The sequence below is a fragment of the Amphiura filiformis genome, chromosome 4, assembly GCF_039555335.1.
Source record: "Amphiura filiformis chromosome 4, Afil_fr2py, whole genome shotgun sequence".
Lineage (NCBI taxonomy): Eukaryota > Metazoa > Echinodermata > Ophiuroidea > Amphilepidida > Amphiuridae > Amphiura > Amphiura filiformis.
This window is the reverse complement of record NC_092631.1, coordinates 48,655,843-48,783,808: the sequence shown is the minus strand read 5'-3', so window position 1 is coordinate 48,783,808 and position 127,966 is coordinate 48,655,843. Positions and strand designations below refer to the sequence as shown.

General features: G+C 37.8%; 2 protein-coding genes across 2 annotated transcripts; both read right to left on the bottom strand.

The window, feature by feature from the left end:
* Positions 1 to 10,414: 10,414 nt before the first annotated feature.
* On the bottom strand, positions 10,415 to 117,613 carry LOC140150238 (nose resistant to fluoxetine protein 6-like). Its single transcript, XM_072172243.1, has 18 exons — positions 117,402 to 117,613; positions 113,219 to 113,521; positions 111,078 to 111,220; positions 109,734 to 109,818; positions 106,853 to 106,947; positions 106,551 to 106,657; positions 105,244 to 105,473; positions 96,133 to 96,306; positions 92,507 to 92,600; positions 91,200 to 91,292; positions 88,059 to 88,224; positions 82,453 to 82,532; positions 81,349 to 81,465; positions 80,746 to 80,902; positions 79,544 to 79,733; positions 78,875 to 79,017; positions 76,709 to 77,196; positions 10,415 to 14,242 (listed from the first exon to the last, which is right to left on the bottom strand). Exons 2-17 carry the CDS (start codon positions 113,463 to 113,465, stop codon positions 77,029 to 77,031), a joined length of 2,289 nt encoding a protein of 762 aa, XP_072028344.1. The 5' UTR covers positions 113,466 to 113,521; positions 117,402 to 117,613; the 3' UTR covers positions 10,415 to 14,242; positions 76,709 to 77,028.
* Positions 11,839 to 42,965, bottom strand: LOC140150998 (nose resistant to fluoxetine protein 6-like). Its single transcript, XM_072173185.1, has 17 exons — positions 42,729 to 42,965; positions 38,143 to 38,434; positions 37,522 to 37,664; positions 35,341 to 35,425; positions 33,722 to 33,818; positions 32,479 to 32,708; positions 30,345 to 30,518; positions 27,445 to 27,538; positions 26,564 to 26,656; positions 25,854 to 26,019; positions 23,552 to 23,631; positions 21,563 to 21,679; positions 20,523 to 20,679; positions 19,413 to 19,602; positions 17,374 to 17,516; positions 16,001 to 16,164; positions 11,839 to 14,990 (listed from the first exon to the last, which is right to left on the bottom strand). The coding sequence occupies exons 2-17, from the start codon at positions 38,387 to 38,389 to the stop codon at positions 14,981 to 14,983; spliced, it is 2,190 nt and encodes a 729-aa protein (XP_072029286.1). The 5' UTR covers positions 38,390 to 38,434; positions 42,729 to 42,965; the 3' UTR covers positions 11,839 to 14,980.
* Positions 117,614 to 127,966: the final 10,353 nt, after the last annotated feature.

Sequence of the window (127,966 nt, the reverse complement as noted above, 5' to 3'; positions counted from 1 at the left end):
AGTTGAAATCCATACACCCCCTATGGAAGACATGACCAGGGACAAGTGATTTGCGTGGAAAAAAATAGCCAATTGCGCAGAGATTGCGCAGAACTTCAGTGCAAATCATGTACCCCTGCCTATAGGAAAAAAATAGCCAATTGCGCAGAAAAAAAGTTCCACGCAAATCACTTGTCCCTGGACATGACTTTAATTTCCCACACAGGGAGTGTAGATTTCAAATTGAGTCACCCATTCAGGTAACCACATTTGAAATTTACACTCCCTGTGTGGAAGATTAAGGTCATGTATTCCTTATGGGGTGTAAGGGTCTTAAATAGCACATTTATGATAGGAATCACAAAAATAGGTTCCAAATTGGTGAAGTATTGACTACCATCAGTATGGAAACTAGGGATGTTTTCAAGTTGATCAACATTCCCCATAATCTTTCCATACACTAGGATCCACATTCCACAACATGCTCATATACCAGTGTGCAGCTCTTTAACCCCAATACATTTGTACATTCATTGAATGACCTTTGAAGATTTGGGTACAAAAACTCATACTCTGCAACTTGAGGTCAAATATTGCACTATGATTGTTTAATTGAGGTTATTGAACTATGCCATTGGGATGAGGCCATTGTGGTCCAAAGTGATATGAAAATCCAACACCTTGACCAAATGAGACAACTTCTGTTTCCAGAAGCAGACATTCCTAGTTTGACTATTTTAGTGCATCAATCAAGAACGGTAACAGGACCAACTGGTATTTAATCTTCATAGAATACCAGCGATGTTTCGCCGCTGTAAACAATAAAAAACAAGATTTATTTCAAATTGTAACATGTAAGATGTTAATGTAAGATTGGCTTATTAGCCAATGCTTCTGGTGCAAGAGTGGCATGTTATTTTTTTTTAAAACTCAGACGCCACCTATCAAAGTGGGGTATTACTCACTGTGCTAGTATGTATGTGAGAACAAAGCGAGTGTTGTGTAATTGAGATGCTTGAGTACATGATGAAGATTTGTGTAATGTGTGAAATGAATCATAATATTTAGTTTATGATATAGTCTAATGAGAGAGATATAGTTATCAATCCTTGGCACTTCTGATTTTATATTAAGAATTGAATCAATTTCTATCTCATTTGAGTTAAAATTGGCATCTTAATTCAATAAAAATTAGAAAAACAATTAACAACATACCGCAAAGATTCGCCTAATGGCGCTATGTGGGCTCCCTTGATATAAGTGGAATTTTAGGCACAACTTTAAAGTGCCCTCCCGTAAAATTACCACCAACAAATAAGGACACAGGAACCTGAATTCTTGGTGGGATTTCAGAGGAGGGGGCTCTCTAGTTGCACATGAAATTTACCCCAAGGCAAACGAGCCCAAGGACGCCATTAGGCGAATCATTATGGTATAAAATTAGCAAGTGCTGAGGGTTGTATTTTTCTCTCAGCGATATTTTAAACTAGCTGAAACATAGCCATGGCTGCCATTTGTAAGCAGTTATTTTTTACAAATGGCAGCTATGATGATGACTTCCTTAAATTCTTATAAACAATTCTGTTTTGTCATAAACACAGCTGCCTTTTGAGGGAACTGAGCATTTTACAAAAGGGAGCTATGTTTTTTTTATGACTTGCTGGTTTCAATTTGACATTGTATGTATGTATGTGTATTTCTTCTCTTCTGTGTTGAGAAGTCTATAAATGTAAAATATATTGATGACAAAGTTCTTATAGATATAGATAGCTTGACAAAGTATATTTTATAGCTCTATCCGCTGTAGCATTGTATAGAAATTGTTGTTTGGTCATTATTTTATTGTTTTGCTATTACATGTACTGAGTTGCTTATTATAGAATGTTTTGTATATTTATGTTTAAAATCAGCAATTTCATTTGTTGTTTTCAAGTGAGTTGTTGAAGTATGAAGTATTTCTAAAGAGAATACATTGGTATTTTACTGTGTGTATGTATTTCATATATTTATTACTGTTCTGTTCTGTAGATATTTTTTCTGTTAAATCTAATATGGAATCCATTCCAGGGCCAATTTCATGAAGTTCTGCAAGCCTTGCCATGAGACAATTCCAATAGGTACAGTCATCTTCATATTTTTTATCCCAACTTTTGACCTATGCTAAGGTATCGAAATGGTGTTTGTCAAGGGTCAGTAGCCGAAGCTGCGCAGTATCAAATTGCGCACGTAAAGTTAAACGCGCTGAGCGTACACGCACCCGTACAGGGGCAGTTTGTTGCACGCTTGCGGGGCAACCGCAAAAAGGCATTGACGTTACTACCAAACTTGAGGTGAACCAAATTATATGCCTGGCTTCACAATAATTTGTGACACATCTTTAAGATGGACAATACGTTTTCATTCTCGCTTATCATATGGTCAGGCCAGGGAATTACAATATGTTTGGTCACTTCGGATACCTTGCAAGTCGTTTCTGAAATCTGGCCCTGGTTTATAAGAATTCCATATAGATTTGTTATGTTTGATAGTTTGATTCAATATATAACTTAACCAGGGTGTGTACATATGCATGCATTGCAAGGGTTTGTGACAAATTTTGAAAGTGTGAACTAATCAATGATTATCAACCAATTGATTGATTGATGAGTAATTATAACTTCTGCTTATTTGCATTGTCCATTGGTAAGCATACTTTCTTATCAAGAATTTAATCTCCACTATATCAGAGTAAGATTGGTTCACATAATGCCCATATCATACTTAGCAATCGCAAGGGCATAGCGTTTTTTGGTGACGTAACTTCTGTCACTTATCGAAAAAGTGATTGTCAATATCTGATCGATATAAAGTCACTGGTATACCTTAGTGTCAAATCGTAACTTTGTCGCTACGTTGCTAGCCATGACTGAATACTGTTAGCGAATAATAGCATGCTGTTATTGCTTACAAGTATGATATGGGCTTAAGAGATAAATAAGTAGACCAGAGGTTTAGGCACCTTGTAAGGCGCGTGAAAGTTGATTCCGAGTTTATTGTCCCCCGCCCGCGTAACTTTTTGGAAACCAAAAATACCCGCGTCAAATTAAAAAAAATGCCAAAATAATTCATTATTTTCAAAGTATCAGTGTTTTCACCAGTTGTAGCTATTGGAAACATATATTTTTGTTTGTAAAACATATAAATTCTTAACTTGGAAGCAAAACCAGGCTCTTTTCTAACTTTTCTAGTCCCTACGTTTCGTGAAAATTTCTTCGTTGCATTTATTTCCATTTTGCTTTAAATCAACACACATTTTAGGTCAATAATGAAATCTGATGAAGTAATGAAAAATGAAATAGTCACCTCATCAACCTGGAAAAAAAAAGTGACGATAAACTCGGAATTGACTTTCATGTGCCTAATGTTAGGAAGTGGTGGTTAACACATATCTACTATGCATTGAATTCCGCAGGTCAGTTCAAAAGTAATATATTACCATTTCTGATGCAGTTGTGACATTCTTGGATACACAATATTCTCTTGATATTGGTCAAGCATTTCTGTAGACTTATTGATTCATGACAATTTAAACAATGTTTTACTGCTGATCGTATGTAGCCATGATACTTTGAGTCATCAGTTTCATTAGCTCTATCAAATATGTCATACTATTATTAAGGTAATAGTTTAGTTAAAAATAGATTTTTGGAATGTTTCTTTTTCTATTATCATATATTTCTTTATAGATTGCAGATTTATACGTAGTCTAGTAGTGATAAAATGAAAGTAATTTAAATTAAAACTACAACACTTGTTTATTTCCCGTACCGGGAGCGCTTTCGTGGAACTTCCTCGTCATCAGCCGATGTTGTTAGCTCTGATGTTTTTCTTGGAAATGGCAAGAGATTAAACCGATCAGGTGACATCACAATCGATGACGTTACATAAGTTCCTCGAAAGCACTCCCGGTAAGCGAAAGTAGTGTTGAAGTTTATTTTAAGTTCATATTTTTTGTCGTTTAACTACCTCTGTTTGGTACATTTACTATGGGTTTTCATTGTAAACTCAAACCAAATAAAGAGACTTTGTTCCCACAAAATGAGCGGGAAGTTGCTCATTTTATTTTTGAGTTACGTTCAGATTCACAATCTCTGGACCATAAGCTTTAAAGTTAAATATAACTTAACAGGGTTGCTCTTTCATTTGGTGTTCAAAAGGCAATATTTTATTAAAGAAATCTTTTGTTTCCTATTGCTTTCTGGCATATTTAATGAACCATATTCTTCCTTGGTGACTTTCTGCTCATTTTGTAAGATCAGGTCTTATATTAGATACATTTCTGGCAAGAAAGTGTTATCTAAACACATGCTAAAATAGTGGACTTGTCTGACACAGTGGTATGGTGTTGGTTTTAAACTCTCAATAGTATGTGTGGAAGAGATGATGACCTTGCAGTTGAGTGTTGCTACACTGGATAATTGAGCACATCAAAGACAAAAACAGGCTCTGTAAATGCAGGTTCCATGGATGCTCTCTGGGTTTTCATTCTAACATACATGTACCAGGGACTGCGTTTTGAGGAGAACAAGAGCAATCGCACTCCATTGCTCTGATATTGGAGAGTGATTTTTAGCTCTCCTTAGTTGACCATTACATTATATTGTAAATGCTCCAAACAGCTCTCCTTGAAAGCTCCAGAAGACCATAAGAGCTATTTAATACTCTCCTGCAAATTCCAAAAGACAGTCCCTGAATTGTACTAAGAAAATACAAGATAAGTGGTCATTTTCTTGAGGATTGTTTTTTTGTGTGCAAATTTAACATCACATGAATATGACCATTTGATGTTATTAATAATAACATTGTTGAGACATGGATTTCATAGAATATTGGCACGCAAAAAAGGTTCCCTCTGTCAAAATCACAAAAAATTGTGTATTTGAAAATACCCACATATTTCGGAACTGCAAGGTTAAGTGGAAATGTTTTGTTGCATATTTGAATTGTTTAGTTTGCGAACAGTAATTGTTGATTTTGCATTCAGTGGCCACAGAGTTGTTATATTTATTTGGACACAGGGGTATGTACATGAATTGTAGGATCCTAATATATTATTGATATTATTATCGCTATTATAATTATATTGTACAGATTGAGTTCGCTTACTACTTATGCTTATACAGTCCAACCTCATTTATCCGGAGATTATGGCACAAGTAATCGGCCTGGATTTGTTAACAATCTGATAAGTGAAGTGTGTGTAACTATGACACTGGTGTACATGACAAAAAGATATCTTCCATTGCTGCAGAGCATAAAAATAATATGAAACATGTTTAGGATCAATTTGCCGGATGATAGGGAGATCCGAATAAAAGAGGCCCGGATAAATAAGGTTGGACTTTATGGTTGTTTTTTTTTACTTACCAATTTGTTATAACATTACTGTTTTTGTGTTTTGCAGAAATGTTTTAAGTGTATGTCATGCACATGAATCAGGAGGACAAACACACGTTTTGCATACACGGCTATCTTTAAGGCTACTTCTTGTACTTTGCATAACATCAATATCTGATATATTTTAGGCCTATGCAGGTCTGAATGAACACTTATAGTATAATTGAAAGTTTTTTTGGCCAATGAAATCATTTTATTTGAGGATTGAGGACCATAATCTGTATACTTTGTGTAATGAGATTGCTACACATAACACGTCCATGTCATGTGTTAGCAGCACAAAAATATGATAAATAAAAATAATGATTTTCTGGTTTAAGAGACCTTTGTTCAGGTTACACTGTACATGCTGATGATTGGTGAATGCCCTATAAATGAAAGATTTCAATCATGCATGCTGCCATTTAAAATGCTGCCTGCTTGTTTTCTCTGTTAAATTTGCTGTTGTTTGGGCATTTTGATAACTTTTTTTTATTATCTAATTTGGTTTCTTAGGAAGTTGCAAAAACGAACACATGTCACATTCTTTAAAGTCATTGCAAAACATTTGGAAGCACTGATGACTAAATAAATCATTTCTGTACACAAAGGGTATGACTTTTATCACTGGTTAATGTTTTCATGCCTTTTTCCATATCAACACTCTAAAAAAGTAATTTTCACAATGGCTTCCTATACAGAAATTTGTGTCTGACTTTGAGCGAATTGAAACCATAGATTGAAGTAATTCCTCACGTATGCGACCACAATGCTTGACTATATCCTAACAATACTGTTATCTCATGTGAGGCAATCAAATGTCTGCCGCATTGTTGTGCTTTGATTGAATCACTATTTAATATACAATGTGATGACATAGTTCAGTAGCACATTTCTCACAGTCCATGATATTCATTCTCAAAGCCAATTGCAGGGTTCAGCGAGTAGGCGACCTTGACTTCTTGATCAGAACAAACTTTAATTAAGTTTGGTACATCCCTTTAAAGTAGTTGCATTGTCTAAGTGTTTAAGTCGCAGAACTTGCATTGTAAAAGTGAGACGAATGCATGGAACCAAATGTCCTCTCATCAAGGGTGCTTCTTGGATAAGCAGCTGCTGAAAAAGTTTTATGAACTCAGTAGAATATCAAATTCATAAGTCAAGCTCATTGAAGCCTTAGTAGGCTGCACAAGCCTGGTTAATTATATTTCAGACAGACAATTTTATTTAAATGGCAACAAAGTTCAATTTCTAACCAAGATCCTGAATTTTGTTGTGTAGTAGATAACATGGATCTGTGTGATTATTGTTTTAATAAATTCACCATAAGCAGTAGAAATATAGCTGTATCAGATCTATCCTAATCATAATCCCAAACTGTCACCTTTAACCCCACATCCTTGATGTTTAAGTCAGTATTTATGATTACAGTCATGTAAATAATGATGGGCAAATCTATTCTGTATAAAGTTAGATCAAACTAAAGATATCTCACCCATATTTTTCAGTACATTTCATAATCCTGACATATAAAGCGTATGTAACATATTAAGCAATACAAATGTTGGTATTTTTCTACAATTTCACCTATGCTTGTGTCTCTCAACACTGCCTAATTAATTATGCATTCCTGCATAGTGTGTCTCAGTATGAATAAAGCTACTAGCATTTCTGCCTTCGATATCTATATAACGTTTACTGCCCCTTCACTACAGTATTCGGCAAGCTCCTTCAGCAGTGTGCAACTGCTCTTCCCGATTATTCAGAACTATGCCATGTCTGCTGCGTAGCTTGTTCAGCGAATGAAATGTCGAAGTAATGAAAACAATTCAATTAGCCAATCAGAACACCACTTTCATGCAGTTTGTAAACAATGCCTAATCAGCAGACTGCTGAAGGACCTTGCCGAATATTATAATGAAAAAAATCTTTTATTAGCCAAAGGACCCTTTGTAAATAAACCATTCGATATCATGTTGTAAATTTCTGATGGTTCTCAACAATAATGCGCACAAATCAGTAATCTAGAATCTCAGGTTGTGTGTTGCTGATTAGCTTACCAACATTTATCCCATTGTGTATCATAATAGCCGGGCATAATAGCTTCCCTCAACCCATTGTTAGTATTTAATGGTTTGGTATACTCCACATTGCACAAGTATGTTGGTAAGAAAATTCTGGACCAAGTTTAACATGATATGCCGGTAACATATCTTTGCAACGTATGCACAGTAATGTTAGCCTACTAACTTTTTGAGGATATTGAAAAGTACTTTTCAACAAAACTTGCTCAAATCTATCACCCATATGTTACTAGTTTACTTTCTTGGATCAATAGGCAATATGTTACAAGCCAATATCTATGAAATATGGATTGCTTTTGTGACATCCACCCTATTTTTATTCACCATGTTACACCAATGAAACAATATTTTTAGGCTTAGGTTAGCCATTGCTTAGTATTTTCAGATTCTCTGGAGTATTTGTGTAATTACATTAATTGTGACAAAAGTTCCGTGCTTTTAGTTTGAGAACCTACACATTTCTCTTTCAAAAACTACAAAAACATGATTCTAAAAATCAGATCTAGTAATTCTTATCCTCTAATTGCTTTATTATCTGTTCTTATTATATCTCTATATCTTCTCACTCCAATCCTATTAATAGTAGGATAATTAGCCGAATATTCTATATTGTATGTTACTAACAAATTGGTAGTGAGACTATCAAATAGCATGGTTGCTATTGGTTGAAATTTGGTGGTGGGATCATGACAAGCCAATCACATGTTGGCTTTGTATCGATAGAGACCAAACAGTTAATTTTATTGTTCATGCAAGGCAGGCCTTGTATTTTTTGAAGTAATGTAAGTGGTACATCACTTGCAAGAGTGAATTTGCTGCTACAAGGTTGGTTGTTGCATGACCTTTGACATTATGTAAGACTGTTGCATATTATAGTTCAGAGGTCATGTATTATGTTATAGTAAATGCTTTGAAATGTACATAATAAATAGGAAGATGTTTTAATTATGCAGATATCTGTCTCTGAGTCTTTGATTTGAAATGTGGTGTTTTGTATAATGTGAAAGTGCTCATGTATACAATAAAAAAAAACATCTAAATTACTGACCCGAGGAAGGTATACAGACTATATGCATTTGCTCTTGATGAGAATAAGCCAAGGGTAACAATGGTGGGCCCTCCTATATTCATGATACCCATTGGATTAAGCCATACTTCATCCATTTTCTGATCCTAAATGAACCCAGAAGGAGAGAATATATTCCGTCATTGTGATAAACACAACATCAATTTTGCCACAGCACTTTCTGGAGTGGCACAAATTTGCAGAAATTTTTGAGATAGACCATTCCTATAATTGGCACTTTCCTGTCATCGATGGGGGGGTTGAAGATTAATGACAAAGTAGAATAAGGAAAGCGAGGGTATCATGTACTTACCTCGCTTTTGTTATTTTGTATATGTGATTTCATTAGATATTCCCCCCATCAAAGGTAGGAAAGTTTCAAGTAGAGAAATGGGTTATAGACATTTGACAACTTGACATTGTTTATCAACAAAGGCTATCGATATGCTTAAACGAACCGCTACACTGTTCCAATGGCTTTCGTGTACTAAATGAAATGTGCTGGGCGATTTAAAATGCACATGCCCTGAGCAAACTACGATGCAGGGCAAAGAACAATGGAAATTGCCATAATATAAAACCTGAAACAAAGGATACAAATACTAGCTTAACCATGACTGCATAAATTACAACAATAACATATTCTATGTCTTATTTCTTAATAAAAGATATTTTATTGATTGTCACTCAAATAAACATAATATAGGGGAGACCGGGGCGTGTCCGCCCTATTTTCTTCAATCTCGCCTAGAGAGGACAATTCTCATGTTAGAAAGCTATAGTTTTTACATTTTTAAGCTGTATGCTATAGCTAAATACTACCACATTTTTAAGGACATTGAGCTTTCAGTAACGGCAGGAGAAGGGAAAATAAAAATCACGATGACAGGGCGGACTTGCCCCGTGGGTAAGTTCGCCCTGATAAAAAGAAAAGGTTATAATATTGCAAAACAATTATAAATTTAATGCAAACGCTTAGTAAAGGGTATATTAGGCACTCACTCTCTTCCAGTCTACTAAATTTATTGGAGGGGTATAATGTAAGCTAATAAATGTAGGGGTCCAAAATGAGCAAAACCTAGTTTTAGGGCATAAACGGTGGTATGAGTAATACTGATACCACTTAACTTTGAAAAATATGCTTGCATGTAGTTTTACTCTTCTTAAAGGTATTATTATCAATATTTTGCATAATCACGGCGATGGTGCGAATCCGCCCGAATCCGCCTGGGAAAAACACAGGGCGAACTTGTCCCTTCACATACAGGGCGGACTTGCCCCAACGCTACTTTTTTTCCTTACCTCGTGTTATGCCTACTAAACACAATATGTCGATCTTTTAATTGCATAATATGTTGGGCAAAACGTTCACCTTCCAAATAAATATAAGAACGGAAACCGTCTCTGCAAGGTCTTGAGATTATTACAATATTACTAAATTCAAAAATGTAAACTTCCTTGACTCAAAAACGTTTTTGACGATAATTTCTGTGGCGAGAAGTGTCGGACTGTCTTGTTTTCTTGGGTACTTAGCTATGACGTGTGCCAGCTAATTATATCATCATTGTACTTTTCCAGCAGTCACAAGATCAGAAACATGGGGTGGGCGGACTTACCCCGAGGGCGGACTTGCCCCGGTCTCCCCTACATCCAATTATCTGTTGCATTTGTACATGTACCAGAGAATATTCCTTTCACAACAGATAGTATAATTAGGCATGCATATTACAAATGAAAACTAAAAACTTCTGTAGAGCAATTTTACTGCATTACATTTTTGACAAGTGATCCAGATGAAAAAAAAATTGCACAAAAAGCATGAGAAAATATTTTAAAAATATTCTTGACATGGAGTTGTTTTACAAGTGACATAAGTGATATTAATATTACTTAATGTAATGTGGGTAATGTAATTTCCCTTTAGGGAGGATGGAGGGGAGCATGAATTGGCTAAAATATTGAGACGAATAAAGCTGTCACATTAGAGGAATGACATTGGAGATTCCAAGGGGTGTCATTTCTGCCCCATTTGCATAATTTTTCTCGGGAGGGGGAAACGCCCAACTTATGATACCCATTTTGAACTTGACTATTGGCCTTATGATAGAACCACAAGAACTGTGGAAATATAAATGCTTTCTTGACTCGATCCGATCAATGTATTAACATTAAGTACATGGCAGTTTTTTAGTTAAATGGCTAAAACTGGAAAATATGAAGCTTGAAGCTATGAAAAACTAACCACAGATGAGAAACCAAACTGACCAATCACCAACAGGTAAAGTCCCAGCTTTAAACACTATAATGAGGGCCAATCATTCCATGAAGTGCGAGTATGCATGTACCGCATATTTTTACTGTCTTTGGCATAAAACCCACAACGGTACATCTGATCGAATGATCGGCCCTCATGAATATGTGAGAATTCACAGCATACAAAGCAGAGACTTTGCCTCTTGGTGAATGGTCTATTTATTTTCTGGTTTAAGTATGTAACCTTCATGTACTTTGCATCTGATTTAATTTGAAAAATACTACATCTGTAATAGTAAGTAACACACATACTGTCACACACAAAAAAGAAAAAAAAGATTACAAAACTCATATCACCTACAAAAAATATAATATCTACACCTACAAGAATAAAATATCCATGAGTTAAAATATCTGTCTAAGAATGTCAATGATCCCTCCTACAACCATAAATGTGTCCGCAAATAAACAAGGCATAAATGTTATCAAAAGGCAGTTTATACATAAAATTTCAAGTGAATTGAAAAACTCAGTCTAATAAATTGCACAAAGCTAGCAATAAGGCTTTTTGAAGTATGGCGGGCACAAAAGGAGAAGGCGTACTTTGATTTGGGTAATCTTTTGTATGTTTTCTCAGCTGACAAAGTATGCCCTCTTCTTTTGTAACCGCTATACTTCAAAATGGCTTATTGCTTACATCATCTTATACATCTATATATTTCTTTTGTTTCAAAATGAAAGATAACGGATTATTATAATTCAAACATCCTATATAGCTAAGGTCAATACATAAAGTGGCTTTTTGATTGATAATGTCACCATAATTTGGGGCAAACACGACTGGTTTGTAGATGAGTTGGCAACAGTGTTTATGAGCCAAGGAAAAAGTTTGGTCTATGCTAGAGAATAGCATATAAATGATCACGTCTCTTGCCCTTTATCTGATTCAGCGCAAGTTCTAAAAAGTACGAGTCCTCGACAACTGCCAACCAATAATTTAATTTGGTATGACGTCACATGTTTCCTCATAACTTATTTTTATATTATTGATAATTAGTTTTATTATCATACGTTCCAGCTACGGTGACACCTCTTAACGTCACGATAGACAAATTCCATTCACATCAGAGGAGGTTTGTGGGTGTAAATGCAATGGAGCAAATAAATCTGCAATCAATACAGCATTGATTTGCTAAGAATTGAACAGGGCACCTGTCTCATCAATTCACTCTAAAACCTCTTAGAGAGTGACAGAGGTGTCATCAAAGCTGAAAAAGATAATCGACAGGAGTAAAATAATAATTCATATTAAGAACATTTTTATCAAATTACAAATTGATAAATCACTACTATTTACAGTATTATGCAATTCTGTATTATATGTTGGTTTACAAGTATAAAATCACATTGCACCTTATTGGCAATGATTATCTAAAAGGCATTTATTTTATACAATTTTTCTGCAAGGATTATCTAAAAGACTTCCATTTTATTTAATCACATTATGTACCGCAAAGATTCGCTTAATTATATGGTGCATGTGGGCTCCTTTGCCTTAGCGCAAATTTCACATGCAAATAGAGAGCTCCATCCTATTGTATCACTTTTGTGTACTATTATTATATTATGTTTTGTATTGACTGAGGGCCTGCTTGGAAAGCAGTGCTGGTCACTGAAGTTGTTACCCTCAATAAAGAAAGAATAAACTAAACTAACTAGAATTAAGGGTCTGTGCCCTTATTTGCTGGTAGATGTTTTACGAATGGGCACTTTTAGTTTGTGTCTAAAATTCCAGTTATGTCAAGGGATCCCAAAATGTGAAATTAGGTAAATGTTTATAGTGTTTTCATTTCATGACAATCTTATAATTATATAAAAACAGATGATGCTTTTTACATATAAGAACACATCAAACACATATATAAAGTATTATTCAGATTTCCTTTGACAGCTTAACCTTCGCGTATACGTGCGCGACGTCAAGCATGTGCATTGGACCTTGTGCAAATAATACGCGCTGGACGGCTAGCAGTACGCTTAATTTGTAAAAGGAAATCTGAATAGAACTTTAATAACACTTTGTTACCATTATACAATATTATGTATAACAGTTAGGGAGTGTTCAGAAATATGATGGTGCGAAAGGCAATTTAGATCTACATGGCAATCTTATATTATATAAAAACATAATGCTTTTTACATATAAGAACACATGTACATCAAACACTAATATAATAACAATTTGATACCATATACAATATTCTGTATAATGACAGGGAGTATTCAGAAATATGTTGGTAGGGAAAGAAACTTGTACTTGCAAGAGAGGCACTTTTTTTATCCCCTTTGTAAAACCTAAAACTTCAAGAATGTAAAACTTTTCTGCCCCCCTCTTTCATTCATAGTAGTGTTTTCTATGTATATTATAACACCCTTACAAGAGTAACCAAGTGCTTTTTAGCAAATGCTTGCGTTTGAATTGTGCATATTATATAATACTTGGTCTTACCTTGTTTGGGTAGACCATCAGAGTGGGAGGGAATAATCAGAACAGGGTCAAGGTCAAAGTTGCCACTAGAGGTAAAAGATTAACATATCCGCCATCTTGTAGGTTAAGGCCTTTTATGGATGCCTTCACCATTTGACCCTTCACACACAAATACAAAACACCACATCATGCACTACCTGCCATGCACTAATACAGGATAACAGTTGCATGATGCGCTGTGCTCTGCGTGTAGTGCCCAACGTATGTACTCGAAAATCGATTTATACCCAAGATGTACAAGGAAGAATAACCTCTATACAGCCATGAATTGGCCATGGCACCATGTTAATGAAATAAGATGGGTGTACATGGGTGGACAGGCTGTCTCTTTCTCTCTTACAAAGAGCAGAAGCTTCCAATACACCCATCTCATATCATGTCTACAGTGTCATACTGGTAAGGGGGAGAATTAGAAGATTATCCCATGCAACCACTCCAAAAAACATTCATTGAGACAAATTTGTACAAAACATGCGAAAATATTTACAATGAATTTATTTGGCCATTCTCACCTAACTTGTGCCAATGTAGCAATAAAGTTTTGAAGCCCCCTCCTAATAGTTATTGCACAGCCTCCTCTAATGCAATAACATAGACCTTGCCCTAATCACATACATTTGCAATTTATTCTGTATTCAGTCACAAGATTTAGGGGGCTAGGAAAAGATGCATGTTGCTGCTCTTTTAAGAGTTCAAAAACTTTTGGGCCCCTTATATTTTCCACCTGCCCCTCCCCTCCAAAATATTTCTGAACAGTGAACACTCCCTTAAAGGTGAACATTTGAGTTGCTATCGATAGCACAAGTTTTGATCAAGTACAAGCTATACATCTTATTTTGGTTTGTATCTCACATTCACCATTACAAACATTATCTTAAATCCACCCTGTAACAATACCTATATACTTTTATAACTGAAAGATATACATATTTAACAACTATAAAAACCGTTTGTGTTTTTGCCCAGCTCTTATGCTGGTTTCATACTTTATGCCGCTTGCCGCGTGACGCTTCATCATGCAGTTGTCTGCAAGCGGAGCAGCACACCGCTGTGCGGCAGCAGCATGACTCTGAAAGCCACTCTTGCTGCTCAGCACCGCTCCAAAATTGTATTTTGTTCTCATACGTCAGAGCGGCACCGCTCCGAGTTGATTTGAATTCAACTCCCGCCGCAGCAAAGCGGTGGAGTGATCGATTATCAGCTTGCTGTTGATCACCGCTAGCATTTCTGGTGCAACTGCGCAGTGAAGTAAAATCATCTTTAGAGTGGCAAAGTGGCAGGAAAGTATGAAACCAGCATTATTTTGGTTTGTATCTCACATTTACCATTGCAAATTTCTTATAATCCAGCTTGTAACAATACAGTACCTCGCCTGTGGAATTGATCAAGCCCATACTTGCCCTCAGCATGTTACATAATAGTGGGATGACTCTCTACAATTTACTGCAGGAGTACTCTATAACCGTATATATAATCAGCACTTTAAAACCGGTCCAGTACTCTGGAATACACAAGCTCTACAATGTATTCAGCTCCATTGATAAATTCTGCAGTAAGTATATCTGTTTACTGTGGTTTGACAAACATGACACATAATCCAGTTGCAGCCATCTTAGCAGGACTTGTAAACTCTGTTTAAGATTTTCTGAAAAAAGGTACAACTGTAATCTTTAGTATTCCATATAGTACAGCACATACCACCAATTTGAGGTCATGCACTTTACTCAATTGAATACAGAATATGTGTGGTACAAATCATGCACTTGAATATGTAAAAAGAAATCAGAACGATCAAGAATTTACTGATTGCATGAAATTTGGTGTAATTTTAAAGGTTGCAACTTCAAAACCAATTACACTGTGTGAAATTACTAAACCTATGATGTTCACCTGAAGTGTGTGACACTCAGCGTGTGTCATGATTGCTGAGAACCTGCAATGAGCAGTCTTTTCAATTTGGAGAGGCTGATTGTAGGTCAATAAATGCATATCATTTGTTGAGAGTAAAATTGTACAAAATAATGTGTCTAATAAAGAATCCTGTGATTTTTGATATTTTTAGAACAAAATTTTTACTAAAGGTTTTGGAAAATGCAAGCAAATATATATGCATCAACCCACAAGAAAAATGAATGTGTCCGAAAGCAGTGCGTGTACTACATGGAGTGTGCGTCTGTGCAATTATGCAATATTTATGGTATTCTACTAACGTTTTCTCTGATTGGTTCTCGCTATCTAAGAATTTATGAACATCCATTAAAATATATTTTTTCTCAAGCATTTCAATTTCTTTTTACACAACTTTAGTGTCATAGCTACAAAAATTCTTTCTCGCTACGTGCACATCAAAATATGTGTTATGCCCCTGTCATACTTTCATGCCGCATGATGTATCAGCCAATCACATGTCTTGAATATTTGTGTCTGTTTGTCTGCAATGGGCGTGCGTCACAGTGCTCAGCAGCAAGCGGCATGATAGTATGAAACCAGCATTAAACATTATAATAATTCTTTCTCTCTATGTACATACATATCAAATTATGTGTTAAACATTTATATAACCTCTCAAACAAGTGCAGACTTCCTTTGTGTGAGGTATAAGTTGTTACACTGCATCTCTATAACATGCTGATTACTGCATACATATTGTCTTACTGAATGGTCTCCCTGGATGATGATGAAGCATCTACGGTCCTTTTACTTTGTACATCCTTTGGCATAAGAAACTTCTCTATGTTGGCACATGGATACTCTATGGCTATAGAGAACACAGCAGCCAACCCATAGGAGATACCAAGACAGCCTACAAAGTACACCGACTGTGAAGGGGTGAATAAATAGAGTGTAAGTACAATTATTATGATAGCAAAATTCAAGTTAGAGATAAGCTTGGCCATTCCAGATGAATACTATACTATGTGAATGCTTTGCATGGTGAAGTTATAGGTTAATAAATGCTTATTACTTGTTGGGAGTGTCATTTTACAAAATAATGCATGAGGACTGAGATGTTGATGTGTCTAAATTATGCACAAGCCACGTATGGGGGGGGGGAGTACGAGTACATCAGACCATTTTAGACGTATCAACATCTCAGTATAAGTGCATTATCTTGTACAATTTCATGAACAACAAGTCACATAAGCAGTTATTAACCTTTTTCATACACAAGAAAAAAATCCTGTGCTTTTTGCAATTTTTACAACAAAATTGTTACTAAAAATATTGGAAATGTGAGCAAATATAAATGCATCAGCCCATAAGAAAAATGAACGTGTCCGAAAGCACTACGCATAGTACGTGTTAGCGAACTGAAAGTAGCTTGAGTGTGTAGACCCTATCGAATATACCAGAATGGTACAACAATTGAAATGGCAGCCATGTTGGAGGACAGTTCTAAGTATCAGAGGGACAATTCACTATTTTGATTGCACAACCATTCATACCTATAACCTGTTTTATTGTCGTAACATGCAAATTTTTACGACGTGGAGGCCTCCTGGTAGACAGAATTTTATTTGAATGATTGGATAGGGTTTATGGGAAAGCAACAAGTATTTACATACCATTTTCCCCATTAATGTGGCAATGACGTCAACATGCTGAGGTAGCTATTTAGAGCGCATCTATGCGGTGTCTTTATAAGCATGTGCATGTATACACCAGCGCTTTGAGTGAATGCTAGCGATGATTTGAAGCTGCGCCCAATGAAATGTGCATTGATGTCACTGCCACATCAGGTGAAAAATGGTATAATCTATGTGTTATCAATCTATGGAAGTTGATATAAAAATACTTGTTTGGCCTGAGAACAGACACCTTGAGAACCATGATGGGAGATGCTTATTACATTGCTGTACTTTGGTGATAATAAATATACCCATACATAGCCAAAATGCCCACAACTATTGCGGTTGATGACTTTGCATCAGTAATTTTTTTAGGGTATTGTGAGAAGTCTAAATATTTTGCTCCAAATGTTCAAAATAACTGATGCCCAGTCTTTAACCTCTAAATTATTTACTTACAAGAAGGATAATTGAAAAGTCCATCGCTGTTGCAAAATTCAGGTAGAAGGTGAATAAAACGATTGGATGTACTAAATAAGCTGTATAGGTGAGGCGACTTAGGACCACCCAACCACTCCATGATAAAATATTGTTGATCCAACCTGAGAATACAAGAATATACAAACAATTCATTATGATGCCAAGTCACATAATGAATGACAGCAAACATCTCACTCAAATATAAAAATGCTACACATCTGTGTCGATAAAAATGGCAAAAAAGTGTCAGATTTTGAGCATAACGATTTAGCCAATTTGAAGTAATTTTCTGCCATATCAACATAGGGTTTTGTTTTTTTTTTGCCATCATTGATTCAAAAACTGATGTTATGCTATTTAGATGGAAATGGTTACTCCATTTATGGTCGTAAATATTTATAATTATGCCATATATGGCAGCAAATTTGCTACCATCAGTTATGCCATTTAGGGTCTATTTTGTGGGTTGATTAACAAGCATGGGTAGAACTTTTATATTTGAGTGAAAAAACAAGGGAAGCAAATTGAATTGACCATTCTCTCTGAGATAAATAAGTACAACAGCAGCTTAAGCACATATGTGTACATCCATGTCAAAACGATGCACTTGTCGGCTGCTACATGTGTCTCATTTCACATAATAACTGAGAATAAATACCAGACTCATCTCAAGTGGAGGTCACTTCAAATCATCCCTCAAGTCACATGATTTAGGAATACAGATAAGGGCTCATATTGAAATTCCCTTACACAGGAAGGTGTGCGCCATCCTGCAGCTTTCCTGTGCTAGCCTTCTTTGTTAAAATCCTGGGCAGGGTGTATCACTGATGCATATAATCCATCCGTTTTATGACCGAGCTTTCCTGAGGCGTGCGCTTAGCGAGGGGAATCCTGCCTTCTTTCTGTGTGAAAGCGTGGTAGGGTATTTCAATATGAGCCCTAACATTCCTTCACCATGTAACTTGGGGATGATTTAAAGTGACCTCCACTTGAGATGAGTCTGGTATTTATTCCTGGCCATTATGTGAAATGAGACACATGTAGCAGCCAACAAGTGCATCGTTTTGATATGGATGTACACATATGTGACGTGTCATGTCAAAAGCAGACACTTTTGGGCAGGATCGTAAATGGAGAAATAGCCAAAAATCTGTGCGGGGTGATTTTTCACAATTTGGGTTTGTTGCGAATTTGTGATGTTATTAATGTTTAAAATATTGTCTGATAGTTTCAGACTGGAATATAACTGGCATCTGGTATTTTTTGAGGCATTTTTCAAGATAATTCCTACTCTTAACATTGTCAATAATATTTTTAAAGGCTGATATCTCAATTTCCAATTTTATAATACCATAATTTACGAATTCAATATCTTCGCTTAGGAATGTCTGATTTCATTGGGGGAAACGGCGTTGTGGAGCAAAATATCTCTATATTTAAGTTATGTAAAAACCTCAAAATTGATAACCTGCCCCAAAGTGTCTGTTTTTGACATGACACGTCACATATTTAAAATCACTGGACCTCTAGTATGCTACCGAAGTCTAACAAAGTCTGCAAGGTCCAAAGAGAATAGACCCAAAGAGAACCGACTCCACTACGTTTGCATGTCGCTCATAAAGGGCAAAATAGTACACCTCTGGATTATTTTGCAATGCATCCGGTAAACTCAGAGATCATAAAGAATAAGATCCGCCACTCTGCACAAACCAACGGCCTATATCGACATTGAGGACATCAATATGCAAGTGTTGTTGCCAACCAGGTCTTGCTATGATCGTGTAATGAAAAGAAACCTATATAGGGCTATGTGAAAGAGAGGGTGCCAAATTTGAAGCAATGTATAATTTATATTAATTTATTAAGAGTGACATGTTTGTACTGCTCCATGTATTTACCTCTTACGGAACATTCACACCAGTTTAAATTCAACACATGTAAATTCACCTCAAAATTATTAAAGATGGATGGGAAATTTCTAGCTATGATGACAGTGATCATGAATGAATGAAACTTACCCCCATATCCATATTTACAGGCAAATACAATCCAAGCCAAGGCAATACTCCAAGCAAACCGGCTCACAGATGCATAGATGACGTTAGCAGTCAAGCTTGGAAGGTAGTTTCCATGAAGGGATGGGTAATTGCCATATAACACTGAGATGGCTATAGCTGCTGTTATTAACCAACCAAGAAGAGCAATAATCTGAAAAGAAAAAAGAAAGAGTGAGTAATCCTAACGCTAATAAATCTTACAAAGCAGGGCCAATGCGCATCCATCCCAGCACCAAAAAGTGCTGTCAGTGTTAGATCAAGCAATTATTAAAGGAGAAAACAGGAAAAGTGAACATGAAAAAGCTATGTTTCGCCACTTCACTGCTATGATGTGCTTGGTGTGCAGTTAACCCCATGAGAACTACCTGCCAATTGGCCAAAATGAATATTGTACGTGTGTCCAATTTTGAACCGATCAAGGAGGGTATTAATAAGATCATCTGCAAATGCAAGTTTGACCATAAATAGTTTAAAGCCTAGTCATAATTGGCAATTGAAATGAGCATTTCAAGTTATCAACCAATCAGAAATGCTATTAGATGACCAGTAGTGTCCAGGGAGTTAAGTGGTTAATATTTTTAAATCAGGGCTTCAAGCCAGCTCTTGCAAAACTATAGGTATAATATAGGAACATTTTGAATGAAAATATTGGACAGCAGGAATCAAATGTAGTGGGAATCAGAGACCAGTAAAGTATTGGTAAGGAAAATCCCAATGGTACTAAGTTTTGCATGATGTGTGCATCATTTTGGACTGGTACGATGTCTATAAATGATATACTGGGCAAAAAAATAAATGCCAATCAAATTTACCTGCTGACCTGGCACCTGCAGCAAAGTTATGGCAACAACACACCAACCACATGGATATTTTCAATTTTACATACAATTCACTAGTGCAAGTGAAATAAATTTAAAAAAAAACCATCTTGTTAATTTCCTAAATATAGGAATTATAGGACATTGTCATTTGTGTATCAATAGAGGAAAATATATAAAGAGTTAAAAAAGGATATGGAAAAATATGAAATACATGGCTGTTTGAAGGTATGTTAAATACTAAAATACTTACCGGATTCATCTTGACTTTTCTGTTCCCTATCTTATACATAATGTAACCCAAAGCAATGCCAACAAGATATGGAGAAATACGACAGTATGGTTTGCCATAAATCATTGATTGAAAATCCATTGGTGGTGGATGCGGATGGTCATGGATGTATTTTGGCCTGAAATGATGCAAGAGAAAACAAAAATATAAGCCTAAACACAAACTCATCTTGAATTTCTGATTGTGACAAATATCATTGGGGCATGCATTTTGGGATTGGCAATAACATTCCCGATCTTCAAGCCTATTACTTATCTTAATACCTATATTCTAACCATTTGGGAGCCACCTCTAGTGTTTAAACCAAAAAGATAACAAATCAGCTTACTTTAGGAACAATTCTTCCTTATCCCAGCCCCCCTGGGAGTTACTAGCCCAACCAGGGTCAAAGGTTTACGGGCTGGGGTTACTATGCAGAAAAGGGTAGGTACATATATGCCTCCGATATGGGTCACATTTTCACATCTTACGAAGTTACGATAGCAAGACAGTTCTCGAACCTAAAGTCTTGCCTGCTTTCACAACCGCATACTTTTGCATTTTTTGTCAATTCTTCTATAAATATAAATTAGTTGGGTTTTCTCTACAAGTTGCATATTATAAAGATGGGTCAACTTTCTTCCTGGTTGGTGGCACACATATAACCCTTTTTAGAGAAAGTACCACCCCCTCCCTGGATTCTGGGCGGCACCATCCTGTTACAAAACACAATTATCAAATATTTTTACTTCTGTGACACACCAATGTCCTCTCATAATATAAACAGAGAAGTACTGATATTGACAGTTTAAAAAATGCACCTAAATGCACATCCCATATGCACATCATTGGCAACCATCACTTTTGCCCACAATGAAAGTGCAGTAACGATATGCACATTGGCTTGCTGTATGTAGGGTTCAACATAAAGACTTAACTAAAAAAACATGCTAGTTTAAAAGCTCTTAGGAATCTTACAATACACATTTAGTCATTTTATTCCAAGAGTTGCTCGTACTTACTCTAAATATTCCATGTTAAAGAAAACTGGCAAATCATAATATCCCACCAAGGTTCCAGTAACAATAAAACTGGCCAGAATGGTAACGATCACTAGTATAACGCCAACAATTGGTAACCTACAAAGAGAAATAAATATTAAGCCAATGTCATCACTCTCCTTCCATAGTTGAACTATAAGTTACAATCAAATAAATTAAATGTTGGCACACTCTGGCATAATAACTGTAAATCGCTGTCCCTCTCCACCCAATTTAATGTTGATGAAGGCAATTTTGACATTGGGCACTCCAGTCCCCCAACATTGGTTGAGGGGGAATGGGGGAGGAAAGGGGAAAAGGGAATGTTTGTACTTCTCATCAATCAGAGTTATACTAATTTCATTGAACTCTCAGAGCAGCAATGAAAAGTTCCAACATATTGTCAAAGTGTGCCAACTATTTTCTTCTTTGATTGTAGTCGAGTAATTTTTCAACCAAATTGTCACCAAAGTCTACTCCCATTACCGTACTGACGCAAGTATAGTCCCACCCCGTTTTTGGGTGAACATTTTTCAAAATTGGGGGTGGGACTATACTCAATTAAAAAAAAAACACAAAAAACACCATTTTTTAAAGTTTTTATTTTTTTTCGGTTTTAGTAGTGTCCCTGGACCTAGACCTAAATGCTAGGATCATTCATGGTTGACCTAAAAAAAAATTTAAAAAAAATTCAAGATGTTTGGTATTTTTAATATGAAAATTGATAATTTGTATTCATGTCATAGTCTTTTAATGATTTCAAAATGCATTGAATTTGAATGCATTTTGAAATCATTAATAGAGTATGACATGAATACAAAGTATCGATTTTCATATTAAAAATACAAAACATCTTGACATTTTTTTTTTTTTTTTAGGTCTCAATTTTTAGGTCAACCATGGATGATCCTAGCATTTAGGTCTAGGTCCTGGGACACTCCAAAGCCGAAAAAATAAATAACTTAAAAAAAAAATTTGGGGATGGGACTTTACTCAAAGGTGGGACTATACTCGCGTCAGTACGGTACTATGTACATCTGTGATGAGTTTCAACATGACCTGTTTGAACCTCTACCAGTATAAAGATTTTATAAACATCAAAGTTGACTGCAGATGACCTATTTGGTGCGCCTCACAAAACATGCGAATTACTGTCACTAAATTTTTATATTGAGGACACAACAAATCACCATGTCACAGTCAAAAGTTGTGACAAACCGGAACTACAAATATAGTTGACTTATTGGAGCAACCCTAATGGGGACTACAGAACAGATGTCTCGGTCATTGCAAGGCAGTGGCTAGATGATTTTCCTTTGACTTAAAGCCATAATGTGTGACTTGCATATAAAGAATATATCCCTATTTAAATGTTAGCTTTCACTGATCACATTGTCCCTTTTCAATTTCGAGCCAAACAAATGAGGTAAAACAAAGAAAATTGCTATTTCATTCCGGTGCCTACAATGCGTGTATTAGCTTGCAGATTTATTATAAAACCTTAAATTTTACTGTAATTATTTAGGGCACTCCAGGCTTAGTTTTTCATGTGGTATTTTAGTACACCATTTGGCAATACAATCGTGCAAAAAGTAGAAATTCAAGAAAAATTGAAAAAACATTACAGCTTTTAACTTTTTTTCCAATTTAAAAGTGCAATATATATGGCAAATCATACCAGCAATCGCAGGGTGCGATTCAAACATTCAAAAGTTGCTAGTGATCAAACGCTGGTAGAAATTGCACAGTCGCTACCAGCATTCAGTTGCTAGCGACAAAGTTTCCTTTAAGTTAATGGTTGCGATTTGATGCTAGGGCATGCTACTTGCTAGCAACTTATCAATTAGACATCAGCAATCATTTTTCTGATAAGTGACAGAAGTTACGTCACAAAATATTGCTATGCTCCTTGCAATTGCCAAGTATTATATGGGCATTAAAAGGGTGCACATTAGGTTGACTGTTACTTACATGAAAAAAGACATCAGGAATATGGGACTGACAATAAAGAACTGCATATCGTTGGCCAAGTACCACGTCCAACCAATACACTGAAAATGATCAACAAAATGAATTAATAAAAACCTAGATTATGGCTTCAACATTTTACTGACATTTGGAAAGTTTCCCTGTATCATGTAATTTTACCTGTTTGCCTTACAAAATAACAGCAAAAATTCAATTATATTGTACATGAAAACTGAAAACATACTTTTGTCCTCATTTGAAAACCATTACCCATGCACCCCCCACACACCCACACACATACATACAAACACCCCCCTTGGTGTCTTCTGGTATTTTGGTATCACATGTTTGTGCTGGCAATCACAGACCTTGTGTATTGCTTATCAAATGAGGACCAAAATGGTAGATTTGCTGTGTATGATACACAATACAAAATATGCCCAGCAACTGTGGACGTTATTTTTAATTATTATTATTATTATTATTATTAAAGCACATTTCTATAGCGCTCTACAAATAACACAGTGCTTTTGCTCCAAAACAAAAAACATATGAAAAACAAAATAAAAACAACAACAACAAATTACAAATTAGGAAAAAGGAACGTCTTCAGAAGCCATTTAAAAGCTCTGACATAAACAGGGAGCTTGTTCCAGTGCTGGGACAAATAGAGGTTGTTTCTCTCAAAAATGCATTTGGCATGCAACCTCTGGGAACTGAGGATGATCTTTGTTTGCAGGTAGGTCCATGGTTTAAATGTGAAGTCTTGTGTGTCCTCCTTTGCAGGTAATAACTTTTTATATGTTTCTTTCTGAGCCCTTAAGGGCTGGGGTATGAGCGACCTTGAAGTTCCGGTATCTGGAGAGGGGAAGCAATGAGTTACCCCAAATCACAGCGGCAGGTAGTGACTGGGCCGCCGAGTGCTAATATATATTTATTTTGGAAGGTTCGTGTTTGTTTTAAATTTTGGGGCGTTTTTCCAAAATTTGATATTTTTGGTCATATTTCAAAAAAGCGACATGCCAAAGACAACTCTTTGGGCACATAGTTTGTTATTGTTATTGCAGTTCTTTTCCACATACCTACGTTAACATTCGATTGGGTGATTTACTAATATTATATATTTTATGACTGCAATTTGGCGTTTTCAATGCGTTTTACACGTATCATGAAATTAACGCAAATATCTAGTCACGCTGCTTTTAGAATTTTTACCTGATCGTCGGCTTTTGCAGGCAACAGAATGCAGATTGGCTCACGATAGATGTCGTATTCCTCTATGTGGTTCACTCATTGATAAAATGAGTTTGCATTCCTTGTAACAACACACACATTGCCGTCTGGAAACCGGGTCTGGTACTGATTTTGGGACAGCCAATAGACTTCAGCGCCGTATCAAATCTCATAACAACCATACGTCTGACGACTATGTGTTTATGTTTTCCGCTCGAAAGCTTGTGTCTACATCTATTACTATACTTCTTTGGAAACGTTGACCTTTGACAATGCTTTGTATAACGCCCTGATATGACCTTGATATGTTAAGCTTGATTGGGTGCGTTATAGCATCCATTTCATTGAGGTGTTAGGACTTGGTCAGTACAATACTTGCAGGGATACAATAGTTTAACATGGTGTGTGAGCATGGTGAAAGACTTATTATTGATTAGGCGCGGACATATTAAAGGCACAGGTCCTTTGCGTGTATAGCAGAAAATTATAATAGAATGTGTGAATAGAATGTTTGGAATTTTGAAACTAAAATACTAACTGCATTCTGCATTATGTATTTATTTATTTAGGCCTATGCCTATTTATTTATTTACTGACTTATTTATTTATTTTATTTATTTGGTATATTATTAGTTAGTTAGGCCTAGTTAGTAATATTCCATGATAGGCCTACGGCGGTTTATTATTGATTGTTGATAACTTGACAACTTGATTGATTGATCGATTGATAGTCATTTCACATTATATTCCTAGTTTATAGGCCAATTTGAATAACATCGTACATTAGATAAATAGACCTATCAGTATTGATTTATTCTATTCAGTGGTAACGCAGTAGGTTTTACAACACCGAGGTCCCGGTTTCGATTCCCACCTCTGTCTATTTTTTGCAAGGCTGAGAAAAAAATGAAATTTTGGCTAGCGATCTGAGCTGGTCCTTTTCTGGTGGCTGTGTCTGTTACAGGCACACTCCCTCTGCATCCAAACCAGGTTCACGCTCATTACACCTCCCTTAACAGTACTATACACTCTCAACTACACCCACACTACACACATAACCTTATTAAAATACCTCAGCATCAATAGTCTTTGGATAAAAATTGTTGATGTAAAGCAGATTTGTCCACCAATACTTAGCACAGGCAGTTTTAGTATCGAAGAACCAGAATGGACCTTTACCCATATATGGTACTAGGTACATGAAAAATAGGATGGTAAACATGTACACTGGAGTTAATCTGCAAACAACAAAAACAAAAAGAAGAAATTTTAGTGACAAAAAAAGTTACACATGGACTAGATTAAGAGAGGGTGCGTAAAAGGGTGGGTGGGTGAATGGGTGCGGGTGTGGGTGTGCGAATGTGTGCGTGACTGAATGAATGAGAGAGTGTGCAAGTGAACAAGTATGTTCATATTCACCGGTGATTTTGGATTTTTGTGTGTCTTTTTTACACCAAAAGGGGACATCAGACAATTTATCTATCGGAAATGTCAAAAATAACATTATTCCAAATGGGGACACCTATTGGGACAGTATTGATGACCCAGGTTGTCAGAAAAGAAATCCCAACTTGAACGCCCATTTTAGTCCACAGTTAGTCAGTAAAAGATGTAAACTGTGTGTTGTATTTCATTGTGTGTCCCCAGTTGTCATACACAATAAGTAGGAGTGTGTGGGTGAGTCAAAAAGTTAGTCAGTCAGTCACTGACAGGGACACACACAGTGGGTGTTTACACAGAATGGAACTTTGCAATCTCTCCAATTACTACATGCAAACTTACCTCCAGAATCTATGGAAATAAAACCAGAACCAAGGAATTTTGCCATCTGTTTTGGCCATCCTCATAAATGTAAGGAAACCAACCAACAATCCACTGAAATTCAAAAATTTAAGTATGCAAAAATTTTAAGTGCTTAAAGATTTTAAAATATTTAAATATATAATGAAAATGGTAGAAACCATGATTTTTGTCCCAATTTTGATGTTTTTAAACTACTTCATATGAAAATTATTCAAAACTCTGTAACACTCTCAGACAAAACCAAAGGACAAGTCCTTGAGCAACAGAGTTTATGTACTCATATACAGTGGACACAAAACAACCTTTGCACAAGCATATTTACCAGCACCATAGACCCAGCTCATCTGGGGTCAATGACTCAACAAAGTATATACACACTTCAAATTTGCAAACCACACATTTGAGGATAAGGTTGTCACAGGTCAGCGCCATACCATACTGTAGTCGTGTTCACATTTTGGTTACACTCAGTGTAAACTTAACCCCAACATTGATCAAAATTCCACAAATATTGTCCCTACTCTGTGTGTCCACACCAAGCTTAGCTACTCCTAGCACTATGCCAACCAGTTCCACCAAGCATTCCTTCTGGTCGGCGTAAGCATCAGCTACCACTTGCGGTGTTTCGGTGACCTTTTTCAATCCCACATAATGGGATTTCTTAGTTCCGACCAAAAAAGGTCAAACTTACAACGGATGCCACGCATAGCAGCATTCACATATGCCTGGCGGAGATTACACCTAGTAAATCGTAAAACTTTCGCCAACCAAGTTCTGCCGGGCGTATGTCCCACAATATGAACACAGCTTGTATCCATCAAAAATTGTAAGACCAGATTATCTGATTTAATAGTTATTACCTTAGAAAGAAAAAGGTATCCACTGAGAAGGTGGCATTGAGAATGGCTTGGAATCCAAATCTTTTCAAATATTTGATGAGACTGAGAGGATTTTCTGCAGAAACAAAACATTAATCAAATCCGTCAAAAACAAATGAGTTTAAAAGAGCGATGATTCAATATCTTGGGCAAAAATAAATAACATAAGAAAGAGTTTGTCTCAGAAACTATTAGTTGGTTTGTTTTTTAGTGCTACATGACATGGAATGTCCACTCTGGGGACTCCCTGGCCAAATAAACAATGTCTGGGTTTAACCAGGTATGTTATTTTTATGAACTGAAGTTTAAACCATCAATCTAGAGGCCTTGCCGTCTAGATTTTAAAGGCGAATGGTTAATCACTCGTTAGCATGATGCTGGGCGAGTGGTCGAATTTTCACAAATACAATTTATTTGGGTATAATCAAGTAGATCTTCGGTCTTAAAACGCGAAGCGTGCTAAAATTTGTGGTTTCTCCTCTTGGAGGGGGCACAGAATCGATTAAATGCTGAATTGGCTGATTCGATGGCTTTGGGAGATTTGCAGCGAGTGATATTTATTGTCTATGGTGAGTAAATCAAGTTTGAGCAAGCGGTGGCGAGCGAGAGCAATCGCTCGCCTCAAACGACAAGGCCTGAGGACCACAGATGGATTCTGCATAATATCATTTTAAAGGCATGCATAATGTATATGAGGACATACGTGATGCGATCAAGCAAAATCAGTCGGAACTCGGAAATATTAAATTTTTATAGGATAGTAAAAAGCATTTACAAATCTAGATTTTGCAGAAAACACCATTCAAATTGAACAACCAGTTCCAAAGATATACGCAATTAAAAAGTTTCCAAAACAACAGGAGACAAAAGGAAATATTTCCTTTGTATGCCTATATCTTAAAATCAATATTTCCGAGTTCCAACTGATTTTGCTTGATCGCATCACATATGAACTTGTACCCCAAATATGAGGAGATAATTAAACCAAAAAATAGTGACTATAACTCTGATACAATCATCAATCAATCAATCAAGACAGAAGGAAAAGAAATATATAGATAAAGAGAGAGATGGAAAGAATAAGAGGAAGAAAGAAATAATAATACCGTATTCGTCCGAGTATAGTCCCACGTTCGAGTATAATCCCACCCCCCATTTTTCGAAAAATTTCAGAAATTGTAGAGTGGGAGTGTCCCTGGACCTAGACCTAGATGCTAGGATCATTCATGGTTGTCCTAAAAAAAAAATTTCAAGATATTTTGTATTTTTAATATGAAAATTGATAATTTGTATTCATGTCATACTCTATTAATGATTTCAAAATGCATTGAATTTGAATGCATTTTTTGAAATTGAGTATAATCCCACCCCCAATTGTGAAAATTTTTCACATAAAAAACGGGTGGGACTATACTCGGACCAATACGGTAATAATAACAATTTATTTTTATATATCACAATACATTCAAGAACAGTAATTTACAGCAATAAAACAAAGATATAAATGTAGAATGATAAAATAGAAATTAAAACCAGAAAAAGGATAAATACTAAAATAGCACTCAAATAAGTAATCAAATTACATAAAATATGAGCAAAAGTAATTTCTATAAGCATACAATTTGCACAAAGTGTGTGATGCATTTTGAATGAAAATTAAGTAAGCTTGGTATAATCATGCAAAACAACCATGCATTTACTATTTTACGGTTAATGTAAGCATTACGGGTGGTAAATTGGCTGCATGATTCCCAACTCCAACCTGGGTTGCTCTCCCTACGTAACCCTCTTTCTCCCTGCATGCCCTTGCCTTTCTTCTGCATGATACTCACCCTTTGCTTGCTTTGCTATTCCTACTTTCTATAAGGTTGTACGACGTATATGCAGGATGCATTTCCATCCGCCCACCTGTTCCTAATTGCCACTCTATAGTATAGTTACCAACCCCAATGTTCTTGAAGATTGCAAGTCAATGGTGTACCACCTGTTGTGGCGTTACAGTCAGTTAATAGGCAGGGGCTCTAGTGGCAATAGTCTGTTACCTGAAAGGCTGTTGGAGCAGTCTGGAATGCTGCAAATGTTGCTTACTGTATTAAATCATCTTCAAGATCATCGAGCCTCATCCTCAGATAGGAGGAGAGTAAATCTACCCAAATGCATCAGGTAGTGACCTGTATAACTGGTCCTTTGTCCTACCTTGGTTTAGACTACAGAAACTTTACCACTATGATGAGTAAACCAACAGCACCTGGGTTAAAGCCCCAGACTTATATTTGCACTGACTAACTCAGGGCCTGGATCATCATCCAGTGCATGATGATGCACCACCCCCAAAGCCAATCGGAAAGAGTGATGTCCGTCCTCAGGGTAAACACCACTCCACAACCAATCGAATTTCAGAAAGGCTAATTACAGCAAGGCTTTGCACTCAAATAGGAACAGCTACCATTTAATGTGCAGGTGTATGCACCTACAACGTCATACCCTGATGACGAAATTGATGACTTTTATGACCAAGTACAACTGGAAATAAATAAAACCCCTTCTCAAGACATCCTTATTACCTTGAGTGATTTCAACACGAAAGTTGGTAGCATCGACTGGGAACCACGGAGACACGTAATTGGAAAGTTTGGTATTATCAGAGCTCAATTTATAGTCCCCTTTCTAAAAACAACCAATGCTATATAACAAACAGAAAATTAAACAATTATAGCTGGAATGATGGCCCCTTTTACAAGATAAAAATAGAGCAAAGAAAACAATCATGCAAGGCACAAAGCTGCAAATGAAAAAACCATAATCATGAGCAGGCAGCTATATATATTTAGCATAGCACTTGAGAGCAGCTACAAATCAACTACAGCATGCATTGAAATTACCTATATTTGGAGTCACTAAGGCAAACACAAGTGTATGACCTAAGATGACCCAAAACATACTGATGACTCTCAGGCCATTCAGACAACCAATGCTGCGATCACTTTGTTTAGAATCCAATAACTTGGCGGTGTTACTTGTCAGAGAGAAGGATTGGAGAAGTCTGGTCACCATATCTGTGATATGAATATTAATGAGATCATTTACATATTAATGCATTTTCTTACCAATTGGAGTTACAAAAGTAGACAATGAATGACCCAAGATGACCCAGAACATGCTGATAACTCGAAGACCATTTAAACAGGTGATGCTGCGATCATTTTGCTTTGAATCCAGCAGCTTGGATTAGACAGAGAGAAACACTGGATTACTCTTAGCAAAATATCTGGTAAAATTGAATAAAAAAGTATCTTGTGTTTATATTAAGGGATCTAGAATGAGCGTTTATGGTGTTTTCGACAGTATTTTTGTGGACATGAGAGCACCTCACTCAGGCGTGTCGAATTGCTTTCTGAATACTGAAGCATGTCTTTCTGATATCAAATAATTTTCATTTTTTTGAAATTCACGATATAATACAAATTTTATGACAAATTATTAAAATTTGATATTTTTCACATTTTTGATATATAACAGTCCTCGAAGTAAATTTTATAAATCTAATGATATATTCTTAAGTGTATGTAGCTGGGAGGAAAAGCCGACGATCAATTGAAAATTTTGACCTTTTATATTGAAGATATGGATTTTTTTTTTTAAAAACTTTTTTTTTTTTTGGTGTTTTGGAAAAAAAAATTCATATCTTCAATACTGAAAGGTCAAAATTTTCAATTGATCATCGGCTTTTCATCCCACCAACATACACTTTAAGTATAAATCATCAGATTTATAAAGTTTACTTCAAGTACTGTTAAATATCAAAAATATCAATTTTAATGATTTGCCATAAAATGTGTATTACATTGCGAATTTCAAAAATCAAAATTATTTGATATCAGAAGGACATTCTTCAGTATTCAGAATGCAATTGATATGTCTGATGTGCTCTAATGTCCCACAATAAATACTGTCCAAACGCTCATACCCCTTCCTTAAATAACACTGTTATGAGGGTTATTAAAAACTTTGCCTCAATTTTTAACTTCAGAATAGTGTTAATCTAAAGCCAATTTTTATATCAGGAAAAGGAAAATATGGATTTTTACACAATGAGTATATCTAAACATGTGATATTTGAGCTTTTTATAGAGGACAATTTCTGTTAACTAAATATTTTTCTCCCACTTTTGAACCAGTTTCTTGGCCTTTTAAGGAGAACAAAAGTCATATGGTCCAAAAGTGGCAGGATAATACAACACCAGAATGCATGAACACAAAATATTGCACAGACGACTGTGATTTGCATTGCATGACGAATTATTACAAATCATTTCAGGGAACTGATGATTTAATGTGGTATGTATAGGTGCGCGCTTCTTTATAGCTGCAAATCCTTGATTACTGGAAAATTGTTTTTATGGTGTGTCTTGGGCAACAATCATCAGAGGATTCCTGCAAAGTGTGATGAGGCTTGTGGATCTAAAGTCTGCACAAAAAGTAACGCAGCTGTAATAAATACGCCTATAGCTTCAGAACTAATAATTGTTTCCACAATATTTCTACATAAAGAAGGATCATTTATTTACGCGTATTTTGATACCCCATTTGTCAAATGACGTTCAATATTAACAACACAGTAGTGCTTTTAAAGAAAAATACCCGAATATAAAAGTTGCAGTTTACCGCGATCAATGGTTATTACGCAAGCATTGTGGCACGTAAAACCCTCCATTTACCTTCGCGCTGACTTCAAATCAATACAAATAGCCGCAACTTTTTAATCGGACATTTCTCTTTAAAACCACTGCTGTGTTGTTAATATTGAACGAAATTGGACAAATGAGGTATCAAAATGTGCGTAAATAAATCCTTCTTCTTTCTATGTTGAAATATTGTAAACACAATTATTAGTTCTGATGCTATAGGCGTATTTATAACAGCTGCGTTACTTTTTGGGCAGTCTTTATGTGTATAGCATAGTATAAATCACTGTGCATTTTTTTCATATTATTTTAATATACACTCTGCACCTACTTTGTTGTGCCGGCTCTTGTACCACCACATTTTGACCAGCTAAGTTGCCTTCTGATCCAATCAGAGGAACATCATCCTCCTCCTCCTTATCCCCTCTTCTCCTAGTCTCAAAGAAACTCTCTGCTTGTAATTGTAGCAGGGGTGATGTTAACTTGGGCAGTTTGATTCTCGAGGCTGTTTCGATCAAGCTGCTCTGTAGAATTACCAAGAGAATAATGCTGCAAAATGCACTGCAATGCAAAATAAAATATCATAAAGAAATTTATATAAACAAAACACTGGTAAATATCAACAAATATGAAATCTAGTGAGAAGCACTTATACAATATGGTAAGCTACTCCTGATTGACACGGGGGTGGAGGGGTGGGGGTACTCAAGGTTGGTTGGGGTAGGGATGCGCTACTAAGAATTTGAAAGTGGACTCATCCATATACCAATTTTTCAAGAAATATTGATCCATCGCTATGCCAAAAGTCAAATATTTCGGCCAAATTTAATGCAAATTGCTAATTGGCTAAAGTTGATATAAAATTGGATCGGTTGAGCCCATATTTATTGGTCGAGCTATGAGTTTTAAAATATTGGACGAGACATAGTCGAGTCCAATATTTTACAACTCATAGCGAGACCAATAAATATTGGGCGTAAAGCATCCAATTTTATCATTATTATGTTTTGGATCCAATATTATCACAACTTGGATCCATCAAAACATAATAATGGGCAAAATTGGGCTATTGGGAAAACTTTGAAAACATGACCCATCCATATATCAAAATTGGTCTAGAAAAAGGGGTCATTGATATACCAAATGGCCGAAAATGAGAGTCATTTTTGTGGCACATCTCCATATGTCATTTGTACTGACTACCCCTTCGGGTCTGAAAACCCTTTGATACTTTTTGGAATGGTAATAATAAAGCACAGCTTGTTGCTGGTGTATCTGATTGTACCAAACTATATATTTACTGATCACTAGATGACTCAAGTTGAGACTCAAGTTTGGTGACTCAATCACAAGTCTAGTATACTAAAGACTTACACAATGCCTATGAAGCCAGCATCATATGTCTGGTCCTGTGAACACACAGCCATTGCCTTTGCATTAGGTGTGATATACTGACTGATGTTAGCATACTTACACCATGCCTATGAAGCCAGCATCATATGTCTGGTCCTGTGAACACACAGCCATTGCCTTTGCATTAGGTGTGATATACTGACTGATGTTAGCATACTTACACCATGCCTATGAAGCCAGCATCATATGTCTGGTCATGTGAACACACAGCCATTGCCTTTGCATTAGGTGTGATATACTGACTGATGTTAGCATATTCTGAAAAGCAAAAAAAATTGACATATTTACATTATTTGCAAACATTGGAAAATCTAATACCTAAAAACACACCCAAAAGAATCAAATGATGCCTGCAAAGGGTTAAACCAACCACCCGTCCACCCATGTGCGAGACTAGTAATCACGAACTTGGATGTATAAAAACTGCCAAGGCTTTCCATAACCAATCAAATAAAAATCCCTGATAGTATCATTTCCTTTAAAAAGTTTAAATTTAAAGTTTTTTAATGTACCATAAACGTTTGCCTAATGGCGCTATGGGCTCTTGACATAAGTGGAATTTTAAGCACAACCTAAAAGTGCCGTCCCGCAAAATTCCCATGAGCAAATAAGGGCACGGAACCTTAACTCTTGTTGGGATTTCAGAGGAGGAAGCTCTCTATTTGCACATAAAATTTAGCCCAAGGCAAAGGAGCCCAGATGCGCCATTAGGTGAACGTTTACGGCATTATTACAGTCACATCGTAGAACAGTCACCATTGCAAAATAAAATTGGTTATAATTCGTCATGTGGCGTACACACTGGCAACTTAAATTCCAGTTTGGAATGGTTATGATCGGGTCTGGGGACAGCAAGTTTTTGAATCCTGGCTAAACTCGATAATTTATACTAGGTAAACAAAAGACTGAATACAATATGTTATCAGAGTAAACAGTTTGTGTGCATATATATTACACTTGTTGGATTAAAAATATTGAATAAATAAGCAGAGATAGTAAAGTTTACTTTGAAATCATGCATTTCAAAGCAAATTTGTGAGGAAAGATGATAACTCTTAATTAAAAAATTACCCTTTTTATATTTCAAAGCAAATTTGTGAGGAAAGATTATATCTCTTTTAAATTAAAAAATTACCCTTTTTATATGTCAAAACAAATCATCTGCTTTGTGACAAGAACATTTCTGTTTTACGAACTTTTCTTACACTTGATGGTATTTAGAACATTTTATTGATATGTTTATTGGAAAAAAATGGTAACGATTGTTTATTAGTGTGGAGTATTTAGTTGAGAAAATATATTACGTCCTACAGGATGTACAAATTAAAATCCTATAGTTGGATCGGTTTGTTAATTTGTTTACTCTGTTTGTTTGCAATTTCCTTAAAATACACCAACCCCGGGATGCTATTGTTCAACCCCAGGGTGAGAATTTCGGTGTGAATCCGTGAATCGATTCTCGCAAAGATTCTCGTAAACAGATTTACGTGAATCAAAGTTGACTCTCGCAAACATTTGTAGGTTACACAGAAGTTGATTTGCGAGAATCAAATGATTCCGCAAATTCATTCTGCAAGAATCAAGATTGATTCTCGCACTGTGAAATGAAATTCTGACCCTCCAACCCTGGCAGTCAGCTCAGACCTGAGATATGCTCTATGCAAATAAGCAGGCACACACATCACATTAGTTTCAATAAGTAACAACATTTGTAACTCTGGGTCATAGGGGAAAAAATATTGGTCCTGCTGGGTTATCAGGATCATCTTATTTGACTTACTTGCTAATAAATTGATGCCATTTTTGACATCCTCTGGGCTGCATTCCTGGGGTGCACACACTCCCCATGAAACATCAAGCGCAAGCTGGAATACAAAAAGAAACAATCTCAGAAAGCTTACAGATAAGATATAAAGTGGTATGCACGTAAAGGGGTTGGACTATTTATCAACCCTTTGCAAGGTCATCTCAAAATGAGGTTCCACCTACAAAGTGTGTTGCTTGTTTGTACACCTTTCATACGCACACTTTTATTATTGTGTACGCCATGTGAAAACAATCTGCTGCGTTGGGTAAATGTGTGCAAAAAAAACACCACTGCCTTTTGTGCACATGTTAACACAAAGAACCTCGTCTTAGTAGCAAGATGTCGGATCCACGCAATAAGCCAATGAAGGTCATACTCTGCAAAATTTGCATGACGCTCTTGGAGGGGAAAAAGTGTACATCCGAATAATTTTGGCATGTCCCCACTTTCATTTAAAGTCAATGCTGGTTTGCAATATCCATGCAATCATTGCAATGCATTGTGGAATAATGCACATTTTAAAAGCGCCAATTTGTACAAACCACTCTAAACCACTTTACCTTTTGCTGATAAATGCAGCAGGTACACCTTTCCTTTCCTTTCTTATACTTCCTATAGCAGCTCATTTGAGCTAAACTGGAAGTCCTCTGAAACTTAGGGCTCATATTGAAATTCCCTTACACAGGAAGGTGTGCGCCATCCTGCAGCTTCCCTGTGCTAGCCTTCTTTTGTTAAAATCCTGGGCCGGGTGTACATGTATCCCTGCAGCATATAATCCATCCGCTTTATGACCGAAGCTTTCGGAGGCGCGCTTAGGGGTGGTGCAATAATTATGTGTACCCCGGGTGAATTATAGCGGGGGCAAAGATTTTTGGCAGGCCAGAAGGGGGGCAAGCATTTTTGGCACGTCAAAAGGGGGTCAAGCGATTTTTGGCAGGTCGAAAGGGGGGCAAGCAATTTTGGCACAGATATTTTGGGTACCGCTTTCTACATTACGCCCTAAAAGGCATAGGAAAACGTTAGGAACACATTCAAATATGCACAATTTCCTGCTAGCTGCGCTTTCGCATTATATGATAAGACAATTTAAGGTTTTAAATTCAGGTTCCCCAAAATCTTGCATGTGTAAGGGGGGGGGCAAAGATTTTTTGGCACGGCAAAAGGGGGGGGCAAAGGTTTTTCGGCACGTCGAAGGGGGGGGCAAAGATTTTTGGCATGGCCAAAGGGGGGGGCAAGCATTTTTGGCAGACCATTTTGAGAATTCACCCCCCCGGTACACATAATTATTGCACCACCCCTTAGCGAGGGGAATCCTGCCTTCTTTCTGTGTGAAAACGTGGTAGGGTATTTCAATATGAGCCCTTAGAGGAAGTGATTATACAGATATCAGAACCGGGGATGGTCCCCCTTCTCTTTTTGAATAGCTCTGACACTTAACGTGCACAGGATTTTACTCTCCTGTACACGGGACCACCAGCTTTACGTGACTTTCCGAACCACGAGACACCGTTCATACACTACGTATATCTGCATGTGCTACGTAGTGTATGGGGGCGAGAAGGAATAATTATACAATTATATTCTATGTACTGCTTTGAAGCAGAGCCTGCTTCACACTTTCAGAGAAGATATCTCCGATACACTTAAACCTCACAGTAACTGAACATAATTGCTGGATTCCCGACCTTCTAGGAACGTTTTGGGATAGGTTAATAAATTCTCACCAAAGGCAAGCCCAAGGCTCGAACCCACGCAGATCGTATATTATCCCAGCCGACGGCTCAGCACCTTAGACCGCTCGGCCATCTCGCCCACTTGAGAGATGACCATAAACACATGTGTTACAATCTAATACTGTGCATTTTCCCATAGCATTACACATGAGATTAAATGAAGAAAGAAGAAGTGACTAGCCTAGTGTGAAACGTTAAAATGTAAGGAGACATCTAGCATCTACAGTGTATTTGAAATTGTATATCGAGAATTTCCAATCACAGCTTTTACTTTCCAGGTGAACTTTATTTCCCATAGCATTACGCATGGGATTAAATGAAATTGTAATTATAAAGAGAATCTCTACTCACATCTCTTGTTTCAGTAAAGATACGTTTGCGCACAATATACATTCACTTGGAACATTAACATGGTACTTACTCTGGGGTCTATTGATGTCCCATCCACATGCATCTGTACAATGCAATACTTGTACTTTAGACTTTTACACTCATCATAATGACCTATCCATGCAACGTTTCCAACCAATGCTCCAGCTGCTGGCTTCCCCATAGCATCTGCAACTGTTAATAAAATGTACGTGCTGTTCAAAAACATGTAACTACAGGGATATACTTGAACGTGTGCCGTCAATTTGATGTGATTCAAAACTGCTGATTGGAACAACATCGTGGTACTTAATTTCGGATCTATTGATGTTCCATTCACCAGGGTTGGCACAATTTAAATCAATAAATGTTGGTATTTATACAGCACCTTTCACATGTGCACATTTACCATGTCACATTTATTCCGCTGTCGTTGTCAGCTGCCAAACAATGCCCAAGTCATACCTTTGGGCGGCACTCAATGGACAATATTCATAACAGCTCCCCATTTCACCCCTGGGTAGAGAAAGGCAAGTAAGGTAAAGCGCCTTGCCCAAGAGCACAACACAATGGTACCGCCGAGGCTTGAACTCGCACTCACCGATTACAAGGCAGAGCCCGTACCTAGTACCTGTAGCTACAAATAATAGTTAAATTAAAATCAAATACTTACCATAGGCTGCTTTTGTTATGTTCGTTACAAGTTGTGCAAATGCATCTAAGCACTGTTGTGACACATTACTGGGCTGGACTTGAGTGAATGGTATATGATCTGATGCCAGTATATTATAAGCAGGTATTCCAGGGTATTTGTTGTGGGCAGTAGTAAGGTCCATTGTTGCTAGTAGCAATAGACCTACAGCCATCATCCTGATGATATGACATGTCATCACACTTCTACTTATGACCATGGTGTGCATTCAGTGTTGTCCTACAGCAGATTTAATGGCACACACATGAATGACCTACATGTAAAACATTTGGTAGAAATATAGAAAAAAACATATTAAGGTTGCTTTAATGGCTATGGTGTAATCCTTCAAGAAAGACTCTCAGCTGTGGACTCACCTATTCGGCCTTCGATCTCGCTGCTCGGTTTTAGACTGGGACTAAAAATCATGACTACATACATTGTAATTTGTAAGGTAAATAGGGGAGTGACATTTTTTATTTTGCCTTTGGAGATGTTGATACAATTATCCAATCCTTAGAATTGTAGGCTTACATATGTACTGATTTTGGCATCTGATTTGGGGGCTCAAGTTTTAATCATTTAAATAAATAAACTGAAACAGTTTGGGTCTCATTCTAATGAAGTTAAGGGGGTACTACACCCCTGGTCAATGTTGTGCCTATTTTTGCATTTTTCTCAAAAATTATAGCGCATTGGTGACAAGTAAGATATGTATATTATAGGGGCAAGGACTACAACTACTGCACTGTAATTTCTGGACATTTTATTTAAGCACATGTGGAGTTAAAGTCAAAAATGAGGGAAAACCAATAATTGATCAATAAATCAATAACTACTTGCTTTGAGTTGCTGAATTTTCAGTGCAGTAGTTGTACATGTACACTGCAAGATTCTCATCTGTGTGATGCCGATGTCACCACAATGTCACTCCATCGGAAACTACACCTCGGTTTTCCATATCGCCGGTCCGAAATAGCCGGGTAGCCAGCCTCCTAGGTTTCTACAGAGTGACTTCGCGGCGCGGAGTCTTCGCAGGAAAGTCACACCCGTGTGACTACGCGACTGGGCCTGGTGCTCAGTACCGGCGTTTTGGGTTGCCGGTTTTGCTTTTATTGCCATATTTTTTATATTCTCTTGATTTATTCAAATAATATTCTTTATTTCTTGCTTTTTTTTAGGGGATTAGGGAGGGGAAATTGCAAACTGGACTTTAAAAATAAGGGAAATATTAGATGAATAAAATAAATTTGTTAGTAAATGAAATAAACATGATCAGTAAACAAAGTAGGCCTATAATTCAATAAACTAAATTATGATGAATAAAATACATTTTTGTTAATTGGTGGTTAGGCCTATTTGAATAACTAAATAAATAAAAAGTTAAGAAATAAATAAATAGGAAGAAACCAATAAACGAAGAATGGAAGAAACAAAGAACCACTTGGAAAGAAAACAACTTCAGAAAAATTGCAAATAAAGAAGTTAAAAGTAGGAATATAAGAAGCATGTAGGCCTGTTGATGAATTAAAATATTAAATGTGTAAAATAAATAAATAAATATAACAATAATAATTCATAACAAGAATTAATATTTGCGTGATAAAAAATAAGACAATTTCAAACAAACATTGCAATATGCCTATATTGATGTGACACCGATTTATAGGCATAATTTGATAACGTAAAAAAAATCAACATGAAAAACAAATCAAACTAATATAGGCCTATAAAAACACCATTTTGAAAAACGGAAAAAGAAAATAGCACAAGCCAAAGTTTTGCATAAACTTACGGCAGTAAAAGTATAAATTTGCAGTAGACCTTTCAGGAAAGTGACAAGAAGTAAAACAAATGCATGCTAGGCCTATAAATCAATATTAAATATAACAGAAAAAGTTTTGGCAAATCAAAATGTATAAATTGAAAATGCTAGGCCTATAATAGGCATACTTTATGAACTTCGCTGAAAATTAATATCTCTTTTAAAACATTTAAAAACACAATTGCTTTTAAATATAAAAAAAAGTTTCAATAGGCCTATATAACGTTATCATGCAAAATATGAAAAATAGGCCTTTGTAATAGCAAAACATGTCAAATAAAACAAATAAACAAAATAAAAATGTTTGAAATGAAACAAACAAATAAACCAAGAACAAGAACTGCAAATAAAACACACACAGTTGACGAGATTATTAAACAGGCAGCACGAAAATAATTAAAAATATATAAAAGAGAACAATAAATAAATGAAACAAAATTAATCGAAAGTTGAAATATAAATGATAAAGAATGTAAAAGCACGATAAAAACAAAGACGACAGTACGGCCACACACCCATGCACTGTACAGCATGCAGCATCAATCAATCAATTATAAAACCAACTCATTCCATTCATGAGCGTATACAAGCAGTAAACAAGCATGATACGCCAGATTTGTCATCATCGGGCGCCAGATTTTATAGATATACGCCGCCCCCCAGAGTGTTCGAACTCATAACAGGGTTCGGTCAAGGACCTTTTGGCAGCGTAGTCACCTTCAAGTTCGCCGACTGGGTACCCAGCAGGCAACGCATGGGGGCACTGGCGACGGAAGTCACTTTGATGTGACTACAAGATGTGGACCACTGTCGGAATCTAGTCAGTGGTGTACATCATGAGTCGCCGATGCGGCATCGAGGAGATAACACATCGGAGGCTAGCAGTTGTAGTCACTGCGTGATGACACTGCTGCATAGTACCCTACTGCCTTGTTTCCGATGTAGTCACTCTCTTGTAGTGACTCACGGCCACCATAAGGTAGGTTATTATGGCGTGACGGCGGTGGTGACTGCAGAGATCCAGTGCGATGTAGTCACTCTGCCGCCAGGAATTTTGCAGTGTAGTCCTTGCCCCTATTAATAATAGTATTATACATCTTACTTGTCACCAATGCGCTATAATTATTGAGAAAAAATAAAAATAGGCACAAAATTGGGCAGGGTGTAGTCCCGGTGTAGTATCCCTTAATTCTGACATTAATCAACAACCCTGTTGCTGAGTATGGTAAGATCTCTTTTCATGCCACTGGAGTGGGTTTTTTTTATACAGGTAAATCTTCATCTTCCTTGGTTGCGAAACCGAGCAGCGAGATCGAAGGCCGAGTAGGCAAGGCCTCAGCTGAGAGTCTTTCTTGAAGGATGAAAATAAAAAATAGGCACAAAATTGGCCAGGGGTGTAGTACCCCCTTAAGGATGTAAAAGGTTACACAGATTTGCGGTTAACCGATTGTGAATGCACTATCCATTTCACTAACCGTTCAAACGTAAAAAAAAATTATGTTATATTTTTTTATTTTGGAGTGTTTTAAGATATTCCAAATCCTAAGGGGCTGTGCAATAATTATGAAACCCCCAAGTAAAATTTCCAAACTGCTTACCAAAAATCACTCCCCCACTTCTCGGCCTGCCAAAAATCTTTGTCTCCCCTTTGCACATGCCAAATAGTTGTAACTAAAAATTTCAACGCTTGAGGACTTGTTCTCAAGTTGTAGGTACTCCCGTAGGGTGCCTCCAGGGTTTTATTTTAGCAAGTTTGCATTAGTATATCTGGTAAAATACTCACTTTAGAAAGCTGTGTCACTGATGTATTAGATACAGACTTTAAGGTACATATTTCGAGGTGCATAACAGACACAAAATTTGTGTCATAACAAACACCAAATTGGTGTCGATGACCTGACATGCATGCATTCTTTTGTGATGGTCTTTCAATTTGTGCCGAGTGTCCTTGGCAGACTTGACTATGCTTCAGTGGTCATGAAAGGATTCAATAGATAACCTCTGCCCCACTAATCCCCAGCTATTGTCTGAAATTGCACCTCGGAAGATATATTATAACAACTCAGTCCCTCAAATGATAGTCATATAACGACCAAAAGATAAATGACTGACTATCATTGAGGACTGAGTTCCGCAGTCTACTGATGTATGTCATCTGTGATTGATAAACTCATTCTATGCATCAGCTTTGTCCAAAAAAATATTTAAAAAGATGATTGCGGCGACACATACACGTAGCACCTTGGAACTCACGGTCGGAGCCGCAAGTTCCAATTATTGGAACTACATGCCAAAGGGATCCCAATTTGCAAACCTTAAATGGTCTAGATACATATAACCAGCCCAGCGTGTAGAAAAATTGCATATTAAGCGCTTCCATACTGCTTTCCTTAGCCTTTTTAGAGTGTTTTATTTAACAATATTAATAGGCACCCCATGAATGTTTGCCAAAAATTGCTTCCCCTCTCGCTCACCAAAAATGTCTTGCTCCCCCCCCCTCAATTTTACCCTATAACAGAACACCATGGCTCATAATATTGCACAGCCCTATATTATAAACAAATAGGGTTTTTTTATCCCCTTTTAGCATGAATCGAATCCATAGGTTCCTACAATCTGCTGAGGTGACACACATTTGAAGGGTGTACCCCCGCCCCCCCTTTAACTTAAGTTTATACTATGATACCATCAAGTTTCTATAATAACTTGATGTTTAATAGTTAAGTTCATGATTTAAGCTTACCTACTGTTTTAAGCTTACTGCAAAATTGTTTGTGCTGGAGGCTGGAACACAGATCTGCCGTGTGCTGGGTCGAGCTGGAGAGATGTTCAGCTCATATAGTTTACGAGGCAACAATTCATGAAATGAAAAGTGAATCATGCAATTACTAAAGATCACATGAGGCTGACCAAAATAATATCCATCTTTTGTGTGTCAGATCGCCCGGGTCAGGTTGTTTACATTGTAAACTGAAAAGGTCGATTAACCTACCTCATAGAACGCCAAAGGTGATAGAGTCGTATTTATGCAATGCAATTTTTTAGGGACTTCGCGTTTATAAGGAGGTTGCAATTGGTATCGCTGGCGAATGCAGTCATATCAATCAATCAATCAATTCTGGACTTCCCACCTCTTGTTTCAGGTGCACCGCTTTATGCGTGAATGTCACTGGTAACTCCACAGACGAAAACACCACACTGTCACAATAGAATATAAAACACTCAAAGCAAGCCAAGCTATATGTATTATGTACATGCTCAGGTACTAGATTATGGTGTGAGTTCAAAATAGCATTTGAGCTGATGTTGAGAAGTTATGAGTTTTAAATGTAATGCATGCATGTAGGTGATGCACAAATATATTAGGTTCTGGCAATAGCAGGTATTTAACACTGGCTTAGACCTTGCAACTAGCACAAATACATAAGGTGGCTAAAATACAAATTGTGCCACTTCAGATACAAAATACAATTAATCAAAAAATATACAATGAAAAATAGCTGCAACAGCATTATTAAATACAAATCGCAAAGTCGGCTAATGCGAGAAGTGCCGAACATGTCAATTACTAAAGAATGGACTGTAGCTATTTTGTTTCTACAGTCCAAGATAATATAAAAACAAGAGGGATGCGGACACACAAATGAGGCCAAGAAACTATTAAAATGTAGTTTCAGACCACAACAACAGGCTATGTTGTAGAAATCCTAGCAATCAGAGCACTCGTGGACATGTAAAGCGTAGCACCAGCTCCTTGTGATGGCTTCGATTTCAGCTGTAGAATCAGGTGTCAAGCATATGTGGACAGCTATATCTGAGTGTGAAGAATCTAGTAGAAGTTGAAGAATCAGCTTCCTGTTGCGCATAATTTCATTCACCTTGCACTCAGGATAGTTCTCGTAGAGAAATCTCTCAAGCCTTTCGGCGTAGAACTTTCTTGGTTGTTCTAGTTCTTCACAGGTCAGCAGAAAATGATGTTTAGTTTCCTCTTCTGACTTACACAGCAGACATGTACCTTCAACTTTATGCTGGTTGAATTTTGCACGGTTGCTTTGTAGAACATAGGTGTCAGTAAGTAGTCTTGCTTTGATGCTGGCTCTCTCAACATCTCTTGGGTTAGTTGGTAAGGATGCCCATACTTGATGAGGTCGTCCTATCTGAAGATTAGACGTGTTGAGATGCTTTAAGGAAGATTTAATTTTAGCATCATTAATCAGCTCTTCATTCCAATAACTCTTGATTGCCTTGTCAACAGCTGTCTTCCACTCCACTTTCGAGGGTGGGTTGCTGATAACATCAAAGATGGAAGGAAGGTTGTACTTGTTGAGGACTTCTCTGACTTTCATAAACCAGGAATTGCTCTTGAAGGGCTTAACAGCCAGCTGTCTGATTGCTATTCGGTGTACGGCACTATCCGTATCACGTGAGATACTACCAAAGAGAGATATGATTGCAGAATCAATCTGGGCTTCAACAGGCTTGGCACCAAGGAGACCATAAACTGCAGCATTGGCTGGTGCAGGCGATGAAGGAAGAAATTGGAGTTGACGGAGAATTTTCCTTTGAAACTTCTCCATCTTATCAATGTCGGCACGCTTGAATGTGGTTGCTTCAATGCCATAAAGCATTCTAGGCAGTACATAGGTGGTCCAAATGTGAAAAGCAATGTGAGGTGGGAGGCCATTTCTCCCATGTAGACCTGCACCCATTAGCGCATATGCAGCTCTTCTCGCACGTTGTATTCGCTCATCAGTATCGAGAGAGTTGTTGGCTTTCCTAGATATACCCAGGTGGACAGCTTCCTCACAATATGGCATTTCTTCATTTGCTATAGTCAATGCTGTGTGAACAGAAGACTGGTACGGAATTGTGGCACTTTTTGAAGCGTTGATTTTATATTTGTGGTCGATGGAATAGTTCTCAACTATATTGAGAGCTAGTTGGGTTTCCACTTGGGTGTTTGATAAGATAGCCATGTCGTCAGCGCATGTTGGAGCTGGGACATTAATTGTACCAATGCGATGACCGTGTGGTGGCCACTAAGTTGATCAAGAAGTCTATTTGTGTACACTTTGTAGATGGGTGCTGAGGTAACTCCACCTTGTCGGACTCCTTGCTTTACTGTGAATTCTTCAGAGAGGAAGCCATTCCATTTGATAGCAGTACTGGGTTGTGATACAGCTGTTTGAAGACAAGCCAGAGGTCACCCTCTATGCCAGCTCGATATAGTTCGTCAAACAGGCTGGCGTGATTCACTACATCAAAGGCTTTGCTGACGGCAAGCAAGGTTACATAGATGGGCTTCTTGTTTTCAGAAGCTTCATTGATAGATTCTGTAACAAGTAAGGCTGCATTGGAAGGTGAGGTACATTTCAGAATCCTCTTTGCATTGGATTCTGCATATTAGATAAAATTGGGTCTGCTTTCAGGAGCCAGGCTTTCTCAAGAAGCTTTCCTAGCACGGAGGTCACAGTTATACCTCTGTAGTTGTCAGGACAAGTCTTGTCTTTCTTCTTTTTAAGGATTGGAGTAAGGATTCCCTTCATCAGTGCATCCGGAATGTATGAGGTAGCCATCATGTAGTTGATTTATATCAGTCAGCAGATGCAGAGTGTTTTCACCAGCATATTTCAGATGTTCCGTGCTGAGGTTGTGGGGATCCTGGGCTTTCCCATTTTTGAAGGAAGAGATGAGTTTCTTGGTCTCGCCACTGGTGACTGGAATGATGTTATTTGTATTAGCATGACAGAGCTTCTCAATAATTGAGTTTCGAAGCCTAAGCCGTCACTTGGGTAGTCCATAGACGCTGACTCACTGCTTTTATCAGCCAGTCTACTGAAATGGTCTTTGAAACCGTTACAAATCTCACTTGGGTCTATCAGCTTCTTGTCGTCCGCAATCAGAACATCAGTAAAGTTGGTTGTTTCAGACCGTTGAGCTTTGATAAGCTTGTGAAAGAGCTTGGTGTCATTGCTGTGTGCTTCGCTGATCTCAGTAAGCTTCTGGTCATTAATATCTCTTACTGATCTTCTAATTGCAGATCTAAGGTTCCTTTTGGAACTTTTCCTCTTGATATTTATGGGATGCTGAAGATCATTAGGTCTGCCGGCTTCTTTCCAATTGAAGTATGCAGCCTTATTGACTTTCACCAGTTTGCTAATTGTTGGGTTCCAAATATCAAGTCCCCTGTTAGACCTTTTGGCCTTCCTCTCAGGTTTCAAGAGACATTCCTTGGAAGTTGTTAACATCAGAGTAGTGAGGTCATTGATGACCTTATCCAGATCTCTGTTGCTATCGATTACACCAGGATTGATCCGCTCGTCAAGAAGCCTGTTATATTTGTATCTGTCTAGCTTGCTCCAGTCAACTTTGGGATTTTGGTGGCTTTTAATAGGGGAGTTACTTTTGTTCCTCCTGTTCTCCCTCTTGCTTGGTAGCGAGATTGTCCCAAGACAGGTACATGGTCAGATACGTTTTGAGTTAATATATCAGGGTGTGGAGTCTCTTCAGGTGTTTTAACATCCTTCTCGAATTTCTTGGTAGTCAGGATGTAATCAATCTGGGAGACATCTCTGCCATTACTATGGTAGAAGGTAATTACCTCTGGAACATCAGTAGAGATCTCTTTTCCACTGCAGAAGGTCTTGAACGCTTTGTCTCTGGCATGGGGATTCTTACGATTTAATGAGGCATTAAAATCACCCAGCAAGATGATGTTATGAGAAGTATCATATTTCTCCATGATTTCATTGATTTCATCAAGGACATCGTAGAATTCCACTTCAGCTTCAGGAAGGCCTCTGGAAGGCATGTACACATTGACAATGCATAACTTTATAATGCCGGTGTTGATTTCTATACAGACGATCCTGTTACCTCCATCTGGGAGTATCTTGATTCTCTCATCAAGTTCCTTTCGCCAGAAGAGGGCGACACCACCGTATCCTCTAGGACGTTGAAAGGGGCTAATAGGGTTGTCATCATCCACAGACTTTGCAGAATAGTTGAAAGCCTTATTAATCTGGTCAAGTTTGCACTGCTCGAAGTTGAAAAGCCAATGTTCTTGTACTGCAAGCACATCAACAAAATCAAGAGTCTTCTGAATGGCTAGGAGGTTGGCATTGACATTTTTAACATTGTAGGTGGCTATCTTAATTTCCATGCATTCCTTCTGCTGGTGCCGCTTTCTTGGTCGGCCCTGAGAGGCTCTTCCTGCCCCTAAAAAAGGCTTATTGGTTGTTCTGCCATTTTGTGAGTTCATGCTATCAGGAGGCAGTTGTTTTAGTAGGCCTACTTCCTTGCGCTTGGGGGATACATATCGTTTGTTGAAGTAATGCGATCCATTCTTTGGAACTGCACCAGAAGAAGGTGAGCAGCTTTTATAGAATGATTTCATGTCAAAATCGGCATCAGCATAATCGGCTCGATTTGAGTCACACTTGTCATACCAGTTGTCTCTCCTTGAGCTCGGCCTCCAATAAGATTTGGGGCTCTTTACTTCATTGCTGTTGTTGTAATGCCCACCAGTTTCTGAATTATGATGGCCTTTGATTGTTACAGGGGGCACTCTAGGCCTGGCGTTACTTACAGCTGCAGGGTATCTGGTGCTGACAGTGGATTTCATATACAAGTCTTTAGATTTAGCATTAGAGTCATATGAAGAGTAATTTCCATCTTCTTGTCTTGTAAATTCACAGGTCTTGTTAGTTGGTGCAGGAGAGTGAGCGAGTAATGCTCCGTTCACACGTTGCTCATGTGTGAAACTAGCTACCGGTACATCTGGTAAGATGCGTTTAGCAGGAGAGTTTATGGGCAAATCTTTTTTAACCGTCTGGCTTCGAAGCGAAGGAGGTCGATAAACACCATAAGGCTGCCCACCTGCATGAAAGTATGACTTAGCATGCGGTGATTGGATAAGCTTGTTCCTATCATATTGTCTCTTCTCACTATTTCTTTTACGACAGTTGGTGAGCAGGTTTTGAATTAAGGTATTCATCTCTTCTTTGGTTGGCAGTTTACGGGCAGTGTTGTTAGTTTCTGTGTTGTATCCTCAGTTGTACAAGTTGGAATGGGTAGTGATCTGTCCGTACATGCAGGTTGTTTTTGGATCTTGGAAATATTGAGTTCGCTGGCAGGTATCTTCTTTTGTGTGTCAGTGACACAATTTGTAGGCAATAGAGTAACAGGAGTCAAAACGTGGATCAGTGGGTTCTGATGTGCAGACGGTATGGTTTTGCTGTGACATTGACGCTCGTTAAAATCTTCATGCAGAACATTGGTATTATTCTCAGGAAAGTTTTTGAAGGCTTTGTGCTGCATCTTTAGTTTGATACATTTCTCGCTACATGTATGCACCATCTCTGGGTGACAATTGTGTTGAGTAGGATTTGACTTAGTACAATCGCTAAGGCACTGTGCATGTTGGGCCCAGCAGCTGTTCTTTTGCACTGGTATATGCGCACATTTTTCTTCAAGTGCAGACATGCGTATCTTAATCATTTCAAGTTCAAGCATATCATTTCTGTTATTAGGTTGGCAAGTAGGCACACTGTCATCAGTTTTCCTGGTGTTGGAGTGACAGGGGTTGTTTTCATTCCCTTTTTGAGCAGGTTTGGAAATCAGCTGGAGTTTCAGCAGCTTTTCATTTTCCTCACTTTCTTTTATCTTTTCTTCAAGCAGGCACACATAAGACTGGATGTGTGCAATTTGCTTGCTTCTGTCTTCGATGTCAGCAATTTTCTTGTTTATCTCTTTTTCCTTCTGGACTAGCTTCCTTTCCCATGCTTTAAGGCGCTTTTCTTCAAGCTCAAGTAGGATCTGGGAGTCATTGATTGCTTTATTTAAGTCTTTCATTTTGTCATTGTCCTGGGGCAGCATATCATAGCTGTTTTTATTTCTACTGGTACTGGCAGCTTTTTGCCATCAGCGTTGGAATAGTTAACGGCTGGAGCTGTAGTTATTGTGGTGAGCATAGGCTGCTTTTTCTTAGTTAGTTTGATTTGCTTGCTTCTGGCATCATTTGAGCGTCTTCCAGTTGTGTGCTCGCTGCTTTCTCCACACGATGCATTTTCCACTTCCTGGGCGGTTAGCTGTGTGCTGGTCAGATGAGTGTCCCTAACTGTATTAGAAATTATATCAGTTCTAGTGGCTTTTTCAGCATTTATGTTAGATGAAGATTCAGTTTGCTCGGTTGCTGTTGTACATCTGGTTAGGAGTTCATGATCACTTGATGTATCCACAGATCTGGAGGCCTTGGAGCAGGGTAAAATCCTCTTGTTGTCAACAGTCAGTTTGATTTCACCGTTAAGGCTGTCACAATTACTTCTGCTTTCCAGAATATATTTTTCAGGAAGAGGCGACAGAGGCGAGTTTCCACTGCTGTTATTGTTGTGGTTGGCTGGCCCCATCGTAGGAGTTGATTTCATACGATGGAACATACTTATAGTGTCATTGTTACACATAGTAGGAGTCTCATTTTCACAAAATATGAGGTTACTGTCAGAGTCAGCATTCTTAGAATGTCCTTTCCTCAGCAAGTTGACAGATTCGGACACATCATTACCCAAGAACGTCTCCTTGCAGACAAGAGTAGGCTTTAAGGGATTGTTCTTACTATCATTGTTATCACGATTACTTCTGGTCTGAGCAATATTTCTTCCAGGTGGAGGCACAATCTGTGAGGCGGACTTTTGTAGTTGCTATTCCCATAGTTGGCAGATTCAATAGCAGAGATGGATTTCTCATGTTGAAGCAGGTTTATGGGGTCATTATCACATCCAGCAGAGAATGTGTTTTCACAGGTTATGAGGTTGTAGTCAGTATCGGCATTGTCAGGAAACCTTCTCAATGGATTAGCATATTTGGAGGCATCAACACATAAAGTCTCGTGGTTGGCAGGAGTAGCCTTTAAGGGATTGCTCTCGCTGTTTTTTGCTATCACAAATATCTCTGGTCTCAGTGAAGTTGCTTTCAAGTGGAGGTACAATTTCCCAAGACATATGCTCACCGTTGTTCTCATAATTGGCTAGATCCATAACAGGATTGGCTTTCTCATGCTGGAACAGGTTCTCCATGTCGGTGTCACACATGATTGAAGTCGCATTTTCACTGACCAAAAGGTTACTCATAAAGTTGACATTTTCATAGTCACTATTATCATTCAGGTCTTCATAAATGGGCAGATTGCTGGCTATATTCCAGGTGATGTTGTTCCTGTCTAGCTAGGAGACATCGAATGGTGATGTATTACCGCTATTAAGCTCAGGAAACTCAGGATCGCCCCTTAGCTTAGGCTGTCCACACTGGGGACTTGCTACGTGAGAGGATAGGATCTCCGGTTAATGGGCATTCATCATTCATTATTTTGCAATCATTATTTGAGTAGTTGGATGTGCTTAGGCTAAACTCAACCATGGTATTGGAGGAGTTGCTGTCTCTTTGGTTATAATAAGCTAATTCAACTTAAGCCATACAGCTGTGGGCTTCATAGGCTTCGATTAGATTGTTCAGATCAGTCTCAAGTGGCATGATTGAGAAGTTCATTGGTAGGCCTTTCGTTTTTGGTCATATCAGGGGTACTACATGAAGGTAAATTGGGTTCAAAATCAACAGACCCGGCTATATCATTCATCTTGTTATCCTCAGTAGTACGAGTTGAAGACCTTAGAATCGCATTTTCTTGGTTTCCATGCATACTGTTAGAAGAAGTCTCGGATACAGCATTGGACTTGTAAGCACCACTAGTATCATCATCGCTCTGTTCGTTGATGGTATCTTCTCCTTCAGTGCAGTCTACTATATTGCTGTCAGCAAGCAGACTAGCGGTTGGTGCACATGTACTAGTAGATTCGGCATCATACCATGTGATCTTCCTGTGTTCATCATGGAGATCTTTAATGGCTTGCGAGGCTCTTCTGTCATCTATATGACAGTTATCATTTTGCATGTCAGTAGCAGTCTTATTGTCGGTTATGTTTCTTCTGATTATGTTGCTCAAGAGCATGTCAACTTGCTCAATGTTACTTTGTGCACCGACCATATCTTGGATAAGAAGTAGGTGAGATTCGACAAACAAGGTTGAGGCGTGTTGACCATTAATTAGGATTGATGAACTAGTGTGGTACAGGTTGATGGTGTACTGATGACGTTGGCCTTTAGAACCACTGCGTTTGAGCTTGTTCCATACGTAAAACGTTTCCTGGACTAAGGCCTCACCAGAGCGATCTTTAGTTTCAGTATGTATGATATAGAAGTTGTTGGAGATCGGTTGGGTACCACTAGTCAAAGGTTGGTCCTTTTTGTATAAAATGTAGACAGCTTCTTTAAACACTTCATAGGTGGCTGTACTAAGCTTGAGGACCCATTGACCGCCCTTTGTTTCGATAGGCAGAACAGTACTTGCAGGTCTATTGCAAGCCTCTAGCTTTTTATGAAGCGCTTTAAGCTTGTTGAGGTTGTAAGCCACATTTGTAGTCATAATTACACAGATGAAATTCCAATAGAAGACAAGATCGGATAATGTGTGGCAACAAGACGAATGGTACAATCAGGCGGATTTGGTTAAGCGGGACTATGTCTCGCCGATACAGCTAGGCCAAAGGTAGATGAACAAAGAGCAAAGCACAAGGACGGGGTGAAGCTACACACACGTCATACAAATGGCAGCTATATCAGGGAAACATAGGATATAATGAAATAAGTTGCATAAACCAATTCACGACACAAAGTTCAGTAATGTAATTTGCATGAAAAGTAAGATTTTCACGGAAAGCTTTTGCATAGAAAACACAACAATTAGCTGTGAAATACTACATGTATGGAGCACCGTTACAGCTAGGCCACAATTAGGCTGAAAAACGAGAGCAAGGCACAAGGATGGGGTGAAACTAAGAGAACGGTAGACAAGTTTCACACCGATAAGTGAGCTTGACAAGTGGCAGCTATATCAGTAGCACAAGTTGAAATAAAATATTAACACAACTCACGACTAAGATCTCTGTAATAATATATGAATTGAATAAAAATAAGATCTCAGGTTGCGACAAGTTTTTAAAATGGTGGCAGAAGTTTGGCATATGATTATAGACACAAAAAATGAACAGTAAAACATGTATGCTATGAAGCACCAATACAGCAATGCCAAAATTAGGCTGGACCAGGAGAGCAAGGCACAAAAATGGGGTGAAACCGAGGACACACAACTAGAGCCGCTGTGGCTCTCGAGCCACATATCAGAGAAAATAAAGGTAGAGAAGCGACACTCTCTGCAAACTGCCTATACCGTGCTATACAGCGGTTGAAGACAGGCGTCACGTCCGAATTGACCTACCTTGACCTATAATTTATGAGGAGAATCACATTTTTTACCGCTCACAAAACAAAGAGTATGAAGTCCGCCCACCGCTGTCTGTGAAGCTGTCAATCATTCTAATGAACAAATGAAACAAGCTCTGGCATTCTGACAATGACGTAATCCTAATTATAAATTAGAGAATCACATTGTACATGTACTGTCTGCTGTACTAGATGTCTTCCAACAAGTGCCGGAGTGTCGCGGGCCTGCACATATATCGTAGGTTTTTTCTGTGATGGCTGTGTACAACAGCCCACACCACCTCAATGCCTTCGGCAAAATATTTCCCTAAAATATCGCAAAGTAGTTTGATTGACAGATTTCACCTCTGACCTCGATCACAAACATGGCTGCGCCCAGTGGGACATTCACACACACACAAAATGCAATACACACGATAGTTGTGAAAATCAATCGCATTATTTGCCTCGTTTACCGACGTGCTTTGACAAGTTTGCAATAGGGTTTCAATTCATCATGTATCAGAGAAGCAAATAATAATATGGACTAAGAACAAATATTGCCACGGACGTCATCGAATCCCGCATCGAATAGACGGCGAAAACATGACGAGATATCGAGATTTGTTCCATTGACTACCACCATGTACTGCACCGCCCGTATGTTTTCATATGCATCAATTGATCATACCTTTGTCTGTGTGTACAGCTAGCTGAGCATGCTGTATGTTGGATTGTTTTGCTTGTTGTGTACACGACTCTGCAAGGTGGGTTTCTTTTATATAACCAATACTATAATATTTACAGTAATTTCTTGGTCAAACTGGAACACTATAAACGCTATATCGCTAGTGGCTCCACGATAAACACACGCGAATATAGCGTGGTACAGAAGAAAGCATTCACGCGCCTTACATTGCGTACACGCTTAGTACGAGGACGCAACGCACATGTTCCAGTTTGGCCAAGAAAATACTGTAAATATTATAGTCTAAATCTACCGCTCACAAACACTTGTTAGGGGCATGATGCAAAAAGGGTGGCCCTGAATTTTTTTTTTTTTCTCTAAGGGGGGCTGGGGGACCTGAAAAAATGACCAGGTGCACATGATGACCACAAATTTTCTGGGAAAAATTGAGTTTATATGCTTTTCTATGGGGTTGACCCATAATTTTCATGTCAAAAAGGGAGGTCCCTGAAATTTTCAAGGTCTGTAAAGTCCCCCCTTACAAGTGTTTGTGAACCTTTACATTTAATTATTTTGTTTAAAAAGGTGATGATTTAACTCAAAAAATGAGGGGTCTTGCCACCATGTCTGTATATCAAAAATTAGCTAAGTTTATGGGCAAATGACTGTTTTCAAATTCTGCATATTTCTGCAGCCAACATTGACATAGGGGCTGTGCAATAATTATGAACCGGGGGATTTCCAAACGGCTCGCCAAAAATCACTTGCCCCCCCCCCCCCCTTCTTGCCCCGCCAAAATTTGCTTCCCCCTCTCGCCTGCCAAAAATTCTTTGCCCTCTTGCGTATCATGCCAAATTTTTGGGATCCCAATTTACAAACCTCAAATGGTCTAGATATATATGTTATGAAAGCAAGCTGATGTGAAGGAACATTTACGTATTTAAGCTTTCCCCTGTTTTCCATAAGCCTTTTATTTAAAAGGCGCCCATGAACGTGTGCCAAAAGTCGCTTTGCCCTCCCTCTTGGCTTGCCAAAATTGCTTGCCCGCCACCCCTCTCTGCTCGCCAAACATTTCTTGCCCCCCCAATTTTACCCTCCCCAGGGCTCATAATTATTGCACAGCCCTTACTCAGTTACTGTACAAAAATTTATTCTGCAACCTACTACAGGAATTTTAATAAATCGTGGCAATGTGATTTTCAATTTTAAAAGCGAGTGCATCCGAAAGTTAAAAGAATGAAACTAAAAGCATCGCTGGATGCTGTCCATGGTAAAAGGCAGTCTATAATCCTGATACATGGATAATAATTTGTAATTTATCATTGGCTAATATTATTTTACATTTTATTTTATTCTCATTTCCAGGTGCAGTAGAACAACTGAGAATAATGGCGCAATTCTTGAAAGACCGAAAAGATAATGATTTGGAAGTGAACAGCTGGCATCTGTAAACTATCTGTTGCATGCATTTAAAACTCTCCCAACATGCTGCTGGACCGATAAAGTCAACAATTTAATTTTTTGAAGAAAAATCTTATCTGGAGGTTTAACATTTTAAAAGAAATTAAAAACTTGCATAGCAATACATGTTGTGCATAAACTAACTACATGCACGATGCAGTAGTAATTTAGTAAATATGAACTCCAATTATAATAACAATAAGGACCTCAAAAAGTGACACTGACAAGTGATGCCTACAAGTACAATGCAGAGTTCCTTGTAGACTGTAAATTATAGCACAGAATGATTGGAAATGTTCAATGTGCAGGCATTTTTATTTGGTTCGCCTCAAGTTCGATAGGCCTAATGACATCAATGTCTTTTCGCGGTTGTGCCATTACAAACCAACTAAGGCTCTCACCAATTCTGAGTTCCCGCCTGTTCTTGGCCTACCCGGGTCAAAGTACCTGAAAAATGGCTTTTTTTTTTTTTTTTACAAAATTTGAAAAAATAACCTGGCAGTTAACCTGGCCTTAAATTACTCAGGTGTTATTCAAGGTTGGAAACCAGAGAAATACTGCTATATAAAAAAAAATTAATTTTAATTACTTTTGCTTCTATTGAACAGCTAGCAATGCATACTAATTCAATGTGTCCCTGCCTGTTCAATAGAAGCAAAAGTTGTTTTTTTCCCCAAGAAATTAAATCAGGTACCGGTACCCAAGTACATAATTACCTGTTAGTTGAGAGCCCTAAAACCAACATTGTACATGTGCGCCTACGCAATTAACTTTACGAAAAGTGCCATTCAGTACTCCACCCCGCCCAAAATTTTTGCACCAACGCTACTACCGAGCTTGAGTCAAACTAGGGTTCCGTGAGTGTGTGTGGGGGGATGGCAGTGATGGGTAAGGTGTACCTTCATTCCAATAATTAAAAATCTGGATACTGCAAATATGATGAGTATCCACTTCAAGGTTTAAGTCCAGAAGGCCCCAATTGCAATAGCTGCCATGTAGACATCTCAGTAATTTTTGCATTATGTAGTGTACATATCTAAAATATGACACCTGGCAGCTATTGCAGGTAGGGCCTTCTGGTCCTAAATCTTCGACTTGTAAATGCTTTATTATTGGCAGACAAACTATTTCTTTCATGAAGACTAGCATTGGCAGGTGTCAGTCAATACTAGTCTTTTGTGAAAGTACCATATTATTGAAAGTAGGGCTTGAATTGCAGTGAGGCCACCAAGGCCATTGCCTGCCCTATTTCAGTTTTGGCCTTGGTGCCCCATATCTTTGTCATTTTCAAGGCATTCTTCATCACTTGTTGGCCTTGGTGCCCTTGCTAGTCTTTTGGGAAATTGGGAAGGCTTGTTTAGGTGTAGGTTCAAATTTCAATGTGCTTTTTTGGGGGCACCCATTTTCAAGCCCCCCAAAAAAAAAAAACATTGAAATTGAGGCCTGCACACAAGCCTTCCCAAAAGGCTAGTGACTGCCAATAGACAAACAAATGATCTTTTTGTACTTGCAATTCATTACTAAAGTTATTTTTACACTATACAAAAAAGACAAGAGTTCATGAAAAAAACACAACAAGAAAGCATGGTGAATACGGCCGATATGTAGTTTTGATCACTGTTTATTTTGAGATTTGTAAGAAATTTAAAAAAATAAAAAGCACTATTTTTTTAATTAAAAAAGTATGAAGTTCTGTGTTTGCTTGTGTTTGGCATCAATAAACAATCAAACCAAAATAGTTCATCACACCTACTAAATAGAGAATAAATGATGGGATTTTTTTACTAGCCTCTACTATTGTGTGATGGAAGAAGATATCCAGTATAATGCTCCCTACAAATTCCTCAATCAGTCTACTAGTGATTGTAATCAGAGACAAGTCCAAAATTGGATTAAAACATTTAAATGAAATTTAACTGAATTCTAATCTATTCTTAAACACTTGAGAATGTTCCTGCAATCTTATTGGTTCTTACCCGTGTGATACAACATGATATCACATGGGTTAGCGCGTGTGCATCGACGCGATAGGCGTACTCGCTATTTGAACCAATTGGAGGCGCATAGCAACAATGGGACTGATCGATTTTAAGCCCTAGGTATAATTCCTTGCAAAATGTAGGATTTAATTTGATTAAAATTTGTAATTCTTTTGATATTTTTATTTGAATTGAAGTGTTTAAGAATGAGAATAAAGGTATTAGTTTTAGTCATGTCATGCATCTATCATCTCATATAACATGGGCGAGTTCGGGCGACATCATTATTTTTGTTTTACTTTAAAAAATGATGTCGCCCGTGTTATATAAGACGATAGATGCACTCCAGCGGTTAAAAACAATACCATTATTCTCTAATTAGAAACATTCAATCTAGAATTCAATCTAATTCGATTTTTAAAATCGCTTTGATTTTTTAAAATCCAATTCGATTCAATCTAATTTGATTTTAATTTAAGGGGGTTTATAAATCCAAAATTTATTTATTAATCTAAGCAATTTTTAATCCCTTAAATTAAAATTAAATTATATTCTAATCTGTCTAGATTGAATATTTCTAATACTAGATTTGAATAATTTTTTACACATTCCATTACACCTAATTTATGAGTCCCGACTTTTAATACTAGTATTGTTCTTCAATTAGCAACATAGTGAAGTGCGTTTCTGAACTCCGTTATTTCAGTCCTTTGTTTTGTCTGCCTCTGCTGCAAAAAAGCGACTTGGTCAATGGTGACTGGCAGTTGGTTGTTACTTGTACAGTAGCTCTCATCTTTTGGCAGGTCTGAACCGGGGTCTGTAAAGGAAAATAGGATTTTAGAAAATTTGTTAGGGTAGAGCTGGGACAGTGGCACAATACCTCCAGCATGTTACAGCAGCTTCGTTTGAAATCCTCGCCCCCACTCACACTTCCCCAAATGAACACATTCTTCAATAAAAATCAGCATTTCCCCAGCCCCTTTGGTGGTGGTGGCAGATTTACCCCAGCTACATGTAACTGTTCTCTTGATTGCGGAAGCCTAGTTTCGTCACTGGAGAATGTTACCCCTGAACCCCCCCCCCCTGTGGTGCGGTGTCATTGAGCACTGAGTGATTTCATTTATGGGGCAAATTATTAACCCCCCCAGTTGGTCGCACACCACAGGGTTCATTTAGGTGTCATATTTGGGAACGTTCACAAACACTTGTAACAGGGGGGGGCCTAATGCCCAAAGAAAAATTGCCGGGGGGGGGGGGCTTTAAAATTTCACCTTAATTTTTCTTGTAGAACATTATTACACTATTTTCTATAGGGTTGACATTCATTAATCATGGCCAAAAAGGGGGCCCTGAAATTAATATTACATGTAGGTATGAAAGGGGGCCCTAAAAAATATTTCCGACCCCCAAAGCTGAGAGGGGGGGCAAATGATTTTTGGCACACATTCTTGGGGTGCCTTTTAAATAAAACGCTCTAAAAAGGCTTAGGAAAACGGTACGGAAACGCTTAAATATGCCAATTTTCCTGCTCGCTGCATTCGCAACATGTAAGCATATAGACCATTTTAAGGTTTGCAAATTGGGATCCCAAGTTTGGCATGTGCAAAAGGAGGGGGGGGGGAATATTTTTTTGGGTTCAAGAGGTGGGGCAAGTGATTTTGGCATGCCGTGGGGGGGCAAGCAATTTTGGCAAGCCGTTTGAAATCCCCAGAGGGAGCTCATAATTATTGCACAACCCCTAAATGCAGTTTTAAAAATATTTAACAAGCAAAAAATTACACGTACAGTAGTAGTATAAATACATACTTCATCAAAGAGGTAAACAAATCAAGTGTTTTGTATTTTGAAGGTGGTTAGGGGGCTGGCATTTTCTTCGGAAGGGGGGTCCCAAAAATACAAGGGGGTCATAGAATTTTCAGACTAAAAATAGGGGGTTATAATTTTGTTAACACCCAAAATAGGGAGGGTTATAGAATTATTAAGGGCTGGTGACTCAAAATTTTAGCGCGCTACGCTCGCATTCTTTGACTTCACAATCGAAATGTGCGTACAACCTATGCAAAATGTTTGTGTGCAACGCGCGCCTTGTTTACACTTACAATAAAAATTTTAACACGCTCAATGCACTTTCTTCACTATAAAGTTTTGAGTGCGTGCACGCCTTAGTTCCGCAATAAATAATTTGTCTTGAGTCTGTGTAGATGGAAGGGGGGGTTCATAAAATTTTCCAACCAAATTTAGGGGGGGGGGGGACAAAAAAATTTGCCCGCGATAGGGGGGGGGTCATAAATTTCTCCGTCACCGACATATTTGGGACCCCCCATTTCAAGAAAATGCCAGCCCTAGGCCCCTTATGTGTGGGAATTCTTTTAACTAAAATCTAAATTAAGGGTGGTGCAATAATTATGTGTACCCGGGGTGAATTCTCAAAATGGTCTGCCAAAATCGCTTCCCCCCCTCTGGTCGTGCCAAAATTTTTTTGCCCCCCCTTCGACGTGCCAAAAACCTTTGCCCCCCTTTTGATGTGCCAAAAATCTTTGCCCCACCCCCTTACACATGCAAGATTTTGGGGAACCCGAATTTAAAACCTTAAATTGCCTTATCATATAGTGCGAAAGAGCTAGCAGGACATTTTGCATATTTGAACGTATTCCTAACGCTTTTCCTATGCCTTTTAGGGCGATTAATATAGAGACGGTGCCCAAATATCTGTGTCAAAATTGCTTGCCACCCCTTTCGACCTGCCAAAAATCACTTGACCCCCCCCTTTTGACCTGCCAAAAATGCTTGCCCCAAAAATCTTTTGCCCCCCTATAATTCCCCCAGGGTACACATAATTATTGCACCACCCCTAACAGGTTTGGACGTTTTCTTTTGTAATGAAGACATTTGAAAAAAAAAAAAAAAACACTCGTTGGGAGACACTCAGTGATAAAGTGCATTTTAGGGTATGAACTCGTGAAAATACTATCTCGACATTGCCGAATTCCACAGTCTTGCACTACTGGCGAAGGAACAGAATCCGAAACCGCGGACAAATACCTCGTAATTGTTACACTAGGAAGGCCAAAATTTCCATTCTTAACTATTTAAATGGAAAAAGAGAGTGTATACCACACATGGACGAGTCGATTTACGAGAAAAATTTACAAAATATTGTTGTATAATGCCGAGACTAAAGTTTAGCCTAGCCGAAAGTTTGAGATTCCCATTGAGTTTAATACGAACCCGTCAATTCAATTGACCATATTATACCAAAAACATGCCCACATTTCAACTCGATTTTCTACCAAACTGGTAGTAGATCTCCTACAATTTTTTGATATTACATAAATGAAAGTGTTATTTACCTAATATATCCATTTCAGTCGAGATCTACGACTGGAATTCCTGTAATTCGTTGCCAAATATTGGTAATTTCCTCATTTTGCACCACACAAACCAATGGAAAACGTTACTTCCGGGTCGCCGAGAAGGAAGGAAAAGTAGGCGGGGCTTGTGAGAAAAACTTCTAGAATCGTTTGAGCCTGGTTTGAGCCGGGACGGTAGAAACACCGAGTGCATTAAAAGTAACGAACCCAATGTGGTGGTGTGACTCTGGATGGGGGCGGGGATGAGGTGGGTTGGGGCTTGGTTGTTAGGATGTTGGTGGTTAGTTGTGCCTAATGCCCTACCAAAGGCTGATATCCTTCCCAAAACCTTTCCTATTGCACCACAAACTGCAAATTAGGTGTGTTTAGACGGTAGCCTACTTACAAGCAAGCCGGCAATTAAATTATGCCAGGGAAGTGAGACTAGGCTGCAAGGGAGTGTGTGTCCACACGGGACTTACTTGTAAGCCAACATGGTCTATGAGCCAACTCAAAAGTAAGAGTGACCTTCACTGGTAAATTATGCCATGATTATGCACAATCAGAATAGAATTGGGTCATCAAGGTCATGCTTACATGCGAGTTTACAAGCAAGTCTTGTTCACACTGGCCTTACATTCGAATGTACTTCGCTACCCGGGGGCACTTCAATATGAAATGGATATAGGTGTAGGGCTGGCACTTTCGCAGTAAGGGGCATTCGGTGAGAGCAAAATGTAAACAATATGGGGTCATTGGGTGAGAACATGACTTTTGGAACCTTTGGGTGAGAGTCGAAAAAGTGTCAAAAAACCTCAAAAATCAAATTTTTAATTCAAAAAGGCTTCAAATTTCTTTGTTTTGTCAAATAATAGGTAACAAAATCAGTGATAAATGAAAATTGCTGTTCAAATTGAAAAATAAGGGTCTTTGGGTGACAGATCAAATGGAAAAATAAGAGGCCTTCGGGTGACAGAACATGTGTTCGTAAAAATACGGGTTTTTTGGGTAGAGCGACGCTGAAAAAGGGGGTCTTAACAGCCCTACATACGCTGTGACCTCCAAAGTGGGAGTGCCCCGGCTCGCTACATGTAAGATATCTTACATGTAAAATCGCACTTGTAACTTGCATGTAGCTACATGCGAAAAGTGCGCTTTAGACGGGCACTATACATGCAAGTTTACATTTGAATGTAGTTACAAGCGACTTTACAAGCGTTTATCGCCTGAACAAGCATATAAATTTAGATGGGCAGTCGAAAGTGCCACAATAGCTTTGTTATTATATGGTTTACTTGGGGCCAGAAACCAATCACTCCAGTGATGACCTATTATTAACTTGTTGCTTGTTTATAAATACCATTTTTTTTTGTGGCTATATGCCCAAACCTGAGATATTTTCCCCAATATTCAGAACTTATGACTCTTATGAGTTCGTTCTGTCAATAAGAACTAGCGATCTTCATTGTACTTATCATTTCCCCCATTTCATTCTGATCAATAGGCCTACTGCTGAAAATTCTGATCAATTGACAATTTTTAGAATGATTCCCTCAATTCATACTACATGTTCCATTGGCATTCTAATAAAGAACTTTGGGAATAGGACTCGCTAAATATTTTAACCGGCGAGGTAGGTACCAGGGAATAATCACACGGCTTGGTAGATGCTCTTAGTTCACTCGCCTCAGCTAGTCCCTCAGATTGGTATTTGGTTTATCGCCTCTTCATCGTAGATTTGGCCTGAGTAGGGGCGCTAAAATAAAGTTCTTCATAGAACCAGAGGTTCAACCAGGGACTTATTTAGGCTTTTAGAATCAGCCAAGCACGAGTATTATCACACAAACATGAAGACAATCAAAACCCAATTTACTGTTAATTAAGTTATATTTATTATATACTTACTACATCTTCTTCATTCGGTATGAAACTTTATATTAAAACTAACAAGAGAACTAGGAGTAGAACAAACTCCATTATCAAGTAATAATTAGCGAGAATTGTACTCGCTCTAAACTAAGAAGTTGTGTTCAAATCTTGACGCACACGGAGAGTTTATGGAGAGATGTTAACCATCTGAGTGAATGCCACAGACTACAATTCATGCTCAGTTTGTGTCGTGCACAAGACATTCGCTCACAAAAGACCATTGTGACGCTTTAACGATAGTCTAATCGAAATGATACGAGAGAGTGATCTCACTCGAGGTGAATGACACCATAGTTTTGAATAAATAAATAAATTAAAATAGAAGGCACGGGCTATAAAATAATATATCGCCACAACATACGCCTCCCTAAAAGTTTTGGCGCCTGACAAAAGTAAATTTATTGAACACCAAATTCGTTCTACTTTCCAGTTCATAATTGAATTGCAAATTTCATTTATGTTTATACAATCATTGACCGTCTCTGATAACAATTCAGGACATTTTTATAATTCATTGATTATTAAACAAAATTTTATGAAGGTATATCCATGCGATATAAATCCTCTTATCCTCATCAGTGTATCCTCGTTAGTGATGATTTCAATATGCGAAGATAATATAAAGTTCTTTATAAAAAGCAGCTTAACAGCTTAGTTTTGCTGTTTGAAATACAATGTTTAAATGTTCAACATAATAATAGTTATCGTAGATCATCAAATTAGCGTGAAAATCGTTCTTCATCATAATTGAAAGTTCTTCTTCGCTTAAATTGTTTCCTTGTTACGAAATGTAATTCATCAATGCCTTGTCGTATCTGCATCTGTGGAACTCCTGATACCGAATTTACCCGAAAATTTATTAATAAGGCCTAATTTTCAGGTAATTTTGGTTTCACGGAAAAAGTCAAGACTATACATTGTATTTACATTACACAAACATATCCCTTACATATTCTCACATTCTTAGGCAAAACTCTTCTCCGGGGTTCCAAAATGATTACATCGAGATGGGAATGTTTCTTTTGAGGATTTTCTCGACTGATTTCCTTCAATATCGCAATATATTGTAACACGCTGAAGTACATATCGCTAAATACAATAATATACCTTACTTTAATTGAATCAAAATAAAATGATGGTGGCATCAACATTACAATTCTACATTTCTTAATTTCTTAAATGTTTCATTACTTAATTACCTACAAACAATTTGTTCCAATATTGTACAAATCCACAACATACGCTACGCCAACCAAATATACATTCGGGTTCATTGTCATTATAAATCAAAATACATTATTTTGTGATAATCCAATTCCACACAATTACAAATAGTACAATTGTGACAAACTTTCAAATTACAATTCAAAATCAATTCAACATATAACTTTCTACATTTATCAAATGCCAAATATATTTGTTTTCATTTTTACGTCCTTGACTTTTATATTAGTCATTCATAAATTTGTAAATGCACAAAAATCTTTATAAGTATTCTTTGATAATTACAAATCACATAATAATTATAATATTATGCCTAATTTCACATTTTTTTAAAGACATTATATTTTTCATACAGCCTTTTGATCGAGTTGCTTACAACTGATCTAACAATGATACTGATTCCATAGTCTGGCCTTTACAGTTTACCAGTAATTTTGACAGGATTGGTCTTCAGAGACTCAAGAGCAGCTGCGTTCAAGTTTGTCTCTGGTTCCCAAGTGTTTCTTGATTTTGGAAAATCTCGCCACTTTATGAGATATTCTAGACGCCCATTTCTATGGCGTCCTCTGATAATATGCTCAATCACATATTCAGGAGTTTTATCCTGAACTGGTGGCAGACCTAGGATGATTGGAACCTTTGTTTTCTCAGATTCTTGTGTGGCCAAAAGAGGAAGAAAAGAGTCCTCAGGACAATCGGCCGGAACAAGTCCTGGAATTGGATCTCTTTGTTCTAAATCTGTTGGTTCAGTATCATTGCTTGGTCGGACATACCTATCATATGCAAATTTCATACGATTGACGTGAATTGGTGTAGTAATCAATTTGTTGTTTTCTAGATTACGTACACGGAAATTGACTGGACCTGTTTGTTCAACAAGCAGGTATGGACCCGACCAGAATTTCTGAAGTTTGCGTGAAAGTCCTTGCTGCAATGCAGGAATATATACCCATACTGAGTCTCCAACTTGATAAGGAACTTCCGTTGCACTCTCATCAAAACGTTCTTTCATCTTGTTTTGATTTTGCTCTCATGCGACGTTGAGATCTTCCTCGCAATTTCTAATTGAGAGATTAGATGATGAATGTGCTCTCTGAGATTCTGTTCTGCATAATTGCAGCCTGACGTGAGCGCTACATCTAAAGGAAGTCTCGCTTCTCTACCATACAAAAGAAAGAACGGACTGAATCCAACGGAGTTTTCAGCAGGAGTTGTGCGATATGCAAACTGTATGGCTGTGATATATTGATCCCAATCAGTATGGAATTCATTTACATAGTGTGAAATGGTGTCTAAAATTACAGCATTGTACCGCTCTTGTATCGCGTTGCATTGTGGGTGATAACTTGAGGTATTCAATTTCTGTGTTCGCATGATTCGACACACTTCCAAAACGATCTTGCTAAGAAAATTTGTTCCTCTATCGCTAATAACGCTTTCTGGACAACCGTGGACACATATGACATTATCGAAAAATGCTCTTGCTATTGTTGAAGCATTTGTTACTTTCAAAGGTACCAAAATGGGCCACCTGGTGCAGTGATCCGTAAAGCAAAGAACATAACGGTTGCCAGAGGTTGTAATTGGTAAAGGTCCTAAAATATCAACACTAACGCGTTGGAAAGCACCTGGTACTTTCATGATTTGCATTGGGGCGATAACTTTGTGCCTATGCGCTTTTGCGTTGAGAACAGGATATGCAAGATCTAACCCAGTTATCTACATCACGATACATCCCTTTCCAGAAGTACCGCTGACTTAATTTTGCTGTAAGTTCTTTGAAATCCAAAATGTGCAGCTAACACGTGATCATGGCAGTTGTTCAGAACTGTATCAACAAAAGTAATTGGAACATACAACTGATAAGTATTCCTTTCTGGCATGTGCCTCTTTGCTGGAGTATGCCAAATGTGATATAATAATCCTTCATGGACATAATATTGATCAGCCTGTAACAACAGATTTCTAGCTTTAAGAGCATCATCTGGCAATTGATCGTGCTCTAGAAAATTCAACATAGAACTAGCAAAAGTATCGGTCAGTAGTGCATCTTTAAACCCTTGTAAATTGATTTCAGCTGGAAGAGTCGGTACATCTTTGTTTTCCACCTTTTTGTCATTCCCAACACGTTTACCATATTGATAACGTATATTTTTGACAACATTCACTTCAGGTTTTGTGTCACTTCTAACATCACTATCTACATTGTCATCAGGCAGCTCAGACAAGACGCCCTCCAAATCTTGTCTAAGTCTGAACCTATCCATACATTGTTTAATTCTTCACTTGAATCAGACTTACAATGGTTACAATCGACACAAGTGTTTAGATAGTCATAGTTTAACCTACTAAGTGCATCAGCGTTACCATTGTTGCGTCCCCTGACATGTACTACATCAAATGTATATGCTTGAAGTTTAATTGCCCACCTAGCTAAATGACCAATTGTTTGTTTCTTGCTGAAAAGCCATTTCAGTGCACAATGATCTGTGACTACTGTAAATTTTACACCATGTTGTAGATATGGGGCATATTTTTTTTTTTTTTTAACAACTGCCAAGGCCTCTAATTCTGTGGTCGTGTAATTCTTCTCACCTTTGTGCAAAGCTCTACCACCATAAGATATGACTCGTTCTTTTCCATCTTGATTCTGAGCCAAAATGAATCCTAACCCTACGCCACTGGCATCGGTTTGTAAAATGAATTCCGTGCCATCAAATCTAGGATAGGCCAAAATTGGTGGTTCTTGCAACTTTTGTTTGAGTGTTTCAAAAGCAGTTTTGCACTTTTCATCCCAAAGGAAGTGCACTTCTTTTCTTGTTAAATTGGTGAGGGGTTCTGCAATCTTACAAAAATCTTTGATGTATTTTCTGTAGTACCCTACAAAACCCAAAAATGACCTGACCTCAGAGACCTTGGTAGGTGGGGGATACTCCTTTACAATTTTGACTTTGTCGGGATCTGTCGCAACACCATTTTCACTCACTATATGACCTAAGTATTTCACTTCTTTCTGACCAAATGAACATTTCTTTGGCTGTAGTTTTAGACCAGCTTGACGAACACGGTCAAACACTTGTTTTAGATGACATAAATGCTCATAAAATGAATTACTGAAAATGATGACGCCATCCAGATAACATAGAACAAACTGCCAGTTAAGACCTCTCAAAACTTCTTGCATAGCGCGTTGAAATGTCGCAGGAGCATTATGAAGGCCAAATGGCATTCTTTGGAATTCAAATAGACCATCTTGTGTCACAAAAGCGGTGAGAGGTTTTGAACTCTCTTCTAAGCCTATTTGCCAATAACCTGAAGCAAGGTCTAAAGTTGAGAAGTATTTGGGTTTGGCAGCGCCTAAGCTATCTAGTGCGTCGTTAATGTTTGGCAAAGGAAAATTGTCACGTGGACAAATATCATTCAATTTCTTGAAATTTATCGCAAATCTATAAGAACCTGGAGAACCAGCCTTGGGTACCATACATACAGGAAAACACCATGGACTAGTTGACTCTTTAATAATTCCTTGATCTAACATTTCATTGACTTGTTTCTTGATTTCCGCTTGAATATGTGGAGTATATCTATATGGTCGAGATCTAATTGGTGGATGTCCATTTGTTTTTATTTCATGTTTTACACCAGAATAATCTCCATGCGGACCTCCTTCCACTTTAAATATATCAATGTATTCGTTGAACAAATTAGTAATTTCTGACATTTCTGAAGATGACAAATGTTCAGTGTTTACAGATACTTTAGAAAGTACTTCTTGAAGCCTAGGATCCTCATCCTTACTATCTATTGGTGATGAGTGAATTTCATTGACAAATTCTTCCTTCAAGTTAGGAAATGGAACTATTTTCTCAGATTCCATCAGTGTAAAAGTGCCTAATTTAGTCCTAGGATACAATATGATTGGTTCATCCGTTGTATTCATTACAACTAAATGAGCACATTGGTCAATTACACTTGACACCGTATTGGCAACTAAAATTCCCAGGGCAGTAACACGCCTACCACCTTGACAGAGACCAATGGTTTGTACTGGTAGCCTATTGTTTATCTTTGCACAAACTACAGACTGAGTGTGAGGAGGAATTTCTTGTTTCTCTAGCACTCTAATCTGACTACGCTTTTTGAGCTTCAACTTACTATCACCACAATCAATAATGGCACAATGTTTCTTCAAAAACTTCTTGCCTAAAATGATGCAAGAACTAAGATAACGTGCAATATTCAAAGGCACCGGAAAAAGTACACCATTGACAGATATGACCAAAACAATAAATCCTGTTACCTCTAAATCACTACCATTTGCTACTCGAGCAGATTTAATACGAGGTTTTTGTATCATATGATGAACTGAATGCAGGTTTGAATACAACCAATCATGGTTTATCAAATTAATTGAAGCACCTGTGTCAACCAAACATTCAACTGGATTACAATTTATGGAAGCTGAAATGGTATTTGAATCAGACAAATTAATTTCAACAAATAAATCGGAATTGTTCATATCACTCTGTCCAAAAGGTGGTAAAGGGCTATGTCCTCCCTTTTTGCGCACAATTGGCAAATACATGTTCATTCTTACGACTATACACACTCCCACCTGCATGTTTTTGAACATGCTTGTTTCTCTTGCGATCCCTCGCAGATGGGTACATTAGTTTAAAGGTTTACCGTCAATTCCCTGTTTTGCATAACATTTTCTCCACCCATGGCCTATACGTCCACATCTATAACATGTTATGTTTCGCTTTGGTAGACCTATTGATGGGCACATGATCTTGGTATGCGCTTGCAAAGGAAACCTTTTACTATCTTTGTCACTTTCTAACTTCCCCAGTCTAGTACTTATATTAGAAACCATGTTTGCTACAGAATCCAATGTTACATTTACTTCATCCACTGAATTACTAGAGTTTTCTACAGTTTTAGTACTAGATGTGTCACTTTCAGCGGTTTGCTGCACTGCGATACCTAATCGTGCGCGTCTAAGGCATTACGGAATGTCTTAGGTTCTTTGGAAAACACAAATCCCGCAAAGAAGGCAATAGACCTCTGACAAAATTGACATTTGCTCGGAATCTGTTTTACCAACTTGTCTGCACCAGCGCATAACATCTGACGCGTACACGCCCAAAGTTTCATCGGTGAGTTGTTTACGCGACAGCAATTTTGATTCAATTCCCCAACGCCACGAATCACCCTCAAAATTCTCCTTAAGAAGAGCCTTAATCTTATCAACCGTATCCTTATCGCTTTCGGGTATTGACTCAAGAAAGACGCTAGCATTGCCCTCAATTTTAATTGTCAGAGCCAATGCTGCTTTTGGCGCAGTATAATCTCGAAGTGCAGCATAATTTGAAAATTTAGTAATGAAAGAATCTAAATCATCTTCAGGATTTCCTGAATATTTGATTTTTAAATCGTACATGTCGTATTTAGTAGCCATGTTTAAATCAAAATCTAATATTTCATCATCAGAACTACTATCAGATGTATTAGAAATTTCTTCAGAGCTATCATTCAACTTTTCTTCTAATTTAATTTCATCATCACCAGAAGCCATGGATGCTTACAAAAATTAAATCCATCACAATATTTGTCATCAAAATAAGTTGATAAATTGACTCGCTTTAATAATAAAGCAAAATTATTTAGAATATTTTCAAAGTCAACTTATTAATTTACATCAACAAAGTTTTGCAAATAACCTACATACATACAAGTTTTCCACTATCTATTTACATACCATTAATTCATTGATCAAATAATTCATTTTAGCAATCATAGGCAACTACAAACATGATGACCATCAATGAACCCGGTTGACTGACAAAGAAAGCCAATTCAATTGAATGAGTAAATGTGCGCGAATTCTAAATACATGCCACGCCACAGTTTATGACGGCTGAATGAACAATCAGACACAATACAAAGCCAAGCTTATAACTGACTAAAGAAAGCAAGCTTCAATTCAATGAATACAATTGTACACTCCATTGATTACACATTAAAGCAAACCCGTCACACACACAGCTGGTATCGATTGGCAGCCAACGCCCATGTTTAGCGCAAAATTACTCAACTCGCCAAATTTTGAAATGAAATAGGCCTACCTACTACGTGCCTAGACTATAGATAAAACACACAATATATGTTGATGCCACCAAAATAAAACTTACCACCATCATATTAACTTACCAAAATAAAATTTGAAACAAAAAATGGCAAGGGTAGCCCGTAGCATCACTCAGAAACTCCGCTGACGTCTTCGACCGTCGATGAACAAGATGTATTAATATATTGGGTAAAATTGTCTCTTGTAAGTGTGATCTTTAAAATAACATTGATATAAAAATATCAAAACGCCTAGGCTTTCTCCACCATTTCTAATAAAGAACTTTGGGAATAGGACTCGCTAAATATTTTAACCGGCGAGGTAGGTACCAGGGAATAATCACACGGCTTGGTAGATGCGTCTTAGTTCACTCGTCTCAGCTAGTCCCTCAGATTGGTATTTGGTTTATCGTCTCTTCATCGTAGATTTGGCCTGAGTAGGGGCGCTAAAATAAAGTTCTTCATAGAACCAGAGGTTCAACCAGGGACTTATTTAGGCTTTTAGAATCAGCCAAGCACGAGTATTATCACACAAACATGAAGACAATCAAAACCCAATTTACTGTTAATTAAGTTATATTTATTACTTACTACATCTTCTTCATTCGGTATGAAACTTTATATTAAAACTAACAAGAGAACTAGGAGTAGAACAAACTCCATTATCAAGTAATAATTAGCGAGAATTGTACTCGCTCTAAACTAAGAAGTTGTGTTCAAATCTTGACGCCTTTACGGAGAGTTTATGGAGAGATGTTAACCATCTGAGTGAATGCCACAGACTACAATTCATTCTCAGTTTAAGCGTCAGACACAAGACATTCGCTCACAAAAGACCATTGTGACGTTTAACGATAGTCTAATCGAAATGATACGAGAGAGTGATCTCACTCGAGGTGAATGACACCATAGTTTTGAATAAATAAATAAATTAAAATAGAAGGCACGGGCTATAAAATAATATATCGCCACAACAGCATTCATCAGTTCAAACTTGGTTCAGAAGCTTACCTTTTCCACCAACACAACTCAAAATACACATCACGAATAGCAAAAATTACAAACACAAATCACCCAACAAATCTGTCCAAATCCATCAAAATATTATCCAGTTCGGATGTGAAGACATATTAACATTGTTGCAATACCTCTTTTATCTCAAACAAAGGTTAAGTGGTTACATCAACTTACATCATAAAACTGGTTTCAAAAAGACTTTTGACTGTTTGATACAATCAAGATAATTGCACTATGATCATTTTGTTCAGATATCTCCCCTTTCGCACTGAAACAATACCATAATATGTTTTGACAGAGAAAGTCACTGACCTGGTCAAGTTCATATTCATATATACCACAGTCCCTATAATCTGTGGGTATGTACCAGAGCTATGTACAGTGTAAAGGCTATCGTTCACCAGCATAATACCAATCATTGCTCAAATTTGACCTCATCTTTTGGAATATGAGTTTTTGTACCTAGCACATTCAAAGGTCATTCAATTATTGTACAGAAATATTAGGCAAAAGAACTGGTGCGATGGGGATTGATGTTAGTGTTACTACTGAATATTAAACAGACTCTCCCAATGGTCACCCATTCTTACAGGGCCTTCTCCTCTAAGGTTTACTATCTCCCGGGTACTATCTATACCCTGATGAGGCAAGCAAATAGTAACTTAGTGACATATTCCTCAAGTACTAGTAATATCTGTCTTTAAAGCTCTTAAACAAACGTTTTGTAATGAGTCAATGGGGTAAGCCTACAGTACCACACGCTTACCACAACTGGGCACTTTACTCGAGGTATAAATACCCAGTTTACTCAAGTTAAATACCCCCTCTCGCAATACAGCTAGTGTGAAAGTACCGTCGCATACTTACGACTGAACACCCCTTAGCTAGTGTGAACACCACTCCCTCCATTACAAAACAGCCACACCAATCCTGCCACTAATATAACAGCTCCTTTAAAACAAACGTCCTATATTACGCACAATTAAGAATAACACAAACAGCACCCACTCACCTTACAGCAGCTATCACACAAGTCATCTACAAAACTTTCTGAGTTCAAAGTAACTAAATTATTTGGTTACAACCTCCTACAACCTTGAACTCGGTTCAAGTGCATTCAATCAATATCACATTACTTGCTGCACTTACAACTCCTAAAATCACTACTGGTATTTCACTTCTTAGTAAACACCTTTTACTACTCCCAAGGGATCATTGTGCATTCACAACCTCATCAATCCATATGTTAATACACTCTCCATTAATCTCCATCAACTGAAAACAAACAATTTGGCCAAGTTCAACTAAACAAACTTTAACAATTCCCACTGCAATTCCAATTAATATTAACCCTTGAAACTCCACAAAAACCAGTCCAAACATTCATTAACACCACATTCATTAAATCATCAACTCTTCCCAAAACACATTTTTCTACCCTGTCACGCTCCACTACACAAATCGCAATAGAAAAAACAATTCAATATCCATTAATTACTACACCACAATTTATCGAAACCTAATACCATGTACCCAAGCACTCACACTATTTCACTGAAAATGAAGCAAGCTCGTGGCCACATACAAATTCAAGTATCGAGGAGGATAGCCTCCCTACGATAATAAAAGATCTGGAAAAAAGAACAGGAACTTTCTTTAAAAAAGACAACGCCACGTATGAAGATCAGGCCAAAAAAAATGTTTGTTTCCTGTAGCAGGTCAAAAATGCAAATGCGATGCGTTTTTTTTATTTTCATGTTTTTTTTATCATCCATGTCTTCAAATTAAAAAAAAAACAACCTTTTTTGCTGCAAATTGGAATTGGAAGTTAGGGAGTGTTCATAAATACTTTGGTGGGGTTGGAAAATATTGGGGGGTCCTAAAAGGGGGAGCAAAAAAAATTCAGTCCTTAATAGGGGGCTCAAAAAAAATTTGAGGGTAAAATTCTGGGGTAAAATGTACGAGAAGGCAAGTACATTCCAAAACTTTTACGCGCACCAATGTTAAAGGGGGGGGGGGGGTAACCCTATTGGTTTTGGATATGGGTTGTCTTTAAAATTACATATAATATCAAATATTGTCTCCTTCATGCAGTTTTGTGAAAAAAACGAGAGCATTTTCTGCGTAAATGTGAGTAAATAGCAAAATTTGCAACCCAATACTTGGTATGCGTGAATTGCATTCTGGGAAGGCAAGCAATAACATTCGTCATGTGCCATGCGTGCGTGGTTGCACTGACATTAACCAAGCTCCACTGTACTAGATACACATTCCAATACTACGGTGACATTTCCCCACAACCAGTCTTTTTTCGCAATATCCCCTCATGGCTAAAGCCGGAGGATAATAAGGAAAGCAAGGCCAAGAAGGGTATCATCTGATTATAAAATAACAAAATCATGTGATTCCATTCATGCTTTTGATATTTATCATGTGATTTTGATATTCACCCCATCAACGGTAGGTAATTGCCAATTAGAGGAATAATCAATATGCCTCAAACCATGGATTATGCTCAAACAAAGCTGATCATTTGAGTGAAGTTTGTAGTGGACAACTGAAAATCACTGCAGAGCATTGGGCTACATACTAGCCTGACCCTGACTGCATAACTATACAACAATAACATATTCTAAGTCTTATTTCTTAATAAAAGATATTTTATTGTCACTCAAATAACATAATATACATTCAATTTTGTGTTACATATTTGTACTTCAGCATGTATAAATTTACATTTATTATATCAGGGTCAGAATTTAGGCGAGAATCCGAGAATTGAATCTCCCAAAAAATCTTGTAAACAGATTTGCATGAATCCTAGTTGATTCTCACAAACTTTTGTAGTTTACACAGAAGTTGATTTGCAAGAATCAATGATTCCCGAAAATGTATTCTGCAAGAATCAAGATTGATTCTCACACTGCAAAATGAAATTCTGACCCTAATGTAGTACAAAAATAAACACTTTCCTGTAGATTGCAAGCATCTTGTTTTGGAGAGGTATTTTACTGCATCACATTTTTTGATGAGTGATCAAGATGAACAAAAAACATTGCACAAAAAGCCTGAGAGATTTCAAAATATTCTTGACATGAAGTTTGTTTTACAATATTGGCGTGAAATCAATATTACTTACTGCAAGGCAACAAAAAAAACCTATTATACGGGCCCGACTGACACAGAATTGTCCATTTTGCAGATTCTTTTTTCTTTTTAATTTTGCTAAAATTATGTAAAATAAGCCATTTTAGGGCCCAAATTTATTGATTTTTGGCTTAATTTTTTTAGAAAATATGTTTTGTACAAAATGATTAGATTTCTTTGAGATTTTGGTGATGTTTTTAGGAAAATTTAGCCTCCAGAAAAAAAAACGCCTGACCAACCCTATCCGTCCGCCCATAGAACATGTTTTTTTTTCATTGCCTATTATAATGTTAGTTTTCTTACAGCAAGTCGAATGGGAGGGGGGGGGGGGGGACAAGCCAATTTCGGCAATTTTCCTGAGATTTCCTCAAATACCATTTTAATCTTCAAATATCTTTGGTTTGGTACATTTATGACATGATATGTTATCTTTGATACTAGGGCAAAAACAAAAGGCTACACACACATTGGATTTATAATGCCCATCTGCTGGAGAAAAATTGAGAGAGAAATTTTACCAAAAAATCAACAGTAAAATGACATGAAAGGTCATCTCTCATTTGTTTCCAATACTGTAAAAGTTTTTATTTTCGCGGATTTCGTGAGTGGACATAAAATCGCGAAAATAAAAACTCGCGAAAATAACCTTTTGCATTAGGTTTCTATTGTATCAATATCAAAACTGCGAAATTTAATTCTCGTGCAATCGACAAAATGTTCAAAATCGCGAAAATATTGACTTTTACAGTATTGCATCGAAATTCTAAAATGTACTACCTCTGCCCAGCTTGCAGTGGCACTTATATACATATAAAATGAATACCAGGATGGTAAGCTATCAGGGGACCTGAGTGAGGGCTATCAGTATCAACTGCTTGAAGTAGCTGAAAATGGGCAGATTTTGCAGAAAAAAACAGGGGCCTTAAGCACCCTAGCAGTGATAAAATATCTATCTTAATTATTTATCTTAATGTTTGTCTTAACTCTCAACAACCATTTGACTTATTTTTGAATTTAATAACTTGTAGTAAAAGGTTAATTTTTTGGTATTTTACATTTATGTACTTGATAAATGTTTTATTAGAAGGAATATAAGGCCTAAAAAACAAAAACTTGTATTGCCCTTTTTGACCTAACTCTAAAATCTGAAAAAAAGTAACATTTTTGTTAGTTTTTTTTCACATTTGAATTTTCATATTTGGTACAAAATTTGCAAAATGTTTTGCCTTTTGTAATTCATACTGCACAACTCTGATATATTAAAAAATAACAAGCCTGACAAACCTGATAGATCATTATTTACCATCAAATTTCTGTTCTGTATATTTTTTTGTGGAAAAAAACACTGACCGACCAACTGACCTTGACCTTTAAGGACAATACAAACTTTTCATTTTTAGGCCTAATAATAATTCATAATCATAACAACATTTTAATCAATTTAAAAAGTTAATAAATCACTACTAAGAAGTATATAAAATTATGTATAATATATAGTTTACACATATAAAATCACATTCCAAATGTATCTGCAATGATTTTCTAAAAAGACTTCCATTCCATTTAATTACATTATATATATATTCATTTCAAGTCTATCTACATGGCAATCTGATAATTATATAAAAACAGATGATGCTTTTTATACATATAAGAACACATCAAACACAACTATAATAACACTTTGTTAGCATTATACAATATTATGTATAACAGTTAGGGAGTGTTCAGAAATATGATCGTGCAGAAGGCAATTAGATCTACACGGCAGTCTTATATTATATAAAAATAGATTTTATACATAAGAACACATTAAACACAAACATAATAACAATTTGATATCATATACAATATTCTGTATAATGACAGTTAGGGAATGTTCAGAAATATTTTGGTGGGGTACAGTCTGTCCACTTAGAAGTACAAACCAAATCTGTGGTATTGGGGGTCGATGCTTTGCGAAGAGTGTGATGCCCTCGGCAAGTACAAATCTTGCAGTAGTTGGCGCGCCAAAGAAGCATTGCACTGAAATAAATATTCTCATACCTCCAGTTTCCGAGGTCTACTTACTTTGTACTTCTATGTGGACAGACTGTAGGCAAATTAGACTTGCATGTATAACAACTTTTGTAAAAGACTTTTTTTAAGGATGCAAAACTTTCCTGGGCCCCCCTCTTTCATAGTGTATCTATGTATATTGTATATTACAACATCTCTACAATAGTAACCAAGTGCTTGCTTTTGAATTGTGCATATGTGACACGATCTGGTCCATGGGGGCCAAAGGTGGCAAATTTGAAACTGAGATAAAGGTAATATAAGGAGTAAAAAAACAATGAAATACATAAGAAAAACTTCATAACTTTAGAAGCAAGTATGCTGGACCTTTGGTATTTTCAGTAAATGATAGCCTATTGTATGTATAATGTAATAAATAAAGTAACTCAATTTTCAAAAATGCCTCCTTTGGCCCCCATGGACCAGATCGTGTCACATATTATACTTGGTCTTGTCTTGATTGGGTAGACCATTTGGAGGGGATGATCAGAACAGGATCAAGATCAAAGTTGCTATTAGAGGTAAACGATGTGATGACACATGTCTGCCATCTTGTGTGTGCCTTCAGAATTTAATCATTCACACACAAATGCAAATCACCATACCAATGTATAACAGTTGCGTGACGTGCTGCGCTCTGCGCGTAGTGTCCAATGCCCGGGTCCAACTCATGTACATACAAATTTATTTGTACTCATATAAGATGGTTAAAGGAGGAATTACCTTTATTCGCCCTAGAAGTGATGATGTAACAGGATTAACTACCATAGCAATAGGTTTAAACAATTTGTGAATATATCGCACTGCACTAGTACGTTCACACAGTACCTTTGTCAAAGAACAGGGATGGAGACCTTGATCGTAATTCATATCATGCTAATCACTCGGACCTGTAAGATTAGTATCTTTGAAAAGAGCCCCCCCCTTCGGAAAATTATTGCACAGCCTCCTCTAATGCAATAACATAGATCTTGCTCTTTAGTCCCTTTTGGTCCCTTATATTTTCCCTGCTCCTCCGCTCCAAAGTATTTCTGAACAGTGAACACTCCCTTAAGGTGAACATTCGAGTTGCTATCGAGATAAGAAGTTTTACAAAAGATAAAAGTAAAAGCTATACATTTTTAACAATAAATATTTAAAAATATTTTCTTGTGTTTTTGCAATCTTACTTTGGTTCATATCTCACATTCACCATTACAAACATTATCTTAAATCCACCCTGTAACAATAGAGGCCGTCAGCCTTTCGCCATCTTGTGGGTACAAATGATCTGTGTGTCCATGCGTCGGACACTACGCGCAGCTTGCCACGCAGCTGTTATCGCGCCTCAACGCGGTGATTTTGCTGCTCACGCATGGAGATCGAACGACCATTACAGCGTGTACCCACAAGATGGCGGCATATGACGTCACACTGACGGCCTCTATACCTTGTGTATGGAATGGATCTAGCCCATACTTGCCCTTAGCATGTTATATAATAGTTCCACTTGGCAACAGCAGATTGCCACAGCAGCCAATCAGGGACAAGTGTGTTTCAACACAGTAAATACACGATACGCTTAAAATATGCTCTCGTCAAAAATTTACATGAAAAGATTATAGTTACAAAAATTCTTCACCATGTGCATATCAAACTATGTGTTAAACATTATCAAATTTCTCAAACAAGTGTTGACTTCCTTTGTGTGAGGTATTAATTTTTACTCTGCATCTCTATAAACATGCTGATTACTGCATACATATTGTCTTACTGAATGGTCTCCCTGGATGATGATGAAGCATCTACGGTCCTTTTACTTTGTACATCCTTTGGCATAAGAAACTTCTCTATGTTGGCACATGGATACTCTATGGCTATAGAGAACACAGCAGCCAACCCATAGGAGATACCAAGACAGCCTACAAAGTACACCGACTGTGAAGGGGTGAATAAATAGAGTGTAAGTACAATTATTATGATAGCAAAATTCAAGTTGGAGATAAGTTGGGCTGTTCCATGTTAAGGTCTAAAAAAAGGGTTGTATTGGCCTTAAAGCTCCCAAGTTAGGGTTGGTATATTTTGCCACATACAATATTAAAAGTTCACTGTGGCCATAAAATACAATGGTAAACAATAATTTAAAAAGGTTTGTCAGGTTTGCCTTTTAATTTATCAGAGTTGTGCTGCACAAATTACAAATGAAAATTCAAATATGAAAAAAAAATGTGACCCAATTTTTTCTGATTTTTGGGTCAGTCAAACAGGGCAATACAAACCTTTTTAAGCCTAATGCTAATTATTTAATACAATACAAATACTTAATTTGGTGCTATTAAATTAAAATATTGAAATATCTTAATGTAAATTTTCAGTGAAAAAAAATTACTCATTTTACTTGAACATGTCTTATTTGCAGATGGAAAATAGGATCATAACATAATCACTATTGAATGAGGAAAGATGTCCCAGCTTAAAAATATATGGATATATATATACGTCCCACAACTTATAATTTTCCCCCTAATACTTTTTAGAATAAGTCAAAAATATTTTACATAATGTAAAAATGTATAAAGATATGTATACCCCTATTTGTTTTACACATGTGGACCAATTTATAGCGTCACCCGTCATTGCGTTCAGTCACAATGGTTAATTAATGGTTAGTTAACAAACACATGAATAGACCTGGCCTACTGAATTGTTTGAGAGCTGACTCCTATGGACTAAGATGCAACTTTTAACACTGTTTAAAACAGTCTCTTTTTTTACACAATGAACCATTGTGACTGAATGCAATGATGTGTGACACTATAATTTGGTCCATATGTGTAAAACAAATACGGCTACATACCTTTTTACACATTTGCATTTTGTCAAATATTTATTGATTTATTTTAAAAAGTATTCAGGGGGGAACTTTTAAGTTGTGGACCCTATATATGGCCCCTACTGTGGAAGGTAGGACTTTGCCCATGGGAATTGATGATAAGTGAGGTAAAACATCAAAAAGTCCAACAAATTGCACTCACAAAACTACAGTATTTCTACTTCGCTTGATTAAGCGCTTCGTAATCTGTCACTACAGGCTTTTGCAAAGACCTTTTGCACTGCTGCCAACTGATCACGTAAAAAGAACTAGGTCATGCCAGCATCACTGGATACTACGCAGATAGAACGGCGAATGAGGTGCTGATGTGATGATGACATGACTCAATTAGCCAATCAGAATCTGACTTCATAATTACACCGTAAAATGTGCCAAGTGGGGCACTGCGAAAGGTCTTTGCAAATGGGTGAAGCGGGTTGGCTATTTGATTTTTTAAAGGGAAAATGAAAAATAAACTTAAAAATTGTTTTTAAAAAACCAAGAATATTACCATATACATATGGAATCAAATAAATAACTGAAAAGTGACGGTTGTGAATATGATTAATGACTTTGCATCAGTAATTTTTGGGTTACTGTGAAAAATCTAAACATTTTGCTTGGACTTCGAAATATATACTCCTTGGATCCAAATATTTAGATTTGCCCATGGGATTTGTCACAATATCCTCAAAACAGGCACTAATAGCCCAGTCAATAACCTCTAAATTTATATATACTTACAAAAACGACAATTGAAAAGTCCACTGCTGTTGCAAAATTGAAGTAGAAGACTAATAAAACTATTGGATGCACTAAATAGGCTGTGTATGTGAGACGACTTAAAACCACCCAACCACTCCATGATAAAATATTGTTGATCCAACCTGTTGGTACAAGAATAAACAAACAATTTATTTTGATGCCAAGTCACATAATAAATGATAGCAAAATATAACAAGGTGGTACTCAAACCACAAGTCTTGCATGTTTTCGCGACCGCCTGCTTATGCGATGAACTTTGGCAACAAAAATTTTTGAAAAACATTTTGATTTAAAAAAATGAGGAAAAAATGATGGGAAACCCACCCCTAAACTTCCCCTTATCTCATTCCTCACCCACCTTACCCCACCACCCCTCGCGCAGGTCGAGAACCTCTCCCTCTTTTCACCCAAGAGCATTTAATCAAAACTTGAAACATTTGACCTCAGATGACCTCCTGTGATCTTGAAATTAATGACCTCCACATTACACCTATGCCACAATTTAGTTGCAATAGAATTTGAACTGTTAAATTCACCTAGTCTAACTGTTTTGTGCATATGGACCTTTGGGTCCACAGGTCAGATATAGATGGGGAATTTCTAGCTCTGATGACAGTGATCACATCCAAATGAATCAATGAAACTTACCCCCATATCCATATTTACAGGCAAATACAATCCAAGCCAAGGCAATACTCCAAGCAAACCGACTCACAGACGCATAGATGACGTTAGCCGTCAAGCTTGGAAGGTAGTTTCCATGAAGGGATGGGTAATTGCCATATAACACTGAGATGGCTATAGCTGCTGTTATTAACCAACCAAGAAATGCAATAATCTGAGAAGAAAAAAGAGAGTGATGAAATCATAGTTTACGAATAATTGATTATAAACTCAAAGAGTATACATTGGTTATTCTGTATGCAGTTTCCTGTGTACAGAAGCAAAAATGAGCCTGTAGCCAAGCTGATCCATTGGACACCACAACATGGGAACAGAAAACCAGGTAGACCCCCTGTATATGCCGTTGAAGTGATGATGTAATAGGATTAACTACCACAGCAATAGATGAATACAATTTTTGAATAGATTGCCCTGCACTACAACGTTCACACGGTACCTATGCATTGAACCATATAGATGTCAAAGAAATGCTAATCACTCACACCTGTAAGATTAGTATCTTTGAAAAGAGTATTGTATTCAATCTATGATTCCAGACATACACAGGTGATTTGTGCATCCTGCTTGTAGTGCAGGGCGATCTATTCAAAAATTGTATTCATCTATTGCTATGGTAGTTAATCTGATTATTATGTAACTTTGACAGCATATTGAAACAAGGAATGGCCATGCAGGACAGAAGGTTATGGCATGCTTTTGTAGTTCAAGGACACCACTCATCTTATAAGCAAGTACGCAGTTTCCTAAATCTCAAAATCACTTACACCAAACTTTCTTAGCCAATTGCCAGTAAATATCTCATATTTTCCATGTAGTAAATTAGGAAATGGGATTATTGACCCAACAATAAAAATAAGAAAATGGTATGAGGTAACCATGAGATTTGGAAGTAGTTCTAGAGACAAATCAATTATCGATACGACTCGCTTATCATAACCCTCACCAATTCACTGTTATCATGTGCATTGTTTGCAGAGATGAGGTACCCCTTTCACTTGTTGTTCTAGGTGCCTATATAAGTGCTTGACCTGTGTCACTCCTCATGGGCTATTGTTCACTCTAGCATTTTATAAAAAACAACCCACCCCCCCAAAAAAAAGTTCCACTACTTCACTGCTATCATATGCATGGTATGTGAAGTAGTCAATACTTTTGTAAATACTTACCGGATTCATCTTGACTTTTCTATTCCCTATCTTATACATAATGTAACCCAAAGCAATGCCAACAAGATATGGAGCAATACGACAGTATGGTTTGCCATAAATCATTGATTGAAAGTCCATTGGTGGTGGATGCGGATGCTCAAGTATGTAAATTGGGCTGAAATTATGCAACAGAAAACAAAAATATGACAATAAACACAGACTAATTTGCAATTTGCTGGGATATTGACTTGGAAAAAAAAAGTCTGAAATTAATTGGCAACCTCTGTAGATGAAATTCAGACTTCCACTCTCCCCGTGGTTCATTTAGAATTGGGTAAATGAATCATGAACATACTCCATCTTTCGGAGGGGACGTTAAGCCGTTGGTCTTGTGTGCAAAGAGCCATACTTGTACATGTATCTTGCAGCCAGTTTCAAAAAGAGTAGGGTGTTAACCCTGACTGTCCCAACCTGTCCCGGTGTTCAAATGGACCCCAATGGAAATAAGCTTCAAACTGGGGTTATCCAGGGTTGTCATAACCTGAACAAATCAAATCAAATCAAATCAAATAGTTTTAGGAATCTTAGAATACACCTTAAGTCATTATTGCTTGTACTTACTCAAAATATCCCAATTCAGTGAAAACTGGCAAATCATAGTATCCCACCAAGGTTCCAGTAACAATAAAACTGGCCAGAATGGTAACGATCACTAGTATAACACCAACAATTGGCAACCTACAAAGAGAAATGAATATAAAGTCAATGTCAAATGTCATCAGTTTCCTTCTATAATTGATTTACTTGAGTTGTGAATACTTAGAACCAAAATATTTAGCATACTTGATTTGTAGCAACAAGATACCAGTTCTCAACAGCCTGTATGCTTTGGTCAATGGTTCTCCGTAACTCAAGGCTTCAAGTTTTGAAGCAGGAGGGTGCCTGTTCATAGGGGCAATGTCGGGAACTACATCACGCTATTGTTCGACCTAGGCTACATCATTTTTAACGCATGCGTGTTTGTCAATACAACTTTAGTCTCCTCCACCTTCACAACACGGTAGAGGAGAATACTAGCTGGTCAGACAGTTTAATTATATCAAGCATATAATACCTGAACAAGCACCGTCATTTGATCGATTTACTATAGAATATATTAACCTGTTAACTTATATATTTGTGTACTAAAGTATAACGACACATGAATAACATCATGTAGGAAACAAAATGGCCGCTAATCCGCCTATTGTCTAGACCTAGGCTACATCTTTCAGTTTGATTACGTCATTTCAGATGCCCATCCCGACTATTGATCCCTGATTAAAGTAGGCAAGGCAAGTCAACAGGAATCAGCATAGTTGCGCATTTCTTATACGGAACCATGAGTGATAAGAGCTCTTTCATGATCACACTGTTCAAAATAAAAAGCATAACGTCTTGCAGTATACTATCATCCAGAATCATACTTCCGGCTTAATTTCCCATTTAAAAGCTCTAAAAAGTTTGGGCCTTAACTTTTCACCAGGGCCTGTAACTTTATAGAGTTACAGGCCCAGCTGGCCTGTAAATATTTTGTTTGAGGCATATACACTGTGCACAGGGCAAATTCTGAGTGGGTCCTATTTTGGTCTAATCTCTTTACCTTAACACTTGCTCCCAAATTTTATGCTAAAAGTCAGTGCACTAGAAAGTTGAATAGGGTAAACTACTGTGACTTATACTTACATGAAAAAAGACATCAGGAATATGGGACTGATAATAAAGAACTGCATATCGTTGGCCAAGTACCACGTCCAACCAATACACTGCAATTGATCAAAAAAATGTGTTAAACATCATTGCTACAGCTAGATCTGATTTCAACATTTTATTATCGACATCTGCACATTTTGTGTCTTCCATTCCCAGAAGTGGACTGCTTGCCTTTACAAAATTTTGACTGCTTATACAAGAAAGTTGGGGAGTTTTACAAACCATTTAAGCAGATTATATACATATTGTTATGACATTTAACTGCAAAAAATATTGCTACCATCATCATCAGTCGGCTGCCAATTAAGATGACAGAAGAGTCTTAGTACAAAATTGGATGGTGCATGGGCACAAGTCTTAAAGTCATAATGTACGATCTTATAATATGAATCTGGTTAATTTTTTTCAAACCTGATTTTTGGCACATTTGTAATGTTTACACATGTCACAACTTGCACCTAAATGGAATCAGCCAAATTTGTTGTGTTTGTAGGTAAACAGAGCAAAGTTCGACATAAAGTCATAATTCAAAGAATTAAATGGCCGAAATAACTAACAGTGTTTCTTTCACTTTACCTCGTTATTTCAGCTCAAAATTAACAGAAACCATTCCCGATAATTATTACTAGTATTATTTCAGCATTTTGAGTATATAATGACAAATTTAAAATTTGAAGGAAATCGTACATTAAGGTTGGGATTCCGAAAGGTGGTTTAACTTAAACCGGTGCTAACTTAAACCTGGGTCTAACTAGTCCCGGCTTAAGCCTAAACCTAGGTTTAAGTTATTTTACGATTCCGAAAGCTCGGACTAGTTAGACCTGGGTTTAAACCTAGGTTTAAACTTAGACCTGGTTTCGTAGCCGCATATACTAACTGTGGTGTATACTATTATGCATATACACGAAACTTTGCTAGGATATTGTGAATAAACAGTGGGTATAGTAGATCCTATAGCTGTTATCTTTTTCATGTTTCTGAGTTTATTGATGAAAATGATTTTTTTAAAGCAACGGAGATCAGAATCCACGAAAGCTTAGTCTTAATTTACTAGCGAATTTCTAAAGGTTTTTTTTAACAACATTCACTTTGCATCATTGTATTTAGGCCTATAGGCCTAACCGTGATTAAATTAAGCTGAAATGGTATTTTCTAAATTTAATTTCTTGATTTTACACGTAAAATAGGCCTACCGGTGCAATAATTCAACGATCGAGGACAGTGCAGAGGGCCGGGGCGGAGGGTAGGCCTATACAATTGTATGTATGTGTATCCTATTGCAGGCATAAAATAGCTATAATTACGAATATTAAAACAAAACACTGACCTATAAGAATAAAAAGTGCAAACTGTGTAGCATATTTTATTTTATTTTTAATGTTATACATGATACATAATCCATCACTTCAAATAGTGAGGAAGTAATTTCCATTTTTAACCACCTTGTACATTAAATAAAACTAGAAATAAATGAATTTGTTTCATGTAGCATAGAGGTTTGTTGTTTAATTATTAAGATTATGTACCCAGCAAACACAAAAATGTTTTAAATAAGTTATATTTTGGCTTTTGGTTTAGGTAAAAACGTTTTAATAAAATGTCGGGTTACATAAAGGTCATGATAACGTTTTAACGTTATTGAAAATATTTTGGGCAAACATTTTTCAACCCCAAAATAACATTCTGTTTAGAATGTTTTGTATCAAGTTTTCAAGAATGTTTTTGTAATGTTATTAAAACGTTTTTATACCCTTTATATAACCCGACATTTAAACGTTTTCTGTAAAACATTTTTGTTTGCTGAGCAGTAGATTATCAAAAAATGTTTTTCAAGGTTATGAAAACATTTTATACTCTTAATATACCCTTTATATAACCCGACATTTAAACGTTTTCTGACAACCTTTTATAACCTTTTGCGAATGATGTCGAAAACGTTGTGTTTGCTGGGTATAGGCATACTGTCATGTCATGGGCGTCGATCCGTTCTGAAAATGGAGGAGGGGGCACGGATGTGAAAAGGTATGTCAGCGCCGCACGTATGAGAGGGATGTGCCCCTTCAGAAATTCAAAAAAAAAAAGGAAAGGAAAAATGAAGTCCAAATTCTGAAGTCATTTGATATGGACTACGTTATTTTTGGTTATTTTAGTGCAGATCTCAAAACGGCTACTAGCCTGCTACTATTTTTGTGCTTGCGTTAATTAGGGGGCCTAATCACAAAACCAACAACAACAAACAAAAAACCCACAAACATTTACTTGTGACTTTTGGATTAAGTTACCAAAATGTGAGGGGGGACATAGGCCTACTCGGACATTTGATATTATTAGGATTGATGCCCATGCTTGTTGCATATATTATATGAAAGTAATGAAGATATAGTAGTAGACCCTTACGTAAAGACATATTTAAAATTATTAATTCCGTTCTAAGACAAATTACTATTATGAGTGTGTGAAACGTGCAACGTACAAAACTTAATTACCTATTTTTGTCTTCATTTCCATTGAATAGTATGTACACAAACTACCGTAGTATTTCGAGTAATAAATATAAAAAGTCTCATATGTTATCATGTTTGTATTACACAGGCTTAAGGCCTAGATGACATTCAGCCAGTAAAAAGTTTCCTGTTAAAAACACTTGTGATTGTACTGCTCATGGATCCTGTGGTCCAAACTTTGACGGCCAGTGGATCTTAGCCGGGGATCACGGTTACTTCATCATGTAGCTTGTTGAAGTTCTGTAATGAATGAAAAAAAATAGACACTTATGTTAAAATATAAATATATCCAAATCTTGTCTTTAAAGGTGGGTGACCTGATTGACACACCTGCACACTCTCAAATTTGAAATTTCACTATTTGGCCAAATTTATGAATTTTAATTAAAAGGTCCAAAAAAGGGCCAAAAACATGCCTTTTTTGGGATGCTTTTTATGCGTTCTAATTTTTGGAAAAAGCATGTTTTATTCTTATAACCAATCATTTCATTAAAGTAACTACTCATGATTTTGAATGCTAAGACTTGTTTCAGACTTTAATTTCTGTGACTCGATTGTCAATAGGGGGCCTAGACATGTCGAAGATGCATGTTTTTGGCTTTTTGTTTTAAGATATTAGTACTCTACAGTTAGGCCTAGTAACAAATGAATGATTATGATTGAGCTATGTTTCATTTGTAGAACTTAGTACTGGTTTTTTAATCCAAAAAAAATCAGTGCTTTATTCTTACCAAAATCACCTCAAGTTATCGTGCATGGGAATCATCCGTAGGCCTATCACTCGATTTCCTCTTGACATGACATTGACAGTTTGACCTGTAAATGAAAAAAACAACAAAGCATAACATTTTATTTGTCAAAGGTGTTAATGCTGTTATTAATCAGTCGCAGTTTCATTCATTTAAAATTTGCAATTCAATAATGTATAAAATTTTATTCAGTAATATTTAGGCCTACATGATCATGATGGTATCTCAAAATCATACTTCAGTAAGCACTGAGAATTCTATAAAATTTCTCAGTCACAAGAATGATGAGCAGTCTATTTTATATAGGCCCCTATGGCTGCCTAAAAATATGCCTGTTTGACCAAACTTTCATAAATACCATGAGGACTCAGGAGTTGGCGATGTCATGATGTTAGAACCTGGTGTAGAAGTAAAACGTTTAAGCCTACCCCATTATTAATGGGGTAGGCTTAAACGTTTTACTTAAACGTTTTACTTCTACACCGGGTTCTAACATCATGACATCGCCAACTCTTGAGTCCTCATATCTTCATTTCAAGCTGGAACTCAATTGAAAAAAAACCAACTCGGACATTGTCAGACAGGACTTCGATAAATAAGGGAGCATTGAAAAAGATTTGTCCGAGCTTCGTTTGCTGATAAAAATCAACAAAGCCTCGGCTAGGCAATTCTCGTGTACACGGCTATTTAGGCCAACATGTAATTTGTTAAGCCTAGCCTAGGGCTAGGCTAGCCTAATCGATTCCAATAATTAAAGCTTGACTAAAAACAATACCACAGTCTAAAATAATGAGTGAAGATTTACATAATTATATAGGGGCTTTTAAGTGGTAAAACAGAATTAATATGTCACGAATAAGCCGACGTTTCTTACCTTCAGTCACTGTCATGACGCGGCCCTATGCTATAACACTGTGCCGTGAGTACCGGGTATCTCTATGACTGTCACTGCCGTGTATTGCACTGCCACTGCCGTGTATTGCACTGCTACTGACATGTCCGTGATTGCAGCTGTGTACAAGCTTGGCCGATCACCTCTGCTTTCAAACTCTGGTTACAATTCTCACAACTCTTCTTTATTCATTATGGAACATAATCCTTTTATTATCACTTCCAAAAATTGGTTCTGTGGCACATTTTACCAGTTGCAAATGCCACGAAGTGCAGTGGTCCGCTTCCGTAACAAGCAGGCTTCGTGGTTGGCATGCAGACAAATGCACTTAAACCTGGACTTAAACCTACCCCCTACCAGGTTTAAGTTAAGCCCGGCTTTTGCGACTTTAGTACTCAGCTTTAGACCCAGGTTTAACTTAAACCAGCTACGGGAAACGCAACTTTGGTTTAAACCTAGGTTTAGCTAAACCTAGGTTTAAACCACCTTTCGGAATTCCAACCTAAGCCTTTAATGTTAAAAATTTTCACGATAGAGCCATAAAAGGAAGAAAAGGTACTTGGAAAACCAGTGCACTATAATTTGGTTCACCTCAAGTTTGGTAGTGACGTCAATGCTCTTTCACGTTTGCGCCGCAAGCTTGCCAACAAACTGCTCCTGTACGCGTGCATGTACACTCATGGCGTTTAACTTTACGCACATGATTCGATTCTGCAGCGAGCGAAATACGCACATACGTCACTACCAAACTTGAGATGGAACCAAATTATATCAAGTTTAGGTCCAGGAATGTAGAGAACGAACCAAGTAACACACACATACCCCATGCTCACACAAAGACTGCCAAACAAGGACCTAGGCTTTTCGAACTGAGGACCTTTAAATTGGACCTATGTTAATAAGGAATTTGTACACCAGATACATATTGATATTTGCGGTCCTATCTACTTCCATTTTATCGGCAATTTCATCCAAATTCACCTCAAATGTAAATAAACCCAGTTTCGTTCGCACAAAAATTACAATCGCATCTGTGTGAAGAAAATTTTATGTTACATAGGCTGTATATAAGAGAGCTTGTGATCAAATAATCTGTGATACAGATTCTGGTTTTCAAGAATGAGGTTGAAAATACGATCGATGGAAAAAAATAATTCCTTTGAAGATTATTCTGGAACAAAACCGAAAAAAATCATCTTGCATGAAATTTCCGAAATTCCGGAAAGATTTACATCGCTGATCTAGACCTCTTTTATATGGATCTCTCTGTTATCCGGCTGTGAAATAATCTTCAGAGGAAAACATGTTTTTGATGATTTGACACCTCTTCTGATGCATGTAGAAGGACATGTCTATGCTGCATACAACAGTCACAGTTTTACACACATACATACACCCCCCCCCCCATACACAATACACATATAACCTTCCTACCTCATCACCAAAATTCTTTGGATAAAAATTGTTGATGTAAAGCAGATTTGTCCACCAATACTTAGCACAGGCAGTTTTAGTATCTAGGAGCCAGAATGGACCTTTACCCATATATGGTACTAGGTACATGAAAAATAAGATGGTGAACATGTACACTGGAGTTAATCTGCAACAAAAATGAAAAGTAAACAAAATTTTAGTGACAAAAAAGGTTACACATGGACCAGATTAAGAGAGGGTGCATAAAAGGGTGGGTGAATGAGTGTGAGAATGGGTGTGCAAATGGGTGCGTGAGTGAATGAATGAGCGAGCGGGTGTCCAAGTGAATCAGTATTTTCGTATTCACCTGCGATCTGGGACTTTTTTGTGCCATTTTTACACCAAAAGGGGACATCAGACAAATTGGGGACATCCCTAGTTTTACAAAAAAAAATCGCTGGTTGGAGCTACTATTGTTGGGATCCTGGGTATGGGGATTTTTGTGACAATATCTAGTGCACTAGGCAATAATCTTAGGCAACCCAATGTACACAGATCTGATGATGTAAGACTTTCCCTTAGGCCACTTGCACTCAGTACCACACAGTGTTGTAGTCGAGGACCTCATGTCCGAGGCCAAGGCCAAGGCCAAGGACTTGGTGTCCGAGGCCAAGGCCAAGGACATGGTGTCCGAGGCCAAGGACAACCCTCCGAGGCCAAGGACAACCCTCCGAGGCCAAGGACTTTTGTCTCCGAGGCCAAGGCCAAGGCCAAGGACCAAGGACTTTCATAATAATGAACCATACTAAACCACGCCCAATCGGGGAGTGATATTGTCGTCAACATAAGGCAATTTCACTGTTCAATGGCTTTTTGTGCTATCTGAAATGTGGTGGGAGATTTAAAATACACATGCCCTGAGCAAACTACGATGCGCACACACACTGCAGGGCAAAGAACAATGGAAAGTGCCATAATGCGTGTGCATACTGCCGGGCAATGACGTCACATGTCAAGTGGTCTATATGCACTTTAAATAACGCTGCACAGTAAGCATATCTATAGAACTTTATAAAATAAACATGCCTAAAATGAACTCTTTATCCTAGTTTCAACCAACAAAACCCAACTTGTTCATTATATCGATTTGATTCTTAGTCTTAGAGAACAACCCAAAAGTTTGATGAAGTCCTATAAACGGAAGTCCTTTCGCTAGAACGCTAACCCCCTCCACCCTCCCCTCTAACGCAAGTGTCAATTATCAAAAACTCAACCTGTATGCATAGGATACAGTGCCATCACTATGGTGGATGGGGGTATTTATTTATTTATTTTATTTATTTATAACATTCGGCCGAAGCCAAGCTAAACCCAATAGTTCAAGGGATGCCTCCAGATCCATCCTCTGTGTCTATTGAGGATGCCTCCAGATATGACGGGACAGGGATATGGGAAGAGGTCCGATTTTAGAAGCAGGAGGAAAACCGGAGCACCCGGAGAAAAACCTGCGAGGACGAGCATGGATCGGCAACCAAACTCACATGTGGCAACCGCGGGGAATTGAACACGGGCCACAGTGGTGAGAAGCGAGTGAGAAGACCACTACACTAACCCGCCCTCCCCAAAATGCTAGGATAATTTCTTCGTACCTTTTTGGCACGAAAAAAATAATAATTAGGACTTGCTTGATTTTCAAATAAAAAAGAATCAGCTGCTTACAAACAATGACAAAATTAACTTACAAATTACAGGTTGTGAGTACTCTATACTATATTGATTTTAAATCATTTTGAAGCAACCACTGTCAAATTTCAATATTGTAGGCCTACTTCAGAAAATACTGAAATTTTATATCAAATCCTTAAAGATCAAATTTGACCGATGTTTTAACGACTTTTTATACAAACATAATCTGACTTTTCGAACCCCCCCTCCCTAATGGAAGGACTTTCGTTAATAGGACTTTTGGGTTGTTCCTTATCTAGACAAGTATTGAAGATTATAATATAACACACTTATGTGTTTGATCCGCATTTAATTCTGTGAGCTGATGAGATTAACCCAAAATAGATGAAATTCATTTGATCACAGGCCTACCTGGTAATCGAAACATACCCTACAGTAGCGTCCAATAAGTTTCTTAAAATATCTAAAGAACCTCTTGTGTCTATTCGATATTCCTATTAGGAATCATATTAGCTGAGTGGAATTTTTATATAAACCCACATATTTGGCCTCCATGTGCATGTTTTGCGAAGAGCAAAGATGATAGTTAAGAGTGCACCAAAATATTGACATACTGTTTGTATTTCAATCAGGTACAATAAAAAGCTATCCTTGTCATGTTTCTCTAAATAGTTTTAATTTATAACTAAACAGCAGATCATGAGATTGTACTCTTCCACTCTTTAAACATTTGCCTGCATTTTTGATGATTTGTCCGGTCCTTGTTGTCGAGGACCAAGGACTTTGAGGTTCGAGGCCAAGGCCAAGGCCAAGGACTACATGTCCGAGGCCAAGGACTACATGTCCGAGGACCAAGGACTTCAAAACCTGTCCTCGAGGAGTCCTCGAGGCCGAGGACTGTACTCGAGGACTACAACACTGGTACCACACTACCCCAGCAGTTGTGTACTCCACCCCACTTGTTAGATCAGTATATAGATCTTGTATTCTTAACCATGTGCCACTCATGAACCAGATCTTCTACAGTTAACATTGTGTGAAATAAATGAGCCTCTTCTTATGTTATATCAGTTTGTCTGATTCAGTTCTTGAGGGTATTTCATCTATACGAAGCCCAACAATATATATACTCCCCTGTCGGAAAATGCCAAAAATGACATTGCTCCAACTAGGGATAACTACTGGAACAGTTGATGACCTAGGTTGTCAGAAAAGTGAGCGACTTAAAAAATAAATCCCAACTTGAACGCCACCATTTTAGTCCGAAGCTAGTCAGTAAAAGATGTATAACTGTGTGTTGTGTTTCATTGTGTGTCCCCAGTTGCCATGCAAAATAAGCAGCAGTAAGTGGGAGGGAGGGTGGGAAGGTGGGTGTTTGAGTCAGTCAGTCAGTGATGGACACACGGAGTGGGTGTTAACACAGTAATTTTTGGAATAACATTTTGCAATCTCTCCAATTACTACATGCAAACTTACCTCCAGAATCTATGGAAATAAAACCAGAACCAAGGAATTTTGCCATCAGTTTTGGCCATCCTCATGAATGTAAGGAAACCAACCAACAATCCACTGAAATGCAAAAAACAAAGTATCCAAAAATGAGACAAATTATTTTATAAGGACTATGCAAGGCAATCCTCAGATACGAGGGGGTATCCAAAAGTTTTTGACATCGCTCAGAAGAAAAAGAGCTATATTGATGAAATTTTGTCAGTGTAATCACTGGTCCTTATGTACATTATGGTCCAAAAATGGTCTCCTAAGTATGTTTACTTTCTTTACAGGTGGCGCTAGACGGGCAGAAGGCGCATAACCTCTTCATGATAAGATCCTCCACTTTCTTGAGTTTCTTCACTGTGGCCGCATCATCCGTTAATGATTGACATCCACTTCTTGGCTCATCTGTGAGGGACATGTGGCCAGTTTGGAAATTCGTTTTTCAAAAAACAACAGTGCCATATGATGGGCAATCATCACCGTAGATAGCTTTCATTTCATCATAGATCTTCTGAGCATTATAGGCCTAACCCTCCAAATGCAGGAAATTAATCATGCTGCGTCCCTCAATTTTCACCATCTTGCAGGTTATGCGCCTACTGCCCATCTAGCGCCACCTGTAAAGAAAGTAAACATACTTAGGAGACCATTTTTGGACCATAATGTACATAAGGACCAGTGATTACACTGACAAAATTTCATCAATATAGCTCTTTTCCTTCTGAGTGATGTCAAAAACTTTTGGATACCCCCTTGTACACTTTATACATGTACATGAAGATGAAGGCAAGGCAAGTTTGACAGATTATAGTTAATTCATTTTTCATATAAAATGAAAGACAAACTGATCAATAACGCAAGTCCAATTCTCTGTTGGCGTGATATGCAAAGTTGCAAACCACCAAGATGTAATTTTTCATCTCAGGCTTTTCATCCTGCAGGCTTTACAAGATGTAAGTGCCCTCTCCCTTAGACATTTTGGTATAATCCAAAAACTACTCGACAAATTTTCTTTGTTTAAAGTAGTGAACATAGACTGATTAGTAAAGTGAGTAGGTTTTTGTTGCTACCTTTTATCTTTGTCACTGAGAAATACAGGAATTTATCAAATTTTCGCCCAAAAAAGGTTGCATTTTTTTTGTGTAGGCTCTTTATGCATCGATTTGTGTTTGACAACAGCACCATACCGTTTGGCCTGATGATGTATCTCGGATGAGAAGTGTGGTACTCTATCCATCAAAAATTTTAAGTCAATATGATCTGATTTAACAATTTGTTTACATTACCTTAGAAAGAAAAAGGTATCCACTGAGAAGGTGGCATTCAGAACGGCTTGGAATCCAAATCTTTTCGCATAATTAAAGAGACTATAAGGATTTTCTGCAGAAACAAAATATTATTCACATTTGTCAACAAGGTAGTTCTTGAACCACTGCCAGCTTTCGCAATTGAATACCTGAGTGGAAGAAGGGCCCAACTCCATCAAACTGTTTTTGAGATATTAAGAAAAACTTAATATTTGGAAAAGTTTTACAGACAGATTGTTTTCATCTTCAGGGGACCTTTAATACATGAACATGCAGTATTACATAAATCATATTTGATGTTTCCATGGCAACGGTACAGGTCTTAATACGAGCTGGAGTTGGGCCCTTCTTCCACTAATATACTGCAAGTGCCAGTTCTGTAAGCAGATGTGTTATAAATAGCTATAGAAATTGGGAAATTATCCATTAATTGCTCAGGTAGGAGCATGTAATATATTAGCAAGAAAGTTTATTGTAGTGAAAAGCAGATTTAATGGATAAACAAAATTCCTCTTTAATTTAGTATTTGTGGAAGAAGGGCCCAACTCCATGGAGTTGGGCCTTTCTTCCATGAAAACCATGATTAAGTGTACATGGAAGACTATTTAGTATTTACAGAGTGGATTTTGGCTCATCTTTCACACACAAGGGAGAATAGTCTCCTGGCAATAAAATGCTGGGTCTAACTCATTTTTGGAAAAAATAGGAGTTGGGCCCTTCTTCCACTCAGGTATTCAATTACTTTTGGTAACAGAAGTAAAAATATGAAAAGCTGTCCCAAATAGGTCGCCTGATATGGGTAGTGAACACCATGCAGAATAATATTTGTTTGACACAATATCTTTCATTTTCAGACTATTTTGGAAGTTGACCTTAAATGACCTTTGACCTCAGTGTGACATTGAACACCACAATTACCAGGAAGTTTGCATAGCGCAGCTTGGCCCAAGTTTGATGTGCAATTGGAATTGAACTGTTTGTCATTTTCAGCATATTTTACAAGTTGCCCTCAAATGGTCTTTGACCTCAGTATGTAACTTTGAACACCACCATTAAATGACTGATCAAAGTTTGGTTGCAATAAGATTTAAACTGTTTATATGACACCAAACGTGCGTGGGTTCGATTCCCTGTCCCACCACCGTGTTGCGCCCTTGGGCAAGGCGCTTTGCCTCGCTTGCCTCACCCCACCCAGGTGCAATGGGAAGCTGTTAGGGGTAGTCACAGTCGTTGTACTGATGGACCCTCGCCACTTGTAGGCTGCAAAAGTGGTTCCGACATATTCTAATGACGGCGGAATAAATGTAAAGCGCTTTGAGGCTGTTTACGGCATAAAGCGCAATATAAATATCTACATTTATCTCTACATTTTATATACAGCCACACATGCATCTATATGGAAAAGTGATTACATAGCGTCATGCACTGGGCGGGAAAAACCTCATATGAACTTTTTGCCTTTGAACATGGATGAAGCAAACCATTCAATATACATGTTAAGTCTACACCTAAAAGGCTTTATCCATATTCAAGGGCCACAAGTAAATACAAAGTATTTCCTACATGTACTTTTGGCCCTTGAACAAGGATGAAGTAACATCTTCAAAACAAAGTCTACACCTACAAGGCTTTATCCATGTTGAAGGGCCAAAAGTACATAATAAATGAGGTTTTTCCAGCCCAGTAACGATAGACTGTTATCTATTGCAAGACAAAAACAAATGAATTAATAGAGTGATTATTCAAACTTTAAAAAATATATAGTGTGTCTCAGAAAGGTTTTTTTTTTTTAAATTTGGTGCTACATGGAATGTCGACTCTTTGGGGGACTCCCTGACCAAATAAACAATGTCTGGGTTTTACCAGGTACGTTATTTTTATGAACTGAAGTTTGAACCATTTATCTAGATTTTGTCAGGACCACAGAATGCAATTCATAGTATCATTTAATTAAAGGCATGCAAAACATATGTGACCCGCTCCGACGAAACCCGCCATAAGTCGCACTCAGCCATTTTGAGATACGGCGGGTCAAAGTTGGGAAAGGGATGAAATACCTTGCAGATTTTGTTTTTCAGTTTTTATTATTTTTTGATTCCTTAATATGTTTACTTTAACCTACCATTGAAAACAAAATATTCTTTTTACATCTAAAGCACCCAAATCTAGCATTTGCTGAGCCAAACCAAGTCCTTACACATATCATTTTACAACTTTTACAAGCCATTTTTCTTGCATTTGCCTTTTCTTCATGTGTCCCTTCCCCCTTCCCATTGAAAGACCGTAGAATGAGGACCACATGTCCCAGAAACATAATTTTGGTATCAAATGAAAGCTGAAAATGCAATTTTCAAAATTAGTGACTTATGTCTGATTTTGTGGGAGTGGGTCACATATGATAATATATGAACTTGTACCCTACAAATATGATGAGAGATTAAACCAAAAATAGTGACAATATTACTCTGATACAATCAATCAATCAATTAAGACTGAAGGGAAGAAAAATATATAATAGAGAGAGAGAAATGGAGGGGGAGACAGAGAAAGAAAGAAAGAAAGAAAGAAAGAAAGAAAGAAAGAAAGAAAGAAAGAAAGAAAGAAAAAGAAAGAAAGAAAGAAAGAAAGAAAGAGGAAATAAAGAAAGAAAGAAAGAAAGAAAGAAAGAGAGGAAGGAAGGAAAAAAGAAAGAAAGAAAGAAAGAAAGAAAGAAAGAAAGAAAGAAAGAAAGAAAGAAAGAAAGAAAGAAAGAAAGAAAGAAAGAAAGAAAGAAAAAAAAAGGAAATAAAGAAATAATGATAATTTACTTTTATATAGCACAATACATTCAAGAACCACAAAGATTTACAGCAATAAAACATAAATAAATAAACACAGCCAAATTAAAAAGTCTCCACTAATTACATCCCCATTTAATCAGAATCTGATGAGTTTATGGCAAAATAATTTATATAATAATTTTCTATACACTTTCCTTTGAAGGTTGATACCAAATTTGATATCAAAAGTTTAATCAGCATGAGCATAGGAACCGTTGTTTGGAAATTCGTGCAATTTTAAAAATGAGGAAATTCGTGCAACTTTAAAAATGACAAATTACGAATTGACCACGCAAAAAACAAATCCTTGGTATCAGCTTATTATGTAGCCCAAAGCAACCCATACAGGAATTATTGTACACTTGATTAAAAGAGCAGGGTATTTTGACATGCATGGGTACACCTTTAATGACAATGAAATTAGACCTCTCAGATGCGTGTAGATAGATGTTGAGAAGAGGTGGTTTATAATCGATTAACCTGCCGGCCTATTCAGGCGACGTAATTCTTGGCACTCACGTTAGCTCCACCGCGAGATACAACTCCCTATGTCATTTTTAGAATTGCTCAAATTTCCAAACAACGGCTCCTATTCTCACGATGATGAAACTTTTGATATCAAATTTGGTAACAACCTTCGAAGGAAAGTGTATGGAAAATTATTATATAAATTATTTTGCCACAAACTCATCAGACTCTGATTAAATGGGGATGGAACTAGTGGAGACTTTTTAATTTGGCTGTGTTTATATACATCCACAACTCAAATGCATGCATTGAAATTACCTAGATTTTGAGTCATATTGGCAAACACAAGTGTGTGACCTAAGATGACCCAAAACATACTGATGACTCTCAGGCCATTCAGACAACCAATGCTGCGATCACTTTGTTTAGAATCCAATAACTTTGCCGTGTTACTTGTCAGAGAGAAGGATTGGAGAAGTCTGGTCACCATATCTGTGATATGAATATTAAAGAGATCATTTACATATTAATGCATTTTCTTACCAATTGGAACTCCATAAGTAGAAAATCCCACAGTATGACCCAAGATGACCCAGAACATGCTGATAACTCGAAGACCATTTAAACAGGTGATACTGCGATCATTTTGCTTTGAATCCAGCAGTTTAGATAGGTTACTGGACAGAGAAAAACACTGGATTACCCTTAGCAAAATATCTGGTAAAATTGAGTAAAAAAGTGTCTTGTGTTAAATAACACTGTTATGAGTGTCATTCAAAAAGTCCTGCCTGAACTTTTAACTTTAGTAATGCCGACTGTGATTTGCATTGCATGATAAATTATTACAAATAAACAATCAAGTTAGCTCAATTGGTAAGGTATAAGTCCCATTCAATTGGTAAGGTATAAGTCCCATTCACTGAGACTCCACATTGCAGAGCGATGCAATGTTGCAATGCTTTTAAAACATCACAGCATCTCATGATGAAATTATTGTGTGATGCTGCAATGTTTTAAAAGCATGTGGGGTCTGCATCTCCTTTTATGGTCATTCTGCTGACCTTGATTTTCCAGCAGCCAATCACACACGTGCACGGCTGCGATATTGCAGCGCAATTCCAATAAGTTAAACAGAATTCAGCTCTCATCGTGGACAAAATTTCCACCGCACGATGAGAATTTTCATCGCCGAGCTAGTAAAAAACCTGGCTCAGATTTCAGTTTTAAAAGCATCGCATCGCGCTGTGACATGGAGTCTGAATCTGACATAAGACACAGGTGTATCGGTGTGCGGTGATGCGAGTTGGATCCCTGGCACAGTGCCTAGCTTTTGTTCTTGTAAAATAGTTGAGCTAACTTGAAATTCCACTGGGCAAGGAACCAACTGATTTTATATCATGGTTTATCCATATGTGAACTCAAGGAGCTGATGATTTATTGTATGTATAGGGTGTGCCCTAGGCTGTTGCGGTGCATGAAAAAACACCGACAACCGACACCGTGAAAAAAACACCGAATAAACCGACTACACCGAAATTGCGTGTGGGCAGAGAGCGGCGAAATTTCCTTATGATATGAACGTGTTAAAAGTGACAAATATCATATTTTTCCCCTATGCATCAACCGTAAAGTCGGTGTTTCACTTCCCATGATGATGCCTTATAAAGAAAACTAGCGTGTTCTTTCTTTTTTGTACGCTTAACAGATCAAATAAATGATTAATAAATGCCGTTTCGGGAGGAATCAAAACAATATAATAGCTACTAACGAGTCATGAAGTCGTTGAATTCACCGCTTTTTACGTAATAAACACCGATTTAGCATTGAAAAGGTTAATTATATTTTCATATAAAAGTGCAAAATAATGGTAATCGGGCGGCGGTGGTGTACTTAAATCATCATCATCATGCATTCATGACGTGATTGAATGTGGTTTGGAATTGTTATACTTGTTATTAATTTATCAATTGGGCCTACATGTCGATGTTGAACAGATTAAATAATGATTTACCTACCTTTCATTTCTGTTGTCATGGAGTTAGAAAAAAAAACTACGTCATTTTGTTACATCTTGCATTACAAGTAGGCCTATAATATATCCATAAAATGCAAGAAAGAATCCAAGCATAAATCCAGTAAATCCACAACTGATTAAAACACTGAACGGTCAACGAAGTATTCTAGTCAATAGGCTAATCATTCGTTTTTTATTCCCGATTTAAAACCTGCCCATATCCTGAAACGATCCGCACCATTGGAATGTGACAAGTGAACTCTGAAATTGCTGGGGAAAACCCGCGACCGCTCAGTATTCCGGTTGTTGCGCATGACCATTACCGTTGTTTATAAGGGGCTGTGCAATAATGATGGGCCCCGGGAGGATAAAATTTCGAACGGCCCGCCAAAAATCGCCCCCCACTTTACACATGCCAAAAAATTTTGGGATCCCAATTTGCAAACCTTATATTGGTCTAGACATATGTTGTGAGTGCATGATGCAGCGAGCAGGAAAATTTAATCAAAGTGTTTCCGTACTGTTTTCCTAAGCCTTTTTAGAGCGTTTTATTTAAAAGGCACCAATGAATGCGTGCCAAAATTAAAAACTCCCCCGGCTGGCCAAAAATTGCTTCCCCCCAAAAAAATTATTTCCCCCTCCCGGGCTCATAATTATTGCACAGCCCATTAAATTTGATTGTGTTACTGGTACAAGCTTTACCGCAAAATTGAATACTAAGTAGGTCATGTTTTCATTCAGTCAAAATATTATGGGTAGAGGAACCGTACAGCGGCGCTCGTTGTCATGGGGACTGTGTTTATCCTCCTAATTTCCAAGAAAAGAGGTGCGGTCGGGCCAGAGTAATTGACACAAACAACAGGTGTTATGTAACTATTGCACGTTTTTTTCTCAATCAAACAAACAAACACAATTTATAATAAATTAAAAGCAATACAATTATGGCCTACAAATCAATGAAATATAAGCAAATATAAAAGATAACACCAAGCAAAAAATAAGTTGGAATGAAAACTGTTTTTCAGAATCAATTATATTTAATTATTATCAATTTAAGCACAAAATAATATCAAAATACATGTCATCATATCATGCATCATTTCCTTTTTTCAGTACACGGAATAATTTATAAGCAAAATTCACTAAAAACACGAATTTTCTGAAATGTCAACTGATACTGCTACATGCGTTTATGATGATGTATGAAAAAAAAATTACTGCCAGGGACCCCCCATCAGAATTCTTGGCTCCCAGTAAAACTTTGAACCCAAAATTACGAAAATTTACACTTTTTTACTAGATCATAATTAAGCAAAATTCACTAAAAAACACGCATTTTCTGAAATGTCAACTGACACGCGTTTAATATGATGATGTATGAAAAATACATTACCGCCAGCGACTCAATCCCCCACCCATCCATCAGAATTCTTGGCCCCCAGTGAAAACCCAAAATAACGAACATTAAAACTTTTTGCCCCAATTTTGATCAAAATTTGTTGATTTTGCCCCACCCACACCTCCTGAAATTTAACCCCCCCAGCTGCCAAGAGCGATATTCATTCATATACATTCTATAAATAACTGTCACTGGGTTAATAAAATAACTGTCCAAGCGCAATATGATCTGAAATTCCCACGCCTGTGATTTTCCTATCCTTTGCATAAATTAACAAGCACATGGCGATGACGGAGAGACGTGCCACCTGGATTTCTGATCGTAGTGCGCATGGGCAGTATTACAGATGCATAAATTAAAAAGCACATGGCGAGTTTATTGGCGACCGGCGCGGCGTGTATGTATTATGGTGTATGTACATACCTGGGGATTTTATAGCACGTGTCGTGGTGAGATATAAATAGAAATGGAAATTCGAAAATCACAAAAGCGCGCACATGTGTTTGGTTGTTTACTTATCTCTTTCTTCCATGGTTATATTTTACAAGATGGCCGGCATTATATCTTAATCATGAATGTAAAATGTACAAACTATTTACAGTCTTTCTCTTCAAAATACCAAACGAAAATGAGTTAAATAAAATGTACAAACAATTTACAGAGTTACAAACTTAAACAATAAAATGTTGTAAAAACTATTTACAGCCTTCAAAATACAAATCTTCAAAATACCAAAGGAAAAATGAGTTCAATAAAACGCATTAACAAATGTTTAATAAATCAATTAAAGAAACAACCATATTTCATAATCATCAAATAAAATATTCAAACTTATAATTTTCTTCATTTCTTGTCGCTTTAAAAAAAGCGTGGGCGGCCTACAAACACTGACTCACTGAGTAACACAATTAAGAGTAAATAATACATATTGATATATTCATAGTCCCATTGTCATATCCCATGTGACATAGGCCTACATAAAGTACATATTCATAATGAGCTTGGGCGGCCTATAAATACAAAGTAAAATAATTAAGACGAGTAATAATTATATATAAATGCATTATTGATATATTCCATTTCCATGTAATAGCGTTCACAATTCCATTGTCATGCGCAATGAGCTTCCGACAGTAAATCCACAAGTTATTCACAGTTGCATAATCTATTATTATACTGAAGTGCATTATCGACCAAGAATTGAATGGTAATAATTATCTCATAAAAGATTAAAGTCGCTTTGAAGTTATCCAATCATTAAAGTAAAATGCAATCATTATTCTTTACATAATCCAATTCATTTACATTTTCAACAAAATTAAATATATGAGTCCACTCGAAGCAGTTCAAATCAAATCATTATTCATTAATATTATAGTCCCAATCTTGAAGAAATATATAGGGCCTATGAGTCCACAACATGCAGTTCAAATGCATAAATATAATCCAAATAATTAACAAAGTTCCAAGTTCTTGCGATTTGTCTACATGGTCTACAGGTTATCGCGTAGAAGGACGCACATGTCCGCTTTCTCAGGCTTCATCTGTGCACGTTGAGGTGTAAGTACTCGGCCCGCCTTGCTGAAGCGGCGCCCAGATGCCGAACTGCTGGCTTGGATGCAAAGGTATTTCTTCGCGAACTGGCTGAGCAAGGGCAGGCTTTTGCAGTTCACTCGCCACCAGTCCAGTGGATCTTCTTTGGCTGTTGCGTTTGGGAATTTCGTGTACATGTCAAGTTCTTTTTGTAGGCGATCCTTGGAGATGCACCGGCAGATCTTGGTGTTTGGGGTGTCTGTAGTACTGTGAGCTCCGCCAAGGTCTTCATCGCCTTCTTTGGTGGTTCACGCACGCCGGCAATCTCCTCCTCTTCATCGTCGTCAAGTTCAACTCGTGAGCTTGATCCAAAAGGCCTGCTTTTACGTGAGCTAGCTCGTCCCCTGGGTCAGAAAGTCAGTCTGAAATTAATAATAAAGAAAGAAAGAAAAGGAAAGAAACTGGTTATTTAACGTTATCTTAACGAATCCTTTCGTTTATTCATATTCATCATAACAACTTAAAAATTTAACAGTCAATAATAGTTACAAGCTGCTCATGCATATGCATTAATCCATTTTCTCCTCAAAAATAAAAGCCTAAGCTTTTTCTTTAAAGATTTATATGCACCAGGCAGTCCATCACATAACTGGAAAGAAAGAGATATTAAGAGTTAAATTCAAATGTTTTTATTAAAAGAAACAACCCTCACCTTGTATCGAGGGTCCAAAAAACTTGTTGTGTTGATCAGCAACTCTTTCTCTTAAATCGCCGACGAACCTGGCTTGAAGTTTAGTCAGATTCTCTTGCTTTATGTCTATGGTAAGCTGTTCATCGGTGGTAGCAGGGTGTAATTCAAATTTGGCTAGTCTATGTAGAACGGCCTTCAACGCCGAAATGGTAATATACGAGTCACCTGACAGAATGTCAGTAAACGTGGCGAGTGGACTAATTGCCTTGTTCAACGCTTCCAACACATCAATGTCTTGCCACTTCGGTACCAAATGGGCAGTGTCGCGGTTGCCTTGCAGCACAGTAGTCACCGACTGACGGGCCTTCAGAAAGCGATCTATCATGCGGGCCATCGATCCCCATCTTGTAGGACAAGCCTGTAATGGAAAAACAAGAACGAAATAAGATATGGCAATTTGTAAATGAAAAAAAAATTGAATATCTTGTTATCTTTCAGTATATTATATAAATCAAAGTTTTCAACATTTTACATGGGTCATGACATTACAAAAAGGTTTATTTTCATTATGTTAACGGCATTGCATAATTATGTAAATGACAGTCGGAAGGATCAAAAAGAATAAGCGGTCTACTTAAGTATACGGAGTTTATCGTTAAACATGTTGAACATTAATGATCGTGTATTAACATAATGGCTCGACGTCAATTCAGCTGCACAAGGCAACAATGCCTTCAAATTATTCAAGATGGTCAAAATGTCAAGATAGGCAACCATCTTTCATCTGAAACAGTAAAAAACACAATTATGATATTGTTAAAGAGATACAAAAAACAAACTTACCACAGCCAGTTTAACTGGTGCTCGAGGAGTTGCCTCTTGTGCTTCAAGTTCTTCTTGCTGGCGGAGTTGCACCTTCTCCAATTCACGTTTACGCTTAAAACTCATGCTGAATGCTGCGGTCGCCTTAGAGCAAATAGCCACCGCGCGACGTAGCCGGTCATCCTTGCTGATGGTTGTTGTTATGGCCAGATGCAAATTATGTCCGAAGCAGGTGACCCCCTTCCAGTCGAGGTCCCTGCAGGCCTTTACAATGTTCGCTCCATTATCTGTCGTCATTGCCACCTGCTTATCTACATCAAGTCCCCAATGATCAAGCAGGTCAGTCATACAAACTGATACGTTCGCCGCAGTATGATCCTCAGGCACATACCTAGTTCCAAGGCTTCGCGATCTCAATCTCCACGCTTCATCAACCCAATGCACGGTGTACCCAATATATGGCGTCATACCATGACTTGACCACATGTCAGTGGTAGACGCAAAGAAGTCAATGTTACTAAGTTCTTCAAGCACAGATGTCCTTGTGGTGTCATATAGCTTTGCCGTCCGACGACTGAAAGTAGACTTGACCGGGACTTGGTACCGCGGATCCATAACACGCATCAAGTGCTTAAATCCAGGTCTCTGCACCGAATTGAAGGCCTGTCCATCCTTCGCAAGATAAAAAGAAACGGCGTCGGTTATCTCTTCATAACGCTTTTTCACCGGGCGTCAATTTCCTACTTCGCTCAATCGCGCTGCCAATGTTGCTTGCTGAGACCCCGCAGGCCTAGATGATGATGATGATGATGATGAATCGGGTGCAGAATACGCGGGCTTCTTCTTCGAGGAGATTAGCGAGTGCTGAGGTGCATGACGATTTCTTAGATGTCCTAGCAAATTGGAAGTGTTGCTGCCCTTGTTTTTAATACTATTTCCACACAACTGGCACTGTGCAGACAAGCCATCAGCATTTTTCTTGAAGTAAGTCCACACGAGGCTAGGCATGATGACAAGATGATAAAGCGGTAAACGTTCAAATCCAAAGCAAGAATCAATTCAATTCCAAAGATGAATAGTAAAAATTAAATCCAATATGCGACGACGATATATATAAATATAAATTCCGTATTTAGATGCTGATGCTGACTACTTATTAACGAGTTGCTCAAAAGAGTGATATATAGCGTGTATCTGTAAGGGTTTAAATACCGCGGAGAAGATTCACGAGAACAATTAAGGCCCTTGAGTTTCCCGGAAACTGATTGGTCCGTTAAAGGCCTACGCTTATTGGTTGTTTGCACTATGAGCAATCGGAGCAAGTGTCCACAAAATGTGCATTTCCAATAATTTTGTGCTAGTTTGGGTCTAGTTTTTTGTTCTTAATTAACATATGAAGATGTATAAAAATAAGTTTAATTATCTACCGAATGCGTCTCAATGTGACAATTACGAATATATTTATTTTATCTGCTTACATTGAACATACAACTGGGCACAAAAACCGTTTTTATCCTAAAATTACCAGTAAAATCATATAAATCATGCATATCGGCAATCGTATTTGTAATTGTCGTTATATTAAAAGTTAAAGAATAAACTCAATAAAGATAGGTCTAATAAAGTAAAATTATAAAAATAATAATAGGCCTAATAATAGTAATAATATAAAACATCTAGGCCAGTAAAAAGTATAAGCTTTAACATTGAAAAAAAAAAGAAGTAACAAGTAACCTTACTAAATAGTTTAAAATAAATAAATAAACGTGTCAATAGACTTAAGAAATTTTATTGCATCTACTACATATATTAATGCAAAAAGGAAGCACATGTAGTTATTATTTTCTGATTTGAAATAATAAAAATAAATAGTAAATAGGCGTATAAAATAATGTTTATTAATTCGATATTGCAACTTGAATAAATAAGAACGTAAATAACAGACGCAAGCATTTTAATATATTTCTTAACATTTTTAATTCCTCAACCCGTCGGCAGAAATTAATTTTACCCAATCTACCGATCAAAAGAAAAAAATGATTATTCAACTTTTCGCTGATATCGAACTTTGTTATTTTGTTAGATCTGTACATAACATGCATAATAGGATGCTCTAAACACTCACCAGGAACCACCGGAACTGGTTCCGACCAGTTGAACACATGTTTTTAGCCTTCACACTGCGGTCAGGTCGTTCACAGGAAGTCGAATTGGCACTGTTCATCACGCCACGGCGTGCGTGTGTATGGGTAAATAAACCATGCATTGGATGTTTATCGATTGCGGCGTGCATTGGGTTAAGCCATGGATTGTTGAATGGTTTTGCGACTTTAGTGTATTGATTTTATAAACTCTCCACACATTAGCGTGACTTTTGATCTAATTATGAAGTAAGTACTTGTCTGAAAATAGCGCAAAACATCGATAAAATGAAAAAACAACCGGTACATTTTTCGGTGTTTATGCACCATTGAAATTCTCGGTGCATGCGGTGCATAGAATTTTGAACCACCGGCGGTGTCGGTGGGGAAAATAAACCGAATGTTAGTCGGTGCATCGATGGACCGCAACTGCCTAGTGTGCCCTCCTTAGCTGCAAGATTGTTGTTATAGACCACTTGACATGTGATGTCATTGCCCGGCAGTATGCGCACGGATTATGGCAATTTCCATTGTTCTTTGCCCTGCAGTGTACGTACGCATCGTAGTTTGCTCAAGGCATGCGCAATTTAAATCGCCCACCACATTTCATATAGTACAAGAAAGCCATTGAACAGTGTAGTGGTTCGTTCGAGCATATCGATAGACGAGTCCCTCGCCTTTGTTGATAAACAATGATGTCAAGTGGTCTATAGAGTGTGTCTTGGGCAACAGTTATCAGAGGATTCCTGAAAAGTGTGCTGAGGCTTGTGGGATTATGCCTGTGTGTAGCACACTATAAAACACTTTTTAATATCTAATCTGCACCTACTTTGTTGTGCCGGCTCTTGTACCACCACATTTTGACCAGCTAAGTTGCCTTCTGATCCAATCAGAGGGACATCATCCTCCTCCTCCTTATCCCCTCCTCTCCTAGTCTCAAAGAAACTCTCTGCTTGTAATTGTAGCAGGGGTGATGTTAACTTGGGCAGTTTGATTTTCAAGGCTGTTTCGATCAAGCTGCTCTGTAGAATTACCAGGAGAATAATGCTGCAAAATGCACTGCAAATGCAAAATAAAATATTCGAAAAGAATATATCATATGAAATCAGACGAGGAACACTTAAACAATATGGTATGGCACTCCTGCTTGACACCAGGAGGGAATGGATACTCAATGGTTGCCATTGAAATTTTGATTAATTCTTATACCAACTTTTCAAGAAATGTGGACCCATCGCTAAGCTATAAAAGTAAAATATTTCGGCTATATTCAATGTAGATTACCAAATCTTGGCTAAAGTTGGGAAAAATTGGGAAAATTTTGAAAACATGACCAATTCATATATCAAAATTGGTCTAGAAAAAGGGGTAATTGATTTAGGGATTCAATCATGTTTCACTGTTGTTCATCACCATTTAACAACGATGTGTCCATGTCTTTTGTGTGGTTTACTTCACAAGAGCAGCTTTAGCTGCATGAGCAAAAAAAAAACAAGTTGTTAAACAGTGATGAACAACTGCGAAACATGATTGAATCCTTTTTAACAACAAAAACACGCTAGAGATCGTTTATTCACATGATTATTTCATGAGGCGACATTGTGGTCACACACATTATACCTGCTTGTCAATGACCAGTGCCCCCCGGATTACTGCTCATTATGATCACAAGATGACTCAAGTTGAGACTCATGTTTGGTGACTCAATCACAAGTGTGGTATACTAAAGACTTACACCATGCCTATGAAGCCAGCATCATATGTCTGGTCCTGTGAACACACAGCCATTGCCCCCCTGCTCATTATGATCACTAGATGACTCAAGTTGAGTGACTCAATCACAAGTGTGGTATACTAAAGACTTACACCATGCCTATGAAACCAGCATCATATGTCTGGTCCTGTGAACACACAGCCATTGCCCCCCCCCCCCTGCTCATTATGATCACTAGATGACTCAAGTTGAGTGACTCAATCACAAGTGTGGTATACTAAAGACTTACACCATGCCTATGAAGCCAGCATCATATGTCTGGTCCTGTGAACACACAGCCATTGCCCCCCCCTGCTCATTATGATCACTAGATGACTCAAGTTGAGTGACTCAATCACAAGTGTGGTATACTAAAGACTTACACCATGCCTATGAAGCCAGCATCATATGTCTGGTCCTGTGAACACACAGCCATTGCCTTTGTATTAGGTGTGATATACTGACTGATGTTAGCATACTTACACCATGCCTATGAAGCCAGCATCATATGCCTGGTCATGTGAACACACAGCCATTGCCTTTGTATTAGGTGTGATATACTGACTGATGTTAGCATACTTACACCATGCCTATGAAGCCAGCATCATATGTCTGGTCATGTGAACACACAGCCATTGCCTTTGTATTAGGTGTGATATACTGACTGATGTTAGCATACTTACACCATGCCTATGAAGCCAGCATCATATGTCTGGTCCTGCGAACACACAGCCATTGCCTTTGCATTAGGTGTGATATACTGACTGATGTTAGCATATTCTGAAAAAAAAAGAAGAAGGAATAATTTAAAGGAGACGATGCTGTATAAACAGTGATCGGAGTGCCCATCTCTCTTTCATTGGCGATTGGGCCAGACTCCTCCATGTTATGTTGCTATAGGGGGATCGCTACACCTCCTCTACAGCGAGTCTGTTACCTTCCCAGCATTTAAGAATGCCGGTACCCATTTAAACACCTGAGTGGAGAGGAGTAATCGAGATAAAGTGCCTTACTCAAGGGCACAACACGATAGCGTCACCGGGCACGAACCCGCAACCTTCCGATTATGAGTTAGTGCCCGTTCCGCTAGGCCACCGTGCTCCCAATAATAATGGAATCATTTACATACTTGCAAACATTGGAAAATATAATATCTAAACACCCATGCAAAAGGATCAAAGGATGCCTCAACCAGCGACCCGTCCACCCATGTGTGAGACGAGTAATAAAAAAAAAATCGGATTTATATAGCGCCTTTTTCCAGCTAGATCTTGAAGGATTCAAAGCGCTGTAATTTCGCTGCCACGGTGAATCATCAAAATCAGATCGCATCATCAAAGCCAGTTGCAGCTGAACCTGGCGCAGACCTATCCGCACTTGGATTGTAACATCCACCAATTATCTGTGCAGCTCCCCAAATTCCATTGGGTTAAGGAAGTTTTTGATAACCAAAAAACTAATCACCGATTTTTTTTTTCACGAACTTGGATAACCCAAACAAAGTCTAATGCAAAAGATTTTTTATTAATTTCATTATCTTGATGACAGGAGATACTGCGTGCAGAAATGTCGGCTTTTACCAAACACTTGTTCCTATCTAATGACTATCTTCCTTTAGGCATAATAGGTGTCAAGAGTCAAGAACCTGCAGAACTGATTTATTTTCAGATATACATTTTGTCAATGTTTCTTTTGCAATAAGTTCAACCACGATAAAAAAGGAGTGAAAAATAGAAAGTAACAAGTTTACTTTGAAATCATACATGTACAATTCAAAGCAAATTTGAGTGAGAGATAATGTCTCTTAAAAGGGCATTTAGTGATCCACAGCCTCCCCCCCCACTTTTCTCAAAAAAAAAAAGTTGAGATTTTTATACCACTGGATACCTCTGGCTACATAATGTTTATGTACCAAACGAAATTACAACAGTGGCCTATGCCCGGGGGGGTACTCAAGTTTGGTTTTGGTAGGGACGTGCCGCTGAGAATTTGAAAGTGGACCCATAAATATACCAATTTTTCAAGAAATTTCGACCCATTGATATACCAAAAGTCAAAATTTTTGGCCGAATTTAACCCAAATTGTCCTAGTTTTTACAAATTTTCCCAAAATTTTGGGAAAATTTTGAAAATTTTTGCTAAATTACCGAAAAATTGGGCTATTTTCCGAAAAAATTGAGAAAATTTTTAAAAAGGACCCATTCATATACCAAAATAGGCTTTGAAAAAGGGGTCATTGATATACCAAGAGGCTGAAAATGCTACCCATATTTATGCACGTCCCTGTATGGTCATTTGTACTGAGAACCCCTCACTTCGGGGCCTATGGAGCAGTGTAATACACATAATCATGCATAACTCGCAAAAGCGCAAAATCGGAATCAACTGAAATTTTGGGAATAAGCTTTTTTAAGTGACTATCTACTGAAAAATGTCATAAAAAGAGGATGCTAGGATCACGAAATCCTCCTTTAAATAAAAATTACCCTTTTTAAATGTTAAAACAAATCATCTGCTCTGTGACAAGAACATTTCTGTTTCAGGAACACTTGATATGGTATTTTCAGCATTTTATTGATATTTTCATTGAAAAAAAAAGTGGTAGGGATTGTTTGTTAGAGTGGAGTGTTTAGTTGAGAAAATATATTAGGATGTACATATTAAAATCCTGCAGTTGGGTCGGTTTGTTAATTTGTTTGTTTGCTTGCAATTTCCTCCAGCAATTTCCTTTACTTTGGATTACAATATGAGCTTGAAATGGTTATCACAAGGCTTCCCAAACTGGAGTCACATTGAAATACAAGTGCCCCTCCCCTCCCTAGGAAATAGTTCAACATTAGCAGTGTTCACAAATATTTCGAGAAGAAAATGTTTTTAAGTATTATAATGATACAATTACAAAATAAGACATATATTAATTGCATTATGGCCCACAACTACTGAAGTAAAATATGCCACACCAGTGTTCGAAATATGCCTCAAAAAGTTACAGGCCAGCCGGGCTTGACCTTAAAAAGTTACCGGCCAGCCGGGTCGGCAACTAGATGCCATGTCAGAAAAGTTACCGGCCAGGCCAAAAAGTTACAGGCCAATGGCCGGCTGACCGGCCCTATTTCGAACGCTGTGCCACACATCAAAATTTGTCCCAACTTTTGCGGACAGATGCTCTGCGCAAATAAGCAGGCACACACATCACATTAGTTTCAATATGTAACAACATTTGAAACTTTGGGTCACAGCCGCAGCAGCTCAAGGGAGTATCCCATCATGCATTGCAGTATATCTGCATGCTCCATAGCAAATGTATACAAAATATAAACAAGAGCCGCTTAGATATTGAGAGCTATTGATAGATTCACAATGCTCTATCAGGTGACATTTTTTCAAACAAAAGTCTAAGCTTCCCTGATTTAAGCAAGTAATTGAAAGTTGAAGTGTGGGATTTTGTGTACATTTTCTATGGCACAATCAGTTGTATTATGATACCGCAAAGCATAATGGGATACTCCCTTCAGCTGTATGACTGGGAGTCCTGCTGGATATCAGGATCATCTTATATGACTTACTTGCTAATAAACTGATACCATTTTTGACATCCTCTGGGCTGCATTCCTGGGGTGCACACACTCCCCATGAAACATCAAGCGCAAGCTGGAATACAAAAAGAAACAATTTATCAACCCTTTGCATGGTCTTCTCAAAGTGAAGATCCCCTCATGAAGTGTGTTGTTTATTTGTATGCCTTTCATACACACGCTTTAATTATCGCATACACCATTTGAGAATATTCTGCCATGTTGGGCATGCATGAAAGAAAAACATGAAAAACAAAACTGTATTTTGTGCATGTGTTTTCACGGAGAACCTTGTCTTGGTACCAATATGACGGATCAATAGAGTATATTGCTGATAGCGATTGACAGGCAAAAGTGATGCCTGCTGGGAAGGAAAAGGGCTCAAATTTGAGATCTCGGGTAACAAATTTTATAGCTTTTGAGCCCTTTTCATTCCCAGCATGCATCACGTTTGCCCATCGATCTCGATCAGCAATATACCTTATGCAAAAGTCAATGAAGCTCATACACGGCAATGTTGGCATTTCACTTTTGGAGGGGAAAAGTGTACAGCTGAATAATTTTGGCATGTCCCCAATTTTATTTAAAGTCAATGCTGGTTTGCAATCTGCATGCAATGCATTGTGGAATGATGCACATTATTTTAAAAGCACTATTTGGGCAAACCAATTTAAACTTTGCTGATAAATGCAGGCTGTACACCCTTTTGGTCCCCATGTGCAGGAGTGTCACTAACCTGTGCTTGGGGTCCAGGACCCCCCACCCTACCCCCACCCCCATTTTCACTAGTGGGATCCCCAAAATGTAACTTCTCATGTATTCTATTCTATACAAATACTCAGTAAAGTTGCCGAAGCAATATCACGCTGAGAAAAGAGTAGTAAATGTAGTAAAGAGTCTATGGAACCCTTCTTGGACCCCAAGTTTTAAAAGCTAAGTGCTACCCCTGCCCATGTGACAATCCAATATTGTGCATTTCCCACAGCATTACAGATGGGATTAAATGAAGACTTTAAAAAAAGAGGAAGCCCCGCCAGAGCAGTTATTCTGGGGTGGACCAAACCTGCCTGGTTATCAATTTAATCAGTGACAAGGCTAATTCGCACCTGTCAAATTCAAAGATAACCTTGTCTCTGATTAATTTGATAACCAGGCAGGTTTGGTTTACCCAAGAAGAACTGCTCTGGCGGGGCTTCCTCTTTAAGAAGTCACAGGCTTATAGTGGTGAAACACCAGTAAAATGTGAGTTCATTTGAAATTGCATACAAAGAATCTCAAATCACCAAATTTTACATTCCAGATGAATTTATTCAACTTATTCAACATGGTACTTACTTTTGGGACTACTGATGTCCCATCCACATGCATCTGTACAATGCAATACTTGTACTTGAGACTTTTACACTCATCATAATGACCTATCCATGCAACGTTTCCAACCAATGCTCCAGCTGCTGGCTTCCCCATAGCATCTGCAACTGTTAATAAAATAGAAATAAACTAGATGGACCGCGGTTCTCGGATGTCGCGGTTTTCGACGCACAGCGTCGACCGTGATGCCTCCACCAAAGGGAGCAATGTGGCACTCAACAGTTGATACAAAGCAGTTTTTATCAATTTGACCTCAGATAATCTCTGGGTGACCCCGGATGACCCCAAAATGACCTTCCAAATATTTGGCTCTAAATGTTGACTGTACCCACCAAGTTTCATGCACGTATGACAGTTTTTACTAATTTGACCTCAGATGACCCCTGGATGACCCCAATATGACCTCCCAAAAATTTGGCTCTAAATGTTGACTGTACCCACCAAGTTTCATGCCCATATGCTAGTATTTACTAATTTGACCTCAGATGACCCCTGGATGACCTTCAAAATTTCGCTCTAAATGTTGACTGTACCCACCAAGTTTCATGCCCATACGACAGTTTTTGCTCATTTGACCTCAGATGACCCCTGGGTGACCTCAGGTGACCTTGACCCACTAACCAATACAAACTCGTTCTGCCTGGGGTCAAGATGCACCCACCCACCCAGTTTGAGGAACGTGCGACCCTTAGTCTCTGAGAAAAAAAGGTAAATAAGGAAAATGGGCCCCCTGACCTCAAATGACCTTTAACCTCAGTATATGACCTTGAACCTCACCCAAAAAAAAGTAGCCAGAGTTTTTGACCATGACCCACCTATCCTGAAAATCTGAAGTCAATCCACCCATGCATGCCCGAGATATAGCGTCCGGACGGAAGCACGGAAGGACGGAAGGACGGAAGCACGGACATTGCAAAAACAGTATGCCTCGCGGTGGAGGCATAAAAATGTATGTGTGGTGTTCAAAAACATGTAGAGATGTACTTAAACATGTTCATTTAAAATGTGACCCGGCAGCACAAATGAGCCGTAAATTCCCTAAATTGTATTCTGAGTTACGGTGTAAAATGTGTACGAAGGTCATATTCATCGGTAACTTAAGCTGGCCTGACATCCGTCTCATTTCGATAGTCAAAAACTAATCAATAATCCTATTGTTGAAATGGATAATAAGCTTCTACCTTAGATGGCTATAGAACTTTAATAGCTCTGGTCTTTGTTTGCTTATATTGCTAAATCCTGTTCAAGTGGTGGGTTACCAAGCATTGTATTTTGTACAGGTATGCATAACCAACAATTAACAATGAGAGAACTTTCTTAAACCTCGTTGACTTGGGGATGATTTGAAATGACCACCAATTATGAAGGTTTGATATTTATTGCCAACAATGTGGAAAAAGAGACACATGTAAAAACGTAAAAAGCTATAATTTTGTTGAAGGAGCAAAGTTTAACAAACCATAACCCCGCTTCTGGATATCGTTTGAAGTCAAATGATAAACCATTTTTAAGTTTATGATGTTTATTTTTTAAACACGAAATAAAACAAAATTGACCGGGGAGGAATTTACGGCTCATTCGCCATGGACGGTCACAAATAACAGGGATGTCCTCACAAAAGTAACTTTTTCTGAAAAAAGCAGTTTTACTTGACATCAGATCTGGTCACACGGGAGGTAACCTGGATGGGGGGGGGGAGAAGGTTGAGATGGGGGGAGAAGGTTGAGATGGGGAAAGTAAAACATACGCCTCAATGGGCAAATATCTTTCAGGTGGAATCAAGATTGTACGAGGAACAGAATTTTGTATGTAAATCAGGGCGTAAAAAAATTCTGTTTCCCATTAACCGGAACAAATCTCCATGCAGTTACCAGAACTTGGTTCCTATGGAATGCCCGAGGTCACAAACAATGGTGTATTTTTTATCTACATGTAAGTGGGAGTTTTGCATCATATCCTGATTCCTGAAAGATTAAATCATCAGATACCCAGATTTTTTGGAAACCCGGGCATAATTTGGCAAATTTTTGACAGAATTTTTTGAATGTGTTCCTAACTATATGCCTCTCTACATAGCTACATGTACACAGAAATAATACACTTACCATAGATTGTTTTTGTTGGGTCCACTATCAGTTGTGCAAATGCATCTAAGCACTGTTGTGACACATTAGTGGGCTGGACTTGAGTGAACGGTATATGATCTGATGCCAATATATTATAAGCAGGTATTCCAGGGTGCTTGTTGTGGGCAGTTGTAAGGTCCATTGTTGCTAGTAGCAAAAGACCTAGAGCCATCATCCTGATGATATGACAAGTCATCATACTTCTGCTTTTGGCCATGGTGTGCATTCAGTCAAGTACTGCAGCTTTTATGGCACACATGAATGACCCCCGGGGAATGACCTCTACATATTTGGTAGAAATACAGACAAAAGAAAAAGATCAAAAATAAAAATTATGAGAGTGTTTATAGTGTCAAGTTCTGGGACAAAGAAAACAATGAGCTCACACACAATTAACCCTAAAGCTCCGTTCATACTACTCCGCAATTGCGTTGTGTTGCGTTGCCGCACTGAATCGTACTGCAAAATACTGCATGCATTGCAGTATCGCAATAAAGTTAAATACATCTTGACTTGGAAATGTGACAAGTAATTAATTGCGTCATGGAACCAAGATGTTCTGTTGCTGTGTAACCCAATGAAGATGAAGATGCTCACAGAATCTTAACCCGTGTGGCTACCGGTCGGTGATCGTGTGCTTGGCATGCGGCCCGGGGGGGACTAAGGTTCAAATCCCAGGGGTGCCAACTGCCAAGTGACTTCTTTGTTCATCTTCTCTCCTTTTTTGTTTCTTCTTTAACTTCCAATAGCAAATAGCAGGGTTTGTACACTAAGCCAAAAAAGAAACTTATAATTTTTCACAAGGTCATATCTTAAAATCCTGTCCATCAAAATTAACCAAAATTACACAAAGGATTGCCTGAATACTCTACTCTAAACTCATGTCCATAACCAAGCAGTTGTCCAACTGACACAACAGCAAAATGCACTGAAATGGAACAGCTTCCTGGACCACATTCACAGCGCAACAAATTTCTTTGGCTGGGTTCCAATTATTCGCCTGTGAATGTGATCCCGGAAGCTGGTCCGTGTCAGTGCATTTTACTGTTGTGTCAGTTGGATAACTGCTTGGTTACTGACATGTGTTTAGAGTAGAGTATTGAAGTAATCCTGTGTGTATTTTTTGTTCATGTACAGGCCAATAATTGGAACCCAGCCAAAGAAATCTGTTGCGCTGTGAATGTGGTCCAGGAAGGCGTTGCATGTCAGTGCATTTTGCTGTTGTGTCAATAAGACAACTGTTTGGTTACTGACCAGTTTTTAGAGTAGAGTATTGAAGTAATCCTGTGTGCAATTTTTGTTTATTTTTATGGAGAGGATTTTAAGATATGACCTCGTGAAATATTATAAGTTTCTTTTTTGGCTTAGTGTATAATTATTATAATTTATACTTTGGTGTTAGGAATCTATGTACAAATTTGTATTCTTTATGCTGGGGGCCCCAAAAATCGCTTGCCCCCCCCTCTCGGCCTACCAAAATTGCCCCCCGGCTCTCCAAAAATCTTTGCCCCCCCTTTACACATGCCAAATTTTTGGGATCCTAATTTGCTATACCTTTTAGGTTTTGATATATGTTGAGAGCGCAGCGAGCAGGAAAATTTGCATATAAAGCGTTTCCGTACTGTTTTCCTAAGCTTTTTATAGGTATGAAAGGTGAATTCAAATTTGCCATCAAACCACATATCATTTTATATATCAAATTAAAGCCCTTGAGTAAAGAAACCCAAAACTGAAAACCGTTTTGTCAGAGCACTTTCCGTAACAAAGTTACATCTTGTCAAAGGATGACTTTCATCAAAAATATTCAGCCAACTTTTAATGCATCAATTAAAACAAAAACAAAACAGCAGTTTCTATGTGGAACTGCTATCAAAATCCCTCTAAAATTCCCATGTGCGATTATCTCATCACAAAAATGAATCATATATTTGGGTCGACCAAGTGAAGTATACATAGACAACATATTTAGGGCTGTGCAATAATTATGAGCCCCCAGGTAAAATTTCCAAATGGCTCACCAAAAATCGCTTCCCCCCCTCAGCCCACCAAAAATCGCTTGGCCCCCCCCCCCTCGGCCCGCCAAAAAAATCTTTGCCCCCTTGCACATGCCAAATTTTTGGGATCCCAATTTGCAAACTTGAAATGGTCTATATACATGTTGCGAGCGCAGCGAGCAGGAAAATGTGCATATTTAAGCGTTTCTGTACGGTTTTACTAAGCCTTTTTAGAGCGTTTTATTTAAAAGGCGCCCCAAGAATGTGCCAAAAACCGCTTGCCCCCCCCCCTCTCGGCTTGCCAAAATTGCTTGCCCGCCCCCTTTCGGCTTGTATTATAAAATAGTGGGAATTCTAATTGAATGAACGCAGCTTTCAATAGCGTGACAAATGTTTGCGTACACTGCGCGATGTACGCCAGCGTGTGCGACTGTGCGTGAGTAACGCGGAAGTGAATACAACCATACTAACCCACTCGTGATTGGTTAGCATTGTATCGAAGTTCGTGCGTTCACGTTGTAGTTTGAAATACGCGATATACGATCGCGGTTGGATCGAGTGCAGCTGTTGAAAGCTACGTTCATTCAATTGGAATTATCCTACTATAGGTTTCCTTGAAAAATCTGTTCTTTTAATTTTCTATGTAAAATACAAATATGTATTGTGTTTGGGCCCTGGTTTGGGCCGACTTGCAAATGTGTTAACGGAGGACAAGGTTTGCCTTTCAAACCTAGACTCGCTTGCCAGTCCTATATACGCCGTACCTATGTATATTGAGGACTGGCTTACGCCATTTTGGATGTCAATGGGAAATACACACTTAACGATTTGCGCCGTTAGAAACTTGAAAAAAATCTTTAAAATTTCATCAATGTATATAAAAGTGGTACCAACCGTATTGTGCTTGCTAATTTAAGACTCGGTTGAAACAAAATTAAGGATCGAAAGCATTTTAGTGTCCAAAAGGCAAAATTATCGTCAAAGTTCTGCGAAATCGGCACCCTTGCGAAGGGTTCAGAATTGAATCGGGGAACGAAAATATCCGATCTTTGCGATCAAAAACACAAATTTACAACTTTAAACATACTATTGGCAAAAGACATTATTACCAAACAATACAGAATAGAAAATTTGACATCATTTTCTCAAAATATTGAAAAAAGTTGCTCACTAGACATCGAAAAAGTACGCAATCCAATTCCCGTTCAAACGCGTGGGAACCTGAAAGTGCGATAATCGTGACTATTCATACCTACCTTTTTAGCGTTTTAGTTTTATTTAAAAGGCGCCCCATGAATGTGTGCCAAAAATCGCTTGCCCCCTCCCTCTCGGCTGGACAAAAGTGCTTCCCCCCCCTTTTGGCTTGCCAAAAATTTCTTCCCCCCCCCCAATTTTACCATCCCCAGGGCTAAATAATTGCACACTCAGCCCCTGCCTAGTCCGAATAATCAGACCCAGAACAAAATATTAATTTCTGACATGATCCTGTTCTGTCTGTTGTAATGTAGGTTGATCGAAAAATCTATCTTTATGCACGACGACAAGCTATCGGTTGTTCATACGAAAGTTAGAACATTTCGAACAAGTTGTAGGCTAAGGGTGGTGCAATAATTATGTGTACCCGGGGTGAATTCTCAAAATGGTCTGCCAAAATCGCTTGCCCCCCTTTGGCCGTGCCAAAAACCTTTGCCCCCCCTTTCGACGTACCGTGCCAAAAACCTTTGCCCCCCCCCTTTTGACGTGCCAAAAAAAAATCTTTGCCCCCCCCCCCCTTTACACATGCAAGATTTTGGGGAACCCGAATTTAAAACCTTAAATTGTCTTAACATATAATGCGGCGCGCAGCGAAACAGGAAATTTTGCATAGTTGAGCGTGTTCAGTAACGTTTTCCTCGCCTTTTAGGGCGTAATATAAAACAGTGCCCACAATATCTGTGCCAAAATTGCTTGCCCCCCCTTTCGACCTGCCAAAATCGCTTGACCCCCCTTTCGACCTGCCAAAAATGCTTGCCCCCCCTTTTGGCCTGCCAAAAATCTTTGCCCCCCCTATAATTCACCCCCAGGTACACATAATTATTGCACCACCCCTAAATGTGTAATGATTTTAAGAAATGCTTAAGTTTAAGCTTACCTTACAATTTTACAAAGTCAAAGAGTATAGTACTTACGTATGTAGCTGGTAGATCTCACTGCTGGGTCTATACCTTCAAGCAATATTTTGCACGAGACAACAATGATATGAAATGAAAAGTCAATTACTAAAAATCACATGAGGCTGGACAAATATTTCACCACCTTTTGTATGTCAGATCGCCCGGGTCATAATCGATTGTTTACTTTCGTTCAGGGTCTGAAAAGGTCAATTGACCTACCTCATGAAAATGTCAAAAGTCAAGACAGTATTTAGGCAATGTGTTTCACAGGCGTTTCATCAGGGACTTTGCGTTTATAAGGAGGTTGCAATAATTGGTCACGAGATCCCGATAAGTATCGTTGGCGATGAGGGTCATAACTCATATTAAATGTCACTGACTATAGACGAATCCAACGAGCCAAGTCATGGTCAGGATTTGGTCGGCCATCTTTGGTTTCCCGCTAGCACCAACCTGGGGTATTGAGCGCCCGATTGTGCAAATAAAAGCCGCCTAACACCTGGAGAAGATGCAAAGACGAGGAGGGTTAATAGAATAATATATACAATAGAGGTAATCCTGTCGCATCTATTCAGATCATACATAGTCCTTTTGTTCATCCATTTGTACATCTATGAATACATGCGACGGGATTACCTGCGGAATTATCTCTATTGTATTATTCTATTAACCCTCCTCGACCTCATCTAGGTGTAAGGCGGTTTTTATTTGCACAACTGTTGGAACTGTATTGTGTTGTAAACTTAAATCAATCTTTTGTCTACCTGGGTTTTCGCGGAAGGTGTAAAACGGGTGATGGAATGCAGTTTAAAATTTCCGCCAAGGCCGAATCATTTCACATTTTGGATGCATTGTAGCCGACGGGGACCCAACTAAAGGCTGCTAGTCAGGTGTAGGGGTGCGTGTATTTGGATTCGTCTATATGACGAGCATATCGAAACAAAAGTCATGCTTTATTTTCTGTGTGTTGTTGCACGAGATTGACCCTTTGATCCCACACCTCGAATCACCGTGGCTGTGCAGGCGGCTGTGTGTGTAGTGAGTCTGGCTAGCTATGGCACATTCCATTATTGCATATGGGGGAGTTTAGATGTGGATACATGAGATATAAATCAATTACCCAACTAATTTATTTGGCGTAATATATTCAGAGGATTGTATTTATTTATTGCTTAAATATATTAAGCCTTAATGACCGAGCTTAATGATATTATGAAAACACTTTTATCCATCCACAACCATTGGCGTACGCAGGGGGGGGTGTTACGTGTGTGAAACACCCCCCTTGGGTTTGTCCAAAAAATAAAAATGTGGGGAGAAAAGGCAAAGAAAGAGAGAGGAAGAGAGAGAGAGAGAGGGAGAGAAAGAGAGGGAGAGGGGGGAGAGCAGAGGAGAGGAGGGAGATGAGCATGGCATAGGGGACATAATATCAAATTATCATAGGCCCCCACTCAATTTTTTCTCTCCCCTATACCCGGTATTGACTGACCGGCAACGTACGTAAATATGTCGATTAATGTTAAGGGGTGGTGCAATAATTATGTGTACCCCGAAGTGAATTATAGGGGGGGGCAAAGATTTTTGGCCCCTTGTAAAAATTATGCACCAAAAGGGGGGGCAAGCATTTTTGGCAGGTCAATAGGGGGTCAAGCGATTTTTGGCAGGTCGAAAGGGGGGCAAGCAATTTTTGGAACAGATATTTTGGGCACCGTTTCTATATTACGCCCTAAAAAGGCGTAGGACTACGTTACTAACACGTTCAAATATGCAAAATTTCCTGCTAAGCTCTTTCGCATTATATGTTAGGACAATTTAAGGTTTTAAAGTCGGGTTCCCCAAGATCGTGCATGTGGAAGGGGGGGGGCAAAGATTTTTTGGCACGTCAAAAGGGGGGGCAAAGGTTTTTGACATGTCGAAAGGGGGGGGCAAAGGTTTTTGGCACGGCCAAAGGGGGGGCAAGCGATTTTTGGCAGACCATTTTGAGAATTCACCCCCGGGGTACACATAATTATTGCACCACCCCTAACACCCCTTCCACACACACCCACATCCCCATTTAATTGTTAATTGACATGGATATAGGGCCTACATGTTAACACCAACACCTCTCCATATCGTCACACCCCTACCCCGGCAACGTACGTACGTAAAGGTTTTAATTGTGCAAATTGAGTTCGGGCCCTTTTTTCTGTTTGAAGCAATGATTTAAATAGTGTAAAAATTATGCACCAAATGGCTTCAATCGGACCTTCATTTTGCAAAATTTTCCAACTTCTGCAGGAGGGAAACTCTTGTTCACGAAAGGCTTCATGGACCGTTATTTCACCAATTTTCGACTTTTTCAAACTAAAATTTTACACACTACGGTGCCAAAATGGTCCGCCAAATCGCCTCAATTAGGTCTTCATTTTGCAAAGTTTCTTCATTCTGAAGGGGGGGGGGGGCATTCTGTGTAGTGGATAAACAAGTAGCCATTTTGACTTCTGCTTTCGACATTTACCAATTTGTAACACAATCTATATATAGGCCTACAACTTTAAGTAAGACTTGTTCACGAAAGGCTTCATGAACCGTCATTTCACAAATTTTCGGTTTTTTCAAACTAAATTTTTACACACTAATCATGCTAATAGTGCCAAAATGGTCTACCACTCGCTTCAATGAGGTCTTCATGTTGCAAAAGTTTCTTAATTCTCAGGGGGGCACATCCCCCTCAGACACCCCCTGTGTAGTGGATACAGAAGTAGACATTTTGGCTTCTGCTTTCGACATTTACCACTTTGTGTTTAAAGGGGCAGTGAGAGATTTCACAGGAAAATTGATTGGGAACATTTCACTTTATTTTGATAAAAGGGATCCAGAGAAACCTACCGCAGTGGTAATTTCAAGAAAAAAAACAATAAATAGTAAAATAAAAGACATTTTGTGAGCGTTTCGTTTAGCGTGACTGGATCTTGAGTTTTGTCCTCGCGTTGCATTATGGGATTGAGACAAGGCAAATTTCGGTGTCGATTTGACAGCTGTGGTGACAACAACTCGCGATACACGTAAACAATGACATGTGCACCGTCGACCGGGTACATGGACATGTTTACAAATTACGCCGTACTAATTATATTCAGTTTCTTTTGAAATGATGATTTCATGTCAATATATTGTCCACTATCGTGTTTAATCTCTCACTATAAAATTAAAATAAGAACTGCTTTACATGAAGAACCATGCGCACGTACGTACACAGAGCTTACATGTATAAAAAGGCAGTAAGCTTACAATTTCCCTCAGCTCAGTGCGTGACTGTTACGTATAGTCAGTGGCAGCACCAGGATATTTTTTCGGGATGGGGACTTGGGGGAAGGAAATTGAAATGTGTGTGATTTGTGGGGGGGGGGGGGGTCCAAGTTGTCTCAAAAATGATGGGGAGACTGGGGGGCAAGAAACAGTGGAGGGAATTTTCCCTTCTCCCTGTAGCGCCACCACTGGGGATAGTAGATCAGTCTGATTATCATAAGGGGGCTATCATTTTCTTCGGAAGGTGGTCCCTAATTTGCGATCCCCCCTATTTCGGCAACAATTTTATGACCCCCCCCCCCCCACCGTCACCAATACACCTAAAATTGTATTGAAATCAGTCTTTTTGAATAAAATAAACACATCTGTGGTCATCTTGTGACTCCCTACATTTTGGTCATCAAAAATGTTATGACCTCCTTTGTCCGAAAATTTATGACCCTATTTGGGACCCCCTTCCGAAGAAAATGACATCCCCTTAATGTGGGGTCATACGAAATCAGAAAACCCCAGAGAAATTCCAATCAGGATCATAATAACCTGTTGACCCTTTATGTAAACCAGATACTGTGTTCAAACCCACATCCTAATCCTAACCAATAAACATGATAAACACAATTAAAAGCCGGAAGTGTAAACTAAGTCAGAATTTGGTTTCAACTTTTAAAAATTGCATTTGCGAGTTTAACAATTTCGCAAAGCACAAACACCTAGAAACGCAAGTGTACCCCCCCCCCTCCATAGAACATACTCACTTTCAGATGTATCCATAAACACTTGCAAATATAGTTGTCTAAAATCTTTAAAAAAAATTCTGACATGCTTTTTACACTTCTGACTTTTGCTTTTTACATTTTCGCTTCAACCACTTTATAATTTATATATAATTTATATGCTTGGGAGGGCTGTTTTGTAACATGACTTGTAACTTGAGGTAAATGAGGCAAGTGATATTTAGTGACTTGCCTCCATCCAATGCCATCAAGTAACTTGAAATGACTTGAATTGTCCTGAATTTTTGGTGACTTGTTACAACTGGTTCTGGGGTGGACTCAACATTCCTTCTGGTATTCAGTGCTTGGGAAAGCTTTTTGATTCAACAATGTCATCAGGGTGCTGTCAGTTTCTTAGGAGGGGTTCCAAATAAGAGGAGGATCATGATAGGTTTGGCATAGGCTACTAAATAAGGGGTCAAATTGTTTTCCACTAAATTTGTGGGTCATGGAGGGTTTTTTTTTACAATTGAAATAGAAAAATGAAAAAGATTGTGAATGAGTTATCTTCATGCCCCTCCAACCTATCCAATGCTTAAAAACCTTGTTTACATTCAAATTTTACATAAACATTATCAATGCAACAAAAAAAACCCAGCATTTCACACTTGAAACAAAATTTCCTGAGTTTTTCTCCATATTTCCCTGACAAACATCCAAGAGAAATATTTCAACTATAAGGTCGTTGGGAAGGCAAGAGGTGCTTACAATAAAGAAATTTTATTATTCATAGTCAGTAAGTCACACTGCATGCACACTATAATGTCCCCATATTATATAGCCAGTCAGTCAATGCGTACAACTACATGTAAGACACTGGGTATGTGTATGGCAAAAATAATTGCTCTCATGGACCACTCAAAGAGTTTGTCCTGATTTTGGCTGTTTTTCTCCAGGTTTTTTCCTTCATATTCCCAGTCTGGAAAAATTAATTCTCATTTGAGTCATTTCCCCTGATCCCCCTCCCTTGTGAATGGGCCATGCATTGTGCTTGAACATTATGAACACTATCAAACCACTGAAACAGCTACAAACATATAAGAACATGGAAAGTGGACACAGTATTGAAGAAATTGAAGTCTTTTATGCAAGTAAATGTAATTCTTCTTTTATTTCTTCTGCTCCTTTTCTTTTAATATAACATTGTAAATTACAATAATTATACAAAAACACCCCCAGAAAATGAGGATGTGAAATAAATTTTTAATTTTATGTGTCCTAAATCATTTTCCCTACAGACATGATTGAACCATTGTTTTTTATATTAAGGGGGTACTACACCCCTGGCCAATTTTGTGCCTATTTTTGCCATTTTCTCAAAAATTATAGCGCATTTGTAAGTAAGATATGTATATTATAGGGGCAAGCACTACAACTACTGCATTGAAAATTCAGCAACTCAAGGTAAGTAGTTATTGATTTACCCGGTTAATTTATTGATCAAATATTGGTTTTCCCTCATTTTTGACTGTAACTCCACAGCTGTTGTCTGTGCTGAAATAAAATTTCCAGTGCAGTAGTTGTAGTCCTTGCCCCTATAAATATACATTGATGATTGATCTTACTTGTCACCAATATGCGCTATAATTTTTGAGAAAAATGCAAAAATAGGCACAAAATTGGGCAGAGGTGTAGTACCCCCTTAAACAATTTCTATTTGATGAAATTTATTTTTTACAGCAATAGTGATAGGCTACAGGGTTCAAAAATAGGGATGTTCACATTTCGTACGGTTTCGGCTTACTTATGCCAAAAAATATTGTTTGCTTGTCCATAGATCACTTTTGAAATTTTTTTTCATACCTCTTCTTTTTCCAAGTACCTAAAGTAAAATGTGGAGTATAGTATAGTATAGTATAGTATAGTATAGTATATAGTATAGTATACTTATAGTATTGTAGTATAGTATCAAGGGCTTAGGCAGCCAGCCATGTAGGGAGTGTTTTACACACCCAAATTTGTAAATACACACCCAATTTTTGCCCACATGGCCTATACTTTGTACACAAATCTTATATAGTATAGTATAGTATAGTATAGTATAATATAGTATAGTATATAGTATATAGTAAAGTCCCACGTTCAAGTAAAGTCCCATCCCTAGTATTTTGACAAATTCCAGAAATTTCCCAAAAAATTGGATTTCATTTTTTGGATTTGGAGTGTCCCTGGACCAAAGAGCTAAATGCTAGGATCATTCATGGTTGACTTTGCAAAAAATTAAAAAAGTTAAATTTTGTGTTTTCAATAATGCAAAGTTTTAATTTCACTTCAAAATGCATTTGATTTGTATCCATTTTGCAATCATCAATAGACTAATGACATGAATAGGCCAACAAATAATAACTTTACATATATTGAAGATACAAAATAATTATATATTGTATATTAAAGTCTACCATGAATGATCCTAGCATTTAGCTCTATGTACAGGGACACTCCACATCCGAAAAATACAAATTAAAACTAAAAAAATATTTTCAAAAAAAAAAGTTCTACGGTTGGCAGTCAGCCAGTCGAGGACAAGCAAACAACTTTTTGTAGCTAAAATGCTATGTGGGTCTCAAAATAGTCTCTAACGCATTTATAACCAGATAAGTATCGAATGCCAGGGCATCTGTGAGCAATTTGCAGAGCTCGATTTGCTAGCATTTCTAGAGTACATATATGTAACTTGTAAGCTGGAGCCTAACTTGCCTTCACAGGAATCTGAACTCACCATTGTATAGCCTACTTCTAATTCTATTTACAACGATTTACAAGCAAAAAAATATTTGTTGATTTACACTGCAAAGTACGATGACATTGTACGATTTTCTGGTTCTGGATCACTATTTGACAAAAAAAACTTCACTAAATTTGTCAGTCTCATTTGAGGCATCACATCGCGAAAAGAGATATCGAAGTTTCTTTTGAATGTTTCCCTGCTGTCATTTCATCAAGTCATTCCAGTCTGTCTCGATCGCCATCCTATTGAAGCTAAAGTCCATGAGTCATTGACAGTTCAATATGTAGGTATGCTAGGTGAATTCAAATTTGCCATCAAATTGCATCGTTTTATATATCAAATTAAAGCCCTTGAGTAAACTAAGCCAAAACTGAAAACCTTTTTTTCATAGCACTTTCCGTAGCAAAGTTACATCTTGTCAAAGATTGACTTTCATCAAAAAGATTCAGCTAGCAAAATTCCCCAAAACGGCATATCGGGGGTGGTTCTAGATCTTAGTCGCATGGCGATAGCAGCTTTTTTTAATGGAACTGCTATCAAAATCCTCTAAAATTCCATGTGCGACTTGATTATCACCATAAAAATCATATATTTGGGTCAAGTGAAGTATAGAAAACATATTTATGTAGGTTTCCTTCACCCACCTATTCTCGAAAAAAATTCAAATTTCTATGTAAATATGCATTGTGTTGGGGCCCCGGTCTCGGCGAATTCGCTGACTAGTAAATGTGTTAACTAAGGTTTGCCTAGGTTACCTACAATATGTATCCTTCTTGCCAGCTCGCATCAATTGAATTTCCATGCTGATAGTGATATGCTGTTATATTTATTTTTTTTATAAACGTATAAAACGTGAAGACAAAATAGCAATCAATTAAGCAGCAGCATCCACACATATGCATGCAAGAAACACACAACATCACCTGCAAGGGACACAACTCACAGTGCATGTATTTTTGTCCATAAACTGCAATGTTCGTGCTGTCGAATTTTGCACCCGGATTTTGCACTGAGGTACTAGTAGTTCACACTTCACACGCCGGTTTGGTTGCTAAATGTACACTTTTTGAACTTAAATCGGCCCATGGCTTCACCAGACTGCTAATAAAAGAATCGTTGTACAAAGATTTTACGTCCTGGTGTGGTTTTATCGCAATATTGGTATGTAAAACATCAATGTTTTCACTCGCTCGCTGTACGTCAAGTTACGTTCACCATGTCAACAACAACCAGCTGACCTGAGCCAGCCTGAGCTGAACAACGTAAATCGATGGCTCAATCCCATGATGCAAAGCACGCAGTCAACGAGAATTTATGTCTACCTGTAGACTTTTATTCGAAAATCATGAAATTTTACCTGAAAGACGCCGAATTTCGCTTAAATATTTCAGATTATGATTTGTATATGTACAACCATTGAGTACATGTAAAAAAACAGACTTTGAGCTAGTTTGACCGAAATTGAGGGCGTTCTGTGCGCGATATCTCTCATTGCCCCTTTAACACAATAGGCCTACAACTGTAGGGAAAACGTGTTCACGAAAGGCTTCATGGACCGTCATTTCACAAATTTTCGGCTTTTTCAAATTAAAATTTTACACACTAATAGTGCCAAAATTGTCCACCAAATCGCTTCAATTAGGTCTTCATTTTGCAAAAGTTTCTAAATTCTGAGGGGGCACATCCCCCTCAGACACTTCTGCGTCGCGCAAGCAGTGACGGGATGATACTACGCGGTCATTTCTTTATTTTGTTAGGTTTTTTTTATCATCACACCCCTTTAAGAAATTCCTGTGTACGCGCATGTCCACAACATTCTGACACAACCGGTCAGTCACCCCATCCCCAAGCCAACCTACACGTATAATAATGTACCGACCAATAGCACTCACACACGCCATAGCACTCACACCGCTATGTAAATAACATTTCCCATGGACAATTTTCAATTTTTATAAGATGAATTGAAGAGTAATATTAAAGCTATGGTAACTTAGGGGGCGGTCACTATTTACGCCAGGGGGTGGAGGATTTTCCAACTTTTCCCCTCAAATTTTTTCATGTTCCCCCTGTTGGCTTCAGAAAAAAATTCAGGTTCCCCCATCGATCAGGTAAAAAAATTCAGGTTCCCCCCTCCCTAACAAAAACAATACTACGGGCTTCATGTATTTTTACTTTGTACTTTTATTGTCTCGCTTTTAAAATAATGAAATATATGAGTATTCATAATCATGGAAAGAGTTCTGTATACTGTACCCCTTGTTTTTTTAATAAGTTTGTACAAGAAATGTTTTCTTTTTCTTGGCCTTTTTAAAATCACAAATGGAATATAAACAGAAAAATAAAATTAAGTTACTGGTAAAAGTATAGTACAGGTGCACAGAACTCTAGCCTGTACATGTATTAAATATCACAGTACTATATTCACAGGCAGATTCTTGTGACTGGCAACACAGGTTTAATATGTGCACCAAGCGACTCGAGGGTGCTACAAGTAGGACTCAAGGTGATTAACATTATACCTGTGTTGCCAGTTGATTTTGAAGATTCTGGCTGTGTACATACCCAGGGTGCAGCCTGTTGCTACGCTTTACTGGTTATTTCCAACACTGTTTATTGAAGAGACAATTCTGAATACTATTATTTACAGCAGAAGAACTTGGTGAAATTAAAAAAGGGGCAGGCAAATTTTGACCTGTGTATTTTCAGTCTACTCTATTGATAAACCTTCATGGCCCCGCCACATTTTGTACAATGTTACCTCTAAAGTTGCTTTGTATTTTTTCTCTTTTGGGGCAAGAATGTGACACTGAAGTTCATCTATATCAATAGTATCAGGATATTTTCATCTTTTCTGTAGACCATCATCATACAAAAATGACTATCAAATATGGAAACCTTGTAATGTGTTGAATCATTATTTGCCTGTTGGTAACGCTGTGCAAGGAACATACCACTTTAAAATGAAAAACACTTCTCCATGACCCTGCTTTCCTTCCACTTCTTGTGACTACAACATGATCTTCAAAGTTTTCCTCGTGCTCACTATCACTTGTGTCTGATCCTACAACACCATATACTTGATCACTCTCCTCCTCAATACTTTCACTTTCAACTTCTTCATGGTCACTGTCTTCACTCTCCTCCTCAATACTTTCACTTTCAACTTCTTCATGGTCACTGTCTTCACTCTCCTCTTCAGCATTCTCAGAGTCACTTCTGGGCGCATCTTCCTGATTCTGGATGTGCCTTTTAATCAGTTGTATTTTTGCCCGCTTATTACCTGTGGTTTGAAGATTGTGTTTCTTGAGATATTTAGTAAGTTCACTAACTAAAAGTGTGGAAAGGGAATCATTGCCCACCAGTTCATGCCAATCGTAGTCATCATACTCCAGCCGCTCCCTTTCATTCCGTGCCATGTCCCGCTGCCTTTGACGCATCTTTTCCTTGCATTGCAAATGGTGAAGGTGCTTCACATATTTTTGGACTAATTCATCATTGACTGCAAATTCTGATGCAAATGCCTTTATGGCCTCTCCATTTGAAGCTGCTAGGACCCCTTCTCTGAATCTGATCTTGATTTGTGCCTGAGGAAGGTAATCATCAACTTGGCGTGCACTGTCGCCATCCATAGAAGGGGTATTAAAGACATCCATGTAGTGCCCTGGATTTTCTCTGTCTGGCATATGTTGAGGAATACGTGATGCAACAGGGCCTATAAACTTGTGTACATGACAATAATCACACATTTGGCCATGCTCTTCCTCACAGCTGCCTTTCAGATATTC

What these genes read in the sequence shown, in the direction of transcription:
- LOC140150238 (XM_072172243.1), bottom strand. Translation starts at nt 113,465, where the DNA reads ATGCACACCATGGCCAAAAGCAGAAGTATGATGACTTGTCATATCATC. An exon ending in ATGCTGGCTTCATAGGCATG is followed by an intron (nt 106,658 to 106,852) that starts GTGTAAGTATGC and finishes CTGGCTTCATAG; the next exon opens with GCATGGTGTAAGTATGCTAA. An exon ending in CAATATGACTCAAAATCTAG is followed by an intron (nt 92,601 to 96,132) that starts GTAATTTCAATG and finishes TTGTTTCTGCAG; the next exon opens with AAAATCCTTATAGTCTCTTT.
- LOC140150998 (XM_072173185.1), bottom strand. Translation starts at nt 38,389, where the DNA reads ATGCACACCATGGTCATAAGTAGAAGTGTGATGACATGTCATATCATC. An exon ending in CATAACAAAAGCAGCCTATG is followed by an intron (nt 37,665 to 38,142) that starts GTAAGTATTTGA and finishes TTTTATTAACAG; the next exon opens with TTGCAGATGCTATGGGGAAG. An exon ending in TATTTCCATAGATTCTGGAG is followed by an intron (nt 26,020 to 26,563) that starts GTAAGTTTGCAT and finishes TGTTGTTTGCAG; the next exon opens with ATTAACTCCAGTGTACATGT.